The sequence below is a fragment of the Hippopotamus amphibius genome, chromosome X (assembly GCF_030028045.1).
Source record: "Hippopotamus amphibius kiboko isolate mHipAmp2 chromosome X, mHipAmp2.hap2, whole genome shotgun sequence".
Lineage (NCBI taxonomy): Eukaryota > Metazoa > Chordata > Mammalia > Artiodactyla > Hippopotamidae > Hippopotamus > Hippopotamus amphibius.
The window spans coordinates 47567433-47678146 of NC_080203.1; the positions used below are offsets into that span (position 1 = coordinate 47567433).

The 110714-nt window shown below is 41.6% G+C and overlaps 2 protein-coding genes and 1 long non-coding RNA gene across 3 annotated transcripts; 1 reads left to right on the forward strand and 2 right to left on the reverse strand.

Moving 5' to 3' along the window:
* The first annotated feature begins 14575 nt into the window (after nt 1-14575).
* TAF7L (TATA-box binding protein associated factor 7 like) lies at nt 14576-32188 on the forward strand. The gene is made up of 13 exons (XM_057719036.1): nt 14576-14807; nt 18091-18158; nt 18991-19069; nt 20373-20506; nt 21159-21285; nt 21530-21585; nt 24014-24055; nt 24920-24992; nt 25326-25439; nt 25852-26031; nt 26225-26337; nt 27624-27683; nt 32144-32188. Exons 1-13 carry the CDS (start codon nt 14576-14578, stop codon nt 32186-32188), a joined length of 1323 nt encoding a protein of 440 aa, XP_057575019.1.
* On the reverse strand, nt 27529-33227 carry LOC130842386 (uncharacterized). Its single transcript, XR_009050417.1, has 3 exons — nt 32880-33227; nt 32640-32781; nt 27529-27656 (listed from the first exon to the last, which is right to left on the reverse strand). It is a non-coding gene; the product is annotated as an uncharacterized LOC130842386 (long non-coding RNA).
* A 2957-nt stretch (nt 33228-36184) lies between these two features.
* On the reverse strand, nt 36185-79804 carry DRP2 (dystrophin related protein 2). Its single transcript, XM_057718381.1, has 28 exons — nt 79623-79804; nt 79219-79304; nt 78615-78688; nt 78337-78377; nt 77494-77568; nt 76429-76496; nt 66635-66822; nt 62340-62503; nt 60640-60796; nt 59127-59247; nt 57221-57489; nt 56676-56822; nt 56144-56222; nt 54352-54412; nt 53970-54031; nt 52485-52559; nt 51352-51553; nt 51044-51129; nt 49224-49381; nt 48727-48893; nt 46770-46881; nt 45352-45488; nt 44964-45029; nt 44636-44701; nt 43603-43746; nt 41653-41890; nt 40396-40516; nt 36185-40073 (listed from the first exon to the last, which is right to left on the reverse strand). The coding sequence occupies exons 7-28, from the start codon at nt 66749-66751 to the stop codon at nt 39949-39951; spliced, it is 2874 nt and encodes a 957-aa protein (XP_057574364.1). The 5' UTR covers nt 66752-66822; nt 76429-76496; nt 77494-77568; nt 78337-78377; nt 78615-78688; nt 79219-79304; nt 79623-79804; the 3' UTR covers nt 36185-39948.
* Nucleotides 79805-110714: the final 30910 nt, after the last annotated feature.

Sequence of the window (110714 nt, forward strand, 5' to 3'; positions counted from 1 at the left end):
CTTTGTCAAAGATAAGGTGCCCATATGTGTTTGGGCTTACCTCTTGAGTTCTCTATTCTCTTCCATTGATCTTCCTTTCTATTTTTGTGCCAGTACCATACTGTCTTGATCACTATGGCCTTGTAGTATAGTTTGAAGTCAGGAAGCCTCATTCCACCAACTCCAGTTTTCCTTCTTAAGATTGCTTTGGCTATTCAGGGTCTTTTGCATTTCCATACAAATCGTAAGATTTCTTGCTCTAGTTCTGTGAAAAATGCCATTGGTCATTTGATTGGGATTGCATTGAATCTGTAAATTGCTTTGGGTAGTACAGTCATTTTCACTATGTTGATTCTTCCAATCCAGGAACATGGTATGTCCCTCCATCTGTTTGTGTCGTCTTTGATTTCTTTCATCAGTGTCTTAAAGTTTTCTGCATACAGATCTTTTGCCTCCTTAGGCAGGTTTATTCCTAGGTATTTTATTCTTTTTGTTGCAATGGTGAATGGGAGAGTTTCCTTAATTTCTCTTTCTGCTCTTCCGTTGTTAGTGTGTAGGAATGCAAGAGATTTCTGTGCATTAATTTTGTATCCTGCTACTTTACTAAACTCATCAATGAGTGCTAGCAGTTTTCTGGTAGAGTCTTTAGGGTTTTCTATATATAATATCATGTCATCTGCAAAGAGTGACAATTTTACTTCTTCTTTTCCAATTTGGATTCCTTTAATTTCTTTTTCTTCTCTGATTGCTGTGGCTAAAACTTCCAAAACTATGCTGAATAATAATGGTGAGAGTGGACACCCTTGTCTTGTTCCTGTCCTTAGAGGGAATTCTTTCAGTTTTTCACTATTTAGAACGATGTTGGCTTTTGGTTTGTCATATATGGCTTTTATTATGTTGAGGTAATTTCCTTCTATGCCCATTTTCTGGAGAGCTTTTATCATAAATGGATGTTGAATTTTGTCAAAAGATTTCTCTGCATCTATTGAGATGATCATATGGTTTTTATCCTTCAATTTGTGGATATGATGTATCACGTTGATTGATTTGCATATATTGAAGAATCCTTGCATCCCAGGGATAAACCCCACTTGCTCATGGTATATGAGCTTTTTAACGTGCTGTTGGATTCTGTTAGCTAGTATTTTGTTGAGGATTTTTGCATCTATATTCATCAGTGATATTGGTCTGTAATTTTCTTTTTTTGTGACATCTTTGCCTGGTCTTGGTATCAGGGTGATGGTGACCTCTTAGAATGAGTTTGGGAGTGTTCCTCCTTCTGCAATATTTTGGAAGAGTTTGAGAAGGATAGGTGTTAGCTCTTCTCTAAATGTTTGATAGAATTCGTCCGTGAATCCATCTGGCCCTGGGCTTTTGTTTGTTGGGAGATTTTTAATCACTGCCTTAATTTGTGTACTTGTGATTGGTCTGTTCATAACTTCTATTTCTTCCTGGTTCAGTCTTGGAAGATTGTATTTTTCTAAGAATGTATCCATTTCTTCCAGGTTATCCAATTTATTGGCATATAGTTGCTTGTAGTAGTCTCCCATGATCTTCTGTATTTCTGTTGTGTCTGTTGTTACTTCTCCTTTTTCATTTCTAATTCTGTTGATTTGCATCTTCTCCCTTTTTTTCCCGATGAGTCTGCCTAATGGTTTATCAGTTTTGTTAATCTTCTCAAAGAACCAGCTTTTAGTTTTATTAATTTTTGCTATTGCTTCCTTCCTTTCTTTTTCATTTATTTCTGCTCTGATCTTTATGATTTCTTTCCTTCTGCTCACTTTGGGGTTTCTTTGTTCTTCTTTTTCTAATTGTTTGAGGTGTAAGGTTAGGTTGTTTATTCGATATTTTTCTTGTTTCTTAAGGTAGGACTGTGTTGCTATAAACTTCCCTCTTAGAACTGCTTTTGCTGCATCCCATAGGTTTTGGGTTGTTGTGTTTTCGTTGTCATTTGTTTCTAGATATTTTTTGATTTCCTCTTTGATTTCTGTAGTGATTCCTTGGTTGTTTAAGAGTGAATTGTTTAGCCTCCATGTGTTTGTGTTTTTTGCAGTTTTTTTCCTGTAATAGATATCTAGTCTCATGGCATTGTGGTCTGAGAAGATGCTTGATATGATTTCAATTTTCTTGAATTTGCCAAGGTTTGATTTGTGACCCAAGATGTGATCTATCCTGGAAAATGTTCCGTGTGCACTTGAGAAGAAAGTGTATTCTGTCATTTTTGGATGGAATGTCCTATAAATATCAATTAAGTCGAGATGGTCTAATGTGTCATTTAAAGCTTGTGTGTCCTTATTTATTTTCTGTTTGGATGATCTGTCCATTGCTGTAAGTGGGGTGTTCAAGTCTCCCACTATTATTGTGTTACTGTCAATTTCCCCTTTTATAGCTGTTAGCATTTGCCTTATGTATTGAGGTGCTCCTATGTTGGGGGCATAGATATTTACCATTGTGATATGTTCTTCTTGGATGGATCCCTTGATCATTATGGAGTGTCCTTCCTTGTCTCTTTTAATAGTCTTTACTTTCAAGTCTAATTTGTCTGATATGAGTATTGCTACTCCAGCTTTCTTTTGACTTCCATTTGCATGGAATATATTTTTCCATCCCTTTACTTCCAGTCTATATGTATCCCTTGGTCTGAAGTGGGTTTCTTGTAGGCAGCATATAGAAGGGTCTTGTTTTTGTACCCATTCAGCCAGTCTGTGTCTTTTGGTTGGAGCATGTAATCCATTTACATTTAAGGTGATTATTGACATGTGTGTTCCAATTGCCATTTTGTTAATTGTTTTGGGTTTGTATTTGCAGGTGTTTTCCTTTTCTTGTGTTTCCTACTTAGAGAAGTTCCTTTAGCACTTGTTGTAAGGCTGGTTTGGTGGTGCTGAACTCTCTTAACTTTTACTTGTCTGTAAAGCTTTTGATTTCTCCATCAAATCTGAATGAGATTCTTGCTGGGTAGAGTATTCTTGGCTGTAGGTTTTTCTCTTTCAGGACTTTCAGTATATCCTGCCATTCCCTTCTGGCCTGCAGAGTTTCTGTAGAGAGGTCAGCTGTTATCCTTATGGGTTTTCCCTTATATGTTATTTGTTGCTTTTCTCTTGCTGCTTTTAATATTTTTCCTTTGTGTTTAATTTTTGTTAGTTTGATTAATATGTGCCTTGGTGTATTTCTCCTTGGGTTTATTCTGTATGGGACTCTCTGTGCTTCTTGGACTTGGTTAATTATTTCCTTTCCCATGTTGGGGAAGTTTTCCACTAGAACCTCTTCAAATATTTTCTCAGACCCTTTCTTGTTTTCTTCTTCTTCTGGGATGCCTATAATTCGAATGTTGGTATGCTTAATGTTGCCACTGAGGTCTCTGAGACTGTCTTCTATTCTTTTTATTCTTTTTTCTTTTTCCTGCTCTGTGGCAGTTATTTCCCCCATTCTATCTTCCAACTCACTTATTCGTTCTTCTGCCTCAGTCATTCTGCTGGTTATAGCATCTAGAGTATTTTTAATTTCAGTTATTTTGTTATCCATTGCTGTTTGTTTTTCTGAGTTCTTATGAACTGTTTCTTGTACTTTCTCTATTTTGTTGTCAAGATTTTTTACCATTTTTACTATCATTACTCTGAATTCTTTTTCAGGCATTTTTCCTATTTCCTCGTCATTTATTTGGTCTTGTGGGTTTTTTTCCTGCTCCTTTGCCTGCATGGTGTTTCTTTGTTTCCTCATGGTAGTCCAAACTTTGGGGGTTGCTTGTCCCAGTGATAGAGAGGTTTATAGAAGACTGTCCAAGCCCCAGACTAATGTCCGAGTGTTGGGTTAAACAAATATTAAGTCTAGGAAACACATACATGTATAAGACACACAATTACTGAATCCGTTAGGACATAAGGTTTTGGAAAGACCTGACAGAAGAACCCCATTATGCTATCAGATATTTAAAGAGAAACCCCACAGAAATTGACAACCAAAACAGAACAAAACAGAAACAAAAGCAAAAACAAACAAACAAACAAATAACACCTTACATGTACAAACACTAATCCAGGGAGATTTTGTAAGCTAGGATCAAATGTAGAAAAGAGCTAGAGTACCACCAGACAGAATGGAGATTCTCAGAATGAAATTAGACAATTGTACTAAGAACTAAGATAAAGACAAAAACCTAATATTAAATACCACTGCAGTGCGTCATCTGGAGAATAGAGCAAGGAGTCTGAGCAGATCAATAGTGTTGCTTATAAGTTTGTTAAGATAAAATACACTAAAAATGGATGGAAGACAGGGGAACAGAAGAGCGTAGTGTGATTGGAAATATGCAAATAAAAAGAAAGGAATAGAAATGTAGAAAAGATAGGGATGAAAGGAAGGTATGAGAGAGATATTGTCTGTACTACCAAAAACTTAGCTAGAAATAGAAGTATATAAAAAGGAAAAAAAATAAAAATAGAATAAAAAATAGAATTAAAAAAATGTTATAAAACTTGTAGATCCCTTAGGACTAAGATCTTAATTAATAATGGAAAAAAAAATCCAGAACTGATCCCAGAATGGACCAGTTCAATAGGATTGATACTAATATTTCTGTTTCCTTAGAGTCTCAGCTGTAAGTGTCCTTCTACTCACCTTCGGTTTTTTTGTATTATTCTGTGACCAGCAGAGGTTCCTTTATTGTTGGTCTGTAAGCATTGGTGTGTGGGGAGGGAGAGGGTACAATAGTGGCTCTTTCCCCTGGGAGTGAGTGGGCAGTGGTGCACTGTTGTTTCAGTCAGGCTTGGATGTGCCTGTTGCAGAGGGACGCCGGTGGCTCAGGTGTGAACAGAAAGTCTCAGAGTTAGGCTTCTCTTTTTTTTTTTTTCTCGGCAGCCTCCCTGCTGCCGGCGTTCCAAGGGATTTTAATCTAGCCCCACCCAAGGGCCTGAGGGTACTTGTTATCCCTGAGCTCCTTAGCTTGCCCACAGGGCATCTCTGCACTGCCCCCTGCAGGCGCCAAAAGTGAGAGAGAGGCTATGCCCATGGTTCCTCCCCCCTGCCCGTGAGCCTGCAGCATCTAGCTGCCATCATGGCCTGGCAGGTCTCAGGGGCAGGCACTCCTTGCCGTGGACCTCTTCCCTCCTGTCCTCTCGGTCTGTCACCTTTCTGGCAACAATTTTTCTCACCCTGAACCAGCTCTCCAGTTCCCACGCTCCCGCTCCCGAACCCACTGATCAGCTGTGAATCGATGTCTCGGTCCGGGAACGCTGAGCTGCGGTGCAGACCCTCCGTATGTTTCTCACTCCCTCCCGTCTGCCACAGCTCTGCAGTTTTACCCTCTTTGAGCCGACATAGATGCCTCCCTACCAGTTATGTCGGGATCCTTGCGGTCCTTTCTGGTGTCCGAGGCCATCTGCTGACGTTCAGCTGGTTCTCTGTGGGAATTATTGCATCTTTTGGCACATTCCCAATGCATCTGTGGAGAGGGATGTACTCCACATCCCTCTACTTCGCTGCCATCTTTTTCTCTGCCTTCCTCATCTTAAGCAAGCATTTATCATGCACTGTGGCCATAACTTTTGTAGTTCAAGGTGCAGCAGCAAAACTATTGTGAATTTCTTTTTCATTCTTCATGGTTTCATGGATAGAGGATTCATTCTTACTGTAGATCTGCAACTTCAGCAAACAACTCTTTTCTTTCCTTATTAAGTCAAGAGCTTTCCTTTTCATTTAAACCTTCTCTTTGGGGACTTCCCTGGTGGCACAGTGGTTAAGAATTCACCTGCCAATGCAGGGGACATGGGTTTGATCCCTGGTCCAAGAATATCCCACATGCCACAGAGCAACTAAGCCCATGTGTCACAACTACTGAGCCCACATGCCACAACTACTGAAGCCCACATGCCTAGAGCCCGTGCTCTGCAACAAGAAGCCCACACACCACAATGAAGAGTAGCCCCCACGCTCCACAGCTAGAGAAAGCCTACACACAGCAATGAAGATCCAATGCAGCCAGGAAAATAAAAAACTTCTCTTTGGCATATCTGAATTGCTAGCATCACTACTCTTATGCTTTGGGGTCATTATTAAGTAAAATAAGGGCTATTTGAACACAAGCACTGCAATACCATGACAGTTGATCTGATAACCAAGATGGCTACCAAGTGACTAACAGGCAGGATATGCTAGACAAAGGGATGATTCATGTCTCAAGTGGGATGGAGTGGGACAATGAGATTTCATCATGCTACTCAGAAGAAAGAATCAATGAAACTGAAGATAGATTAATCCATATCACCTGGTCTGAGGAGCAGGAAGAAAAAAGAATGAAGAAAAATTAATAGAGCCTAAGAGACTGATAAGACAGTATCAGTCATACTAATACATGCATAATGGGATTCCTGGAGGGAGAGAAGAGAGAGAAAAGGGAATAAAAAATATTTAAAGAAAAAATAATATAACTTCCCAAATTTTTAAGTAATTAATTTATTAATTTATTGCTACATTGGGTCTTCATTGCTGTGCACAGGCTTTCTCTAGTTGTGGAGAGTGGGGGCTACTCTTCATTGTGGTATACAGGCTTCTTGTTACAGAGCACAGGCTCTAGGTGTGAGGGCTTCAATAGTTGTGGCATGCGGGCTCATAGTTGCGACTTGCTGGCTCTAGAGTGTAGGCTCAGTAGTTGTGGCACTCGGGCTTAGTTGCTCTATGGCATGTGGGATCTTCCCGGACCAGGGATCAAACCCGTGTCCCCTGAACCAGCTGGCAAATTCTTTTTTTTTTAAGAACTTTTATTGAGATACAGTTGGCATACAATAAACTGCATTTCTTTAAAGTGTACAATGTGATATTTTTTTCTTATTAATAATGTATATATGGCAATCCCAATCTCCCAATTCATTCCCCTCCTACCCCCCCGCTTTCCCCACTTGGTGTCCAAATGTTTGTTCTCTACATCTGTGGCAGGCAGATTCTTAACCACTGTGCCACCAGGGAAGTCCCCACTGCCCAAATGTGATGAAAGACATGAATCTATATATACACCAAGAAGCTAGCAACCTCTAATCAGGGTAAATTCAGGAGATCCATGTTGAGACATATTATAGTCAAATGGTCAAAATACAAAGCCAAAGAGAGAATTTTGAAATAATAAAGAAGTGACTCATCATGTACATGACAGCCTCAATAAGATTAACAGCCTATTTCTTTTCAGAAGCCATGGAGGCCAGAAGACAATGGGGGTCATATATTCAAAGTGCTGAAATTAAAAAACTGTCAAGCAAGAATCCTATATGTGGTCAAACTATCCTTCAAAAAAAAAGTAGAAATTAAGATATTTCCAGGTAAACAAAAGCTGAGAGAGTTTGTTACTAGCAGACCTACCATATAAGAAGTGCTAAAGGGGGTCCTTCAGGCTAAAATGAAAGGACACTAGACAATAGCTCAAAGCTATATGAAGAAATAATGAACAACACAAAGATAGCTTCAGAGGTAAATGTATAGGCAAGCATTATTGCATTTTTTGTTTGTAACACCTCTTTCTTTTCCTACAGTATTTAAAAAACAAATACCTAAAAATAATTACAAATCTATGTTATTGGGCACACAATGTATAAAGATGTAATTTGTGACTTTAATAACATAAAGAGTGGGAGACAGAGCTATACAAGAGTAGAGTTTTTGTATGCCATTTAAGTTAAATTGATATCAATTCAAATTGGATTTTTATAACTTTAGAATGTTAAATGTCTTCCCCATGGTAACAACTAAGAAAATATCTATAGAATGTACACAAAAGGAAATGAGAAGGGAACCTAAACATGTCACTACATAAAATCAACTAAACACAAAGGGAAATGAAGGGCAAAAATCTATAAGATATATAGAAAACAAATAGCAAAATGGCAGAAATACTTTATTTTTCCTGAGGAGTAAGGGATTTAAGCTCCACATCAGGCACCCCAACTCTTAGGTCCTGCACAGAAAAGAAAAGACCCTTAACCACCTAGCTTTGAAAACCAATAGGTAATAATCCAGGAAAACTGCAGAACTACAGGTAACAGAAAACCCACTCTTGAAGGGCTCATGTGCAGCCATAGCTCTGCCACAATAGGAGGGTGCAAGCAACCCACATAGAGGACATCCCCTGAGTGCCTGACTCTGATGGCTAGGTGGGATTGTACTTCCAAGCCCCACAGACATCTCCTACATAAGGCCATTCATTCAAGACTGGGAGAGGTAACTGATTAACCTAATACATAGAAACAAATGCAGAGAGTTAGGCAAAAGAGGAAACAGAGATTGTTCCAATCAAAAGAACATGACAAAACCTCAGAAAAAGTACTAAACAAAATGGAGATAAGCAATCTACCTGATAAAGAGTTCAAAGTAATGGACATAAAGATGCTCACCAAACTTGCGAAAAGAATGGACAAACACAGTAAGACCCTCAACAAAGAGATATAAAATATAAGAAAATACCAACAGAACTACCATATGACCTGGCTATTCCACTTCTGGGTTTTTTCTGAATAGGAGAAAATCACTAATTCAAAAAGATATATGCAGCATTATTTACAGTAGCCAAGATACAGAAACAACTTGTGTCCATCAGTGTGTGAATGGATAAGGAAGATGTTGTATATATATACAGTGGAATACTACTCAGTCATATAAAAGACTGAAATGCTGCCATTTGTGACAACATGGATGGACCTTGAGGGTATTATGCTATATGTATATTCTTTTTCAGATTCTTTTCCATTATAGGTTATTACAAGATACTGAATATAGTTCCCAGTGCTATACAGTATGTCCTTGTTGTTTATCTATTTTCCATATAGTAGGGTGTATCTGTTAATCCCAGATTCCCAATTTATCCCTCCGCTGCCTTTCCCCTTTGGTAACCATAAGTTTGCTTTCTATGTTTGCAAGTCTATTTCTGTTTTGTGAATATGTTCCTTTTATCATTTTTTTAGAGTCCACATATAAGTGATATCATGATATTTGTCTTTCTCTGACTGCACTTAGTATGATAATCCCTAGGTCCATCCATGTTGCTGCAAATGGCACTATTTCATTCTTTTTTATGGCTGAGTAATATTCCATTATATATATATATATAATTCCATTTTATACATATATATATATCACATCTTCCTTATCCATTCATCTGTCGATGGACATTTAGGTTGCTTCTATGTCTTGGCTATTATAACAGTTCTGCTATGAACATTGGGGTGCATGTATCTTTTTGAATTAGAGTTTTTGTCTTTTCCAGATATACACGCAGGAGTGGGATTGCTGTATCATATGGTAGCTCTACTTTTAGTTTTTAAAGAAAACTCCATACTGTTCTCCATAGTAACTGCACCAATTTACATTACCACCAACAGTGTAGGAGGGTTCCCATTTCTCCACACCCTCTCCAACATGTATTATTTGTACATTTTGATGATGGCGGTTCTGCCAGTGTGAGGTGGTACTTCATTGTAGTTTTGATTTGCGTTTCTCTAATAATTAGCGATGCTGAGCATCTTTTCATGTGCTTGTTGGCCATCTGTATGTCTTCTTTGGAGAAATGTCTATTTAGGTCTTTTGCTCATGTTTTGATTGGATTGTTTGCTTTTTTGGTATTTAGCTGTATAAGCTATTTGTATATTTTGGAAATTAAATATACAATTGTCCCTTGTCAGTCACTTGGTTTGCAAATATTTTCTCCCATTCTGTAGGCTGTCTTTTCATTTTGTTTATGGTTTCCTTTGCTCTGCAAAAGTTTATAAGTTTAATTAGGTCACATTTGTTTATTTTTGTTTTTGTTTCCATTCCTCTAGTTGACAGATTCAAAAAAATATTGCTATGATTTACGTCAAAGAGTGTTCTGCCTCTAGGAGTTTTATAGTATCTGCTCTTACATTTAGGTTTAATCCATTTTGAGTTTATTTTTGTATATGGTGTTAGAAAATGTTCTAATTTCATTCTTTTACATGTAGCTGTCCGGTTTTCCCAGCACCACTTTGAAGAGACCATCTTTTCTCCATTGTATAATCTTTCCTCCTTTGTCATAGATTAATTGATATGGTCAGTTGATTTTCCACATGGGTGCCAAGACTATTCAATAGGGGAAAGGACAATCTTTTCAACAAATGGTTTTGGGAAAACTGGATAAGATGTCCACATACAAAAGAATAAAGTTGGACCCTTACTTTACACCATATACAAAAATTAGCTCAAAATGTATCAAAGACCTAAATATAAACCCAAAACTATAAAACTCTTAGAAGAAAACATAGGGGAAATCTTTATGATATTGGTTTTGGCAACAATTTCTTGGATATGACACCAAAGGTACAGGGAACAAAAGAAAAAATAAATTAGATGTCATAAAAATCAAAAATGTTGTGCATCAAAGGATACTATCATAATTACAAAATAGTAACCCACAGAATAGGAGAAAATATTTTCAAAGCACATATCGGATAAGTGGTTAGTTTCTAGAATATATAAAGAATGCCTACAACTCAACAACAGCAAAAGATAAAAACAAACTCAATTTTAAAAGTGGGTGAAGGACTTGAATGGACATTTCTCCAAAGAAGATATGCAAATGGCCAATTATCACATGAAAAGATGCTCAACATTACTAGGGAAATCAAACATCATTAGCAAAATGCAAATCAAAACCACAATGATAATGATGGTTATTTCTGTTCTGTGCAAGCTACTTTGACAAGAGTGTTATTTCAGGGAATAAATGTGATTGCTCTTTTGTAATGTTTTAGGGATTTTTTTCAGCGATACATATAATAGACCCACCTCCTAGAGTAATGGAAATAAAAACAAAAATAAATAAGTGGGACCTAATGACACTTAAAAGCTTTTGCACAGTGAAGGAAACTATAAGCAAGATGAAAAGACAACCCTCAGAATGGGAGAAAAGATTTGCAAACAAATCAACAGACAAAGGATTAATCTCCAAAATATATAAACAGTTCATGCAGCTCAATATCAAAAAAAGAAAAAAACCAAACAACCCAATCAAAAAATGGGCAGAAGACCTAAACAGGCATTTCTCCAAGGAAGACATACGGATGGCCAAGAGGCACATGAAAAGCTGCTTAACATCACTATTAGAGAAATGCAAATCAAAACTACAATGAGGTATCATCTCACACTGGTTAGAATGGGCATCATCAGAAAATCTATAAACAATAAATGCTGGAGAGAGTGTGGAGAAAAGGGAATGCTCTTGCACTGTTGGTGGGAATGTCAATTGATACAGCCACTATGGAGAACAGTATGGAGATTCCTTAAAAAAACTAATAATAGAATTACCATATGACCCAGCAATCCCACTACTGGACTTATACCCAGAGAACACCACAATTCAAAAAGACACATGCACCCCAATGTTCATTGCAGCATTATTTACAATAGCCAGGTCATGGAAGCAACCTAAATGCCCATCAACAGATGAATGGATAAAGAAGATGTGGTACATATATACAATGGAATATTAGCCATAAAAAGGAACAAAATTGGGACATTTGTAGAGACATGGATGGACCTAGAGACTGTCATACAGAGTGAAGTAAGTCAGAAAGAGAAAAACAAATATCATGTATTAACACATATATGTGGAATATAGAAAAATGGTACAGATCAACCAGTTTGCAAGGCAGAAACAGAGACAGATGTAGAGAATAAACATATGGACACCAAGGGGAGAAAGCAGGGTGGGGGGGTTCGGGCGGGATGAACTGGGAGATTGGGATTGCCATATATACATTACTAATAAGAAAAAAATCAAATTGTACACTTTAAATACATGCAGTTTATTGTATGTTAATTATATCTCAATAAAAGTTCTTAAAAATGCATACAATAAGGATGAATATGAGAGCTTTTAAAAAACCCACAGTGAGATACCACTATATACCCATTATGATAGCTGGGTTTTTTTGTTTTTGTTTTAAGCTCTTTATTGGAATATAATTGCTTTACACTGTTGTGCCAGTTTTTTTCTGTACACCAAAGTGAATCAACTGTATTTATACATATATGCCCATATGCCCTCCCTCCCGCAACTCCCTTCCACCCTCCCTATCCCAGCCCTCTAAGTCATCACCCATCATCTAGTTGATCTCCCTGTGTTATGCTGCAACTTCCCACTAGCTATCTATTTTACATTTGGTAGTGTATATATGTCAATGCTAATCTCTCACTTCATCCCAGCTTCCCCTTCACCCCCCCGCCCACCCCATGTCCTCAAGTCTGTTCTCTACATCACCATCTTTATTCTTTCCCTGTCACTGGGTTCATCAGAACCATTTTTTTTAGTTTCCATATATATGAGTTAACATACAGTATTTGTTTTTCTCTTTCTGGCTTACTATGCTCTGTATGACAGCTCTAGGTCTGTAGGGTACCTGTTTTGGGGTTTTTTTTTTTCCATTGAAAATAATGTGTTGGTGAGTATGTGAGGATGTGGAGAAATTGGAACCCTGTGCATTGCTAGTGGGTTGTGAAATGGTGCAGCCACTATGGAAAACAGCTTAGTGGTTCCTCAAAATTTTAAACATAGATTTACCATATGATCTAGCAATTCAACTTCTAGCTATATAACCCAAACAATTGCGAGCAGGGGCTCAAACAGATACTTGTACACCAATGTTTATAGCAGCATTAATCACAACAGCCAAAAGGCAGTAACATCCCAAATGTCCATTGACAGATAAATGGATAAACAAAATGTGGTATATCCATACAATGCAATATTATTCAGCCTTTAAAAGGAATGAAAGTCTGATACATGCTACAACAGGGATACTCCTTGAGAATATTATGATAAGAGAAAGAAGCCAGATACAGAAAGACAAATATTGTACGATTTCACTTATATGAGGTACCTGGAATAGGCAAATTCATAGAGACAGAAAGTAGAAGAGAAGTTACCAGGGGCTGGGGGGGAGCTGGGGAATGGGGAATAACTGCACAACTAATTGTTTACGGGAAGTCTGAATATGTAGACATAGACACAGAGTCAAATGGAACTGAGCTTAAATTAAGTACTGGCTCTGTCGTTTACTAGATATGTGACATGAGTGAAGAGAACCTTTTAAAATCTCAGTTTATTTAACTGAAAAAAAAACAAAAACAAGAACGGGATCATAGTCACATAAAATTCACAAAGCAGTTGTGAGCATTAAATGAAATAATGCATACAAAACACTTAGTAAAGAGCTTGGCACCTAATAAACGCTTAATGATTATTAACCTTAGAACAGTTCCTGGCACATAAATTTCTACTGAAGAAATACATGCAACTGCATATTTGCTATAATGACGAAAGTGATTGAAGCCATAGTTAAGGGAGAGGGAGGAGGGCTTTGGAGGGGATGGGGTTCAGAAGAACATTGGAAAGACAGCAACATGATAGAAAAAAACCCCAAAATATTCTGTATGCATTTGACAATATGACAGTATGTATATGACAGGTTTTTACCGGTACATCAATGCTACTTCTTACATCTGCTCTTCCTTACCAAGAGAAACCATAATTCATTCTTTTTTCTTTTTTTCTCTTTTCATTCCATTCTTCCTTAAGAAGGGCTGGAAATCTGGCAATAAAGGAAAAAAATTACATATGTGTATGCTCGTGCCTTAATTGTTGCCCCCTTTCATGAAAGTCTTATATTTTAAGCATTTAATAAATATTTCAGGTCAAGTCTGGCATACTAGATTCTCAATTAACATTTGTTGGATGATTGAATTTATAAGTGAGCAGTTACTTTACTATGCTCCCCTCCTTCACCCATAGGGATACTCCCTGTGACACTTCTGTCAGAACACTATTTTTATTTATCTAATATTTATATCTGAGTCTCTTCAAAAAAACTTTTGAAGCAATTTTCAGTGTTACTTACCACACCAGATAAAAATAATTAGGGATTGGGAGAGAATGCGATTATTTAAGATGAGAGAAGATCGACATACGCCAGTGAGGTTCACAGTTGTTAGAGGTGGGTTGCAAAATTGGTTCTGAGCTTCCTAACAGCCATCGAAAGGAAGGTTAATTACATAATTCACACTGTCTGTATGATTCAAAACACACAATTACTCAGCTATATCAGTTACTGAAAATATAATTTTTCCTTTGAGTTATTATTAAAGAATTATTTTTGATATAATAAATGCTGTCAAGAATTTTCTACAGTACCTGAAAAACGAGTTTCGTTGGTCCATTTTGTATTACAATCCTCAACGTACCTCACCACATAACGCTAAAGTAAAGATCAGCTGATGAATTCTCAAAGGGACAAAAAACGGTTTTGTCTAGGTCTGAAGTTCTGGCAATTTAGCTTCACTGAAGGGAAAAAAAAATCACGTATCCAGAAGAAATAACTGTACAACAATTAGTCTTCTAAAAATATTTATTCCTTACCATTAAGTTTAGATAAGCGAAGGCAACAGAGACATCATGGCTATAATCGCTGAGGCACCCCCTAATGTCTCTAATATTACCCCTGTGTCTTTAAGGAGGATACCTTTGACACCATTTTAGGAAAGTTCTGGAAACTCAACTTTTAGGTCACATGACTAAAGACGCCATTTTACGACCTCAACGAGATAGACCATGGAGTGCCCCCGGAAATGGCACCCCAGTTCCTCAGAAAATGATTTCACAGTAACTTTAACATCAGAAATAACGAGCCTCCAAGATTCCCAAACTCCTGCTGACCATGGAGCTAAAACTGCCAGCAAGCAAGGCACCCAAACTCCTGTGCAGTATGGTGCCCAAGCTGATGCCACCACCAGCACCCAGGCTGCTGCTGAAACCCCTCTGGAAAACTTACTAGCAGGGAAAGGTAAGTGGTTTTAAGATTTTTTTCCCATAAGTTAAGGATCTTTGGGAGAAGCAAACTGCTAGAACTTCATTTGAACTGCGATGCCCGTTTAAGAGAAATAAGCAGAGTACCCCATATCTCTGTCCAACAGATATAAAATAGTGACTCTGTGAGAAGGGATTGGCTAATTTTATTAGGGTAGTTTGGGCGTGGATTCTGGTTATTTAATGGGTTTGTGCGGCGGTGTATTTGTCACCATGCGAGGTCGCCTAGCCGAAGAACAAATTGGTCCAACCTAACGGATCTGTGCAGCAACGGATTGCGCCACCCCTTTTACAGATATCACTGAGTACTGGTAAAAACTCCCGTGACTGTCCCGGCGGTCGTTCTTGTGTGAAGGGTATTTGTTCTGAAGCCTCGGTTCACAAGGTCCCTGAGCGGCCGCGTCGCCGCAGCTATCAGCACCCTTCGGGCCTCCCCGCCCCGCCCCGCAGGCACGCGGCGAGCTGGCCGCCGCCTCGATGCTACCCGCCTTTCCGCGGTGGCGGAGGCGTGGTGAGGTGGGGAGGGGTGGCGCGCGAGGCTCCTACCTGTAGCCGCAAAGTCCGCCCCGAAGCCCACTCGCTCCTCCGGAACCCCCCTGGGCAGAGAGGCGGTCCCGGCGCGAGTCAGCGGAGGAGCGGGTGAGTCCGGCGGTCGGAGGGCTCCTGGCAAGCGCCAAAGGGCTGCGCGCTGCGCTTCCCTTCCCAGCCCACCTAGCTTAGGGCCCCTTGGCCCCGAGGGAGGTTTTCTAGGGAAATGGGATCAAAGCCTAGGAGCTGCGCTCTTCCCTTTGGAGCTTAGTGCCGCTGGGATAAGGATGGAGTGGTCATCGCCTCCAAGCTGCAGCCAGCGGCTGTGAACTTGAGAAAGTACCAATTTAGGCTTATGCTGAGTTGTGCTGTTGGGAGCCTGTGGCCAGGCGCCTTTCATCTAGTTATAATTCTAATTCCAATTCTAATTCTGATGAAGTGAGATGGAGCTGGGAGAGGAGGGGTGAATGGCGGAGAGTGATCCTGTGAATTTAATTAGGTATCAAAGGGTGCTCGCTGGAAAACGTGGATGCCTTTTCTTAAAATAAATATGATACAACCAGCTCATTGTATAAATGCAGGTAGTAAATCTAAAAAAATCATTAAAACTCATTTCAACCAGGGGTGTCTACCTTCTCTGAAATGGTTCCAGTTCTTACATTCTTTCATAAAAGAGGAGTTGCCAGAAAGGAACTGAATTGAACAAAATGCCTTAGTCTTAGTTCTGCTGAGAGAAGTCTAAAAGTTACTACTGATTTGATAAAATCTTGCTTAGCAGCTAGTTCTTCAAATCTGTATTTCTGCTCCCAATCTTAAATGTTTGTTACTGTTATGTTAGGCAATGTACCCAGTCTCAAGATTTTTTATTCAATTTACTTTATTTTAATTAACTTTCCTCCTTAACTTTACATTTAGTGTGTGTGTGTGTGTGTGTGTGTGTGTGTGTGTGTGTAGCTGTATGAAGCAGGAAAAGGAGAGAAATAACTATCACAAATAATCAATCTCTTTTTCTCCCTTTCTTTCTCTTTTTCTCTCTCTCCTTCCCTACCCCCGCCCCTTGCTCTCTCCTTTGTAGGTGTCTGATTTTTCACTCCTGACTTCTCTTGTGCTTTCTGTGCCTTTCTGGTAGTTTCTGAAGTCAACCTAAAGGACTGAAATCATAACTGGTGAATGATTTACCTGTAATAGGGTCTCAGACTCACTCGCATGTGGTTTTTGTTTGTTTGTTTTCCTTTTTCGCTGTTTTAACTGGTAATGCTAAATAGTCTTTGTCCTCCCTCCTTTTTCTAATTTTTTTCTTTTATTGAAGTGTAGTTGATGTACAATATTATATGTTACAGGAGTGCAATTTTAAAGGTTATGCTCTGTTTATTGTTATTATAAAATATTGGCTATATTCCCAGTGTTGTACAATATGTCCTTGTACCTTATTTTATACCTAATAGGTTGTACCTCTTAATCCTCTACCCCTAAATTTCCCCTTCCACCTTCCCTCTCTCCCCTGGTAACTACTTGTATGTGGTTTTAAAAAAGGTTCCAGTGCTTTTAAGTGAGATTTAAATTCAAAACTCAGAACTCAGTTGATGGTTTACAGAGTATTAGGAGCTGTACATTATCTGGAGCTTTTCATCCAACTTAAAGTATAAGATTTTATAACTTGGTGTATAGCATAGTGTCTTTAGAACATAACTTCGTCAGCTTTCATATATGTACGTTGCTTTTTTCCCATTTTTGGGAAAAAATTTCCTCAGAAGTAGTGTGGGTCCTAAACTGAAAATGCAAGCCACTACAGATATATCCTAAATAGATGGAAAATAAGAAGGAAAAATGAAGATTAACTTGGAGAGTATTCACTTTACAGAAGGTGAATGTGTGTGTGTGTGTGTGTGTGTGTGTGTATTATATATGGATTCATCTTAGGATTCCTTCACATAGCTTTTAGGGGTATTTCAAATAAGTGGTGGTTGTGAAGATTAAATGAAATAATAGACCTTACACAATGTAGGGCCTGGCACATGGAGTGCAGGCAGTAAGTGTTAGTAATGAATAAATCAAATCAGATTTTACATTTTTTCATTATTTTCCCTTCAGAAATGGGTCTGTTCCATGAAGTTAGATGTGCTTATGTAGATAGCCTGGCTATAAGATTGGGACTCCTAACTTTTCCCCAAGGTAGCTCAGAGCTGTTGATGCCGGTTCTAGAGTCATAAAAAGCTGCCTGCTCTCACACAGACTGTGTAATTCCTACCATTTCATTCACCATTAAGGTGAAATATTGAAAATTAAGCTCTGTTTGCTTCAAATCATCATAGGGCATTTCTGTCAGTGGTTTTTTGGGTTGATTTGGTTGGCACTCTTCTCTGCAGAGGTATGTAGCTTGCTTGCTTTGGTAGTCACCACTGTATTGACGAACTTAGTCCTTTACCGGAGAGTCTAAGAACATCAAAAAGACTAAATCATGTGTAACAGCTTACTTCATTTGTTATCATGTAATTAGGATTAACGTTGGAAAATCTGCACATATTGGAGGAGAGATAGGTGACTTTTAGAAATAATAAGTTATGTCAAATAAGGTGTTTCTTAGCTGTACACACATCGTTCCAGTGAGGGTTATCAGCAAGATATTGTATAATTTAACCAGTACTACCAGAAGTAGTCAGTAGAGGGAGCAAGAGGCATTTTGGTAACTTTCTGTTGGTTTTGTTTTTGTTTTTCGTGAACTCAAAAACAAGAGATGAGTAGAAGCCAGGATGAACCGCCTTGCGAACTTGAGAACCAGTTTATATTGCGTCTGCCTCTGGTAAGAAACCCTTGTATCTCAGGCCAGATATCTTCAGTGCATAAGTATTAGCTCTGCTTGGATTCTGTAGCATTTCTATTTATTTAAGGTAGGATATAAAAACCAAGAACATTTGTTTCCCGGGAGTCGTGTTCTATTTAGCAGTCCTATCCTAGTATGTACTCTCTTAAGCAGCATTTCTTTTGTCCTGTACATGCCACCTATCGTGTGGGTTGATTTCCTGGCCAACAGGTGGGACAATGATGGATTGAGTCACTTATCACAGATGCCAACAGCCTTGCTCACTGGACAGCCAAGATAAGACATTCTAAAAGAGAGTTCCTTTCTGTCACCTCCAAAGGGGCAGTGGAGGGGTCAGCACTGTCTCCTCAAATTCATCACCATGCAAGGCTGTTGAAGCTCATCGAAACATTGTGTTAGGGTCTCTTCCCTTATTGATACCTGTATTCAAGTGTTATTTGGTCTAAGAAAGATATATTAAAGATGGGATTCAGAAAGGTATTTCCCCAATTAGGGTTAATTAACATACCCAGTAAACTGCAGCTAAGCCTTCACTTAGCAACTACAACTGAAGGGTAACAGTGAGAAGCTGGCATGTACAGCTAGGACAAGGCATTATCTGAAGCTACTAAAAGACAACAATGAGATTAGAGTCAGCCTTATCCTAATTTGACTTACACGGTGCACAGTATTTCATGGTACCTGGCATTGTTCCCAGCGTTTGGGAAGTTTAAGGTTCTATTTAAGGGAGGACTGTCTCTGACATATCTATTCTATTAGCTGCTGAGTAGACGATTCATCCTTCTGATTTTTCAATCTGCCTCCTTTTTAGGAACATGCTTCTACTGTCAGGAAGATGATACGTTCTGGAAGTTCAGCCATGAAGGATAAACTAAAAATTGACTTATTTTGTAAGTAGTTAATATCCATTCACCATACATTGAACAGTTGTCTATTAAGGGATTGCTATGTGGCAGGCACAATACTAGATACCAAGGATGTGACAAAAAATAGAATGTGGTCTCTGCCTTGATGGACCCAAAGAGAGGTTTCAGTCACTCCCATCTCTTCTTTTTAAGAGGAAAGGAAGTAGAACTTGAGGTAATTATCATGGTATGTATAAGGAAGAACTTGGAGGGCAACTGTGGGATTTGCATACTGCTGATTGTCATCTATATGCAAGTTTTGTGATTTCTGACTGTCCAGGGGAATGACAGGTGGATGCACTATTCTTGTTTACAAAAGTGACATATCTTCATCTCTTTAAAATAATGTTTATTAGATTTTTAAATACAGAGAAGTATATGAAGAATAAAATTTAAAATGGCCCATAATCCCAGCACTCGGGTAGCCCTTACTGACACTTAAAAAAAAAGGAATACAAGTGCATGGCTAGAAAATTCAAATAAAACAGAAAGGTTCAAAAGGAGAAGTGAAACTCTCCTCCACAGAGCCCCAACCTCAATGACAAGGATAACTAATTTTGGCCTTTTCTCCTTGTGTTTCCTTATAGACATAACTTTTATGCATAATACCAACATGTAAATAATCTCTCTATATTTTTAAAGATAATTTACATAAAAAAGATCATGTCAAACATAGTTCTGCATCTTTTTTCACTTAATATTAGAAGATTGTTCTTGAATCCTTTTCTATCAAAAGACATTCATGTTTGAGACATCTGGGCAGGATTCAGAGTTGTCAGTATATGACTGACTCTCTCTCGCTCTCTCTCTCTGGCTGTTGTGTAGAATTTTATCTTTGTGGCACTAACTAGAGATTATAACTTGAGACTTATCAGTACTACTCTAGAATCAACACTTCCCTTACCCAACCCTTTGAAAACACTCATGTACGATGACATGATCGAATGCTCATAATGGGATCCAAGTGAATGGGTTTGAATGAATGGAGTTGGCCTTTCAAGAGGAGAATGAAACAGTTACCACTTCATTCACTTTAGTTCACAACCATTACCAAGAAACTTAACTGCTTTTGATCAAATGACATAAACTGGAAAAAAAGAGCTCCATATGCTTTGCCTTCTTTGCTCTTGGAAGTTACTAATTGTGTACACAATTCTAGCATTATGAGAAGTAGTAAGTTTCAATGAAAGATTTGTCTGTCTCACATATGTCTTCAGTATTCAAACCCCAGGAGTCTTGAGAGTACATCAGAAATATGTCAACTTTAATCTTTTCTATTTCTTTTCAGCTGTTGGATGTCATGCAGCTGTTGAGGTAGACGGTGTCTCACTAGCTGCTAAGCTGGTTGATTTGCCTTGTGTTATCGGAAGCCTGAAAACTCTAGATAAAAAAACTTTTTATAAAACAGCAGATGTTTCCCAGGTATGGACAAGTTTTTTTTTTTTTTTAATCTACTCACCCTCACATCTTTCAAGGATTTCCTTTCTCCTTTTCTTTCTTTCAATTCTCCTTTCAGCTGCTTGTCATTTCTAATTTCCAGCTCAATTGCACAGGAATACAATGTCATGTTCTGGTTTGGTGTTTGATCCATCACTTTTCACTACTTTATTTTATCCAAATAGCTTTTAGAGCCTCCTGTTTACCATTTATAGTGACTTTCATTAATTGAAAAATATGAGCATCTGGGATCTTCGTCTGAAATCTTCCTGCTAAAGCAGTATGCAGGAATATTAACTCTGGAGGTTTACATTGGTTCTTATCCATCATCTCTACTGTTGATTTTTTTGTTTCCTTTATAAATCAAAATGCCAAGATATATCTTTTTTTCAACACATTTCTTCTGCAGTGGTAAGCACTGGAGCTAAAAAAAAAAAAAAAGTCAGAGTCCATATGTGGTGCTGCCGAGGTAGACAGAACGAATGTGAGTGTATGTAATGCTTGGTTTTCTGGAAATGCCAAGTAACATTCTCCTTACTTTTGTGCTCCAGGATTTCTGGTGGTAAGAATGATCATCATCCATTACTAACCTGAGATTTGTGACCATAGTCAACTTCTTTGTCTTTGTTAAATGTAGATGCTTGTGTGCACTGCTGATGGTGGTATCCACTCTTCTCCTGAAGAACAAGTTACCTCTACTGATCTTAAAGCAATCAGGAAAAGTGAAAAGGAGAGACAGAAAAAATATATCTGGAAGCATGGCAGTAAGTCAACAGTCCCTTGCTCATTCTGGCTAACTACATTTATCTGCTGGATTCTAATTACTTGTGAGCCAGAGATCTGTTACCACACTTAGGTATTTGGTTCATTAGGCATCCAGACACTCTTAAAGGACCGAGTCGCGTCATGAGCCAGTGGCTTATAGCATGAACTTTCTCTATCAAATTCAGATAGCTTTGTGACTACCATCAGTCATATATACATTTCACCATGTTGAATTTATTTTAGTTACTCCACCACTTGAGAATGTCAGAGAGAGAAGGTTCCGCAAAACAACAAAAAAGGTTAGTGGCATGCTATTTCTGTGTCTACTGGGTGAATTGAAAGACGATTATGAATGGGGGGAAGGGAGAGAGTCAGTTGGGTATTCATTTGTTCACTCATTTATATGTCCAGTAAACATTTATCGAGTGTGAGCAACATTCCAGATACTGTGTGCTAACAATTGGAACTATGTAACAAACAAAAACAGACTTGATGCTTGAGGTTATAGGCTAGTCATTTAGGGATCTAAACGTGTTGTGAATTTGAAACTTCGCTAAGGCTTTAAAAAGTTTCCAACTGCGAAATCTTGTTTTAAAGTGAACCCATCCAGAACCTGAGAATTGGGAATTGTGGTCATATTCCTAACCTTACCTCTGACTTGTAGAACCCTGGGCAAATTACAGGAGTACTATGCCTTGGCTTCTTTTTTTAATTAAAATTTTTATTTTGAAATAACTGTAGAGTCACATGCAGTTGTAAGCAATAGAAAAGAGATACCGTGTACCCTTTACCCAGTTTTTCCCATTGTAACTTTTTGGAAAACGATAGTACAATACCACAAACAGGAAATTGACATTATTGCTATTCATTAATCTTATTCAGATTGCTCCAGTTTTACTTGTACTCCTGTGTAAGTGTGTGCATGTGTTTAGTTCTATGCAATTTTATCCCATGTATATGTTGGTGTATCCACCCACGCAGTCAGGATACTAAACAGTATTGTCACCACCAGGATTCCTCATTTTGCCCTTTTAAAGCCTCACTCACCTCCCTCCTACCCTACACTATCAGGCTTTAACCCCTCCTAATCACTAATATATTCTCCATCTCTATAATTTTGTCATTTCGAGAATGTCTTATAAATGGGATCATACAAAGTATAACATTTGAGACTGGCTTTTTTTTTCCACTCAGATTAATTCCCTTAAGGTCCATGTAGATTGTTGCATGTATCAATAGTTCCTTCCTTTTTATTGCCGGGTGGTATGCCATGTTATGAATGTGCCACAGTTTGCTTAATTGTTCAGTCATAGAAGGACATCTGGGTTGTTTCCAGTTTTTGACTATTATAGATAAAGTTGCCAGCAGGTTTTTGTGTGAACGTAAGTATTCATTTCTTTGGCATAAATGCCCAGGAGTGCAATTACTGGGTATGTTGCATGTTTAGTTTTATAAGAAACTACCCATAGTGTTTTCCAGAGTGGCTGTACCATTTTACCTTCGCATCAGCGATGTACGTGTGATCCAATTTCTCTACATTTCCACCAGCATTAGGTGTTGTCACTATTTTTTATTTTAGCCATTCCAGTAGATGCGTAGTGATCTTGTTGGGGTATTAAATTTGCATTTTCCTGATGGCTAATGATGTTGAGCATCTTCTCATGTGCTTGTTTGCCATCTATACGTCCACTTCAGTGAAGTGTCTGTTCATGCCTTTTGCCCATTTTCTAAATGGATTGTTTTTATTGTCGAGTTTTGAGAATTATTTTTTATATTCCAAATACTAGTTTTCTGTCTGATATGTGGTTTGCAAATATTTTCTCCCAGTCTGTAACTTGTCTTTTTATCTCCCTCACAAGGTCTTTCAAAGAGCAAAAGTTTTTTGTTTGATGAGGTCCAGTTTATTGATATTTCCTTTTAATGATCTTACTTTTCATGTCAAGTGTAAGAACTATTTGCCTAGCCCAGATCCTGAGGATTTCTCCTAACTGTTGTTTTAAAGTCTTACATTTAAGTTTGCAATCCTTTTTTGAGCTAATTTTTGTAAAAGGTGTGAGGGTTCATGGTTTGTTCTTTTTCTTTCTTTCTTTCTTTCTTTCTTTCTTTCTTTCTTTCTTCTTTCTTTCTTTCTTTCTTTCTTTCTTTCTTTCTTTCTTTCTTTCTTTCTTTCTTTCTTTCTTTCTTTCTTTCTTTTGCCTTTGAATATCCGATTGCTCCAGCACCATTTGTTAAAAAGGCTAACCTTCGTCATTGTATTGCTTCTGCACCTTTGTCAAAAATAAATTGGGCATATTTGTGTGAGTTTTTTTTTCCTGGGTTCCCTATTCTGTTCCATTAACCTGTGTTGATCACCAGTTCCACAATGTAGCTTTGTAATAAGTCTTGAAATCAGGAAGACTGACCTCGCTTTATTTTTTATTCAAGATTGTTTTAGCCATTCTAGAGCCTGTACCTTTCCATATACATTATAGAGTAAGTTTGTCTAAGTCTAGAGAAAACCTTGTTGGAATTTTGATAGGAATTGCATTAAACATCAGTTTGGGGAGAATTGATAGCTTTACTATGTTTAATCTATGAACATGGTTGCCTTGGCTTTCTACTGTCAGTCAACAGCATTTACTGAGTGCCTACTAAATATAAAACTATGTTAAGAATGGTTCTAGAACGCTTTAAGTGTTAATAAAGTAGAACAATTGTAATATAACTTCATCATGTTTTATTTCATAGGTTGCTGAGTTCAAACAAGTCGAAGAAATGAGCGTTCCTGAGGTAGACGAATCATAATATAACTTTATTGTTTACCCATAGTGTGTTTTATTTCACAGCTCTTTAATTTCAAACAAATCAAAAAAATCATAAAGATTACTTTCAAGCTTTCCTTCTCACCTGTAACCCCCACTCCCATACACATACACTGAATTTGATTCACTAAAAAATGAATTCATTGTTTAATGTCTGACAACTCCTAGAGCAAAAGATACAATTTGGTCAGTGACCCTGTGTATTTTAATCTGCTTTTCTGTGATATTTATTTAAAAAAAAACCATTTCTTGGAAGCCAGAGTTCACTTTTACCAGCAGTTGTTTGCAATTGCTTATTTCCCCTCAAAGTTCTAATTTCTATTTGTGGCATGATGAATTGGTTGCTGTGGAGATAATTGTCTAAAATTGGATTTAAGGGAGAATGTGTGGCTAAGGCCCAGTTTTTATAAGAAACTCTCTAATAATAAAGATGTGGGGAAGTGGAATCTGGGAATTTGGACCTTTAAACAAAATTACTTCTAAGTAACAAAAAAAAATTTTAGGTTTTTGCCCGTGTGGATCCGTGCAGATAATTAATAACTGAGGCTTAAGGGTCGTGCCTCTGAGGAGGTCTTTAATATAGAGTTGCAGATTGAAAAGATTAAACGTCTCAAGTAATTCAATTGGGAAAAATAAGCTTACTGTACAAATATATAGACCCTGATCAAAGTTCCTTCATAAACAGCATTGTTTAAAGTAGAAATTTGATTGGACATATCTTAAAGAGGCCTAATTGTTTGAATTTATTTGTATGTAGGAAAAGAGCATTCCTGCAAAACACAGGATGTTAAATGAAGTTACTGGTATTCCTTCTTCCCCGACTTTGGTTCAGTACGTTGAATCTCCTGATGTAGAAAAGGAAGTGAAAAGACTACTATGCTCAGATGCTGAAGCTGTCAGTGTCCGTATCCTTTTATACTAAATATTTTCTGTATAGTCTGTTCCACCCCAATGCACTTAGTGACAAGCCCTCATTTCTGGTGTTTGTGTGCCCATGTTAATGTACAGAACTTACAATTTTCGGAAATGTTATTTTATCTCTAGGAACAGTACATTCATGTAATAGAAATTATTTACGTGTGTAATTCAGTATAAGGCACTTTTCCATACTAGGAATCCAAATACAAATGTCTTGAAGTTGGACTAAATTAAATAGCACTTTCAGGCAGAAAGCCTCTTCCCTTTCAACTTTGCCTTCTCCTTCTTTCTGTTTTTTCCTTGACTGCCTCTCCTTTCAGGATGGGAGGTCATTGGCGAAGATGAAACCAAGGAAATAGAAAGTCAAGGCTCCATTCCAGGCTTTGAGATAGCCTCAGGAATGAGTGGCTATAAGCAGGGTCACACCTCACCAGGTACATCAATAAAGGCAAAGCAGGAGCTTCAGAGAGGGCAGGTGTTGACAGTGTGTAGGACCATTCTCTGTAGACTCACAGACCAATCATAGAAAAAGGGTGCCTTTGCCCTTCTCTCTTCTTATTGGTCCCTCAAGTTTAGGGGGTTCTAATATCTCATCTATCCCTGCTAAATTCCTGTGGGCCCTTAGATTCTCAAAATATTCTGATCATTGAATACATAAATGAATGTTACAGTGTTTTACATTACCTGTCCTTGTTTTATAAAGGGAATAAGCTTCCTGTGAGAAAAATTATTTATAAAATTCATTGGTTGCCCAGTAAACTTGAGGGGGAGTATAATTGCAGCTGGAGTGGGAGTCATTTGAAAGGCTACAGATAGTTTCACCTTCCTTTTGCTTAAAACCCATAGAAAATGTTGTGTTTCGGGAGATGTTCAGTGATTCCAGCAGTGATGAGGATGAGGATGATGAGGAGGATGAAGATGAGGAAGAGGAGGAAGATTATTATGAAGAGGATATGGAAAGGGAGCTACAGGTCAAGTTCATTGAATCTGGCCAGTATGAGGCAAAGGAGGGAGCCAGCTCAATTGGTAAGTTAGGGGGAAAAGCAAAGGGGTGGGACAGAGTGGGTGGCAGTACTAAGACTGACTCTAAACACATATTAGATGCAAAGTTAAATTTGAGAAATTATTGCTCAGATGTGTAGTAGAGTTTTAGTTACTTTGGATCTTGGTTTAGTTTAGGCCATGGTTAGATACATGAAATTTTGTCTGTCTCTGTTAGTCACGGAAATTCAGAAGCACACTCATTACGTGGAGAAAAAGCTCCAAGAGATTCGGTGCAAAGCACAAAGACAGAAGGTGCTCTTAATGAAAGTGGAAAACCTGATGCTCAAGGTAAATTCTTGTTGGGTGGTATAAAGATATCTTGATATCTTACTTTCAAAATCCCATCTTTGCATTTCCACTCATGTCATCTCTGTGCAGCATTCTAGTTCATTCGTGAACCTGAACAACCTCTTTGAAATCCCTAATAAAGGATAGCCCTATTTCCTTTTACCTGAGTAATTTTGATCATCTTATATAAACATTTTTGGGAGGGGACCAGGAGACTTGAGATAATTGCCAATATTGAACATTTAACTATGTGAAAAGTACATACAGAGTTAAGCATTTTGCATGTATTATTTCATCCTGACATCCCTGAAATATAGGTACTGTCACTATTCCCATTTTGTACATAAGAAATTGAAAATCAGAGAGATTAAGTAACTTGCCAAGGACCACAGTAAGTGGTAGGGCATAGACTGAACCCTATTGCCAAAATGTATTCATTGCAATGAAAGAGAAACTAAATTAAGTTTTAAATTTTATGATGCCTGCTTGAACAAGAATTAACATCGTGCTTTATTTTTATTAATAGACATTAATACATATTTCATTAATACACATTTCAGCAAAAGGAAAATGTATGTTTAGGTCATGTTTGCTTCGCTTTTTATAGTGAGGGAAATTCCGAAGCATCTGGAGAATTTCTTGCCAGATTTCTTTTTCTGTAGAGCTGTTGTCATTGAAGGGGAGCAGCTTGACACAAAACTATACTTATTTAGAGTGTTGTCCTTCAGAATAACCAAGTGAGATAATAGATGTGGACATACTTTGAAAGATTACAGGTATATAGTATTATGATTGTTGTTGCATGCAGTACTAGTTAAGAATGATAAGATTCTGCCCTAGTGCAGGGGAATGAAGGAGTCAGCACCAAATTCCAAGCCAGCTTTTTAAATAGGTCACCATAGTCAAAGGATTTGTGCTGAACTAGAAAAAGGTAACATGAAGGCATTCCAACTGTTTGTTTTAGGGCAAGAAAAAAATGCTGTATAGGGTGTATAAAATCAAATTGAATGTCCCTACAGTTGGAGAGTGTAGTTTTTGTACTCTAAATCCTTTTTAAAAGTTTTTTATTGAAGTATAGTTGATTTACAATGTTGCGCCAATCTCTGCTGTACAAAGTGACTCAGTTATACACATATAGACATTCTTTTTCTAAATCCTTTTTAAAAAGTAGTCTTTTTTTACAACTGACGGTTTCCTTATCAAATTACTTGCGAAACTCTGTCTCTCTTGGTTCTCTTTCCCTTTGAGACTCTCAGCATTCATCTTTTATATAATTTGTTTTCCAGAATCATTTACGATCCGTGCTGGAGCATCTTAAGCTAGAGGAAAAACAAAAAAATGAGCAGGTGAGAAGTGTATTTTCACATCAACCAGAAAACATTTTATACAAAGAATCCCGCCCTGCCCCCCCCCCCCCCCCCCCCGCCAGTCTCATTTTTGGCTGTTCTTTTCACAGGAATAGTAGCGGCCAAATCTTCTAAATGAGGGTAGCAGGTTGGAACAAAGTCTTTGTGAAAATTTGTTCATTTAGCAGATATTGAATGCCTGTTAAGTGAAAAGCACTGGATGTACACACTACATTGAATAAGACAGATACAATATTTGTCCTCATGGAGCTCACAGTCTAGCAGGGAAGATTGACAGTAAACAAATTATCACATAAATATTAAGGTGCAAATCATAAGGGAGAGCTGTGAAGGAGAAAGAGTCAGTGGTGCTATTTGAATAAAGAGAGTCCTGAATTAAATTGAGGGGGGGGATCATAATCAGTGTTTCTGAGGAAGTGATACTTAAGCTGACAGCTGAAGGATAAGTCCAGGCAAAAAGGGTATGAAGAGCTTCTTGGGTGGAGCATATGCCAGGTCCCACACTGGAAAAGAGCTTGGCTTCTTTGAGGACTTCTGCAGTATTTAAAGTGAGGAAGAGAGTGACTTTACGTGAGGTTGGAGAAGTAGACAGAGGCCATATTTTATGGTCCCTTGCAGGCCATGATAAGGAGGATGGGTTTTAGTCAGATGCAATGGGAAGCCCTTAGAGAGTTTTAAGCAGGAGAGTCACTTTTAATTTAGAAGTTTTAAAGATCAATTTGATTATTATCTGGAGAATGGATTATGGAAGGGCAGGACTAGAAGCAGGGAGGCTAGTTGGAAGGCTGTGTGGTTGTCTAATAAAAGATGATGGTAACTTGAAATAAGGAGGTGGCAATGGAGATGGAAAGAATAAATATTTCTTTTTTTATTGAATTATAGTTAATTTACAATGTTGTATTTCAAGTATATAACAAAGTGATTCAGTTATATATGTATGTGTGTGTGTATATATATATGTATATTCTTTTTCAGATTCTTTTCCATTATAGGTTATTACAAGATATCGAGTATAGTTCCCTGTGCTATACAGTTGATCCTTGTTGTTTATCTATTTTTAAAATCTATTTTATATATAGTAGTGCTAATCTGTTAATCTCAAACTCCTAATTTGTCCCTCCCACCTCCTTTCCCCCTTGGCAACCATACGTTTGTTTTCTGTGTTTGTGAGTCTACTTCTGTTTTGTAAATAAGTTCATTTGTATCATTTTTTTAGATTCCACATATAAGTGATATATGATATTTGTCTTTCTCTGACTTACTTCACTTAATATGATAATCTCTAGGTACATCCATATTGCTGCAAATGTCATTATTTCATTCAGAAAGAATATATATATTTTTAACTGTGATAAAATGTTTTATAACAGCTTTATTGGGATATAATTCACATACTATGCAATTCACCCATTTAAATTGTACAATTCAGTGACTTTTAGTATATTCACAGAATTGTGCAACCATCACCACAATCAATTTTACATTTTTATCACCCCAAAAAGAAACCTGTACCCATTAGCAGTTTCTTCTGACCCTCACACCCCCCATACCACTCCCATTCTGGGCCACCGCTAAGCTACTTTCTACTAGCCTACTTTGCCTATTCTAGTTATTTCGTGTAAAAGGAAACATATAATACATGGTCTTTTGTGTCTGGCTTCTTTTACTTAGCATAATGTTTTCAAGGTTAACTCATGTTGTGGAATGTATCAGTACTTTATTCTGTTTTATGGCTGAATAATATTCCATTGTACAGACATACAACATTTTGTTTATCCATTCATCCATCAGTAGACATTTGGGTTGTTTCCACTTTTTGGTTATCATGGATTATGCTGCTGTGACCATTTACATATGAGAGAATGTATTTTAAAGGTAGAATTGATGGAACTCGGGTCAATTACTGGGTGTTGAAGGAGAAGGGAGTGTTAAAGATGTATGGCAGGTTTCTAACTTGAAAGATTATTATTTAAAGCCACAAGAGAGTGAGCAGAGTGAAAAGAGAAAAGGACAGTGTGGGATAAGTGAGGGTCAAGTAGCTGTATAGAAATGTATGCTGGTTCCAGCCGTATACTGTTAGGGTAGGGTAACAATTTTAAAGAGACTGGAGGTCGTATTATGATAGATGGACTTAGCATAGGGTTTTTTTTTTTTGGGGGGGGGGCACTGCGCGGCTTGCATGAACCCGCACTCTCAGCAGTGAAAGTGTGGAGTCCTAACCACTGGACCGCCAGGGAATTCCCTAGCATAGAGCTCTTAAGGTAGTGATGCCATCCCTCATGCCCATCCCCATAGAAACAAAGCCAGGAGAATTCTTATGTTCTGTATATTCCCTTCCCTCAGCACATCACTCACCCAAGTACCACTTATAAACAGCAATGTGAACAGTTAATGCCAGGATTGCTTTAGCACCCACTAAACATCTTTGTTTTCCTCCATGTAAGTAGTTAGTATTGGGGAGTGCTATTTTCAACATAGAACTATAGCTGTAAATTTTATTCTCTCAAAATTTTGTTAGCTCATTTATTCAACATAGATTTATTGGGTGCCTACTTAAAACTAGGTTCCACAGGGAACTACAGAATGCTTATGACACAGTCTCTGCCTCCAGCTGGGGAGAAATCCTTGGGAGGTATAGAAATTTAAAGGAATGAGAGCTCACTTTTGCACATGGAAATTAGGGGAAACTTCATAGAGAGATGGTGTTTGCTTAAGAGGTGAGTATAGTTTTAATAAAGAGATAGAAAAACGAAGGATTCTGTATAGAAAGTAGCATGGACAATGGCTCAGAGGTGGTGATGCCAAGCTTAAGAGTTTAGTTTTTTTTTCTTCGAATACTGTTTATTGCTGTTAATATAATGATGTTATCACAGGAAAACACTGCTTAAATATGAATTATCTATGCACAAAGTGTCTATTATACCTATTTATTCATAGAACACCCCCTTGACCAGAATATCGTAAGGAAGATTGAAGCATCAGGTAACGGTTGGATTGAAAGACCTCTGTTTCTATCTACTTCCTTCTCAGTCATTCTGTGCAGTTCTTAAAGAGCTCAGTTTAACTGCAATCCTTACTAGACATCCAGTGAGTTAATATGTACTGAAGGACTCTTTAGGAATATAAATGAGAAAGTTAAGAGTTTAGATTTTTGGTGTAGGTCATAATAAGCCCTAAAAGCTTTTTCTCTTGGGGAGTAACTCAGGAAATTTTCTTTGTCAGCATTATATAGGAGAAACTGGAGTGGGGAAAGACTAGAGGAAGATGCAATTGATAGAAGGAATCAGAACTTAAAAATTGATTGGATTTCCAGGACAAAAAAGGGAACAAAGAGGAGTGCGGAGCCTGGGTGACTGGAAAATGGTGTGCCACTAACAGGAGTGAAGACAACTTGAAGAGGATTGGTGGGGGGTGGGGGATGGGAAGATGATGAGTTGGGTTGGAAGTACTTTTTGAAGTGGGAGATCAGAGAGTGCCTCACGCATAGAAACGATGATTGAAGCTGTGGGGATAGATGAGTTAGCCAGGTTGACTGTTCAGCAAGAAGTCTGAACCTAAGGAAAAACCTCCCTTTAGAGGGTGGTGGGAGGAGAAAGCATCCATAAAGGAGAAAGAACTGGAGAAGTCAGTGGTTGTAATCATGCTCAGCATCTGAGTGAAAAGATGCTCTCGATTACTACAGCTAGCAATTATAACAGTTTGGTAGCTGATGTCCAGCACAGGATCATTTTGTAATGCTCCATTCCTGTCATTCCACAGAATGAAAATCCACACTGATATGGGGCGATCTAAATTGAATAGTGCTTAGAAACAGTCTTTGTCTCAAAGACAATATACCTCTCTTGAGTGCTATTGATCACTTTGCCATTTCAAGCAAAAAAAATTAAATACCACATCACAAAAGATTCAAGGTTTCTGACTTAGAAATCATCAGGGTAAGTAGAACATCATCAGACTCGTGATTGGTTAGGACCCTGACCCAGTTTTCAAGGGTCTCATGACGTGGCAAGAAGCAGCAACTAAGACTCGGTTTAAGACCCGGTGTGTTCAGTGGGGCAAGAGGCTATCCCAGCTGCCTTATCTTCTGAATCTTAGACTGTGGCTACAGTGATCCCATCTCTGTTGCCCCTGCAGTGAGCTGTGACCTCTGTACACTGTTCCCAGAAGTATGAATTCTTAACAGCAAGCCTATTAATTTCTTTAGCATATTCAATTTTGAAGCTTCCTTTTGTTTTAAGTTTGGCATGATAAAGGACATCATTGTGTTTGTGTTCTTGACTGTGGCACTGTTCTTTGTAACATTGTAAGGCTAACTAAGATAACCTTATAAATGGCAAATTACAGTCTTTCTTTTTCGCTTATATAAGTAAATTCTAGATCAAGTAATGGAACTTAAGATTTCAGATGAATTTTTCGTGTTTTTCTGCCTCTCCCTACAGCTCATTTGTCTCCAGGAGAAACTGAACTATTTTCTGAAGAAGTGAGGAGAGCCCTCAGCCTGGCACACAAACCTTGGATTCACCATCCAGACTGAAGACTAGATTAAATTGTGCCTGTTTCTTCTCCTTTTGTTGCCTTATATTGAAGCATTTGTATTTGTTTCCCTCAACCTTTTTTTGCTAGTTATATTCAAAGTTTGTAGCCATGTAGAAAGGGGCAAAGTATAAAAAAGTAGTAAATCCAGCTCAACTATGGGACTTTGCTTCTCTTTATCAATTTGAGAATTACTTAAATTGCTTCTGTTTTATGGTGCCATCAGATGATTCAGCCATGTTTGCCAAAGGCAGACAGTCTAGCCTGAAGGCTATACAGCTGGTTTGCATAGATTTTAGCATTTTCTTCTTCTGTTTGTTTCAAATATTTCCTAAAACATAGAACAAGTCAAACTATTTCTACCAAGGACTAGGACCTGCCACAGTGAATTTAAGTGCCTACCTGGCAGCAGTTGATACTAAGTTGTGTCCTGTTTCTGTTCAGGCATTAGAGGCTGCTTTCCTGCTCAGGGATGATTTCTTGCTGCTGCTATCTTTGTTCCGTTGTTATAGTCTTAGGATTGTGTCTGGTTGTTATTTGGCAGCTATGGGAATAGAGCAGAGGTGAAATTCTGAGCTGTTATCCTTATTCTGAGCCTCTTCATCCTAACCCACATCAAAAAAGGTTAGGAAAAAAACATACCTGTGGGAGTTCCCTGGTTGCCTAGTGGTTAGGATTCCAGACTTTCAATGCCATGGACGGGTTCAAACCCTCGTCTGGGAGCTCCCATAAGCCGCGTGGCCAAAACAAAAAACAACAGATACCTGTGATGCCTGTGAAAACTTCCTTAAAAACCCTGGGCCAGTTTGTGTTTTTTAGCTGTATTAAGATTTTCTAGTCTGTATTCTTTAAGCAATAAATAAATGCCTTATCTAAAGTGGATTACTGTCACTTTATTAAACAGCTCCCATGGTAAGTATATTCATATCCAAAAGGAAACTGGTGAGACAAGCAATAAACTCTGCAGTTAGGAAATGACAGAAGATGCTTTGTTACTGGGACATCCTTCTAAAGAGCTCTTAGGATAACTCCTAATGAGCTAAGCAAATCATCTCATATTCACCATACATCATTGGGATTTTGAGAGAAGGTAAAGAGAAGTGATAAAAATGGCAGCTCCAGTATTTGCACTGAATTATGTTGCAGTGGAAAGAACACAAGGTTGGAATCCTGGCTCTGCTGCCTACCTTTGGCAAGTCCCTACACCTCTTAGAGCTTCTATGTCCTTATCTGGAAATCAAGGGTGATAATGCTTATCACCAAGAGGCATCTGAAGGTTTTTTGGAAGTAGTCCAGGTAGACCCAGGTCTGGTCCCAATTGATGAAGTCGGTGCCACTCTAGGAAATGAACCCCTAGGTTTTCTCTGCCACTTTTAGTGCTTCCATTCCAAGTTGAAGGTTATAAGCCAAGGGCAGAGAAGGGGAAGTCAGTATGTATGGGCAGGGCCTATGGAGAAGGGATGAAGACAAGGAATGCTGGGGACAAATGCAGGGAAGAAGTGGGACTAAGGGAGAGAGACATGGACAAACAAAATGAAGGCAAGATTAGGAGAAAAGTTAGAGGATAGCTTGAAAACCAAGATGACTTTTAAAAGCTTTTTTTTTTTTTTTTTCAGAAACCCAGAATTTAAAAGATGAGAAGAAATCATAGGGAAAAGGAATTGTCAGAGGCAGAAGGTGGGGGAAGAGGCAGGGTTTGAAAGGAAGGTAGACCTTTCCAGATGAAGAATGATAGAGGACCGGGGCAGAAACATAAAAAGTACTCTGAGGAAGTGGCTGGACAGATTGAGGCCAGAGAAAGTGGCACATAGGCCACAGGTGACATCCAGGGGTGAGAGAAGTAGAAGAGCCCTAGTCCAGCCTCTGTCCAATATTGCAGCCCAAGAGCAGCCAGAGCACTGCTGGGAGGCAGTGGGGAAGGGAAGACAACAGGAAGCAGCAAATTTGTGTATCTGTGTTGCCCTTCTGTTCCCTCTACTACCACATCTCATTGTAACCCTGGGTAACTGCCTCACCACTGCCCTCAAGTCACCGAAGGCTTATTGCCGTCCTGACTCCCTCCCTCCCCCCAACAAACACATTTGATATGTCATGAAGTTTTCCTTTTCTGTAGCCCAGTGATTCTGACTTTGGCATGTTACAGAACCGCACTGTCCAACGTGGTATCCACCAGCCAACGTGTGGCTTTTGAGCACTTGACATAGGACTAGGCCAAATTGAGGTGTGTCTTTCCACGTAGGCAAGGCTCAACTGCAGGCAGCCCCAGGCCTTGGAGGATCCTCCTGGAACCTGGGAAGACAGGCAATCTCACAAGGATTCAAGACAAGACCATTTCTCACTCACATGTCATGGGGCAGTTTCTCATCTGCGTCCCTCATTCTGGTGAGAAATGGGACTTTCTGCCTACCTCCCCTGTCCCTGCCCTCACCCCAGAGTGTCCAGCTACAGGCCATAGAGCTGCTTAGCAGCAGTGTGGAGTTGATATTCAGCAACACGGTGTCCCGCCATTCATGTCACATGTCACCTGGCCCCTTTTGTTTCAGTGTCATCCTGTGTGGCAGGGACACAGGGAATGGATCCCATCGATGGTCTTGCTTTTGCTGTCTGTAAGTAATAAAGTGCCTGGATCTATGTGAGTTTCCTGGTTCTTTTTTACCAGTTGAATCTGTCAGCCTACTTGACAATTTCTAAGACTTAGTATAAAAAAATATATATATATAAAACATCTCAGTAATGGTTTTATACTGATTACATGTTGAGATGATAATACTTTGGATATATCGGGTAAAATGAAATATTAGTAAAATTAATCTCACCTGTTTATTTTTACCTTTTGAATATGGCCACTAGAAAATTTAAAATTGCATATATGACACATTATATTTCTTTTTTAAAAAAATATTTATTTATTTATTGGCTGCACTGGGTGTCCGTTGCTGCGCATGGGCTTTTTCTAGTTGCGACAAGCAGGGGCTACTCTTTGTTGCGGTGCGCAGGCTTCCCATTGTGGTGGCTTCTCTTGTTGCGGAGCACGGGCTCTGGACATGTAGGCTTCAGTAGCTGTGGCACACGGGCTGAATAGTTGTGGCTCGCGGGCTCTAGAGTGCAGGTTCAGTAGTTGTGATGCACAGGCTTAGTTGCTCCGCGGCATGTGGGATCTTCCCGGACCAGGGATGGAACCCATGTCTCCTGCGTTGGCAGGCGGATTCTTAATAACTGTGCCACCAGGGAAGTTCCTCACATTATATTTCTATTGGACAGTGATGTTATCGATGTTAGAGTGAAGAAAGAAAAATTGGTGGTGGAGAAGAGGGACTGACAGGGTTTTATTTTGCTAGAAAATGGCATTAAAAAAAAACTATCACCACCAATTCACAGGGACATTTTAACACACACCCCTTCCCAAAATATATAGCCATAATCTCAGAATAAAGGATACACTTTTAAATTGAATATATGTAACTTTATGGAAACTCACTGCATTGTCCAGATTTTTCTTATTGCATTAGACTGGTGAAAAATTCCTGATTGATGAGGATGGTGTTGAAAAACCATTGCTATAAAGAGCTCATCCCATGAGCCGATAACTAGCTAATTTGTGTGGGGCCTTGAGAGGCGACCACTCCAGGTAACAGTGGTAGAAGGGGTTAGTGGGGGTGTCTTTTTGCCCTTTAGGTGTTGGAGTCTTCTGGTAGTCTATATTTTGCAGTGTTCCTGTGGCTTCTTGGCCTCATCCTCTCCTCCCACATCCAAATAAGGGAAAGATGTGGAGTGTCAGAGTCAAAGAGCATTACCAGAGGAACCAAAGTAAACAAATACGAATTTATTCTTTTCAAAGCAGAATTTAAAGGAAAGGGGAAAAGCACCACAGTGAGTGCCAAAGTTAACCAATTTGTCCCCAGCCCTGCCCCTTCGTCCCAAGCTTTTCTAGACTTGTGTACCACCCTTGCCACTTCCCTGAATCCCATCCTTGTGACCAGTCTTTGCAGCCAGCGAGCAGCATTGCAGCCTTCAGCCTGGCCTCAAGACTGCCCTGGGGACAGCAAGGACATTGAGCAGGTGCCCCTCCAAATGCGGCAGCTGTGGGAGGAAATAGAGGCTGGGAGCTGAGCCCTGGCCTTGAGCCTTTCCCTCTCCCACAGTCATTGGTGTTTAAAGAACAAGAAGGAGCTGAAGTATTCCTTTGTTCTCAGCGCCAGATTTTGGCAGGAAGGCCCAGAGATAGAGCTGCCCAGCTGAGCAGCTAAGTCTCCACAGCCCGCAGGGCCCCCATTTTCTCCTTCAGGATTGTTCATCTTAGAGCAGCTACTTTCTTAGTTATCTGTCACCTAAGTTAAAGGAACTTTGATAAGAGTCTTGGCCTGAAATGGTCTCAGAGGCCGTGAGTCTGCCATTGAGAATGCCTCTTCAAGGAATGCTCTAGCCTGAAGCTGAATATGGAGCCCAGATCCCAAACACACACCTCAAGCATCATGGGTATTCCTTAAAATTCATCAGGAAGGAAACCATCTCCCAGGATTGGCCTCTGCTTGGCCTCAGGCTTTCTTATTACCATGGCCTGCCAGCACAGCTCCTAAAGTACAACAAACTCAAACAGGTTTCTCTACAAGGAAATATCTCCAAAACTTTGGACCTTGAAGGAAATGGGCATTTACGGGCCTTTCCAGTCTGGAGAGAAGGGCACATATCCTCCTGGGTAGGACACTCTCTAGGGAACCATACAACAAACATCTTGATGTCCTCCAGCCAGTCAGCCTTCCTTAATAATTTCCCAGTCAACCTGACTCCACTCTGCTCTCACTAGAAGCAGAGGCACCCTCATAATGGCTTTTTGGCCTCTATCAGATTCTGCCAAGAATACATCACCTATCAGTACTAACTGTTCCCTGATAATATTTGACAACAACTCCAGCAAACACTCACATTCCTTATCGCTGATGCTAATCCCACAAGTCAGAGGTTTTTGTTAGGTTGCCTACCCAGCAACTCCCTTCACCACCTTTCCAGTATGGGGCCATAAACTATACAGCTTCACACACAATACCTCTAGAAGACAAGATACACGACAGATGCCTAACAACATGCAACACATCTCAGTAAATCCCACCTTAATTTGAATTCACAGTGCCCAAAGATCCATTTACCTCACTGCGGGCAAACTGCCCACACATGCTGCAGTGACTATCACTGGACACGCAAGTGACATACTCACCTCGGGCAACAAGGTAAACACAGGACCACAAAGTGTCCGTGACCCCGTTACTGAGAATTCAACTCTTAACTTACTGCTTCAGTCTACCTACAGCACAAATCCTACATAACGAGATCTACATCTTCTCTACCATGGCCCACTGCAGTTGCCACAGGCCCTCAACAGCCCAAGATCTCTCAGGTGGAGTGGCAGTTACAAAAAGGATTTTCCAGGACTTTCCTGGTAACATTGTTTCATAACATCTGCCCTCTTCAGGCTTAGGCAGGCATATGCCTCAAAGACCCTGAGCTCTCTGTCCTATAGCAAATTTCTTCTATCCTATTCCTACCTACAATCTAGGCTCCTACAAATATAGCTCTCCCCCAACCCTAGTAACTGATGTCCAGCCTCTGTGTTTCATGCCCACCTGCCACCTGTTTACCATACATCACCAGTTCCCCTGCCCAGAGACCTCATGAGCACTAAGGCAGATGTCCTGATGAAGTCTGACACCCTGAACCTGTGGCTTAGTGCCCCCTGGTGATTCTAGAAGGAGGCAATTCTAGGCTTCTGGACCCAAGCCACTGCCTCCCCTGCCCTGCAGTAGATAAATCTAGCTTCCCAGCAGTTCTACCCACTGGCCTACTGCTTGATTATAAGAGTGCACCCCAACCATCTCACACCCTCCTGACCTTGGCAGCAACTGCTACTTTCTTTAAGGCCCTGAGCCAGACTTAGAAACTGGAAGGGGCAAGAGGATGTACTCTGTGTCTTAGCCTGGCTATTTGTTCCTCCCTTTCTGCATGGGGTGAGTAGAGCTTGGATTTGCTCTATTTTGGCCCCTGAACCATTGTTTAGAGGAGCCCAGGAAAATTCACCCAAGGCCCAGGTCTCCAGGGAACAAGATTTGGAATGAATGAAGAGAACAGAGTGACTCTTTTTGTTAGATTCCTCTGTGGCCACAGGCTTCTGTTGCTTTGGTCTTGAGGACGGCTCACCTCAAATATGAATGGAGAGACATCCTACAGGAGCAGCCAGGAGGCATCTCTCTGTCCAACCAGAGGCTGGGACTAACAAAGAGCAAGGCAGAACATTAATACTTCAAGAGGTATTAGAATTTAATGTGTGAGTGAGGCTAGGGGAATACTGATGTACAGTAGATATGTAGGATAGGTATGTATGTATATAAACTTAGGCAAATTAAGTCAATTGCAGGGTTCTAAGTTATGAAGCTCCTTTTGATAGAAAGCTGCCTAAGTGGGCTCTAACTCTGTTCAAAGTTCCCAGGCCCAATCCCCCCAACCCCCCACCCTCTCACTATCTACTCTGAACAGTTTCGGGATAAAGGGATCATGGTACATGTTCCCTAGGAAGAGTTAGCTCAGTTTGAGGATTGGGTTCATCTTCCAGAGTTAGAAAGAATGGTTTTATGCAAAGGAGGGCCTTGCTGTTGTCTGTGTGGAAAGTGGCCACCTTCCTGATCTGTGGCCTATGGGTCCTAGAAAAGGGCCGCTATTCAGTGTGGCCAGTTGCATCTGCCTTCTGATTAGCTGGGGGATATCAGACACCTCATCTAAGAGAAAGAAGGGTCACAGCCTGCAAGGGTGTTGGGTAGCCATGCTCCTCCAGTCTAGAGGGTGGCTTCCCCTTCCTCACCCAAGGAGAAGACCCCCCTGCTGAGCAGCTACTGGCCTTTCCCCAGGGCTGTGAAGGCCAACTCAGAAGAGCCAAGGGTGGTTTCAGCTGGGTTCCCAGAGCAACTCAGCTGGTCTCTCAGGATGCTGAGGCTTTCAGGAAAGAGGAGGATCCGGAGAAATATCTAAGCCCATAAGTATTTCTCGAGTGTTTCCCAATGTATGGTGAAAATAGGAACCTGAATGAACTGGCCCCCCCTTGAGAAAGGTCTGCCAGAGACTGAGGCAGAAGGAACTGAAAATATTCAAGGAGGAAACATCTAGGTAGCATGGGGATGACTAGAGCTATGCCCTTGAGCTGAAGTTATATGATACATGTTGCCCAGATATTTGGGGGGACAGGAGTGTCTTCAGAATATGCTTTTGCCTCCCTGTGTTGGGCCAGAGGGTAGGGCTAAGTTCTGTGTACTCATAACGCTGGAGCCCTGGGGTCATTAGGCTCCCCCATCTCCACCATTCTATGGAGAATGGAAAGGGGCCAATGGGCACTGCTTCACTCTGCAAGGCAGCTTCTCTGTTCCCCAGCTGAATGGCCTCCAAGTGCCATTAGCCTGGGCTGCAACAGAATCGTACTTAAGGGACTGGTCTCAAACTTGAAGGTTAAAGGGCACATTTCTACAGTCAGAGGAATCATGCTTCTCCCTCTCCTGGCCCCCACACACCCACCTCGCATACCATCAAATCCCTGCTGCTGCCTGGAGCCCAAATGACTCCGGCTGAGGAATGTGGGGCCAGTGGGGACTGGAAAGGTTGGGTGAAGGCTGAGGGAAGGCTTTGACCAGAACCGGGAGAGGACCATGGACTATAGGATAGGGATCTGGTTCCATCAAGAGGCCAGCAGGGTGTTGGCAGTCACATCAGAACTTCGCACACTGGGGAAGGCATGGCGGAGCTTCTCCATGATGTCCTCCAAGCACAGGCTGACATCTTGGCTCTTTGACCCCACATCATCTGAGTTGGAAAAGAGAGATTTGGGGAAAGAACTAGAGATTCCCTTATGAGGCCAAGGGGCTGAGGTAGGATGCTGCTTACTGAAGGGTAAACCTATATCATTTGTATCTTCCCGGCACGATGCTTAGGTACATATGAGGTACTCCACATACATTGGTGGAATAAAGAAATGAATGAATCAGTCAATAAGCCAAGCATCCCTGACCCTAAGCTCAAAGCCATTAGGAGAAACCAGTCCCAGCCCTAGCAGAAACTTAGGCAGGAGACCTCGGGCAAGACAAAGTTATGGAGGAAGGGGTTGGGAGGGGCTGGGGGAACTCACCTGCAGCTTCAGTGTCTGGAGTAGTCTGTCCCTTCTCCTGGAGGTGACTGCTTTCTGACTGCTGTGGAGAGGAAGCCAGGGACGAGCCTGCAGAGCCATTGCCTTCGGATTCGGTAGGTGGCTAGCAAGAGGTAAGGTATGACTTAAGTGGCTTTGCCTTCTTGACCTTACTTTGATGGACTCCTGAGCTTGGAAGGGTCCTTAGAGACCTCATGCCCATCCCTTTGCCCTAGGACTTTAAGAAGCTTTTGGTGGTGCCCCAAACAGTGGTTTCCCCTTTCAGGAAACTTCTTAGAATATTTAATTACTGAATACCCTCTTCCTTCAACAACATGTATCAAAGGCTCCCAGTACTTATAAGGATGCCATTGCCCCTAAAGGTCTCTTGCTGTCATTTCAGCTATAGTTAAGCTACCTAGAACCTATTTTCCTCTGTAAATGTAGAGTTGCACACCTGATCCTTGGCTCGTGACATAATATCATATGTTAAGATGTCCAGGAATTCATCTAGAGGCCATCCCTTGGAGGATCTGGGGAAGAGGTACAGCGTGGTATGGATGATGACATATCCAAATAGGTAACATTTATGAAGTGTTTACTATATTCCTGGCATCATGATAAATTCTTTAAATGCATTATCTCATTTGACATTCACCACAATTCCATGAAGTTGGTGTATTTTTACCCCTGTTTTGCAGATGGGGGAACTGGGGCTTAGTGAGGCTAAGTAACTTTCCTAACATCCCATGGCCACTAATCGGCAGAGCCACATTCAAACTCAGGGCTAACTCCAGAACCATACTACATCATATACACTACCTCTCAAGGAGGAAAGGGACAAAAAGTAACAATTGATCCCTTCACAGCAAAAATCTTTCTTTTGCCAAACATGTCCAAAGTTGCTTCTTTCCAGCAAACATCAAAGTAGCAAAATCAATATTTTGGATGATTCTTTGAACTTTGTCCTTTCAATGCCAGATTCAAATGGGTTGTGGGGAAGTGAGCCCTCAAAAGCCCTCCCTCTGCCCTAGGCCCCACCGTGGCTTGAGAGTAAACACACAAGGATGGAGCAGAAGCTCAGTGCAAGAGAATTAGACAAGCGATGTGATATAGTAACCCCTTCCTTCCCCCACCTTTCCTGATTGCCAGCCCAGTTCTCTTCAGAAAGTCTTCTAACAGCCACCGCCAAGGAGCACCTCTCCCCAGCCTGCCTGTGCTCAGAGGCTGCTCTGGTTCTTCCCCTGGCCCCAGACTCACCTGCAGGAGCAGCTCCCTTAAGCGCTGCAGCTGGGATTCGAGTTGCTTGTTGTGGTCTTCAAGAATCTGCATGCGTGTCTCCAGGCGGCTCTTGTGCTGCCGAAGGATCCGGGCCTCAGCCAGCAGCTCCTCATTGCGGTGGTCCTGTGCCACCTCGGCAGAGCCCTCAGCTAGGGTGGGTGCCTCAGCGGCCTCCTCGTGCTGCCACTTCAGGCGCCTCAGCTCTCCCTGGAGAATCCTGCCAAGGATGGAGAAGCCAAGGCCGATGGCCCTCATGGGGTATTGACTGTCCAGGGCTCAGTGTCCCTTCATACCTAGGTATGAGCAATCCTTTTGCTCTCCCATCCCCACCCCCACCCCAGCTCCCCAGTCATGCTCTTTTTTGTTTGTTTGTTTGTTGGGTTAATTTTTGGCCACATAGCGTAGCATGCGGGATCCTAGTTCCTCAACCAGCGATCAAACCTGCACCCCCTGCAGTGGAAGCTCAGAGTCTCAACCACTGGACCGCTAGGGATGTCCACCCCAGCTCTGCTCTTGCTTGAATGGTCATATCCACTTCCTCTCCAGCACATATGTCATTTACTCTGCCATCCTTAGGCCACAGAGCAGAGAGAGCTGACATTTCATATAACAAATGTCTCAGGGCTTTGATGTGCTGCTTCGGGGATTAATTCTGACCTTAAAATCAGGCAGAAACACAGTCTGCAAATAAATGAGGCATTAGGGCCACTGACTCACCTACTCCATTTTTAGATTTTTAGATTCCAGGGGAAGACATAACAAACAAAAGATCACCCATCTTTCCTCTTCTCTCTACTACCCTCCTCTTTGACCCACTTTAAACACCTGTGTTGGGTCATCAAGGAAACAGATTCTAGCACAGTGCTTCTCAAACTACCCATAGCAAAAACCCAAGGGGATTTTTTAATCCATTGTGGATCAATACATTGTCTGAATGTGCATGGCTAGTACACAGCTCACACCACACATGACTTGCCACACAAATTCAACAACACTCCAATCTGGTCTATAGCCAATTCAAAGAAGACAAGTCCACTAATTATGTGCTTGGATATCACGGTGATGTCAAATTGCTATGAAAGTTTCTAGAAGCTTACTCTTTATTTATTTATTTATCTTGTCTTGAACCAGTAACAAATACTTTGCAGATAAGGCCCTATTCTAAGCACTTGCTAGTCCAAATAGAGTCTTTAGGCCCGAGGCATGGGCATCCTCCAGAAGCTGGTTAGAAGCGCAGGAACTAAGTCCTCACCCTAGACCTGCAAATCAGAATCTGCATTTCACCGAACTTCCCAAGTGACTTGCATGCACACTAATGTTTGAGAATCACTTTTCTGGGGGTTGTTATTGATTCCACTACACACCCCCAAAGTGGTCTGGATGCTCCTCAGACTCCTGCTGCCCTCCATACTTTACAGAGAACAATGCCATCCCCATAATCTTCTTCATCTTCCCTCTTCCTGGCCTCAAATGCTCTATGCAGTATCATCCTCCTCTTATCACTTTCACTAAGCGATAAGGACCTCTTTCCATTTCCAACAACTGAAAGTTCCACGAGGGCAGAGGCATCATCTCTTCTGTATTATCTGTGTTTGCATTGTCCATGCCCGCATCTACTGGGTACTTGGAGATATTTGGGTTGAGTTTAAAGGATTCAAATAATTATTAGGATAGCTAGCTTTTATTGAACACTTCCAATAAGACAAACACTGGCTAACACATTATATGCCTGATCATTTGATCTTCACAAGTGACCTTAAGAGGTAGGTACTATTATTACCATCCTCCACTTTACAGATGAGGAAATGGAAGATCACAGAACATAAGTAACTTGTTCAAGGCCACATAGCTAGGATGTGGAAGTTCACGACTTGAATTAAGCCGTCTGACTCTAGAATCCATGCAGATTTGTGCCACTGCCACACTCACCGGTTCTCATCCTCTAAGTGGGCCAGGATTTTTTCAAGCTCCCCCTTGCTTTCGGTGGCCATGCTGCACGGAGCTTGCTGTCCGAAGGCTGGCTCCCGGTCTGTAATGGGGCTGGAGTGCCGCAGCAAGTACTGGTCTTCGTCTCTGTGTAGGGGTGGGGAGAGGAAGAGGGAGCCAGGCAATGAAGGGAGAAACAGCTCAGGGTGTGAGTTCTCAGCTCCCAGCTTAAGCCCAGGAGACACATGCTGGAGGATTCCCTCTCTAAGTTACATAGAGTGGGAAAAGGCCATGTATTCAGGTTTAAGAGGGATGAAACTGTTCAAAGGTGGCAGGGGTCATGGTTGGGAGGTAATAGGAGAGAGTGTTTTCAGGATGCCAGGGCTTCTGGGTTCTACTTATAGCAACCTAGGAAACAATGAGCAAATCACTTGCCTTTCTGTGATGTTCCCCCACCCCACCCTTCTTCACTTTCCCCATCCCCAGGGGAACTGTGGCCTGCCTGAGTCCCAGTCCCAGGGCTGGATTTATCCATGTAGCCAACAGTCCCTAGGTCCTCTGAGGAGGCCGGAGACCTCCCTAGAGATGAAGGGCCCCTTCTCTGAGCTATAACACCAAGGAATCTCTCTGGCCACACTTTGGTCAAGTCCCTGGTATCTACCCAGGGTTGATGTGGCACTATATGGGGTGTTGGCATTTTGAAATTAAGATGATGGCTCATTTCTGCAACTTTAGATGAGGGCATATTCTTCTTCCCTCAGAGTTAGGAATAAAAGGATGCAGTCTTGCAACAGAAAGGGATCTTGGCAGATGGCAGAGAGGTAGTACATCTTTCATTGCCCAGCTCAGTTGATAGAGGGCAGACTGCTTCTCTCATTAAATACTATGCCCAGAAAGCCGACTTCCTTCCTTAGGGTGTCAAAGACCCTAACCACATGCCCCCCTCACCTTGAGGATTACCCTACCCTTCCCAAATGGTGGCAGAGGGATCCCAAGGAGAGCTATTCCTGGCAAATAAGCAGCTGTGAAAACTCACATGCTGTCATCTGGGGATAGGCTGTCATTAAAGAAGGAGCAATTCTGACTTTCCATCTCAGCAAGCCTGGGAAGAAAGAGCAAGAACAGAAGGGAAAACAGAATGTGAAGCCTGCTTTCATCTCAAGGATTCTAATCCCACAATAGGATAATGAGGTTTGAAGGGCTGTCCCAACTCCCCCTCCCCGCCTCAAATGTTAGGCCTCGATGGCTGCTGCATACCCCACTGTGCACATGCCCCTGACCCTGACTCCATTCTCTTTGCCCCAACTGAAAACCCGTTCCCCCTTGGACTCCTTACAATTCCCCTCCCCCAAATCCGATGGTACCTGCTGGCAAAATGCTCAATGCGGGAGTGTGTGTCAGCATGTGGCAACATCGGGGAAGAAGCTGGCCTAGAAGAAAGCAGCAAAGACTCAGAAGACCAAAGCCTGGGTAGCTGGGCAGCCTGTCTCCTCACCACCACCCTTCCACACCCCCCAACACCACCATCAAATTAAGGAGATGGGCAAGAGCTGATGGGAACAAGATACAGAGACTGGATTCTAGTCTGCTTCTCAGGTCAGATTCCTGGTCAGGCCCCAGCTGAACTGCCCTGTCACTAGCTGGGTTTGCCTTGGAGGGCTTCCCTAGCCCACGTGGGACTCAGCCCCTTCACAGCACATCCCTAGGCTCAGTGAGGATGCCTGCAGTCCCTGTTCAGTCACCGGTACTCACGTCTCACTGTAGTCAGCCTCCAGCACTGATTGCACAGGCAGGTAACCTCGCTGAGGGTGTTTGCTGAAATAATGCTTTGAGCGGAACTTGTTCTTTAAGGTAGTGGCAAAGTCCCTCATGTTCTCACTGGATGTGGTCTGGGGGAGACAAGATAGAAGGACACACCCTAATGGGCTATTCTAGGGAGGTGTGGCTGCTCCCCTGGAGCAGGACCATGACTGGTAGTCCACTCTTGTTCATGTTTACCACACCTCGCTCACTCCTAGAAAAAGATCTAAAAGGATACATGCCAAACTCTGAACACTGCTTGCCTCAGGGAAGTTGGACGGGGGACGGCGGGTGGGGGGAGGGGACGACACACACTGAGGAGAAAAGGGGACTTTGTTTTATACTTTAAACACCTCTATATAATTTGAATCTTTTACACTGATCGTATATTTGTTAACTTTTAGATATCTTTTACAGAAATTCTAGGAATACAGAAGATGAACAGGAGCTAGAGGATTATCGGTCTACCATCTCAAGCCAGTCTTCCATGTATGACTTTAATAATGTTTACTTTAAAACGATAATAAAAGAAAAATAAAGGCAATGTCACTGCTTCCATTGGGTCACACATGTTTCTGTGTCAACAGAATTTGGAGAAGAGATGACAGCTCAGGGAGATGGATTATGGAGATGGGGAAGTTAAGATGAGAGAGAGCAGTGGGCGGAGCTAGGGAAATGCTTGGGACTTTGAGAGTATCTGTGGGGAGAGAGGGATAAATGAGTTTAGGGAGCAGAGTCAGCTCAGGAAGCTAAGCCTGGAGCTGTGGGTCCTGAACACAGCAGAGGAGAAATTCTGTGACTGGAGTTCAGGGATGCTGACCAACCTGGGCTCAGGAGGCTATGAAGGTCACAGTTTCCAACGAAAGCCAAGTCGATTTTGGGAACCCACGTAAAGAGCATACCCCCTTTTCCCCCAAGAGACTGAGTAATGAATTTGAGTACAAACTTTGGCATTGACTAGAAGGGAGGGAAGCAATAACAGAGTAGCGTGTGAAGACCAGGGGACAGAAAGAATCCAGGAAGCTCAGCAGGAAAAATTAAATTGAGCCATCAAAGGCTAGTCACCTGGAACTGCCTTGCTCTCTCTATGTTTTCCTGAGAATTTTCTCTGCAGGAGAATAGTGAGTGCCTTTTAGATGGCCAAGAACGTCGTGGGCTGCTCCAGCCAGCTACCGCCCAAGTGAGGGTGAGGGAGAAGCTCTGCTAGAACAGGCCTGGAACCCCTGGTCAATCTGGTCAATCACCAGGCCTGTTTGGAGGATGCTCCCCAACAGAGAGCAGACTACAGTGAGCTAATGCTGGGCAAAATGGATCAAGCACCCAGAGCTGAGAGCTGCCGGCCCCTCCTGCCCGGCCCAGAGGCTCCATACCGGGGTGTAATACTCCATGATGGGGTAATGAAGCTTGTTGCCCTTGCTGGCCCTGCCAGTCAGGAAACAGGTCTGGCAGATGTCCACGTTAAATTGTTTCAGACTCCGGTACCTTGAGGAAAGGAGAGGTGGTAGGAAAGAGGATCCAATGTACTACAGTGACCTCCCCCTCCCCCAAACATCCAAATGTACACATACATTAGAAGGAGCTGAGGCATGGAATCATAAGCTCCTATACATGGGGCACTTAACTTCCTATGCATAGCAGTGGCAGAGTCCTCACTAGATGACTAGTCTTTCTCCAGAGACCATAAATCTCTATGAAATCACATGCTCAGAGTCCCAGGAAGTTTGGGAAACAGCCCTGTCTCACCATCTTTTTTAAAAGGAAGGGTGGGATAAACAGCAAGGTCCTACTATACAGCACAGAGAACTGTATTCAATATCCTATGATAAACCATAATGGAAAAGAATATAAAAAATGTATATATATGTATAACTAAATCAATTTTCTGTACCGCAGAAATGAACACAACATTGTAAATCAACTATACTTCAATTAAAAAAAATAAAGGGGAGGGTGGGACAGGGGTAAAGGCTATCAAATAGCCTTCTAAACAAAGGTGGCCTGAAAGGGTCCAGTTTCACAGGTACGACCACCTTCCTTGGAGAAGGTATACTTTCAATATGAAGACAACTGATTCTATCAGCCATGGGCAAGTTGGCTAAAAATTATTCCCCAAAGTTATTTATAATAATAACTCTATCATGACTGAATATAGACTCGCCCTTCAGATGCAATTCCAAAGCCTGATTGGACTGCCCAGCATGGTGAAACGTCTAGACTTAGAGCATCTTGTCCTGGAGTTACACTAGCCAGCAGTGCGGACTCCACCTCTGTGCCTCATTTGCTTATAAAAAGCAGGGTGGTTGTAAAGAGTATGTGCTAGTGCTTTAAAATGGTAAAAAAGAAGCATTTTACAATGAAAGCCAAATTCAGGATAGTGGCTACCTTTGTGGGAGCAGGAGGGAAATGTAATCCAGGAAACTTCAAATATATTGTTTTATATATTATATAAAATATGTATATAATATACAAATCTGTAGAGACATATAACATATAAATATATAATATATATAAGTATATTGTAAAATATTGTTTATTTCTTCAGCTAGGTGGTGGGTGCCCACCGTGGGGCACTGGAGCCAGCTCATACCAGCTCACAAGAGCTAGTTGTTAAAATTTCAGGAATTTTCCAGGCCGGTTGTTAAATATAGTCATTATTTAAAAATTAAATTGTATAAACTCACAATTAAGCAAATGGTATTAAAAACAAAGATAATGACTACTCAAACTTACCACTTCCTATTTCACTATTATTTATGCTCTCGAGGTTGTCTACATCTATTGTACCTGGTGGTGGAAATACTATAAATGGTGTGCAACTGTGCGTCTCTTCCTGACCTCTTGTGGGTAGCCTGACATTGGCCACAGTGGGAGTATTTACATTATGGAAATCAGCCAATGCTATATCAGATTTCTCTTTTGCTTTCTGGAGAGTAGGCTGTGAACCATTTGCCAGCACACCTTTTGGTATGTAGGTGTTCTCATATGTCAGGATACTGGGGCTTCTGGGTTCTACTTAATGTTCCCTGGGAAATAATGAACAAATTACTTCCCTTTCTGTGCTATTCTCCCACCCCACCCTCTTTTGCTTCTCTATACATTTTTATAGGTCTGAATACTTCATAATACAACTAAAACAAAAAAAAAATATTTCATTGTTTTCGATTTTTTTAAAAGTTAAACATTCTGCATTAGAAAGGATTATAACAGTATATAACATACAATAGATTAGTTGTAATTATATAATTATGTAATACACTGTTTTGCAACATATGATTTATATGTAACATGGCCTATTAGTATCACTCCAGCAGGTATTGCTTTCCCTACCTGAAGCCCTTGATGGGGCACTGTCTACAGATAGAGCACTTGGTCTGATGCTTTACTTGTTCAGCAATGGTGACCCGATGCAGAACAGCCAGCCACACCATGGATTGGGGCTCCAAGTTAACCCATTCCAGGAACTGTGAAGCTTCAATGACTGGCTTCCCAGTGCTCTAGGGAAACAAGAAACCCAATGGAGATGTCTGAGGCCCAGTTTCTTATGCCTAAAATGGCAGCCCTCAGGGGAGGAAGAGAAACAGAAAGGCCTGGGTTGGCCTTTTCTCCAGAGGTGTCCACCCTCTACCTTGTCCTAGTTGACCTGGTGCCCTCTCCGCAGGACTCTGACCCTAAAAGCCCTGAGAACCCTCTGCCCTGTTGTTACAGCCCAACCAACTTCCTTACATCTGAGTACTTCAGATCAAAAGCTCATCTCTCAGTCCTCCCTCCCTTCTTCCCACCCTCTGTCCCATCATCCTTTCCTCCCTCCCTAGTTCCATACTCACAAAACGGAAGCAACTACGGACGCTGGGTTCCACGTTGCTGCCCCCAAAGGCTGCCACTTCCCCCAGCTGACGGGGCACCTGAATGGCCTCATGAAGCAGGACACCAAGGTGGCGTTGGTCACACTGGCTGCCTGAGTTGGCCACTTGGCTGAAGAGGTCTGCTGGCCCCACCATAAGCCATGGCCAAGCCCGATACAGGAATGGCCAGAGAATGGTGTGAGGAGAAAGAACAGAAAAAGAAGACAGGGAAAGAGCACATTGACTTAGCTAATGACTTTTGAAACTGGAATACTTAAAGGTCTATCCTTGACCTTCTAGAAGCCCATGAGTTCTAAAAAGAGCATTCCTCTGGGTTCAGAGAGAAAAAGTGAGACAGACACAAAGAGGGAGAGCATCAGAAAGAGAAGGGGAGAGAGGGGTGAAGACAGAGAACAAGCTGTGTGTGAGAGCGGTGTCAGACACAGATACAACACTGCTGGGAAAACACAGTCTCAAGAAGCAAGATGAAGGGGTGGGGAGTTCAAGGGTGCCTGAATATGAGTTGCAGTCAGTCTGCCCTATCCCTTCCTGTTCATGTAGCCCATGTGGTCTGATACTGCAGAAATCTCTCAATTATCCACACAAATGAAAAGAAACACTGGCACGGATAATCCAAAAAAGAGACGATAATTCAACACATTTGATCATCTAAGAATTCACTCTAAATGATTGTGGAACAGACTATGGTACTTATATTTGAACATGGGCTATATCTGCCCTTGTGGGAACTCCCCCATCCCACCTCAGCTTTAGAAAACCGTCTCCAGAGGTTCTTGTCTGTCTGCTTCATACCTTACCTAAGGCCCAGAAAAGAAACAAAACTAGAAGGCAGGGGGTTTGGTTCTGGATCCATTACTGACTAGCTTGTAAAACCTTGGGTAAGTTATGAACCTCTCTGTGCTTCAGTTTCCTTACTTATAAATTGAGACTAAACCATCACTGTCCATCTTGTCTCAAAGGAATACTGGGAGAAATAAATTATATCATAGCTATGAACATACTTTGAAAAGTCTTCTTTCCTGTAAAGCTTTCTTAGATGGCTGTCCTCACTCCTCTGTGATCTGATATAGCACATATCCTTTGCCATTCAGATCATTATAATTAGCACTCAAAAAATGATTTCTGTGTACTTCTGTCTTTTCTTCTGGACTGTAAACCGCTTGAGGCAAGGACCATGTCTAATTGGACCCTGTACTCACCACATTTAGCGCAGTGGTCAATGCATATTAAACACCTGACACTAATGATGCTGCTGCAGAAAAATGCAAAATGCTGTACAAATGATGGAGGATGGAGGGGAAAGCAAAGGTACTATACACCAGAGAGGTTCAAACCTACAGAATTACATGCTGTCCACCTCCCAGATAATGGGGATTATCGCACACCACCCATGTTATCACATGGGACGTCTCCAGCAGAACGTGTGACATGGTTTGAGCTTCAGATTGGGAGAGGGCTAAGCCTGATAGGCCACAGGGAAATGGAACTAGAAAGTCCAGGTCATGGGTATCCCAGGATCCCAACTCAGATCCCCATCAAGTAATTACACCAGATCAGAAGAAACCAATGCCCTTGGAGTAACAGTGGGATAATAACGGGCCTTACACCCATATTGGCCTTTGGCTCTTGTGGATTCTTTGCAATAGCCTGGACCAGGAAGCATTACAAGTAGCCCTCTGCTGAGTCATAAGACTGATCTTCTGCTTATCTTGGACTTTTCTTCCTCCCGCCACATCTATCCCTCCACCCAATTCTACTCCAGACTTTGGAGCTGTACTCACACTGCAGTTTTTCCTTGACTTCTGTGCCACACAGGCATGCAATGCCAGTCTTAAAGGACAATGCCCGCATTTTTCCACTGCGACCACTAGGTTTAAAAGAAGAGACAGAGAACATGAATATCTGTAAAGGGTTAACATCTTGGCAGTCGTTTCCCTCACAGGGTTGATCCCGGTAGGGCTCTGTGCCAGCCATGCCCCAAGCTGAGCTGAGTCCAAGTCCACCAAGGGAACAACCCCTTCCCACCATGCCCACTCCAGATGTCCCACTGAATTTCATCCTGGAGGCTGCCAGGGCTGCAAGCCCTTACCTATCAAAAACATTGAGGAGCCAGTTGAGGCTCATGTCCACACAGAGTGGTACGTTGACCAGGATACCTCTTTCCTCCTCCAGCCGTTCATATAAGGCAGTCAGGCAGTGAATGACCTCCACCACATCCATCACATGCTCACTGGCTTGCAGATCATGCTCACTGAAGATCTCTAGGGCTGTGGTTAAAGTTACCAGGTCCACTGGGAAGGAAAGGAGAGAAGGAGAAAGTATAGCCAAAAGTAGAACCCCAGGGACTAGACAGGGAGATATGGCCACCAGCATCACCAAATCGGACTTATTCTCTAGACTAACCATTTGTAAGAAGGCAACAAATTTGCCCTTTACCAAGGCCCTCAACCCAAGTAGGAAGAAGGCAGCAGAAGGCCCCCTAAATTAACCCCAAATGTTTCTATACCCAAAAGTTCCTTGACATCAGCTTCAAGAAGATGGTGGGATTTGGGTAAACTCCCAGGGGTCAAATACTATTTTTTTTAAGTTTCTCTGTTTTTACACGCATTTCAACTGCAAATAGATTGGTCTGTGAACCTTGTTCTGAAAACCTAGACACTGGTTATGAAGTCTCAAGTACCTGGGTAAATGTGACGTACCTCAGGAGGATTTTTAAATTACCCTCAATGCTGGAATCAGCCTAGCCAGATACACCTAGTCCAGGAAGACTGAATGGACAGTGTCTCAGAGAAAAGACAGAAGGCACATTATATCTGCAGCCATGCTGTCCCCTAACCACTGGCATTTGCTTCAACAGTTCTGCTGCTATATCCAGTAACCCCAAGATGGTGAAAGAACACAAGCCTCCAGTGGCTCCAAACCATTTTCTGGGATACTTCTTGCCATAAAACACTTGCTTGATTATCCATGTTGGGCAGGGAAGAAGGGACAAGGAAGAGGATAGCCTTGGGTTCATCTGGAAACAAGTCTTGGGGTTGGGGAAAATAGATGGGCCCTGGAAAGATCAGGTGTCCACAGCCAGCATAGCCCAGCCTTTGGAGAGTCCCCAAAAAGCCAATCAGCAACCCTGGCCAAAGTGGGATGAAAGTGGGAAACAGCCAACAGATGAGGAAGAGTAGGAGTGGGATGAAGGCCATAAGGGAAGTGTGATGGGAGACTTACAGCGCAGTGCCTTCTGTACTCTGCGTAGTTTCATGGCAGTGCGGTAAGCTGAGAACTTAATGTTGTTCAGATCAGCTGCAAAGAATGGAAAGAGACCCCCTCAGATCAGGGAAATGCAAATTAAAATCACAACAAGATACCATGTTACACCTGCCATATTGGCAAAAAATAGAAGTCTGAAAGTAGCAAGTGTCAGCAAAGATGTGGATCAATGAGAATTGCTGGCGGAAGTGTAAACTGATACAATCACATTGGAAAACAACTTGGTATTACCTAGTAAAATTAAACATTCATATATCCTACAACCCAGCCAGCTGTATATCCTAGAGCGGTGATTTTCACATTTTTTTGACCAAGCAGCACTGTTCTTGTTAGCTCCAAAGTAGAAATAACCCAAATATCCATCAACAGCAGAATGGAAGAGGAAACTGTGGTATATACAATGGAACACTCCACGGCGTGAAAATGAATGAACTATAGTCACATGCATCAACATGGATAAAATTTACAACAAAATAGTGAGTCTCTCTTAACAGTGAAAGATAAGACACATGAGAGTCACACTCATCATAGGCTGGATAGTGTCTTTCAAAGCAGATCTAGTACATATCTATAAGCATAATTCCCTAATGTGATGATAAATTGTTCAGGGGGAGTATAGAGCTTCCAGTTGAGGGAGGTGCAGAGGGGAAAGGAAGGAAGGTACTGGAAAAAGGACAAGGACTCACTTCCACTCTCACCTGCTTGTTGAATGGGATTCCCTTCTATTCTTTTTTTAATTTATTTTTTTATTGACATAACATTGGTTTATAACATTGTATGTTTCATGTGCACAACATTTTATTTCTACTTCTGTATACACTATAGCATGCTCACCACCCAAAATTTAACTTCCTTCTGTCACCATACAGTTAATCCCTTTTACCTATTTCTCCTTCTCCCTACCCCTTCCTCTCTGGTAACTACTATTCTGTTCTCAGTGTCTATGTGTTTTTGTTTAGTTTGTTCATTTATTCTGTTTGTCTGTTTTTATATTCCACATATGAGTGGAATCATATGGTATTTGTCTTGCTCCACCTGACTTATGTCACTCAGCATAATATCCTCAAGGTCCATCCATGTTGTCACAAGTGGCAGGATTTCATCTTTTTTTATGGCTGAGTACTGCTCTACCGTGTGTGTGTGTGATCCAGTTATCCCACTTCTGAGTATTTACTCAAAGAATATAAAAACACTAATTCAAAAAGATATATGAACTCCTATGTTCATCACAGCACTGTTTACAACAGCCAAGACATAAAAACAACCTAAGTGCCTATCAACAGATGAATTAATAAAGAGGATATGGTGCATATACACACACATGCACGTACATGTGCACGCGTGCACACACACACACACACAGGAATACTACTCCCTTATATTCTCATAGGACAAAGGCAACTGTGTAGATCTCCACCCTACACAGGAACCTTGAATTCTTACCTAGGGTTTGGTATAACTCGGTCATCTTGGGATGGTCCCAGCACGTGGTCTGAGCCTGGTGGCTACAAACAAAAGCATCAATAGCGCCAGGGTCCATACCACCCCCCACACCCCCCCACACACATGCGTGCACCCAGCAGCGATAGATTGGATGCAAGTAGCAGCAGGATCTGAGGATGAACCCTGAAGATCCCAAAGCACAAGGGTTCACCTTTACCCAGGTAAAATCTTGAGCTCTTGAGATGAGTAGGAGGAAAAACTGCACTGGATGGAGAAATCCCAACAGATAAGGAAGGGGTGAGAGGGATAGGTAGGAAAAAAGACAGGCAAGGGAGGGAGTGGGCAGGTGACTGACCCATTTCTGATTCAGATGGTTACTCACTTGATGTAGTAGGGAACTTTATTGGGTGAAATTGCTCTTTCCCAGGGAACCTGAACAGAGGCTGGTGAGGGAGAAGAGAAAGAGAAAGAAATGGCCACTAACGCTCTTCAGGCCCCTGGTTACTCCCCTGCTCTATCCTCCCGAAGAAGTAGTTAAGCCCCAAAGGGGATGCCTGACTCTCATTGCCAGCTCTTAACAGTCCCTGAGCACGGGGCAAACACTTCTTATGAACACACTTCTCTCCCTGATGTTAGGGTGAGGGAAGGAGAAGAAGTTGTCACAGATACCCTCACATGCCAGAGACACAAGAAGGGCATGAACAGATGGCCTTGGCCACCCCGACAATCTTTTCCTTGAGCAGGCTGCCATTTTATCCATTCAGAAGAAGGCAGCTGGTGTGTTGCTGTGAATATGAAGTGGACCCTGCTTTCCTCATGGGGCTCAAAGCCCTTCCCAAGAAGGTCAAACTTCTCAGTCCTGCAGCACAATGGGGAATGGGACTGCCCACTCCTCTCTGGCGAGGAGCTCTGGAAAAGGATGCCTTTCTCTGCTCCACGTCTTTAACTTGCAGATGTTCCAGGAGAGGCTCAGTCACCTGGCCAACTTCCTCCTTGTGGTTTCCCTGGGTACGAGAGCCCTCCGCAGGTATATCTGCATGCCAGTGATTATAATTCGATAGTTCTAATCACCACTAACATTGGTTGAGGTCAATGTGCCAGATAGTCTGGTGAATGCTCTGTCTGCATATCTAATTTTCACATCTGTACATTCCCACCATCTCCACTGCTGCCACCCTGATCTGGGTCACCATCATCCTTCATCTAGATTATTGCAATATGCATCCTAACAGGTCTCCCTCCTCCCACTCTTGCCCCACAACACTCTGCTGAAACATAAGTCAGATCATGTCATTCCTCTGCTCAAATACCTGCAATGGTTCTCCATTCCATCCAGAATAAAATCCCAAGTCCTTACCATAGCGCTTCATGCTCTGGTCTCCTGCTCTCATTCTGACCTCCTGTTCTCCCCCTTCGTCACTCACTTCTACACTTGCCTCCTTGCTGTTCCTCAGGTATGCCCCTGCCTTAACGTCCTGGAAGGTGTTGTTCCCTCTGCCCGGTCTGCTCTTCCCTAAGATATCCACATGGCTTATTCCCTCATCTCCTTGAGGTTTCCACTCAGTTGCCACGCTCTTAGTGATGCCTTTCCCAACTACCCTGCTTAAAATTGCAATGCCTCCCCCATTGAGTCCAGCACTCCCTAATTCACGTCTTCTCTGCTTTACTTTTTTTCCATAGCACTTGTTACCAATTGACCGTATATATATTTTACTTATTAGCTTATGGTCTGGCTTCCTTCAGTAGAATGTAAGCTCTCCAAGGACTTTTGTCTGTTTTGTTCACTGATGTAGCCCCAGTGCCTAGAACAGTACCTGGCCCACAGTAGGCCATCAATAAATATTGTTGGAACAATAAAGTCATTTAATTCCCATGACTCTATCAGCTAGGTAATATTTTCCCTCTTTTTACATATGGTAAAATTGAGGTTCAGAAAGTTTAAGCTATTTTTTTTCAAGTTTGCACAGCTACAAAGTCGAGGAGCCATGACTCAGATCCAGGTCTCTCTGACTCAAGAGCCTGTCCTTTCAGCCACTACCCTACACTGCTTTATCCCACTGCTTCTTAGATGCCAAGGTACACTGGGCTTCCACCAGGCCCCCAAGGGACAGCAGTAGACTCCCTTGGAAGGTGGCTGAGGTTCTACCAAGTGAAGTCCAGTATGTCTCACATACAGGAGAGGAAGTGCTGTGACCCAGGCCCAAAGTCCCGGTGGGCATCCTGGAGCTGCTTAAGTCTCTCACCAACTGACACCTATGGAAAGAACATGCAGGAAGTCAGTGGACTCATTCCAGATATCCAGGGTAGGATTTCCAGGTGCCTCCGGCAAGCTTTGTGAATCCCCTCAGAGGCTGCCTCTTCTCCAGTTCCAGATCCTCCCTCCATTCACCCAAATCCTAGCCCTGTCATGGCATTCCCAGGGGTCAGAGAAGAGCATCCCTAATTCCAGGGCACAATCACTCTTCACCTGCCCCTGTCTACTCTAAGTGCCCAAATGTAGACAGGCCCCTCTCAGACCATTTTAATCACTTCCTGCAGTTTAGAGGTTGAGAAGCCTGTTTCCTGGCCCCAAATTCTCCACAGCTCTTTTCCCACATAGATCCCATTTCAATGCCCCTTCACTTCCTTTGGGCCTGGAGAAGTTCCCCACCAAGCCTAGTTATACTGAGCCTTTTCCCCATGGCTCACTCCAGGCTTCTCTTTTACCTGTAGCTGTTTCCACCGGATGTTGATCTGCTCCAGGGCCCGGGAGTTCTCCATTGACAAGTGCACATCAGAAATGGCAAGTTGATGGGCCAGATCATTCACCAACTTCACTCCATCTTTCATGGGGGAGAATTCTTCTTTGAATAGCTATAGAACCAGGACCCAAGTCCCACAGCAGGTAGACAGTAGGAAAGAGGAACCATTAGTCATTCACCTCAACTCATTCCTCTTTATGCAGAGCTTTTGTTTTAATAGCTCAACCTCGGTGGTTGCCTATTAAGACAACCAGACTAATTGTGGGGGAGGGGCATTGTCCTTCTCCTCTTCCATTTCTACTCTTCAGAGAACACCAGGGAAAGAGAAGACAGTAGAAGGACAGAGGAGACTTCAGCTAAACCAGCCCCCAAACCCAGCATAGAAACTGGGAGAGACTCTGTTGAGGTCCAGGGCAACAATGGAGCCTCAGTAGCAGGAACACTCTCAGGGTTTAGGAGAAGCGTCTGGTCTTGGGGGTGGACTGTAGCCAGGGGAGGGGGCCTGCATACCTTAAGAGCCTGGATGTGCTCAGGAAGTGAATCAATGAAGAGATCCCCAATGGGTTCCCAAGTGGCTCGGACTCCCTCGGCCTGGGTCAGAGTTGCACTTAATTCCTCCATTGCCCCTTGGATCTCCAACAGCTGCTCCAGAGTCCGCTCAATGTGGCGGTGCTGGTCCATGCAGCGGGCTGTCAGCTTCTCCCATAGTTCACTGGCCACCGTTGCCTGCTTCCACACAAAGCGACTAAGATTCTGGATCCGCTGTCTGGGAGAGGTATCTGCAAGGGCAGGCACAAAGTCAGGTCAGGCCAGGCAAGGGTAGCCCAAGGAAAGACAGACAATAGCCTTTTGTAAAACGTGTGTGTGTGTGTGTGTGTGTGTGTGTGTGTGTGTGTGTGTGTGTGTGTGTGTGTGTGTGTGCATGTCTGTGTGTATATATTCATACACACACAAATACATATTTTTTCATGGTTGAGCTCCTTTTGTAGATTCAGATTTTTAAAAATTAAAATTTTTATTTTGAGTTCATTGTAGATTCACAAGCAGTTATAAGAAATAATACAGAGATCTCATGTACCATTTAGCCAGTTTCCCCAAATAGTAACATCTTGCAAAACTATAGTATTATATCACAACCAGGATATTGACATTGACACAACCCACCAATTTTGTTTAGAGTTCTTCAGTTTTACTTGTACACATTTGTGTGCATGCATGGGTGTGTGTGTGTGCACATGTGTGTTTTGTTCTATGTGATTTTATCATATGTGTAGGTTCATGGATCCACCACCACAGTCAAGAGCCCATACTGGTGTTTTCCACTTAGTATATCACGAGGATTTCCTCATATTCTTAAAAAATGGGCAAGGTAAAGAGTCAATAAAATATTTAAGAGGCGCAGTGAGACAAATCATCCAGAGTCCTATTCACATGACCTTGGAATGTGATTTTGCATTAGTGTTTGCTGCCCACTTCCTTCCAAATAAGGGAGGTATTTTATGAAGACCCAATAGAGGAGAGGTTGGTATAATTTGCCCAGCCTTTCCACCTAGGCTCCCAAATTGTAAGTTTCCTCTTCCTCCCTCAGACCTCCTCTCAGAAGTAGATTCAGAGCCCCCAAACCCCAGACTGATTGGAATTGTCCTGCTCTCTTGAGCTTATTCTATCTGAGGCTCATTGGACAGTAAATTGAGTACTAGTTAGCACTCAGTAGAAGGGGATCAAGGTAAACTGAGAGGGTCAACAGCATTGACAAAGGGTTGCATTAATGAAGGGTCCTTCCAGGCTATACATAACCAATCTCAGAGGATTTCTGGAAAAGAGGGCTTACTGGGCCACCACTCAGACCTGAGCACCACGGACCCCACCCTGCTGCCTTATTTAAACCTAGACCTACAGTGACCCACTCTATTGACGAAAGGGGGGCAGAACTCACAAGAATCAGAATCAAAGAGCCACAATCTGTTTTCTTTTCAAATGCCGTCACCAAACTTTTTAGATTTTTTTGAAAGGTTTTTAAATTTTCATGTTGATTAGAGCAGTGCCACATGCCTCTCTATGTTGGAATAAATCAGCATGTTTTTAAAGGACATACTACTACTTCTATTTACTGAGTTATTTAAATGCATTTGAGTCTTTTGGGTTTGTTTTTTTTTTTTCATGCCTTATTAGATGGCCACAGAGATGGCTCCAGAAAGCCACATACAGCTTTGGGCTACACGTTCATCTCCCTGGCTCCAGGCTCTGTTCTGTTTGCTTCTTCTTATAGGGTGAATCTTGTTCCTTCCCAACTTTAGACTCCTAGGAGAAAATTATCCTCCTAGGTAACAGCTGAGAAAATGAGTTTGGGGAGGGCAGGAAGGTGTTTAATGGTTCACAGCTCAAGAAGAAGATGAAAGAGAGGAAGACCACTCACCTTTGCTTTCAGAACGAGGCTCCTCTAATTCATCAAATGGGTGCTGGGACAGGAAGGCCTGAGCTGACTCCAGCACAGAGTAGATATAGGGGCCCCGAGACTTGACATCTTCCATAAAGGCCTGTGAAGTTTAGCACCATGGTCAATGGGGAAGGAAAGTCTTTCAATTGTTTTGAATTCCATCCTGCAATTGACAGTCTTTCTTCTCCTCAGTGCAACTTGATCCTTTGGCATTATCCTGTATCTTTGGGCTCAGACTAAAAGAGGAGCAGTCTTCTCTATAGGCAGAAGAATAACTCTGACACTGGAAGGTCTATTTACTCTGCAACGGGTCTGTCTATGCCACAAGGTAGAGAAAAATATGGGGATTTGGATCTAGGAAGTTTGGTTCTCTGGAAGAATCAGAAAGTCCTCTGTAAGGGGCTTAGCAAAATCAAAGCCAGGATGGGCAAGATTTATATTAAAATTTCAATTAAATTTTTGTTGAAATATACACTAAGAAGAGTACACAAATCAAAAGTGTACAGCTCAATGAATTTCTATAGAGTGATTCAATATCTGTAACCAGTACTGAGATAAAGAAACAGAACTTCACCAGCATCCTGGAAGGCCCCCTCATGACTCCTTCCAGTCACTCTCTCATCCTCCCCTCCCCCAAGGTAACCACTATGCTGACTTGTAACACCGCTGATTAGTTTTGCCCACTTTTGAACTTCATATAAATGGAATCAGACAGTATGTATTCTTTTTTTGTATTTGGCTCTTTTTTCACTCAACATATTGTCTTTAAGATACATCCATACCGTGGCACACATTTATAGTTTGTTTATTTTCTTGTTGTATGGTATTCCATTCTGTATCATTTTTTTACATTGAGATATAAATGACATATAACACTGCATAAGTTTAAGGTGCACAATATACTGATTTGATACATTTATATAATATGATTGCTGTTAGCTAACACCTCTGTCACATCACATAATTATCATTTCTTCCAATGCATCCTGTATTCATTTTAAGAAACGTTATTTTCTGATTATAGAGGTAATATATGTCAAAGAAATCTTAGAAATTTCAGAAAAGTATGAAGAAGAAAATTAAACAAAACTCTAATTTCATCACTTGGATATAACCATTGAGAAGATGCTGATATAGTTCCTTCTTCCATTTGTATGTATGACATATCAATTTTTATAGGATTGAGATCCATCTGTATACAGTTTTGTATCCTGTGTTTTTTCACTTAATATTATATTATGTTCATTTTCCCATGTCCCCATTAAAAATAAGGGCAGAATTTTAAGGGAGGCCAATATTTGATGGGAAGAATAGAGGGAAAAATTTGACTTATTCTCTGGAGTGCTATCCACAGACAAGGAGGACTGTACACAGCTTCCTGTGACTTTCAGCATCCAAGCAGAGACTGGGCATCCATCTGTCAGGATGCTGCAGAAGAGACCCCTTCCTGGCGGAGAGGCTGCACACCATGGTCTCTATAACTCTAACCTACCGCGTGCGTCTCCTTCTCCTGTTGCACCAGGGCCACATCCCCTTGTAGGGGCAGCTGAGCTGACAATTCCTCATCCTTTTGGCTGAGCCAGTCAATAATCTCTTGGAGAGGGAGCTGAAGCTTTCCACTGTGATCTGAGAAGGCCTCTAGGCGGGCGCTGCACACAATGGTAAAACAATGATTTTCAATCCTCTTGTTAAGTTGCAAAACATTTTTTCCTCAACAAATACGTATGTGGAATCTTAATATACAAACAGATGAAAGAGGTGCTGCTCTGGTCAAAGTAGGAAGAGGCCCGGAGCCCTCCCTCTGACCCACCTACAAAGACTCCCAAGGCAGCTCCACAGGGAATGTGCTGGTAGATGTCAGTTAATTCAGTTGTGTGCCCAGCATCAGGTTGGGGAGGGTAGCAAACTGAGCAAGGGCATTAGAGGTGACAGCTGTCTGGGTGCCCTCTTGTCCTGGAGGAACTCAAGTCATGCCAAACTGCTCATCCTCAGAGGCTTCTTAGAGGCTGCCCTCTGAGCAGGAGTGGATGCAGTAGGTGGAAAGGGTGCGCCAGATGGTCGAGTGGGCACGTACATGTGTGAGGCTGCATACAAATACAAGCAGCCCAGGGGTTCCAAAGGATGAGGGCAACACAGGCTAGAAGTTTGACATATGGAAGGAGGAAAATGCATACCACATAATCATCTCTGTTTGCCTTCCCCCAGAAATGAGCCATGAGCTGAGGTCCAGATGGTAGGAAGCCAGAGGCCATCCCAGGCTGTGTGCAACCATTGAGCCCATTTCCCTTAAAACAGGGGTAACTAGTCATTGCGTCCCTACCACCTGGGCCAAGCCTTTTACCTAAATTTTTGCTTCCACTAATTCTCAGAGCAACCTTGTGAGGCAGGCACTGCTATTGCTCAGAGAGGTTAAGTAATTTGCCCAAGGTCACACAGTTAAGTCATTGGTACAGTGATGATTTGAACTTAGGTTTGTCCAATTTCGGAGCCTGCATTCTTTCAACTTCTCAATACTCCTCATCCCCACCAGAACCCACCAGAAGCCAGGAGTTTGGTCTTTGATGATAGGGAGTAGAGAGGAAAAGTGTGTGTGTGGGAGGGGGGAGGGGTTATAGAGAAGGATAGAGGAAAGAGGAACAACTGATATAGAAATTGCCTTCAGGATCTTAGTTTGGGAGGAATGGGTGGGTGACAAGCAATGGATGGGAATACAGGGATAAAAAGATGGAAAAGAGAGCAGATGAGATCTACCAAGATGGAGGACACTTATGAAGGAAGAGGGGGAGGCAGTAACCATATCCTCCATTTATACATCAGCGCTTTTAAGTTCAGAAAGCATTTTCATATCTTATGAAAATCCTCACTACAACACTGGGAGACAGTTAGGACAACTATTATTCCTCTACTCATTTTTTTTCTTAAAAAAATCCAAACAAATGGAAGCTAAAATTCAGAGTTTACTCAAACCAATTATCCAAGGTGACACAGCTACATAAGACTGAGGCTCAAATCCAAGTCTCCTGACTTCTGACCCAGTGTTCTTCCCCCAGTGCCAGAGAAGGAAAAGGAGGAGAAACAGAGGGTGAGGCTGACAAGAAGGCTGAGAAAAGGATGATGAATTACAGCAGCAAGAGGAGCCCAACTGTCTCAGCCAACTCCCTAAAGCCCCTGTTTTGAGAGGTCAGGCCTTACCGGAGGTTGTGCGACTTCTTTTTTATTTCATTCCAACACAGATTCATGGCTGGTAGTTCCAGGGGTCCAGCGGCACCAACAGACCCGTTGAATAGCTTTGGGCTTAGGCAGGGCACCCCAGCACCATCGTGAGGAGGTGCAGGGGTGGTGGCAGCAGCTCTAACCTGGACAGAAACACAGACACCTCTGTGATCCTGGAGTGTGCCACGCCCGGGTCTGTGCCAAGCCATGCATGGGACAAGTGTGAACAGAGGGAGAGAAGGGCTGGTTCTGGGGTGTGTTCGGGGGTGGGGGATGAGAGAAAGGAAGACTCCGTGGCTCTGTTCATGGCAGTGTCCTCTCTTGGTACAGGTCGGTCACTTTTAACTGCTGGCTCCTATTATTATCACTCTTGTTGAAAATTTTGCCAGGACTACTGCCCGGATAGGACCCTGGAAGTACTGGTGTTAGGTAAGAAAGGCCCAGAATTGCCCAGATACTGGCGACCATGGCATTCAAGGTGAGCTGTAGCTCATACTTCTGTGTCCCACAGTTTAGCCAACCTTCTAGAAAAGAAAGCTGAAGGGCTGTCGCACAAAGTTCCAGAGAGAGAGAGAGAGAGAGAGGAGAGAGACCAGCCAGAGAGAGCCATCAATAGTAGATGTCCTACTTCCAAGTGAATATGCCTTGGTGCCCCCTCTCCCTCTTCCCCGCTCACATTTCCCACCACAGTCAGGAAGGCCGGAAAGAGTCCTAAAGAGCACTGTTGATTTTGAGTCCTGATCTCCAAAGGACTCTGACCACAGTCAACAGCTAAGAGAACCAGCCGTGGAGCCCGTCAAAATCTTACCTTGGGCCCTCGAGCTCAGAGCCTGTCATTTGCTCACCCTGTGGGGTATTATGGGGTTTGGGAGAATGGGGGTTGTGCCAAATAGCCCTTCAGAAATTAGCTACCTCCAGCACAGTGCCAGATTTGACCAACCAGGGGCAGAATGGGGTGGCGGGCAGGGGAGTGTGGAGCAGAAATCTCAGCCTCGGGAAACCCACCTGCCTGCCTGCCTGTCTACCAGCTTGCCTTCTGTGGAAAGCACATGGTCCTGCTGGTGGCTGAGCTTCCTCTAGTCTCCCCTTCCCCCCAAACCATACTTCTTCCCCACACAGGACTCTCCAGGAAGTTGGGAAACCAATCATCCTATTAAAGCCACAGCTTGAAATGCTTAACACATAATAGGTGCTTAATAAATATCTGTTGATAAAATTAATGATGCCCAACCTATAGAATAAAAAATATTCAAGATTGAAAAAAAAAACAAACCCACAACTCGTAGCATCACACTAAAGGAGAAGTGGGAGAGCAGCCAGGCTCTGGCGCAAAGCTCTGAAGTCAGTTACCCTGTGTCCCCGGGAGCGAACCCTACCTGTGCCGCCTGGGGACCCAGTTGCAGGATTGGGCAGCCCCATGATGATCCCTCCGCACAAATCTGGACCCAGTGCCTGGTGAGCCAAAGGCAGAGTCCCCACAGGCTCTGAGCAGGCTCCCTCAGGGAGGGTGGGCAGAGCTGAGCCAGGCCAGGGGGTGGGATCTGTCGCCCTGTTTGTTTACTGACCCCCCAGGAATCCAGAGGGGGCGGCTATGTCAGGACTCCAGACGGTGAATCAGGGCTTTGTCCCTGGGGAATTCCAGCTCACTCCCAACTGGGCCCGCCACACCGGGGCCAGGAGGGCCCTCCCCGGCTGGCAAGGATGGTGAGAGTCGGACTGAGCATTCCATGGTGCTAAGGAGGGGCACTCAGAGGGGAGCTTCTGTTGATTTATGTTCCCTTTCCCTGGAAGACACAAAGAACTCACTCTGCCTCCAGGTACCCCCCTGCCTCCCCTGAGGTGGAGGAAAGGATCAGACGCTTTGGTGACATAACTCTGGTAAGCAATTTCCCCAAGGCTTGGCAGGACAACGAGCTTGGGGATAAGCCTGGTCCTTGACTAAGTAAGTGTGCTCAGAGGCAGGGAGGGATGTGTGTGGCACACCTGGGGACAGAGCCAGGGATGGCAGGGTTGGGAAAGTGGGCAGCAGATGACTGATCCAAGCCCACAGTGAAAATGATGGGGTGCTCTGCCCTGCCTCTGGGAGGACAGGAGGCAGAGCCTACTCCCCACAGACCTCCCCCTGCACTGTAAGGCCAGGGGGAGATGCGTGGTCTATGGGCATCCCCCCAGACTTCTGCAGGGTGGGGAGAGGGCAAGATGGAACCCAGCAGCTCCATGCAGGGATCCAGTGCCAGGGAAGCTCCTGTGCCCTGCCTGTGCTGTCCTGGGCCACTGGCCTGAGGGGCAGGGCCCCTTCTGGAGGTGGCCAATCTTCTCCTTTTCCAGCAGACTTGCCTGGGGAAAGGTTAACATTCCCGAGCTGGGCCCCCACCCCTCAGCACTGAGGGAAAACACTTCGTTTTGACCAAAAAGGGTTCTGTTCCCATCCTCATTTATCTCCCACAGAGTCTTCTGGGCTTTCCACAGTTCCACATTGTTTCCATGCTGAGGCCCACCTACAGGAATAGTTAGAGCAGCTGCCTGACCCTTTCTGGGGGTCTGGGATGGAGCCACGTGGGGTGGATGGGGGATGGCAGGGGACGGCAGGCCAAGAGCAAGGAGTGGCTCTAGCTCTGGGTTGCAGCTTGGCTTACGCTGGGATAATTGGTCCCAAGTCAGTCTCACACAGTCCCCTGAACTGGGAAATGCCCCAAAGTTAGAAACAGCCTCTTCTGATCCAGCCACAACTGTCCTGGTTCTGACAGAAGCACCCACGATGAGCTGGGCTCCACCCATGTTAGCCTTCATTCCCTCCAGGCTTCTCCTTAGTTTCCTAACCCTCCATTTGGCTCCCTTACTATTGCTCCATCACCCTGTTCTCCCCTCGGAGTTCCCCCTAATAATCACAAGTACCCTCTAGCAGAGCCAGGCACACAATAGCAAATAACGAATAATCATTGTTTTCTCTCCCTATGAATAACCTTCTACTTCTGCTTTTGTGGCCAAGATGTTTACTTCCCACTTCCCATAGGGTTTTCTCCTTATCTCTTGAAACTTTAAGACAAAGTCAGAGCCATAGAGAAGGAAGAGAAGAAACTAGACAGTGCAGAGGACAGGGCTTGGTCTCACCATCCTCAGTCACAAAATGAAGCCCTCAGGTCCCGCTGCCTAGGTGGTAAAGCTTGAAGGGGATGGGCAATGAGCAGGGCAAGGTTTCTGGAAGGATCCATGCTTCTCAATCCCTCAACCCTATGAAAGTCCCACTCTGGGGAAAGGCTAGGTGCGCAAGGGGACTCTAAGTTGACAATGGTTTTGAAGATATGTCACAAGCAGCAAATTCTCTCTGGCTAGAAATATGAAAACAGCTCGGGAGAACCTGGATCTTATGCCTCTCTGGACCTTGACTTTCCCTAATTATTCTCCCCCAAATGGGCTCCCCAGCACTACATTCTCCATCCCTGCCACCTTTATCTCTCTCTTCCTCCTCCCTGTATATTCAGCTGCTGTTTGCACCCGCAGTAGTGACACAGCACCGCAGCCCATCTGTGAGATACTAAGAAACATAGTACTTTCACACACTCCCATGGCCTCTGGACCCCAAAGCATCGTAGGGCAAGCCAAAGTATGCTTATACTTCTCCCTTGTCTGGTCAACTTTCCCTTGGACCTCCTCCTTCACTGTCAGGAGAGGGGGCTGCCCTCTTGGGATTACCGCCTCTCTCACATACTCTGCCCCCCTAGCAATGTACGCAGGCAGGCACACACAGCACCACCACTCCACTTCTAGGGGAGGAGAGAGAGAGAGAGGAGAGGCCAGTATGAAGCTCAGGGGATCCTTAGTGGGGTTAACCCAGGAGCTGTGAGTAAGACTAGGGACTTGAGAAGAAGAGCCAATGGAAGGAGAGAGAATATTCTGCAGGTGCGGAATATGAGGTAAGCCAAAGAGAAATCAAGACAAAGGAAGGTCCTGTCTTGTCCTAGGCTATGCCCTGAAGGGTCATGCTCTTCTGGGACCTCCCTTGGGTCCATGGGAGTTAACATGAAACCAGCCCCCTCAGCCACTGTGGGCCCTTTGGCTTGTCCAGCTCAACACACATCCTTTGCCCCATGTTCCCCATAAAAGGCATCATGAGTGACAGGGATGGGCCAGAGGAGGCACTGAGCTATCCAAGGGGTTTCATATGCATGGAGAATACCCCTGAGCCTTAGGAAGCATGGATACCCACAAGAACACACACAGATCCTGTGTCCACCCTGTCTCCACAGGTCTTTCTTTTGCTCTTGGCCTCTTACCTGAGGCTGGGGGCAGGTGCTTCGAAGGCTGCTGCTGTGATTGATGTCGTCAGCTGCCTGCCACTCATGACATCGTGGGAGGGTGTAAGGGCATCCCTGCATGACCATAGGTTGCATCAGAACCGAGGCTCATGGGGGGGGGGGGGGAGATGAGAACAGGCAGTGCACCAATCGTTGAGCATAAGCACCTGGAAGAGTAACAAGGAGAAATTTAGAGTCAAGATCTAGACAAGGTCTGTGAATCCATCACTTACCTAGAGATGCCTTGACCAGTTATATAAATAAGTATTCAAATTTTACTGACCTACCCAATAGTTTTTCCCCGGCTATCACGTACCATAAAAAACTCAATTTAACTATTGATCAAGGAAGTATTTATTGTTTCTCTATTGCGTTTTGTGCTAGAGACACAAAGATGATATGCTGTCTGAGATCTCACTTCCTGGGGATGGGGTGTGGGAGTTGGAGGAAGGCAGACATGTAAGCTGATAATGATAATAAAACACTTATGTGGCAAATGCTATAATCGAGGTTTGACCAGAACGCTAGGGGAGCACAGAGTGGGGAAAAACTAACTTTACTTGAGAATGTGCAGAGATTTCAGAAAAACTGCATTTGAGATGAGTCTTAAAGGATGAGTAGATATTTGCCTGTGCAGAGAAGGGGAGAAAGGAAGAAATGCATTCCCAGCAGAGGGACCCACCTGTGCAAAGATGGATATCACCAAAAAAGCACAGCATGTTCAGAAAACAGTAAGTTCAGTATGGCTGAAGTTTGGGAGGCACAAAGATAAAAAAAACACAGTGCCTGTCCCTGAGGAGTTCACACGTAGAGAGAACAGACATAGGGAAAATCAAGCTATAAAGTGTTACTTGCCTTAATAGTAGAGGTATTTATGGGATGGAATGAAGGGATGGATGAGGTGAGTTCTACCTGGTCATGTCAGGAAAATTCTCCTTAAAGGAAACATACTTGAGGTGAGTCATGAAAGAGAAATTGGATTGCCATTAAGCATAGAAGATAAAACAAAAAAGAACACCCCAAACAGCACAAAAGTAAAATGTATGGTGTGACCAGAGTACAAGGTAGGTGCCTTGTGGGGAGCAGCAGATGAGGCTGTGGCCAGATTGGGTCATTCCTTGAATGATAAGAAGAGGATTCTAAGGCTTTATCTTATAGACAATAGGGAGGCATTGAAGATTTTAAGCAGGGGAGTGATACGACCGATTTGCATTTTAGAAAGAGCCCTCTGGCTACCTTGTGGAGTGATTGTCTCAGGGGAAGAACCCATCGAGAAGCTGTCAAAATAGGCAGGCAGTTGCAGTGAGGAGAGAGCAGAGAACATGGCTTTGAGATACATTGAAGAGGTAAAACACATTGGGCTCGGTGATCACTTGGATGTGAAGGGTGAGAAAGATGAAGGAGTCAAAGTTTTTTTAATTTGGGAGCTGAGTGGATAATGTTGCCAACAGCAGGAGAGGAAAGGAGAAGAAACAGATTTGGTGTGGTAGGGGGGAGAGGGCAGTGTTCCGTAATAAGCTATTCTTGAGACATGTTCAGCTTTCAATGTCAAGAGCTAAGCTAAGCTAAGACATGAGTGCAAAAGTTAAATGCACAAACCAATTGACAGTTTAGTGAATATACAGAAGTGTGATGAGGATCGGTGGCTAAGACAATGCTTGCCGATGATAAAAGTGATATCTTTTAGTGCTGGGCAAAGATGTGCAAACTTTGATCCAACAGGCAGGAAGTGAACATCTTTGATTCCTGATGCTGAGGATTAAATAGCCACCATTTTTAGTCTCTATTTCAGTGGTTCCCAGCATTTTAGGTATAAGAGCCCCTTCTTAAAATAAAAAAAAATCTCACTTCACCCACTCACACCCACATAGTAGCTGTACTTTTAGTACTTACAGAGTGAGAAAAACACTTATACATTTAAAGATCTGTGGACTCCTTGTATTAAGTACCCTTCTCTCATCCTCATAGATCCATGGTCCAAAGATTGGGGACTATTACAGATCATGAAGGTGCAAGAATTTATGGTCTGAAGGACATTTTATTGTAGTCAAAGTCCCTAGAGATCACACAGCTACATCGTTCCTCATCCCCAAAGAGATTCCCCCAAAGAATGGTTGAAAAGATGGCTCCCCTCTGATCAAACACTGACATAAAAGAAATAATCACTCAGGGCTTCCTAGGTGGTGCAGTGGTTAAGAATCCGCCTGCCAATGCAGGGGACACGGGTTCGATCCCTGCTCCAGGAAGATCCCACATGCCGCGGAGCAACTAAGCCCATGCACCACAACTATTGAGCCTGCGCTTTAGAGCCCGTGAGCCACAACTATTCAGCCCGTGTGCTGCAACTACTGAAGCCCATGCACCTAGAGCCCGTGCTCCGCAACAAGAGAAGCCACCGCGTTGAGGAGCCCGTGCACCACAACGAAGGGTAGCCCCCACTCATCGCAACTAAAAGAAAGCCAGCGCACAGCAAAAAAGATCCAACACAGCCAATAAAATTAATTAATTAATTAATTAATTTTAAAAAAGAAATAATCACTCAGATAAAAAAATGAAGTACTGCTATGGACATATTGTAAATATGAAGGCCACAAAAGTCTAGCTTTCAGACCTCTTTTTATATTAACATTTTTTAAGTTTGTGCTGATTATGCAAGTAATACATGTTCTTTATAGAAAAACTGGAAAATACAGAAAATCATAACTGAAAATAAAAATAACCTATAATACTACTATGCAGAGATAGCCATTACTAACAGGTATGAATCCTTACAGTAGTTTTTCTGTGAAAGATACATGCTTACACTTTGGAAATAAAATTGCCATCATATTATTTATATATTAATCATATATGTAATTTTATATCATGCTTTTTTCATTTGCCATTTATATCTTGATCAGTTTAGAATTTCACTAACTATTCCTCTAAAACATGATTTCTAATGGCTGCACAGCTGATAGAGTGCTATGGTCACGGCCATGGGCTTTGGCATCAGACAGACTGAGGGTCAAACCCACACTATTCAACCTATTAGCAGTGTGGCTTGGGACAAGTTAACCTATCTGAGCTTCAGTGTCTTCATCTGTAAAATGGGGATGACTACCCTCATAGACTTGTTCTAATGATTAAAACTAATAATGTATTTAAGTAACTTAGCACAGTGTCTGGCAATAGTATACAGTTCAATAAATGTTAGTTGCAATCATTGTTGAATACTATTCCATAGAATGGATATACCATAATTTACTTTAACAATTAAACATGTCACACTGCAATGAACAGCCTTGTGCATATTTGTGATTCTTTCCTTAGGATAATTTTTTAGAAGGGAGAATTCCTGGATCAAAGGGCATGAACCAAGTTCAGACTTGTAATACATACTTCTAAATTGCCCTAGGAAAAATGTTAGATCACTTTATACTACCCCCAGAAATGTATGAGAGAGCCAGTTTCCCAGCACACTTGTTGTCAGTGAGTATTCTTATTTTTAAAATATCTTTGCCAATTTTGTAAGTGAAGATGGCATCTTGAGGATTACTTTGTATTTCCTTAATTGCTAGAAATGCTTAATTTCTCCTTACATTTTCAGTGGCCAGTTGTATTTCTTCTTTCATAAACTATCTCTTTTTCTCTTTTTAGGTTCATCTCTCTACAGATGAAATTCCTTCCTTCTTATTCTCCTTTACTGACCTGATGTCAGTTTGAGGCCTCACAAAACAAAAATAAAACAAATCCAGGAATCAGACAATTCAGACCTTCTAATCCCAATGCAGGCAGAAAAGGAATAAACTCTTTCTGGTCCTAGCATGATTATCCTCTGCTATTTTCAGACTTTGCCAATGACTGTGACCTCAAGTCATTTCACCTATCTAGACCTTGGTTTGCTAACCCATAAAATGTTAATGTTTAACAGTTGCCACACATCAAAATGCTAGCATTTCCTGTATTTGTATAGCATGCTTTTGTGGCCTGCTGTACTCTTTCTTGATCCTTAGGGGACCTGGTAAGGTTGGCCTAGCCAGATTTATGATTTCATCTGACAGATGAAGATGCTGAGACACAAGTGAGCCTGAACCTCCTGACTCCTGGCCAGTGCTCTTTGTTCTACATAAAGATTCTTCTGTCCGCCTCTTTATTTATCTCCAGTCTGTCCCAATTACTACCTGTGCATAATGATTCTCTTCCTATTCCTCCTTTTAACTTGTAGAGGCTGTGAGGAATTGGAGATGAATCTGACTTGGTCCCCAAACGGTCACGTATGGGAAACAAGACATATAAACAAAAAAAGTATCACTTAAGAGAGAAATGATTCATACCTTATATGGGACACAGAAATCATGCTATGAGAGGTCACAGAGAAGGAACTGTTCACTTCAAGTTGGAGGGATTTAGGATGTATTTATGGAAGAGATGTTTTTGAGCTAAGGTGAGAGAGACGATGTGGATGCATGAAGTAGTGTGGAGGATGCTTTCGGGGTAGAACTAATTCATCTGTGCTCTCCCCTAGGGATCCAGCTAAATACCAAGCTATAGATTTTTTCCCACTAGGAATACTCTTTTCCTAGTTCTCAAAGCCATACACAAGCCTTTCCAGGAGGATTCAAGGGGGAGACATTGTTTAACTTGGGCAAAGATAAAAGCTTTAAATACATGTGGGGAATACCAGGATTTCAACATGAAAGCAAGATTATTGGCTTGTTCAAAATGATATTGTCACCATGAGGTGAGAAGCTGGGATTTATATCCAGGCAAGTGTGTCCCAGAATACAAGTTCTTCACTGCTACACTATTCTGCCTCTGTAAATTCTAGAACCCAGGCTCTGAGGCACTGTGGTCACTGACACTTAGCATATAGAGAAGATTATTGGCTATGGGCCACCAGGTGGGAGCCCAAGGGCTGACTAGACATACCACTACCCAGGCAAAGACACAAGCAATTAAGAACAGACAGGATGCAGTGGGTCTGGGGGTATCATCCAGCTGGCAAATCCACAGAGCATTTAAATGACCTTCCCAGGACATCTGGGAAGTAAAATGCTGGTCAACTCTCCTAGTCTGACCTCAGAGCTTCCCCAGTGTCTTAGAGCTCAGTAAATATTTTTTGAAGGAATAAATAAGCTCTTTCCACCTATAAAATGGAGAAATTTAGGAACCTATCCTACAGAAATACTTGCAGAAGTGGACGAGGGCGTCTGCGGCAGTATTGGTTGCAATAGCAAAACTGCAATCGACTCAAATGTCCATCAACAAGGAACTGGTTAAGTGGACTGTATCGGAGAAGCGGCACAGCATGACAGTGAAGGGCGTGGGCTCTGAGCCAGCACACTCAGGTTTGCATCCTGGTTCTGAGACCTAACAGCACAGGCTTGGACAAGCTCCCTGACTTCATGCTTCAGTCCCTGCAACTGTAAAACAGGGATAATGAAAAGATGTACTTTGTAACCTTATTGTAAGGAGTTAATTCATAGTTTCTGACATCTAGTAAGTACTCAAATCTTTTCTGTTATTGCAGCCACTCACGCCATGGAATATTAAATAGCTGTTAAAAAGAAAGGGGTAGATCTGTACTCACTGATTTGAACAGATGCTGAAGATATATATTTCAGGTTAAAAAAATGTGTCAGAACGAATATGTCTGGTATAACTCCAATTTTGTAAAAAACCTTATTCTTTCCATGTATGCATAGAAAGAAAGCCTACAAGGATACACAAAACTGTCCAGACATATTGCTTCTGGAAAGTTGTATGAAGGAGACTCTCATGTTGACCTTATACACTTTGCGTGTGGGTATATATATATATATATATATATATGTAATTTTTTTACAGCAAGCATTTATTATTCTTGGAAGAAAATAAATAGGGAAGACTTCTAAATCATGAGAGGCTCGGGAAAGAACAGGGCAGTGAAAAGAAGACCCCCTTCCTTGAGCTATAGATTCCTCTCTCCAATCCAAGGTGACACTGCATGATGGCCCTCCCTCTCACAGCACTGCCTTTCTACCTGACAGCATGGCACAAAGAGACGAGACACACATTTCATTCGTACCAAACCTTGTTATGTGTTCCTAAAATAATTCCTGCAATGTAGCCAAAAACCAAGGCTCTGCTTCAGATGCTCTCACTTAATGAATAAATCATGGGAATGCAGATTGTCAAGCTGGTAGGGACCTTAGAGATTATCTAAGCAAACCCCCTCATTTACAAACGGAAACAATGAAATGTGTTCCTGAGAAGGTAGCTGTCAAGTAATTTTGAGAAATAAAATTTCTTTTCCAATGGAAAAAAATCAGAGATGCATCCTCATGAGGAGAATGTTATTGTAAGAACCAATTAATAAACTTATGGTTACGAAGTTACTTATGGGGCGGAGGGATAAATTGGGAGTTGGAATTAACATATACACACTGCTATATATAAAGCAGATGACCAACAAGGACCTATTGTATAGCACAGGGAACTATACTCAATATCTTATAATAAACCATAATGGAAAAGAATATGAAAAAAGTGTGTGTGTAACTGAATCACTATGCTGTACACCTGAAACTAACAACATTGTCAACTATACTCCAATAAAAAAAAGTAAAGAGAAAACCAAATGAAATAAAAGATATAGGAATTGGAAAGGAAAAAAAAGAACCAATTAATACAATACATCTAAAACCTTTATACACTGCTGGTCGGAGTATAAGTTAGTAAATCATTTTGGAGAGCAATCTGACAATATCTCCCAAAAGTGACAATTCTCATACCCTGTGATAGGACAGTTCCCTCCTAGATATACATCCAATAGCAACAGTCACATAAGAATATCTACACAGGAATGATCATAGTAGCCCTAATGGTGAGCCAAAAACTGGAAACAGCCTAAATGTCTATTAACTGCAGAATGGATAAATAAATCATGGCATATTCATTAAATGGAATGTTATACAATAGTGAAAAATGAATGAACTAGAGTCACATATCACAACATGGGTGAATTTCACAAATATAACATTGAATAGAAAAAACAAATTGGAGAATACATACCATTGATATACATTTTTAAAACATATAAAGCAGTGGCATATGCTGCTTAAAGACACACACATATGTAGTAAAAGTGTAAATAAATGCATGAGAATAATAAATGCCAAATCCGGAAAGTGGTTACTTTGGAGGGAGAAAAGGAGGAAACTTTGATCACAAAAGGATAGACAGAAGGTTTCAAGTCTACTGGTGATGTTTTTTCTTATGCTAGGTAGTGGGTATCCTGATTTTCATTATATTATTCTTTATACCTCTTTGAATGTCTAAAAAATTTTCATAGCTCATTGTTTAAAAGAATATAACAAATCCCAGACTGAAATGGAAACTCAGAATTTTCAGATATAACAAAATAACTAAAGAAATGTATAAGATACAAACTTCTCATTCAAAATGGCAGGATTATTTCCTCAACCTGGTTCATTTTTCTGGGACTAGTTTCATGGGAGGGAACCTGCTAGAGGAGCAGCAGTTGGGCACAGGGGACTGAGAATTAGGAGATAAGGGTTCCACTCTCCCAGATACTCAAAAAGAACAATTTCATTAACCTCTCATTTTTCCACACTTTAAAACATGGTGTTGGATTAGATTATTTTTAAAGTTTTTTCCATATGCCAATTTCTTCCAGGACTTTTTTTTTTTTTTTTTTTTTTTTTTTTTTTTAGCAGCAATTCCTAAAAGTGTGTGTGCGAGATACAAAAATTTTTTCCATGTAGAAAAGAGTTCCCTGGTCAAATCTGTTTGGGATATACTGGGTTAAACAGAATTAAACAGATTTCTTTACAGCAGTACTTCTCAGAGACTTTAATACGCTTATATACATTATGACTCTCCAAGAGGAGAATTCAGTTACGAAGCATTTTCAAAAAATTATTAGACCATAGAAAACAACCACCCACACACACACACACACATACCACCACCACCACTCCTTATTTTAAAACAGAATCTATTAACATTCTCTCTGAACAGTGTTCTGTGGCACATCGGTTTGGTAAATGTCGTCTAGAAGGATTTATCTTACTTGCTCTTTCAGTTGCTGATGTATGTTTAGAATCCTTTGTAAGAGAGGGATGTGTTTCCTAGTTTAACTTTCACAGAGTGGGTTTCCTTTGAGTGAGTGTCCCTGGCCAGTGTAGAAGGTTATCTTCTTAGGCTTCATTAGTGAGAGCCCATCCTATCTGACACTGTGGCAGGTTTAACATGAGAAACTTCTGAGTATCTATGGTAAGAAGTGCTTCATCTCAGGTGTGCCCTCTGTACCTGGCTCTGGGGCCTTGGCTAAGTTTGCTGCTTCAAGCCATGCTCCCCTCCTTTGGGTGATGGAAGAGCTGAAGGGTGCTCTGGCCGGAGTTAAGGGTCGAATACCTAGTAGACAAGTCTCATGGGAAGAGGAGCCCTGTCTAAATGCCTTCATTGCCCAGCACTGGTTTGCTAAAGGCAGGACTGCAGAGCTGAGGCCAGCCCACCCAGGAAAGGAGGGGCTCCAACTTCTTTCAGGGACAGGACACTTATCACTTCCACTGGCAGCACTGCTTTTTGTGGGGAGGGGTTTCTTAGAAGGTCCCGGGGTTCTCTGGAATCATCTGCCCATCCAGATCCCAGAGGGGAAATCTCCTGAGGTTTGTGGCTCCCACAGGGCCTCTTAAAAAGTGATTTACCTGAGGGCCTTTAATCTAGAAACAAGGATTCCTTTGGAGAAGTCAGGCACTAAGGTGAAGGAGACAGATTTTTTTAAAGGCTTTTGTTCTTTTGAACAATCAAAAAGAAAACATAAAAGTATGTTCTTTTCCAGAGGCAGCAGCTGCTGCTGCCCTTCCTCGTCTACCCCACTCCACCCCAGCCCGGCCCGGCCCAGCTACTTGCTTGGACCCAAGCACTTCTGAGGCCTGGCTCTCTCTGCCTACTAAAGGCAAGCTAAGCCTTAACAACCCACACAGTGTCAGGCCCATTTTCCAGGCTTGGGCATTGGGCCTGATGCTGGAGAAAGCTGAGGAGAGCAGAAGGAACAGGGGATTTGATTCCAGGAGAGGTGAGCCTGATCTCAAAGCTCTCCAAGCTCTGCTCTCAAGAGTGAAGAGGTGCCTCCTGGTTACAGTGGGTAGAAAGGAAATCAAGGGAAGCAGCCAGGGGAAAACTGCAACAGGGGAAGCCAGATTGAGCCAGGGAGTAAATGCAGAGATTTAAGATGCGCCTTCAACCCCAGGCTCCTAGGTCAGAGCCCGGTTTGCTCCAAGGAAGTGCTTCTGTGTCCTGTCAGCTGTTCAGGGAACCTGCTCTGAGTTTCCTCTCTCCTCCCTTTTCAGTCAATGCTTTCCACACCCCTTCCCTTCCCTTCCGCTAGGAAATCCATCCATGGACAAAAATCCTGTCATTGAGAACAGACATAAATAAACAAGTAAATAAATAAATATGCCTCTCCTCTCAAAGCAGCAAACTGTGGACCTTCCTCTTATTCATTTTTAGACCATAGTTGCTCAAATTGGCTGGAGTTTCTATTCCTGGGCATCTTTTTTTTCCTTCTATGATTCCAAGAGGTGGCTACTTCATTGTGGGCATTTTTTAATGCAAGTTTCCCCCCAAAGACACAAACAGGCGGCAGGCAGGCAGGCATGTGCGTACACACACACACACACACACACACACACACAGAGTACCTCTGGAGCTTCCCCTCCCTCAGTCATTTCCCCTCAGTGGGCTGAAAAAGGGCGAGGCGTGGAAATAATTTCTCTGTGGCCTACCTTCTGATTCCGGCAGGTCTGAGGAGCAGGCGGCAACTGGGAGCTGGGCGGTTGGGGCTGGGCTGCCTCTGTGAATCAGCAAAGAAGTCCCTGAGACAGGGATGCCGACAGCTGCTGTATGCACACTCTCCCTCTGTCTCTCCCACCTCCCTGCCCTCCTTCTCCTGCTCCTCCTCCCCTCTCCAAGCCGCTCTGTGTTGCTATGCAATCATATCACCGGGACTAACAGCATCACTCCGACCTCAGGCAAAGATACCCTTGACTGGGCAAATGCAGGAAGAGCAAGGACAGTTTTGTAAAACTACCAGAGCCTTGGCGGCTCTCGGAGATTTCAATTCATTAGACGCAGAGGAGGAAAGCGGAAGAGGCTGAGAGGCAGAGGGGGAGGGGGGAGAGGCTTCCACTGGGGAGGAGGAGACAAAAGAGGCTGGGAGATCAATACAAGCTGCTGAGCGAGGAGCCTGGGCCCCAACTTCCACAGATCTAGCCCAGAGCCAAAGCCAACTTCAGAGCCAGCAGTTGGCAGGGCCCCTCGGTAGCCAGTCCAGGATTCAATTTCTGTGTTGGATGTTGAAACACTCTGCTCTAGAATCATCACTGGTACCCAAGGTAGAGTCTTAGGCCCAGGGCAGTCTACCAGTCACCTGTAAGTTCTGTCCTCATCTCCTCTTAGATCTACATGTAGAGAAAGCCTCGACAATGAGGGCAGCAAAATGCACCTTGAATGATTTAAGAAAATACAGCTCCTCCATGCCTCCCCTCAGCCACTACCCCAGTCACTCTCTTTCCTTCTGTCCACACCAGGATTCACTCTTTTAACTGTTACCCCCGTTAAAGAGAAAAGAGTATGAATGCCAAATACACTGAGAGACCTGGGAGAAGACACTAAAGGGATGGAGGGGATTATACCCCTTTACGAAGTGCCCAGCACATAGTACGTTAACTCAATAAATACCTGTTGAATGAGTAAATTGAATGGATGGATGGATGGATGGATGGATGGATGGATGGATGGATGGACAGCAGTCAGAAAGCCCCCATCCCCATCCTCCTATATAAACATACTCATACTTAAAGCCCCAGCAGCTCCAGGCTTGAGCAAAGGATAAGAGAAGCATTCTTCTTTCCTCTCTCCATTTCCTAGAACAGGATGTGTATGAGAGGGAGAAACAGATTGGTTTGGGGGTGGGTTACTTAACTTCACTGATTTGCCTCTAAGAACTCTATAAGCTCTGATGGCACTGGAATTTAGAAGAGAAAATACTTAGTACCCTAAAGAACTTGGGACTAGTGTTTACAAAGTTTCTACAAAGACTGAGAATTATTATTATTATTATTATCATTATTGTGGAAAACCCTCAGGTAGGAAATAACTAGTGTGTATGTGGTTTTTGTTTTTTTATTTTTTGAGATAAAATGTTAAAAACTTAAGCTGTTCGTTTCAGTAAAAGATTAGCCATAAGGCCCAATCTCCCCTTTAAAACAAACAAACAAAATGGGAACCAACTACTCCCTCCCCCAAAACGAGGCTCTCAGAGCTGCATGAGTGGCACCCCCTGCCTGGCCAAAGCGACAACAGCCAGGCCCCCATGCAGGGGCAGAAAGGGCCTTTGATTTCTGAAACGGTTTTGGAAGCACATCCGGCTTCTCAATCTACACACCCCCAACAGAGCTGTTCTGAGCTCCCCAGGCTTGCCTGGCCTGGCCCCAGTCTTAGCCCTGGCAGCATGCAAGGTTTCTCAGTACCATCCAGACCGAGGGCCCCAGGAGTCCTTTACAACTGACTCGGAATGACTTGGAGGGGGGAGTTGGCTAGAAGAAAGACCAGAGGAACACTCTGAGAAACTGTTTGGGCTGGCAAAGCACAGAATACACACCAAACACATGGGGACCTGACTCCATACTCACCCCTGCCACCAGCACGCAGACTCGCCAAGTCAAAGCAGAACCTGGGTTTAGGAGGAAGGAGAGTGAGCCGGATGGGGTACTTGCTGCCCACTTTGACTGCACTTGCACTTACCCAGATCACCATGAGCACTCAGAATCCTCCTTAATTTTTCTATCTCTAGAAAAAGCATCCAGGCCGGTGATACAAAAAGACAATACCAGCCTCCAGGAAAATAAACCAGCAGAGTTTGTTTTGAGGCATACAACAAAATCTTTCCCCAAATCTCTCTCCCACTGACCCGATCATGATGGAAAAGATCTCCCTTCCTTGTTCCTTTGCTTCAGGCACTCAGAGCTCCTGTGAGAAATGAGTCTATTATGAGACAAAAATACGAAGTTATTATCAGCTAGCAACACCTAAGATTTAATTATTAGATTATAATAATGGCTAATATTATCGAGCATTTACTCCAGGCTAGGCACTGTTTGGAGAGCTTTGTATTATTAGTTCGTTTCATCCTCAAAGCAGATTAAAAAATAGCTTCTCGAGAGAGTAGCACAGACATATATATACTACCAACTGTAAAATAGATAGCCAGTGGGAAGTTGTTGTATAACAAAGGGAGTCCAACTCGAGGATGGAAGATGCCTTAGAGGACTGGGACGGGGAGGGTGGGGGGGACTCGAGGGGGGGGGAGTCAAGGAAGGGAGGGAATACGGGGATATGTGTATAAAAACAGATGATTGAACTTGGTGTACCCCCAAAAAAATAATAAATAATAAAATTAAAAAAAATAGCTTCTATTATTTCCCCCCACTTTATAGATAAAGCACTGTAACATAGTGAGGTTACATGACTTGCCCAAGGTCACACAGCTAATGCATTATGGAGCTAAGACTTACCCTAGATCTCTCTGGGCAATGCCTGCATGATTAACCATGATGCTATACTGCCTCCATCCATCTTGTAGCGTGATCAGATGTCAAGCCTAGGTAGGTCATTGAGACAAATGTGATTAGGGCAGAAGAAGTCCCTGAATAGTTTTTCTAATCTTTTGTGCCTTTTCTCAGGCTATTTCCTCAACTCAAAATGTCTCCCTTCCCTTTAGAGGTCAGAAACACATGAGACTTCAGACGTAAGACTTCTCTCTCTGAAAGGTCCCAAGTGAGCAGAGTCCACACAAATTTTGATTAAGGCTATGAATGGAGTATGAAAGGGAAAAGACAAATGACCTTGAGATGAGGTGAAGTGCTCCAGTTTGCTATGGTTCCCACAGTGCCCACTGTACTCTAGTCACTTACATTACCTGTTCAGCTCCTGTGGCTTTTCGCATAGGTTACCGAAGGTGCATTCCTTACTGTTGTTGGTCTTCTGGTGTATTTGGAGGATGATTGTTTGGTTTTTGTTCCCTGGAGGGTGTCAAGATGAATAGAGTCTCTAGTTCTGTTTCAGGAGAGGTAACATCTTGGCTTGAACATCGCAACTGGATAGAAAAGTTTACTCTGACGTTTAAACCCCAGGGAGACTCATTTTCACCCAGGAGACATCTGGACAAACCAGAGCAAGCACATATGCTAGCTTCAACTATTTTTCTGAGGAGGACAAAGAAAGATCAAGGGAGGTCAGGCCACAAGATTTGATTGTATCTCCACCCTGGTAACCTGTACGGTAATGTTTGAGACCCATCTTAGTTTCACTGAGCAGGACTTTGCTCAGGGGATAAGGATAGGTGGGGCGTTTCAGGCAGAGAGAAAGCATGTGCAAAGGCACAAAACTGGAGAACACAAGTTGCTAAGGGACTGTAAGTACTAACTCACTTTGACTAAGCTAAGATGGGGTTACAGGTAGGAAACAGCAGGAGGTGGCAGGAGATGAAGCTTTGGAAAAACACACAGAGGCACTAGGGTCATTTGTATTTTTGTTGTTTTAAGCAGGGAAGTTGCATAGTCATATTTATGTTTTAGAAGTATTCTAATGGCTTTCATTGAAAGAACAATTTTTTTAAATTGAGGTATAGTTGATTTACAATATTAGTTTCAGGCTTACAACATAGTGATTCAATTTATTTTTTAAATTATACTCCATTTAGAGTTATTACAAAATAATGGCTATATTTCCCTCTGCTGTAAAATATATCCTTGTTGCTTATTTATTTTATACATAGTAGTTTGTGTCTCCTAATCCCCTACCCCTACCTCACCCTTCCCACTTCCCCACTGGCAAACTAGTGTTTGTTCTTTTTTTGTAAATTATTTAATTAATTAATTGGCTGCATTGGGTCTTTGTTGCTGCACGTGGGCTTTCTCTAGTTGCAGTGAGCGGGGACTACTCTTCATTGAGGTGCTCGAGCTTCTCATTGAGGTGGCTTCTCTTGTTGCAGAGCACGGGCTCTAGGTACGCTCGCTTCAGTAGCTGTGGCACTTGGGCTCAGTAGTTCTGGTGCACGGGCTTAGTTGCTCCGCGGCATGTGGGATCTTCCCAGCCCAGGGCTGGAACCCGTGTCCCCTGCATTTGTAGGGGGATTCCTAACCACTGTGCCACCAGGGAAGTCCCAACACTAGTTTGTTCTTTATATCTGTGAGTCTGCTTCTTTTTTGTTATATTCACTAGTTTGTTGTATATTTTAGATTCCACATATAAGCGACATCATACAGTATTTGTCTTTGTCTGACTTATTTCACTTAGTATAATACCCTCCAGGTCCATCCACGTTGCTGCAAATGGCAAAATTTCATTCTTTTTTATGACTGAGTAATATTATATATATATATATATATATATATATATATATATATAATATATATGTATCTGACATCTTCTTTATCCATTCATCTGTTCACGAACACTTAGGTTGCTTCCATATCTTGGCTGTTGTAAATAGTGCTGCTATGAACATAGGGGTGTGCGTATCTTTTCTAATTAGCTTTTTTTTCTTTCAATATATTCTCAGGAGTGGATTGCTGGATCATATGGTAGTTCTATTTTTAGGTTTTTGAAGACCGTACTATTCTCCATAGTGGCTGCACCAATTTAGAATCCCACCAACAATGTCCTAGTGTTCCCTTTTCTCCACATCCTCGCCAACATTTGTGAAGAACAATTATTGAGTGCCTGCTGCACACTAAGTCTGCGCTAGACCCCAAGAGCACTGAGAAAACTTGAAAACTACCTTCAAGCTGCTGATAGCCTAATGGGTGAGACAACTAATGAGACATAAATACAGTTGAGTGTAATGAAGGATGAATTGGAGGGGAGGAAGGCTGGCAGCTTGGACACCTGGTAGGAGGCAGTTTTAGTACTCATCTGATGAGGGCCTGCAGCAGAGCAGCTGGTAGCGAGGGTGGCTAAGTGCCCCCATCCCTAATGGATCTTCCTCATGTTCTCTTTTCCTTTTGTCATTTCTTCCTAGCTTTACTACTTGTCAAGTTGCTAAAAGAGAAATAAACTGTGCATAGTTTTTTTGTCCTTGGTGGGTGGGAGAGGTGGTGTAGGTAATTCCCACTGTCGTTCCACAACCTTATTCATTAGTCTCCCTGAAATGTTTACCAAAAGTATTATTTCAAATCATTTCTGATCTTCTCAAACACCCAAACCAAGCCCACCTACCTCGGCAAATAACCTCCATTCTTTTTTTACTGAGAAGGTGAAAGCTATCCCTGCAAAAGTCTTCTCTACCTCAGAATTTCTTTCTGTCTTCTTCCCCTTCCATCACCCCAGACAAAGGACCTCCCCCCTCTTTTTCCTCACCAAGGTCAATACCTCTGCTCATGATCTCACACCATTCTCTTCCTATCTTCTCTGGGAACCTCTTCATAAATTTTTGTCTCTCTCTGGCTTTCATCTTCAATCTTTTCCTTGCTTCTGACACTTTTCCTTGCTATCTAAAAACATGTGAGGAGAAGGAAGTTTGCCGACTCCTGTGAGCTGGGAAGTGGGAAGAATGTTTCCCCACTTGAGAAAGCCCTCCCCTCCACACTACAGGAATCCACTACACACACAACCAGGTCAAGACTGTCTTACCAACAAGTTTGGAGGGAAGAAACAGCATCAGGGCAAAGAACTCCCAGGTTTCAGGAAGGCTGGGAAGTAAAAAGTAGCACTAAGAAAATGCAGAGGATAAGAATAATAAGCCTCGGGGATATGTGTATAAAAACAGATGATTGAACCTGGTGTACCCCCCAAAAAATAAAAAAAATAAAAAAATAAAAAAATAAAAAAAAGAATAATAAGCCTTTTTACCAAAGGGGAAAGGGGGGAGGGATAACTTGGGAATTTGAAATTAACAGATACACACTACTATAGATAAGGTAGATAAACAATAAGGACCTACTGTATAGCACAGGGAACTGTATTCAATATCTTGTAGTAAGCTATAATGGCAAAGAAAATGAAAAAGTTATATATATATATATAATTGAATCACTTTGCCATACACCTGAAACACTGTAAATCAACTATACTTCAATAAAAAATTTAAAAATAAAGAATAATAAACCTTCGCCAGTTATTTGCAGAGTGCTTTCTGCAACATTATTTTATTTATCTAGCAGAGATTGCTTCCAACGACTGGGGATTTCATGCAGCAAAATCAAAAATGCTAAGTAGAGGGGCAGACAGAAGTGAAATGCCTGAAGAGAAGTTGGGATTGTGAGAATGAGTCAGAGAGTAGGAGGGAGGGAGTTTCACCAAGTGTGTATGACATACACAAGCAGGCAGGAAAATGGGTGATAAGTTGGAGGAACATGTCAAGAATGTAGGGGCACACTGCTGAAAAGGCTGGATTTTGTCATTGAAGTCAGTAAGGAATAAGGCAAAGCCACAACAGAGAAGGGTTGAAGAATCAGTGTTGTCCCAGTCAATGTTCTGAGCACCCTCTGCTGTTTCTGCTGAACATCTCAAAATGTGGAACGCATCTTACACACTTGGTTACCTCTCACCCTCTTCTGCTGCTTGTCAAGCTTCTGCTACACCAGATTCAGCAGCTGGGATGTTATATAATAAAATATTATGTTCTATTTATGTTTTTAAATATATTCCATTTAGACCAAAACCACTCAAGCTACAGTAAAAGTGGTATAGTGGAAAGAACACTGAATTAGGAGTCAGAAGACAAAGGTTCTAGTCCCAATTTTGTGGTTAAACTGCTGTTAAATTTTATGAGCCCTAGGGCTTTTTTCCTCCACCAGAAAGAGGATAATATCTGCCTTATTCACATGATTAGGTTGAGAATCTCACAGAGTAATGGATATGAATATATATTAAACATAGTAAAATTATAAATTATTATTTCCATTTCTTCAGGGTCCTGGTGATTCTTCTATCTGCAGAAGACATAAAGACCCAGAGTAGACTATAACAGCTAAGGAAGCAGAGCCAGAAATGTAATTAGCTCCCTGTTTCCATGATAGATCAGATACTATAGTGCTTTAAGTAGACATATCAACAAGGCAGTCAGAGTCTTATTCACCATCCTTCACATTATCAACCTTCCCATCCTCCTTCCAGCCCAGAAGGCCAGATATACGCACACATGCTAACAACCTTCACATATGAGATTCTAGGCCAGGATGTACAACACATTAAGAACTATTGGTTTTCTAGGCTAAAGGACGCTGCTACTGACTTGTACTTTCATTATGTTTAGGTTACTGGGCCAAGATGAGCATTTCTTGCTTGTAACTTGCATGGAGAGGAGATGGGAACTAACATTTTTTGGAGCTCATCCTCTGTACCAAACAGTGTAAGGCACTTGACAGCTGTTACCTCCTGTAATACTCACAACAACTAGACAAGGTAAGGATTACTGTTCCCAACTCTATAAACAAGGAAACTGCCTCTTGGAGATGTTAGGTAACTTGTTCGAGTTCATTAAGCCCATAAGACATGCAAGCTGGAATTCCATCCCAAATCCATCTGACTCCAATGCTGTTGCTCTTCCCTCTTCTCTTCTTCCAGGCAGGACCTCAATGTCCAAAGTAGGGCACATCCTAGAAATTACCACATCTTGTTGCACTCAAAAGTACATACTGGCATAACATCTGGCAAGTACCTTGGCTGCCAATAGGTAGAAGCCCCTTTTGGTGATGCCTTTAACTCCTGAAGTTGTTTCAGAATCTAAAGAAAGGGCTTCCTAGGTTGCGCAGTGGTTAAGAATCCGCCTGCCAATGCAGAGAACACGGGTTCGATCCCTGCTCTAAGAAGATCCCACATGTCGCGGAGCAACTAAGCCCGTGTGCCAAAAAAAAAAAAAACAAGAATCTAAAGAAAGACTGGACCTAATAGACAAGAGCTGTCTATCTTTTACACCGAGTAGTGAGCTCTACATATCTCACAAGACAGGCAAGATATTTGCTTGGCAGAAGCAAAGTAACAATTTCAAGGTGAGACTCTGTCAATGTTAAGAGGATGCCTCACACAGTGTTCTCTGGCCAATAGCCAATCAAACTCAGAGCTCTGCACTGGCCCCTCCTTAGATTCAATCTTAAATTCAATCTTACAAAGGTGAATAGAGTCAGTAGGTATCTACTTGGTATGATTTGAGGAGGACTGAAATGCTATCACTAGTCAAAATGATTTCCCCCGCTGGCCCTGCCATGAGACCTGCAATTTCCTACTAATCACCTCTTTCAGGTTAAGACATCTGTCAAAATGTAAGTGCTATCTTCAGTCATGATATATTATAATCATTAGTTTATCACTTTCATTCTAATCACGAGACAGGTATAGCATACAAGGCAAATCATATTGAAGGAGAAGGCAGAGAGGAAACTTCAATATGATGTATAATGGACAGCTAGAGTCCAGCAAGTCCAGATCAAGACACTTAGAAACTCTAAGCACCGAAGAGATAGTGTTACAAACTCTATACAATAAGCATAAAACAGTTCAACAAAATCTGTTTTTTCCAATAATTATTACTGCAATTCTTTTTTATTGCCATATAATTCAGTCTTTAAAAGTATACAATTCAATGGCTTTTAGTATATTCAAAGTTGTGCAACCCTCACCACAATCAATTTTAGAATATTTTCATCACTCGCCCCCTCAAAAAAAAACCCATATCAGTCACTCTTTTCTTCCCCTACCCCCTCCCAGCCATAGGTCACCACTAATCTACTTGTGGTCTATGTAGATTTTTCCTATTCTGGACATTTGACATAAATGGAATCATACAATATGTGGTCTTTTGTGTCTGGCTTCTTTCACTCAGCATAATGTTATCAAGGTTATTCTTTGCTGTAGCATGTATCAGCACTTCATTCCTTTTTATGGTTAAATAATATTCCCTTGTATGGATATAAAACATTTTGTTTAGCCATTCATCAGTTGATACACATTTGGGTGGTTTCCACTTTTTGGCTATTATTGAGTATTGCTGGTATGAACATGTGTGTACAAGTTTTTGTATGGACATATGTTCTCAATTCTTTTAAGTATATACCTAGGAATGGAATTGCTGGGTTATATGGTAACTCTATGTTTAACTTTTGAGCGACTACTGGACTGTTTATCAAAGTGGCTGTACCATTTTACATTCCCATCATATCAATACTTATTATTGTCTTTTTGATTATAGCCATCCTAGAGGGTATGAAGTTGTATTTCATTGTGTCAATCCTTTCTTGAAATATCAAACATCCAATTCTTTTTTAAAAATCTTTAATGCCTCTATTTAGCTGGTTTCCTAAGTATATGCTTGATCTGCCTATTATTAGGACTGGGATCAGCTAGAATTGATTTGGTTCCTGTGGTTGGAGGGCACATAATTGAGGGCCTATCAGGTAAAACATTTCCAACACCAAACCAAGACACAAAGATGACTAAGCCACATTTCCTGTTTAATAGGGGAGTCAGTCACCTACTCAAAACAACTACAGAACAAAGTAGAATGAGGGAAGTGCTGTAATAAGGCAATGGAAGTACAGAAGAGTATCAGCACAAACCAGATGCAGTTCTCTCAAAATACAGTGCTAAGCAACCCCAAACATTACCAAAGCAGCCTGGCTTTCCACCCTTACCCAGTCACAGCATGAATCCAGAGTCTTCTTGGAAACAGCTACAAGAGCAGGGAACAAGGCTCTTAGAGATATACTGTACTGGGCCTGAGAGGTATATTTGTCATTTTCTCATTTCAATTACTATTCATACTTACTACCCACCAGCTGGCTCTTTCAGGCTTGGCCTCAATTTGTAGGACTGCACTGAAGAATGGTTGTAAAGTGCTTTGTAATTCTAAAATGCATTATAAATAATAATCTCCCACTGCAACCTTCTTAGCAACAAAAAACAAACCCTATTCCAGCAGTTTCTCATTGCCCTCTCCCCAATCTACCATTTTGCCTGAATTGTTCCCATTATATCTCTTTGCATCAGTACACCCCAACTTCTGGAGATAATGCCTGCAGTCAGCTAAGCCTTCAGAGAGCCTTTGCAGTCTTAGAAGCACTCTGATTCCGTATTTTACTTTGGAAATAGAAAGCAAGCCAGAGAGATCGCTCCCATTTCATCATGGAGAGACTGAGGCATATGAAGATTAAATGACCCAATAATTTAAAAGAAATCATGTTATCAGACTGAAGTTCTGTGTGTCCTCCCTCTTTTACTCCCACCTCTACCCCTGAGAAAACCACAGCTATTGAGGTTGTGGGTTTGGGATTCCTACTCCCCAGGTCCCAAGCCTCTCTCCTGAGAGTAGCTAAGTGTAAGTGGGCTGCCTGAGAACACCTAACTCATATTCAACAGACCGGAAAAGGTAATTTCACTTTTGAACTGCTCCCTACTTTTCTGAAGTGGGACTCAATTGTGTTTGAGAAAGTCAAGCACAACCTAATTGCCCTCAACCATCTGTCTAAACCCTGCTCAGAGCAATGGGTCAGGGCACTGTAAAAGCACGGGATTCTGCCTGAGGGAGGCCTTGGAGGAAGCCCTTTGGAAAATAGAGACCTCTAATCATTCCTTTATTTATTCAAATATTTATTGAGCACTTACTAATTTGAATACCTCAGAGTAGTAATAGCACAGGGGTCACCAGCACAAGTTCTGAAGGCCAGCTGCCTGGGCTCAAAGCCTGATGCTAATGCCTGCTTACTGACTTTAGTTTCTCTCTTGGTAGAATGAAAATAATAAAATTACTCATGCCATAGGGAAGACATGAGGACGAAATGAGATCTATATGTGAAGTGGCTAGCGCATTGCCTGGCCTGTGGGAAGTTTTCAATAAATGCTAGCTAATATTGCTATTCATGCAGAATCAGAGCAAACCTGTCAGGGATCAATGGATGGGAGTAAAATTTTACAGCCCTTCGACCAGTTTCATGAGCCCATTACTGGAACCCCTCTGGGGAAGAAGTACGTGCTGAGAAGAGTAGTAGGAAAAGTGTCATGATTGGAGGAGGTAAAGTAGAAACAACACTTGAGGGGACTTCCCTTTGGAGCTGTGGATAAGACCCCGTGCTCCCATGCAGGGGGTCTGGGTTCAATCCCTGATCAGGGAAATAGATCCCACACGCATGCCACAACAAAGAGTTCACATGCACAACTAAGGTGCCCGCCTGTCACAACTAAGACCTGGTGTAAATAAATAAATAAATAAATAAGAAACAACACTTGGATTTCAGGGAACTACTTGTTGCACTATGGACGTTTCAGAAGAATATCAATACCAGAGAAGAAACTATTGCACGTCAATGCATTCTGTTCCAGGGTAAATGATTCCTGCTAACACAACTGAGCCCCTCCTGGTCCAGTTTTGCATCACACGACAAAGAGGACAATGCAGACTTAGGGAGTGATTGTTAGGTGCAAAACCCAGAACCTAACAAATTATTTTAACTTCCTCCCAGCAACACTTGTCCTGGAATTAGTCCTGTGAGTTGGGGTACCCTAATTGACCCCAAGAAAAGACAAATATGGCAGAAAGAAAAATCCAGTTGATGAGTTAACTGAGGAGAAGACTGATTTAGGACTATCTTGAGGGGATTGAGGGTCTTTTGCTGGGACAAGGCTCAAAATGAACTAGGGAGAGTAGGGAGTGAAGGTGAGAATACTGTTTTGTCCATGCTAATGGCTGTCAAACAGGAATCTTTAAATCCCACTCCTGGGTTTCATGTTTATCGAGTGTCTCCTGTATGCACAGTAGTGCTGAGTATTCCAAGGGACCCAAAAGAAGCAACAAATGTGCTTCCTGCTTCCAAACTGTGATTAAATTGGAGCGGGAAAAACAGTCTACATTTTATGCCTGTAACTTACTTCCAGATTGGAGAGTACAATGGTAACAGCTGCACTAACTGCTTTTATTTTACATACAGTGCTTAGAGTCAGAACCTCTTGAACTCAATTCACAAAGTGACATAAAATCATGCGTGGGCACTTCTGTTTGTTATAGGATTTCAGCCAGAACTGTATAAAATTCTATGTTTATGTTCTCTGCTGCACCAGTCTCTCACTGGACTGGCATTCCATACTCTTTAAACAACAACCAACCCAGTGAAACGTCTCTGGTCCTCCCAGGGAAGGGCTGGAGGGCCCCAAGGGCATACACAGAGTGGGTTAACATCATTGGGCGTTCCTGTGCCAGCTCTGCTGTTTTCTCTCAAGTCCCTTTGCCATTTGAAGGCCCTGTTTTTGTTTTCCACTCCTGATGGGCTGAACCTCAGAAACAGTGGGCTGGTGAACAGCCATTTGTGAACAATCTAATTGTGAGGGAACCAGGGCTATGGCAGACTGAGCAGAATGAACCCGAAGCTCCAGTGAGCTACCAACCCACACATCAGTACACTCTCTAGATTCCTGTGTCCCAGTTCCTTGCACCTCCCACTTAGGGTAACAAGGCACACAGTGAGGGGGAGGTACAGGGCAAGGCAAATAATTTGCTAGGATTATTTTTCTCTTCTACAAGACATTCTCAAAAAGTTCTCCTTTGCTGGTCTAAGGTGAGTTAGGTATAGTTCTGCTGAAAGCAAAGAGATGGCCCCTTCCAGCCATGTGAATCTCTGTTTATACTTCCTGATCCCCACAGAAATGAGCCATCACGTTTAGTGCCCACTCTGTTTAGTCTTTTTTTCTGTTCAAATCTACCAAGGACCAAGCTATCCAAAAGATCTCTGCTTATGGAAAGCTTGCTGCTACTGCTATTACCATGACTTTATCACTGTTTCCTCCTCTTGGGGAAGCTCAGCCTGATAGCACATTCGCTAAGAAATTAATTCTGACCACAAGGGAGAGCCTGTGAGACTTCCAACAGCAGGGCATTTAAACTGGTCAACAGGCAGGGAAGGGCATTCCAGGATGAAAGCAACGTGAGCAAGGTCCCACGGGTACAAAAGTGCATGGCAGATTCAAGAAACTGAATAACTGAGTGGGACTACAGTGGAAGATATCAGCGAAGTGAGAGTGATGTCCAAGAGACTGGAACAACGTAAGGTGGGGCAGAACGTGAAGGGCATTGAATGCCAGGTTAAGTGGGTGGACTTACTCCTCTAGGCAATGGAGTATTCTAAGCAGATGAAACACAATCCAAACCACATTTACAAGAGAGCTCCGCGGGAGTATGTAGGTTTGATAGGCAGAGGTAAAGAGACAATTGAGGAGGCTCTAGCAAAGGGCTAGATGAGAAATGAGAGCCATATCTTGAGTAGAAATAGTGGGAGCCGAAAGGTGGCAGATTTGAACACACTAAGAAGCAGTGATGTACTGGTAAACAACTGGCTCTCCAGAAAAGAAAAAGGAAAAAAGCCCCGATTAATAGTGTTTGTTGATTTCCATGGTGTAAATACTTCCCCATGGCTGATTTCAAGGTACCACTGGACATCGCTGGATGTGGAATTCAGAGGACGTGCGCTCAGTCAGCTCTCTCGAGCCAGTGTGAGCCGGCACATCACTACCAAGTGACCACTACCAAGTTCGATGTGGGGGAAGAGAGAGAAAAATCAAAGGTGATGGATGTGCCTAATTTGGATGACTCCTTAGATGTTAACAGAGAAAGGGAACCCAGGAGGAAAAACAGACTTTTGTTTATCTTTCTGTTTGGGGTGGGGGAGGATTAAGGGGTAAGAGGCATACCAGGAAGGAATTATGACTTTGGTTTTGGACATGTTGAGTTGGAAGTCCTAGCCCTGGAATTCAATTTTCAGTGAGGCTCTCTGCCTTATAATAATAACTCACATTAATGGAATACTTATATTGTGCTAAGCACATTATATATTTTAATCATCTTTCAGTTATACCACAACCCTATGGGTCTACTAGAAAAGCTGGCAAGTAGTAGTTAGACAACAAATATAGTTTAAATGAATGAATGAATTAGGTACTCGTTTTCTTCATTTTACAAATAAGCGAAATGAGGCACAAATTGATAGCAACTTGCTCAAGGGCATGCAAGTGTGACTCAAACTCAAGCCTGTATGATTCCAAAACTACTCTGCTATTACTATATATGAGTGCTGTGGAGCTGAACCATGGCAGGGACCTTTTCCTTTTTATCGTTCTAACTCTAGTCTATCACAATGTTTACATATAGTGTTATAGACTGAATGTCTGTGTCCTCCACAAATTCATATATAGAAGCCCCAATCGCCAATGTGACTGTATTTGGAGATAGGATCTTTTCAGAGGTGATTGGGGTTAGATGAGGCCATAAGGATAGGGGCCTGATCCGATCGGATTTGTGTCCTTGTACGAAGAGGAAGAGAGACCAGAGCTCACTTGCGCGCGCGCTCTCTCTCTCTCTGTTTCCATTTGCACGCACCAAGGGAAGTCCATGTGAGAGCAGAGCAAGAAGGTAGCCATCTGCAAACCAGGAAGAGAACTCTCACCAGAAGCCAAATTAGCACCTTGACTTTGGACTTTCCAGCCTCCAGAACTGTGAGAAAATGTCTGTGTTTAAGCCTCCCAGTCTGTGGTATTTTGTTTTGGTAGCCAGAGCTGACTAATACACAAGTACCGGATCATTAAATATTTGTTGAATGAATGAAGACTGATCCTAATATTTATATGGGAATTACTATTTTTCAGAGAGAAGACCTAGTAAAACATAAGGAAGAAATAGGAGTAAAAAGAGGCTCCACATGAGAGATCTTTGGTGGTGAATTCTTCTCTGATGGAAGTTTTTCTCTGTGGGGCTGGTGAGGGGTTTCTTGAAAGGGTTTTAGAGCAATATTACTCACCAGCCTCAGAAATATCTTTTCCTGGGGATCTTCATATTCTTCTTCCTCCATTCTTGATTTACTTATGACACTGGAATGCAATGGGAGAATAAGAAAAGTATTTATTAATTTAACAAATATGTATTGAGTATCTTCTGTGCTGTACAATATGTCCATTATGATATTTATTTTTTTACCATAAGCCTGGGAGGTAGTTGATATTATTTCATTTTTGCAATGAAAAAAAAATTGGTTAGTAGAGGCTAAGAAATTTGCTCAAGGTTATAAGTAGAATCACACATATAAACTTGTATTTGACTTTTTAAAAAATTATCTTCTCCCTTTCTTTACCCTTCCTAACCAGTAGGGTGCGTTCTCTGCTCAATAGAGTTTTCTTTACCTCTTGGCTTCTGCTTATTTCCACATGAGGGTACTGTGCTAATTGCTTCCTATGCATTCTCATATTTCATTCTCACATTTCATTCTCATGACAACCTTAGGCATCTAGGTCAGTATGTAGCACATATTATGTATTCAATAAATAGTTTTCAGAAGGACGACCGTGTAATAATAATAATAGGAACTAACATTTTATTGAGTCTTCTATGGGTCAGCATCTATTCTAAATACTTTACATGCATTAACTCATTTCACTTCCACAACAACACAATGAGGTAGCAACTGTTGTTATCCATGTTTTAAATATACCCATGATTGTATCTTTTGGGGTGTTTCACAGGCATCTCAAACTCAACCTGCTTCAAATTGAATACCTCTTCCCCAGAGCTCCTTTCCAAAACCATCCTTCCCCCACATCCTGCTACCCTGAGTAGATATTCATCTGCCTAACATCCTGCTGGCCTTGCTTCTGGAAAGAGCATACATCATTCTTTAGGGAAATTGGCCTTCCCCCATTTCATTGGTCCTTGTGGAATTATGAATCACGGTACCTCCACCTCCCCACCACACAGGTGTGCATGTGATCCCAGCAAGATTGGATTCTCTCTCTTAGGAATCTGAATCTCAAGTGCATATGAAGGCTAGAGTTCGGTTATTTAATAACAACACCCTAAAGAGACATCCACAATTTCCCACTGCAGAGAAACCCATAGTTGCGATCTTATCTTTTTTAAGTTCTGGTAGCTCAGCTCTTCCTTCAGTTGTGACCTATCCTACCTATACACTTGCAATGAATTTTGTTTGTTGTTGTTGTTGTTGCTGTTTAAGTCAGTTGGAGTCTTTATTTTTAATTTTAATTTTTTAAAAAACTTTTAATATTTTGCTGTCTGCAATCAAAGAACTCTGATTAAACCAAACTCAGTGAATGGTACTATTTCATTTACCCAATAGCTTAGATCAGAAACCTGAGGATACTGGGCTTGATAACACACTCCTATATCATCAGTCACAAGTCTGATACTGATTCTACTTCTTAAATCTTTCTCATCTGTTACTCTATTCTTATAACTACTGCCTTGATTAAGGCCCCGTTTTACCTTAATTGCAGCAAAAGCCTCTTAGTTGGTCTTCTTGCTTTCTGAAAACCCAAATCTGATCATGTTACTCCTCTATTTAATACCCATTGTGGTTCCCCATACCACTGAATATGAGTTTGAATTCCTTAGCTTAGCACAAAAGGCATTTTTGAATAAGCCCCTGCCCAAAATTCTCCCTCTTGAATAAAAGATAAGATAAAACCACTATTTTTGTGCTAACATTCAACTCCCCCCGCCCCCCACCCCCCCACCCCCACACACAGTACAAACCAATAGGTAGGAGATATTCGCCCAAAAGACCTTAACTCCTGGAGGAGGGAAGACCATGTTTTATTCATTTTTGTACAGTGCCTACTCATAGTAGATACACAATACTTAATTCCCTTCACTCTCTTTCCCAGGCTGAATATTCCCAAGTAATTCCTCAGTGGTATAATTTCATTCTATTTCCTTCTTGCTTTGACTCTTCTCTATAAGCCAAAATGTACACATTATTGTCTTTTCTTCCTGTGGTGGTCCCCCAATGAGCCCATGCTGCCCTGTATTCACACCCTATGTGACCTATCCCACATCCTTCCCTTTGATTTCTGAGAAACGGCAGTGAGTGGTCCTGAAAAGAGATCTTAGTTTCCTGCCCAGGAATTGAATCTGGGTAGCCTGGATGCAAACCAGAATTTCTAACCACTAGTCCACCAGGGACTAGAGGTTGAAGCAAAGTGGCCCTGGCTCTTTCCCCTATTTGAAAGCAAGAATGTTTCAAGGAGGTGAAAACTGTAAAAACAGATACAAAGTTTATTAGAGACACAGCACAAGTATGGGAGAGCACACAGAGAAGCAGTTTATTTAAGACAGAAGCAAGGCAGAGATACACACCCAGAGAGAAAGGGTATGGGTGTCCTCTCTAATGAGGAGGAGTGCAGTAAGTCAGAAATTAGGCAGAAATACACACCTGGAGAGGAGTGCAGATGTCCTGAATGAGGAACACAGTAAAGACTTAAATCACTTACACGGGACAGTCCTTCCGGGCTTTGTTTACCTTTGGCCAATTATCTTGTTTCTTTTTTCACACTTGACTGGTCTTAAGACACTCCTCAAGATGCGTGCGCAGCTGTTTTCTAAGATGGATCCCACCCCAGAGGTCTATGGGTACATGTCACACTTACTATGGGGTGGTGCCCCCTCCCTTTTGACCCCCAAGGAGCCTTCCTGAGCATGTGCAGACTGGGAAGTTTTCCTTGATCTCAGGAGTGGTCATCTTATCTCTTTACTTCAGCAGAGCTCAGCTTCTGTCACTAGCTTTGTCCTTGGAGTGTCTGGGTGAGAACAAAGCTTCAATTTCACTCCCCTTGACAAACACCAGCTCTCCAGCCCAGGGGCCCATCTATCTCCTACCTCACCTTCCCCTCGAATCTTGACTGGTCTTGTGACTTTCTTTTAACCAATAGATAGCAGTGACTGTATGAATGCTGAGGCAAGGTCAGAAAAAGCCTTACAGCTTCTACCTGGGCCACTGGGACCACATCCTCTCAGAACTCAGCCATTACATTTTTTTTTTTTTTTGGGCACACGGGCTTAGTTGCTCCGAGGCATGTGGGATCTTCCTGGAGCAGGGATCGAACCTGTGTCCCCTGCATTGGCAGGCGGATTCTTAACCACTGCGCCACCTAGGAAGCCCCTGCCAGCCATTACATTTTGATAAGCCCAGGTCACAGGGAGAGGGAACAGCTAGTTGCTTCAGTTGACAGCTCCAGCTGAGTTCCTAGCCCAAAGCCAGCATCAGTCACCAGTGATATGAATGAGCCATCTCGAATATCCAGTCCAATAGAGTCTTTTGATGACTCCAACCCTAACCAAGAACTGCCCAGCTGAGCCTAGTCAGCCCACAAAAGTATGAGGAGACAAAAATACAGTAATTTTAACTCTGGGGTGGTTTGTTACGTGACAAGAGGTAATCAGAACACTTTTCTCTTTCCACCTTGTATCTAAAAAAAATTCTCATAGGTAAACCAGCTAATGTTGTAGGATTGAACTTTCCTAGTCATACTATCATCTAGTCTAATGAGTTTTTCATCCTAGGACAAGCATTCACAGAAACTCACCTAGAGGATTCAGCCTTAATCTACATCTTCTGTAGTTCTCAGTTTCTCTTTAAAAGATTCAATATACTCTTTTTAGACTTTTTTAAAAATAGGACTATTACTGATTATAAGATTTTAGTAATTGTAAACTTGTGTTGAAGTATTCTGAAATTCATCTTAAGTAATGGCTGGGTTCTTTTTCTTTCAACTCTAAATGTCTGCCCTAGAACTCTTCTATTGGTAACTACAGATCCCATAGATGTCTTTCTCCCTACACTTGGTCTCCAGGAGCAAATCCCTCTTCTGTTTGCAATAGAACATTCTCCAGGATAGATCACATCTTGGGTCACAAATCAAGCCTCACTAAAATCAAGAAAATTGAAACTGTATCAAGCATCTTCTCCAACCACAACATCATGAGACTACATATCAATTACAGGAAAAAACCTGTAAAAATACAAACACATGGGGCTAAACAATATGTTATTAAACAACCAAGAAGTCACTGAAGAAATCAAAAAATACCTAGAAACAAATGACGATGAAAGGACCTCCTAGGTGGCGCAGTGGGTAAGAATCCGCCTGCCAATGCAGGGGACATGGGTTCAATCCCTGCCCCAGGAAGATCCCACATGCCGTGGAGCAACTAAGCCCGTGTGCCACAACTATTGAGCCTGTGCTCTGGAGCCCATGAGCCACAACTATTGAGCCCATGTGCTGCAACTACGGAAGCCCATGCGCCTAGAGCCCATGCTCTGCAACAAGAGAGGCCACTGCAATGAGAAGCCCGCGCACCACAATGAAGAGTAGCCCCCACTCGCCGCAACTAGAGAAAGCCTGTGTGCAGCAATGAAGACCCAACACAGCCAATAAAATAAATAAATTAATTAATTAATTAATTTTTAAAAAGACAATGAAAACACAATGACCTAAAACCTATGAGATGCCGCAAAAGCAGTTCTAAGAGGGAAGTTTATAGCAATACAATCCTACCTCAAGAAACAAGAAAAATCTTGAATAAACAACCTAACCTTACACCTAAAACAATTAGAGAAAGAAGAACAATAAAACCCCAAAGTGAGCAGAAGGAAAGAAGTCACAAAGATCAGATCAGAAATAAACGAAAATGAGATGAAGGAAACAATAGCAAAGATCGATAAAACTAAAAGCTGGTTCTTTGAGAAGATAAACAAAATTGATAAACCATTAGCCAGACTCATCAGGAAAAAAAGGGAGAAGATGCAAATCAACAGAATTAGAAATGAAAAAGGAGAAGTAACAACAGACACCGCAGAAATACAAAAGATCATGAGAGAATACAACAAGCAACTATATGCCAATAAATTGGATAACCTGGAAGAAATGGATACATTCTTAGAAAAGTACAACCTTCCAAGACTGCATCAGGAAGAAACAGAAAATATGAACAGACCAATCACAAGTACGGAAATTGAGACTGTGATTAAAAATCTCCCAACAAACAAAGGCCCAGAAGGCTTCACAGGCGAATTCTATCAAACATTTAGAGAAGAGCTAACACCCATCCTTCTCAAACTCTTCCAAAATATAGCAGGAGGAACACTCCCAAACTCATTCTACAAGGCCACCATCACCCTGATGCCAAAACCAGATGTCACACACACACAAAAATTACCGGGCAATATCACTGATGAATAGAGATGCAAAAATCCTCAACAAAATACTAGCAAACAGATTCGAACAGCATATTAAAAAGATCATACACCATGATCAAGTGGGGTTTATCCCTGGAATGCAAGGATTCTTCAATATATGCAAATCAATGTGATACATCATATTAACAAATTGAAGGATAAAAACCACATGATCATCTCAATAGATGCAGAAAAAGCTTTTGACACAGTTCAACATCCATTTATGATTTAAAAAAACTCCTTTCCCTATGCTGCCTAGTATTAATTCCTCTTGTTTCTGTTCTCTGTCCCCTGTGGTGTGGTTGGTCCAGTGTCTTGAGGAGGCTTCCTGATGGCAGGGTCTGGTGCCTGTTTTCTGGTGTGTGGATCTGAGTCTTTTCCCTCTGATGAGCAGGGCCATTTCAGGTAGTGTGTTTTAGGGTATCTGTGAGCTTAATATGGCTTTAGGTATTCTGTGATCTGATGGGTGGGTTTGTGTTCCTGTCTTGTTTGTAGTTTGGTGTGAGGTATCCAGCACTGGCAGTTGCAGGCCTCTGATAGAGGCCTCCATGAGAATTCTCTGTGGTTAATCTTCCCTGTGGCTGAGGACTCTATAGTGGTCAAGCATCCTGGACTCAGTGCTCCCTCCCCAGAGCCTCCGACTTGACATCTGGTCAAAGAATCCAGATTCCAGAGTTCACTCCTCCTGGTAGTAAATGGGATTAAAAAAGACTATTCAAGCCCCAGACTAATGGTAAAAGGTTAAGTCAAACAAACAGATACTGAACCAAGGAAACACATACACCCACAAGAAACTCAAAAACAGAACCCAGTATAACATAAAGCAGTAGAACAACCTGACAGAAGAACCCTAGAACGCAATCAAACAAAGAGAAAACCAACAAAAATTCAAAACAAAACCAAAAACAAACAAAAAAACCCAGGGAAATTGTGAAAACGAGGACCAAATAGAAACAGGGAGCACATATAACAAAGAGCAAGAGAACAACCAGATAGACTGAAGATCCCCAAAACGAAATCAAATAATTATAATTAGAACTAAGATAAAGAGAAAACCTAATAACAAAAACCAAAGCAGTGTGTCTTTTGAAGAATAAAGCAAGGAAACAGAGCAGAGCAATAATATTGATTAAAAGTATAATAAGATAAAATAAAAAGGGATAGAACACAGAGCAACATAAGAGGGTAGTATGAATTGTGAACCTTGACCTTTTTGAACGACTTTGGACCAATGTTCAGTTACTGTCACATGGCTGCATTCTCTGCAAACGTGAAAGGGTTAAAAGCAGCCCCAGTCAACAGGCCTTTTGGCCTTCATGATAGTCAGAAGTATTGCCAATACCCTTTAGTAGCTTCTAAAAGGAAAAGCACAAAACAGAACATACCCTCCCACAACCTGGCTCAGATCTTTGTGTACGTGTGTGTCAGTGTGTGTGCTCTGGGTTGGTGGCTGACAAAGAGTCCCCAAGAAATCAATCTATGTGTATCTCCTCATCCTGGATGCGTCAGCAGCAGGAGCTGGCCTCGGCCTTGGCCTCCTAGCAGAGTGGTGCTAGCTTGTTGACCAGGCTCCTTATCACTTTATTCTTGTCCTTATCATTCCATAAAGTTCTTGGAGACAATCCGGTCAGATCGGCAGAACATAGCAGCCTATTTAAATATGGATAAACTAAAATGAACTGCATGGTTAATTGCCTGAGTCCAGAGTTTTCAAATGCAACAAAATAGTTATAGAAATTATCCTCATCTCAGCATTCTCTTCAAGCTTTCTGTGGAGAGAGACTTTTCAGCTGGAGCAAGCAGAGGAAAATCAATAGAAAAGATAGACTAGGAACTATAGTAGATACTGACCATACAAATCATGGCAAGTAAATAATGTTAAGACCTCTGAGTTGGAAAATTAGGATTCCATTTGGGTTTTACATTAATCTTAAAAACCAATTCCTATACTAGGTAATCTTGGGAATTTTTCTAACAAACTGGTGACCTCAAGTATATGAAGTTAGAGGAAAAAGACAGCAAAATTTCTTGGAACCTCTGTGTGTGTGTGTGCGTGTGCGTGTGTGTGTGTGTGTGTGCGCGAATGCTATCTGCCTTACAGAGTTATAAAGTTCAAACAAGATAAAGTAAATATAAGCACTTCATAAACTCCAAGGTGCATAAAACCAGAAGATGAGCTTTAAAAAAACAATGTTTTAGACAAAAACAAACACGTACATACAGTGAACAGAGTAGTGGTTACCAGAGGGGGGTGTGGGAGGAAGGGCAAAATGCATAAAAGGGAGCAACTGTATGGCGACAGATGGAAACTAAATTTTTGGTGTTCTGTAGGGTATACAGAAGTACAAATATAACATTGTAAATAAACTTCAAAAAATAATAAACATGAATGCATGGTTTATTACTATGAATTAAAATGTTTTAATTAAAATTTTTTAAATAAAAATAAGGTTTCAAAGAACTCTCAGAGGAATCAGCCTGAAGTTCCAAACCAGGGTTTAGTCTGAATAATTTTTCAAAATGAGGCTCTTAAAAATTTCCTGATGAGATTCTGAACAGAATTAAAGAGATAATAATAATTAACCTCTAGAGAGGCAGTTAATTTTGTGAATAATGAATAAAATACAAAAGGATACTATTATAAGTTAGACCCTCAGGTTGAAATTTTGCTAAGAAAAAGCCTCTTCTAGTCTACCATCTTATTAAATACACTACCAGAGGTCTTCCTTTTATAGACTGGCATAAGCACTAAAGGGGATGCTTAAGTGGTAATTGCAGAGACTGATAACCAAAGTAGTTATTGCTAAAATTTATTTTCCTAATCTAAGCATACTGGAAGAAAGGAATATGGAATCTGATGTTAACAGTAAATAGTGGACTTCCTAGGTGGTGCAGTGGTTAAGAATCTGCCTGCTAATGCAGGGGACATGGGTTTGAGCCCTGCTCCGGGAAGATCCCACATGCCACGGAGCAACTAAGCCCATGAGCCACAACTACTGAGCCCATGTGCTGCAATTACTGAAGCCCACACACCTAGAGTCAATGCTCCACAACAAGAGAAGCCATCTCAATCAGGACCCCATGCACTATAATGAAGAGTAGCCCCCGCTTACCGCAACTAGAGAAAGCCCGTGTGCAGTAACGAAGACCCAACACAGCCAATAAACAAATAAAATAAATAATAATAAGTAAATTTTAAAAAATTGTAAATAGTAAGATGAAAAGGCTTTCTCAGAGCCTTCAAATTCTATTAAGATTTTGGCAGAGAATTTCAGTGATTTATAATAATACAAGTACAATGATTTCAATTATACTTCTCTCAACTTACCATTAGCCATGGTACAATGCCATATTGTACTTTTGTGGGGGGGGGTGGATATAGATAGAGGAAAAACAAAACACTTGAGAAAAATTCACGTCTAACAGAAAAACCAAGTAGATATGGTTGGCTATTTTTTTTTGAGGAGTGAGCAGCTAGGAGAACAGCAGAATGGAACATATCAAAGGCACGTGGATCCTAATAACTGTGTCAGGAGCTTGTCCATGAGCTGCTGGGGACCAGTCATCTGCATATCACCCCAACTGGCCAACAGGCAGCTCCATGCGCCTCACCCACATCCTCCCCCATTCCTTGGCCAACTCCCCTGTGCAAACTTCTGATGACAGGGAGATTGAACTTTTGCAGATAGCTAGTGAGCACGTGCAGAAGGCCAGCCTGAACTTGTGGGCCTGGGAGATACTACAAACTTGAACATTTAACACCACGCTTGGGAAAGCAAAGGGGAGTCTGTCAGAAGATGGCCTGATGATTTGCAGGATCAAGAGAAGATATATAAACTTAAGAATACTATCACAAAAGAGAGCAAGAAGTGTGGAGCAGGAATACAGACAGTCTGAGAAAGCCTCTGAGTCCCTAGCAGGGCTGACAGAAGGTATTTCTCTCCTGAAGTCATTCAGGAAAGACTGAAGGAGGTGACAGCTACTTCAAATGTGAAGATGGCACTACAGGACTTCAAGGAACATGAAAAAAAATCAAGGAAACATGATACCACCAAAGGTCAATAATTTTCCAGCAACTGACTCCAAAGACATGGAGATCTGCAATTTACCAGATAAAGAATTCAAAATAGCTCTTTTAAGGAAGGTCAAAGAACTACAAGAAAACACAGAAAGACAATTCAACAAAATCAAAAAAGTAATACACAAACAAAATGAGAACTTTAACAAAGAGATAGAAATCATAAAAAAGAATAGAAATTTAAGAGGTGAAGAATACAACGAATGACATTTTAAAATGCAATAGAGAGCATTAATATCAGAATGGATCAAGCAAAAGAAAGAATCTGTGAAACAGAAAAAAGAACCTTCATAATTATCCAGTCAGAGTAGAACAAAGAAAAAGAATGTAAAAGAGTGATGAAAGCTGACCTGAACTATGAAATATCATCAGGAGGAACAATCTGTGAATTTTTGGAGTCCCAGAAGGAGAAGAGAGGGAGAAGGGGCAAGAGGTTTATTTAAAGATATAATGGCAGATGATTTCCCAAATCTGAGGAGAAATTTGGCTACCCAACTTCACAAAGTGCGTTGGTCCCCAAACAAATTCAATTTATGGAGACCTTCCCCAAGACACATTACAATAAAACTGTCAAAAATCAAAGACAAGACCTAAATAGACATTTCTCTGAAGAAAACACACAGATGGCTAAGAGGCACATGAAAAGCTGCTCCACATCACTAACTATTAGAGAAATGCAAATCAAAACTACAATGAGGTATCACCTCACACTGGTTAGAATGGGCAACATCAGAAAATCTACAAACAATAAGTGCTGGAGAGGGTGTGGAGAAAAGGGAACCCACCTGCACTGTTGGTGGGAATGTAAACTGATACAGCCACTATGGAGAACAGTATGGTGGTTCCTTAAAAAACTAAAAATAGAATCACCATATGATCCAGTAATCCCACCATTGTGCATATACCCAGAGAAAACCATAATTCAAAAAGACACATGCACCCCAATGTTTGCTGCAGCACTATTTACAATAGCCAGGTCATGGAAGCAACCTAAATGTCCATCAACAGATGAATGGGTAAGGAAGATGTGGTACATATACACAATGGAATATTACTCAGCCATAAAAAGGAACGAAATGAGGAAGGTCTTATGGGAAAGGTCTCCATAAGTTGAATTTGTTTGGGGACCAATGCACTTTGTGAAGTTTGGATAGCCAACTTCATTTGGGTCATTTGTAGAGACATGGATGGATTTAGAGACCGTCATACAGAGTGAAGTAAGTCAGAAAGAGAAAAACAAATTTTGTATATTAACACATATATGTGGAATCTAGAAAAACGGTACAGATGAACTGGTTTGCAAGGCAGAAACAGAGATACGGATGTAGAGAACAAACATGGACAAAAAGTGGGGGAGAGCGGTGGGGGAGGGGGGATGAATTGGGAGATTGGGATTGACATATATACACTAATATGTATAAAATAGATAACTAATAAGAACCTGCTGTGTAGCACAGGGTACTCCACTTCACCGTACAGTGGAAACTAACACAACACTGTAAAACAACTATACCCCAATTTAAAAAAAAAAAATCAAAGACAGAATCTTAAAAGCAGCAAGAGAAAAAAAAGAATCACTTTCACAGGAACCCTCATGAGGTTTTCATTGAATTTCTCAGCAGAAACCTTACAGGCCAGGGAAAAGTGGGATCATATATTCAAAGTGCTGGGGGGAAAAATGCTGCCAACTAAGAATACTTTATTGTTTATAATAAAAGAACTCAGCAAATGAAGAATATAAGGGAATTTCCTAAACCTCATTAAAAGCATACCAGATATCCACAGCTAACAACATACTTAACTCTAAAAGGCTGAAAGCTCTCCCCTTGAGTTCAGGAATAAGGAAAAGATGTCCACTCTTCTCACTTCCATTCATCGTTGTACTGGAGGTTCCATTAGCCAGAATAATTATTCAGAAAAATTAAAATAAAAGCTATCCAAATTGGAAAAGGAGTAAAAATAACTCTATTTGCAGATGACATCATCGTATATATAGGTAATCCAAATAAATCCTCTAAGGGAATTCCCTGGCTATCCAGTGGTTAGGACTCGGTGCTTTCACTGCTGTGGCCTGAGTTCATTCCCTGGTCAGGGAACCAAGATTCTGCAAGCCAGGCAGTGTGGCCAACAATAACAAAAATTGTAAAGGCAACCCATTATTTGCAAATCATATATCTGATAAACATCATGAATTCAGAATATATAAAGAAGTCTTACAACTTAACAACAAAAGGACAAACAACCTAATTTAAAAATGGTCAAAGGACGAGAATAGGCATTTCTCCAAAAAAGATACACGATATTCAACAAGACACAAAAAGACATGCAACGTAAGTCATTAGGTAAATGAAAATCAAATCCACGAGATACCACTTCACACCATTTGTATGGCTATCATTTTTATTTTTTTATTTTTTAAAAATATGTATTAATTTATTTAGTTGCACCTGGTCTCGTTGTGGCAGGTGGGCTCCTTAGTTGCGGCTCGCCAGCTCCTTAGCTGTGGCATGTGGGCTCCTTAGCTGTGGCATGTGGGCTCCTTAGCTGTGGCATGTGGGCTCCTTAGCTGTGGCATGTGGGCTCCTTAGCTGTGCCTTGCTCACTCAGTTATGGCAGGTGGTCTCAGTTGCAGCATGCTAGCTCCCTTAGTTTCAGCACATGGGTTCCTTAGTTGTGGCATGTGAACTCTTAGTTGTGGCATTCATGTGGGATCTAGTTTCCTGACTAGGGATCGAACCCACGCCCCCTGCACTGGAAGCATGGAGCCTTAACCACAGCACCACCAGGGAAGTCCGTGGCTATCATTTTTGTTTTTAATAAATTTATTTATTTATTTATTTATTTTTTGGCTGCATTGGGTCTTCATTGCTGCTCATGGGCTTTCTCCAGTTGTGGTGAGCAGGGGCTACTCTTCATTGTGGTGCACAGGCTTTTTATTTCCGTGGCTTCTCTTGTTGTGGAGCACGGGCTCTAGGCACGTGGGCTTCAGTAGTTGTGGCACATGGGCTCAATAGTTGTGGCTCACAGGCTCTAGAGTGTAGGCTCAGTAGCTGTGGTTCACGCACAGGCTTAGTTGCTCCACGACATGTGGGATCTTCCCCGCCCAGGGCTCGAACCCATGTCCCCTGCATTGGCAGGCAGATTCTTAACCACTGCGCCACCAGGGAAGCCCCCTGGCTATCATTTTTAAAATGAAAAATAACAAGTGTTAGCAAGGATGTGGAAGAAAATGGAACCCTCATACGTTGCTAACGGGAATGAAAAGTGGTGCAGACACTTTGGAAAACAGTTTGGCAGTTCCTCAATAAGTTAAACACGTAATTACCATATAACCCTGTAATTCTATTCCTAGGTATATACCCAAAAGAACTGAAACACAGATGTTAAAATAAAAATTTGTATAAATGAATTTTCATAGCAGCACTATTCACAATAGCCAAAAATGGAAAAAAATCAAATGTATATCAACTGATGAATAGATAAACAAAATGTGGTATGTCCATACAATGGAATAATATTCAGCCATGAAAAGGAATAAAGTTCTGATACTTCAAAAAATATTTATTTATTTAGGCTGTGCTGGGTCTTAGTTGCAGCACACAGGATCTTTGTTGCAGCATGCAGACTTCTTAGTTGTGGCATGCGGACTCAGTTGCAGCATGCAGACTTCTTAGTTGTAGCATTCAAACTCTTAGTTGTGGGATGTATGTGAGATCTAGTTCCCTGATCAGGGATCAAACCCAGGTCCCCTACATTGGGAGCTCAGAACCTCACCCACTGGACCACCAGGGAAGTCCCCAATACCTGTTGCATAATGTTGAAATCATTATGCATGTGAAATAATTTTGAAATCATTATGCATAAGAAAGAAGCCAGACACAAAAGGCCACATATTGTATGATTCCACTTATATAAACTATGCAGCATATGGGGCTGGGAGAAGAGGAGCAACTGTTTAATGAGTGTGGGATTTTCATTTTGGGTGATGAAAAATTTCTGGAACTAGATATTGGTGATGGTTGCACAACACTGTAAATATAGTTACTGACACTGAATTGTATCATTTAAAATGATTTAAATAGTAAATCTTATATGCATTTTACAGAATAAGAAAATGTAGTAAAATGTAAAACAAAAAGTTATCTTACCAAAACCAATCTTACAAAGTTCTTAAAGAAACCTAGGGATTTCTCTGGTGGTGCAGTGGTTAAGAATCCACCTGCTAACTGCAGGGGACATGGGTTCGATCCCTGATCCAGGAAGATCCCACATGCCACTGAGCAACTAAGCCCATGTGCCACAACTACTGAGCCTGTGCTCTAGAGCCTGTGAGCCACAACTATTGAGCCCGTGTGCTGCAATTACTGAAGTCTGCGCACCTAGAGCCTATGCTCCACAACAAGAGAAGCCACTGCAATGAGAAGCCCGAGCACCACAATGAAAAGTAGCCTCCACCCACCGCAACTAGAGAAAGCCCGTGTGCAGCAATGAAGACCCAACGCAGCCAAAAAATAAATTTTTTTAAAAAAGAAACCTAATAATACAAAAATGCAAAATATGAAGCGTTTAAGTTGTCAAAGTTAAACCTATTTGGTGCTAGAATAAGACAAAATGCTAAGAAAAAAATAATCTTTATTAATGGCAAGGAAAAATCTGAGATCTAGGCTAAAAAGAGCTAATGTAGTTACTAGCCAATATGTCTCCTCTCATGTAAATGGCTGATAGGGGCTTTTCAAGACTTGTAGGTCCCAGCCAGACTCAATTACAGTCAGACCCCTAGACCCTAAGTCTTAGGCCAAAAATCCTCAAGTTGAAGTGAAGCTCAGTTCATTTCCAAACACAAGGGAAATGGATCTTGGAAGTTGGGAAGGGCAGAAATCAGAAGAATTGTTCTCTAGCTCCCCATTCAGCTCAACAAACTCATTTGCCCTTCTTCCTCTGCACTAGCAGAGGCTAAGTAGCAGAGGTCGAATTCTGAATTCCCTGTAGTGGGGTAAATTCCAGCAGGGGGAGATGGTAAATTATCCTAGATTCAACAGTAACATGGAACTCTAAACACAACTAAGAATTTTTTACACAGAGCATCTTAGAAACTGAGTTAAGTAATTGAAATAAGTTTAATTTTTACAATTCTCACCTGAAATTAAATAGAGTAATAAATTTTTCTTTACAATTATCCATATAAAAACATGATAATTTCCCATTTCTATTTAAAATATCATTCACTCTGGCTGTATCCTCATTAAGAATAAGGAAAATTAACCAAATATTTTGTTAGAAAGTCAGTTGAGCTTTATTTGTTTGAATACATCCATTATAGCTATATCATATTTTTATTTTTGGTAGAAAAATATGCAAATACTTCTAAAATTGATCAAAAACCTTTTTAAAGAGAAACAGTATTAGTGATTTTTACCCACAATTTCATAACCTATTTACACTTGCCTATCTATACTTTAGAAAATTATTCCAGCCTATCTTTTTTCCTCGCTGACCTTAAAATATCTCAAATAAACGTAAATCTGATATCTAGCTTTAAAAATTCTTTAAAATACTTGATAGATGCACAACTACCACATAAAATTCTCTTTGTATATTCCTAATTTCCTAGACTGGAAAAGGACAAGGTATGAGATAGTCTTCTCATAAAATAATGATTTTATGAATATAATTTTTCCAAATTTGTTATTTTACAGTTAAGATAATCATTATGCAAACATGAGATCTTAAGATTATTTATCTCATCCTTTTCCAAAGCAGGAGTTTGAAACAGTTGTTTTTTTAAAGAATTTTAGTGATATAATTTAATAACATAAAACATTAGTTTTTATTATATTTACAGAGCTTAGAACACTTTTATCATCTTAAAAAGAAACCTCATACCCATTAGCAGTCACTCCCTGTCTTAGTCCTCTGGGGCTGCTATAGCAGAATACCATAAACTGGGTAGCATATAAACAACAGAAATTTATTTCTCACAGTTCTGGAGGCTAGGAAGTCCAAGATCAAGGTGTTGGCAGATTCAGTGTGTCTGGTGAGGACCCGCTTCCTAGTTCGCAGACAGCCATCTTCTTGCTATAACCTTACCTGATGAAAGAGGCAAGGAAGATCTCTGGGGCACTCATTCCATTCATAAGGGGTCCACTCTCATGACCTAATCATCCCCAAAGGACTCACCTCCTAATATCACATTGGGAATTCAGCATATGAATTTTGAGGGGACACAAAATTCAGCCTATAATACTCCCCATTAACTCCACCCTATCCCTGTCGGCCTTAGACAAACCACTTAACTACTTTCTGTCTTTATCAATTTGCCTATTATGGACATTTTCATGTAAAAGGAAACATACAATACGTGCTCTTTTGTGACTGCCTTATTTCACCTTGTATAATGTTTTTGAGATTTGTCCATATTAAAATATGTATAACTTCTTTATTCCTTTTTTTTTTTTTTTTGCTAAACAGCATTCCATTATATGGAAATAGCATATTTTATTTATTCATTCATTAGTAGGACATTTGAGTTGATTCCACTTAGGGGCTATTATGAATAATGCTGCTATGAACATTTGTGTACAAGTTTTTGTGATGACATGTTTTCATTTCTCTTGAGTATATATCCAGGAGTGGAATTGCTCAGTCATATGGTATCTCCACGTTTTAAACTTTGAAGAACTGCCAAATTGTATTCCAAAGTGACTACAACCATTTATAGGCCAATCAGCAATGGATGTTTAAATTTCGCCACATCCTCACTTGTGTCTTTTTTATTATAGCTATCCTAATAGATATGAAGTGGTATCTCATTATGGTTTTGATTGAATTTACCTAATGACTAATGATGTTAAGCATCTTTTCATGTTATTACCCATTCATATATACTTTTCTGGGAATAAATATTCAGATCCTTTGCCAATTTTTAAATTGGGTTGTCCTTATTATTGAGTTGTAAGAGTTCTTTATGTACTCTGGATACAAGACACTTACCAGATATATGATTTGCAAATATTTCTCCCATTCTGTGTAAATTTTCTCTTCACTTTCTTGGTGGTCTCATTTGAAGCACAAAGTTTTTAATTTTGATGAAGTTCATGAATTTTTTTTTATTGTACTTTTGAGAGCTATAAAATCAATGACTAAGTTAAGGTCACGAAGATTTACTCCAATGTTTTGTCTAGGAGTTTTATAGTTTTAAATATTACATTTAGGCTTCTTATCCACTTTGAGTTCATTTCTATATTTGATGTGATATACGGTTCAACCAGACTCTTTTGTATAGGGATATCCAGTTTTCCCAGCACCACTTTCTTTCCCCATTGAACTGTCTTGGCATCCTTGTTGAAAATCAAATTGACCTTAGATGAATGGGTTTATTTCTGGACTCTCGATTCTATTCCATTGATCTTTGTGTATCCTTATGCCAGTACAACACTGTCGTGATTAGCGTAGCTTTGTAGTAAGCTTTGAAATCAGTAAGTATGAGGCCTCCAATTTTGCTCTTTTTCAGTATTGTTTTAGTTATTCATGGTACTATTCATTTCCATTTGAATTTTAGGATCAGCTTATCAATTTCTGCAAAATGCCAGCTGGGGTTTTGATAGGGATTGCACTAAAACTGTAGATTAGTTTGGGGAGTATTACTATCTTAACAATATTCAGTCTTCTGATCTATAATCATGGAATGTCTTTGCACTTATTAGATGTATTTTTACTTTCTTTAAACAATGTTTTGATATATTACATTGATATTAAGTCAACCTTGTTGGCCATGGATTATAACCCTTTTTATATGTTGCTAGATTTGCTTTGCTAGTATTTTCTCGAGCTTCTTGAATGTATAGATTGTTTTGCATCAAATTTGGGCCATTATCAGCCATCAATTCTTTAAATATTTTTTGTCCCTTTGTCTCTTCCTCTGGTATACCCATTATGAGTGTGTTTGTGTGCTGTATGTTGTACCACATTTTCATAAGGCTCTGTTCATTTTTTTTTCCACTCTTTTCAAGTCCAGCACTTCCATTTGTGGTGTGGTGTGTACGTAATTCTATCCTTAACTGGTATTTTCTTTTTGATAAGTCATTGTCATCACATATTCCTTTAATTATTTAAACATGGTTTAAGTTCTTTGAACACATTTATAATAGCTGCTTTGAAGTCCTTGTCCACCAAATTCAATATTTGATCCCCCATCAAAGGCAATTTATCTTTTCCCCCCTGCATATGGGTCACACTTTCCTGTTTCTTTGTTAATCTGAACAGTTAGGTAATATTTTGTAGCAGCACTGGATTGTCCCTGCTTGAGTCTGAACTAACTGGCTGGACTAATTCTGTGAAATCAGTTCCCCCATACTGTGCAGCCTCTAATTTTCCCTGTTTGGATTTTTTTACTCTCCATCTTGACACCTGGGTTCCTAAGGGTAATCCCTGAGTCAGTATAGTTTAGCAGTCATCCATTGATTGATCGAGTTGCACTTAAGCCCCTGCGCCAATAAGGTTTTCATTTTTTGCTGTTTGACCTGTGTGGCTTAAAGACTGCTTTCACACTTCAGAGAGTTTACAAGTTTGTATCACATTCAGTCAAGGACTAATAGCAAAGCAGTTTCCTCTCCAGTTGGTCCTGAGAGAGCGTGGCCTTAGGTACTTGCACACTCTTCCATATCACCAGACCTCTTTTGCTGGCTCTTTCTCTGACCTGTTTAAACTTCTGGCTGGTCTGCCTCTATTAGTATACATACCATGCTTTTGGCCTCCACTGACTGCTGATTTTTATTTTGGACAATTTCTTGGAGGCACAAATTGCTCCACAATTCAAATAAAGTCAGGTCCCTCAGGCAGGGCTAGGGTGTTGCCAGCCTTTAAGGTTTTCTCTGACCCTGTTGGAACTCCTATATTATGGAACAGTATCTGTGGGAGACAGGAGCTGCCAATTGGCTGCCAAGCTCGCTGTAATACTTCTTCTGCAACACAGAGCTGGGTGGGAAAATGGGTGTAACCTCTAGATCACATGTTAAATACTCCTACAACTATTACTGTGTTTTGCAGATTTTGAATAAATGATTTTCAATTTGTTGCAAATCCCTTTATCATTCTCCAGAGACTTTGAATGACTATCGTTGCTAATTTTGACCAATTAGGCAGATATTTTTCTGGGGAGAAGTTCTACTGAGCTTTTCATATTGCTGTATAGAAGTCTTCCCAATTACAATTTTCAATTGACTGTGGAGAAACTGGTGATCAAGTTTGTGAATTTAACCTAGTCCACAAAGCTGATTACAAACAGAAAAAGGATTCAGTTCTATTTTTTTAAATTGAAATTAACGTCTAATTAAAAAACTATATACTATCTTCTTCCTCATGACCCCAAGTAACAGAAAGTTCACCTACAAATAGATAAAAGGGGTAAGTACAGCATATTAAAATTTTAATCTTGTTCAATTTCATATGTGATATTAACTATGTTATTGTATCCAGGGCTGCAATACTCATAAATGCTTAGGATGTCAAACTATTAAATAGGTGCTTATTCATTCATACTTTCAGCATTTTTCTCAGAAAGGCTCAGGAAACCTCTGTTCACACAGAAAGTAAAGTACAGAGAACGTACATTTCTTCAGTAAGCCAATATCTCCTGCGATAGTCTTCAATTGCATTTCTATAAGGTATACTTTGATCACATATAGCTTCCAAAGTAGGAAAAACTTTTATATATTTTTTCCCCTTTTTGGGTTTTCAGTGCAATTTTTACAGATTTTCTATCATTTTATATGCCAAACCTTCAAAAGACAGACATCAGAATCTAAATTTTACCAAAGAGAGAATCAATAGACAAAGTATTTAAGTGACTTCCAAGGTCATACAATTCACTAATAATGAACCTAAAACTAGAATCAATGGAAGGACTGCTTAACATCCAGCCTTCAGCTCTGTG

Excerpts from the sequence above, each read along its gene's own strand:
- DRP2 (XM_057718381.1), bottom strand. The coding sequence starts at position 66,751 with ATGCAACCTATGGTCATGCAGGGATGCCCTTACACCCTCCCACGATGT. Across the intron at positions 62,504-66,634 it reads GCACCTGCCCCCAGCCTCAG|GTTAGAGCTGCTGCCACCAC; the intron begins GTAAGAGGCCAA and ends GTTTCTGTCCAG. Across the intron at positions 40,517-41,652 it reads TAAGGGAGCTGCTCCTGCAG|CCACCTACCGAATCCGAAGG; the intron begins GTGAGTCTGGGG and ends ACCTCTTGCTAG.
- TAF7L (XM_057719036.1), top strand. The coding sequence starts at position 14,576 with ATGGAGTGCCCCCGGAAATGGCACCCCAGTTCCTCAGAAAATGATTTC. Across the intron at positions 24,056-24,919 it reads AAGAAATGAGCGTTCCTGAG|TACGTTGAATCTCCTGATGT; the intron begins GTAGACGAATCA and ends ACTTTGGTTCAG. Across the intron at positions 24,993-25,325 it reads TGCTGAAGCTGTCAGTGTCC|GATGGGAGGTCATTGGCGAA; the intron begins GTATCCTTTTAT and ends CTCTCCTTTCAG.